Here is a 112,191-nt window from a genome sequence, read left to right on the forward strand (position 1 = left end):
CCACTAGGTCATTTTGCAAAATCCATTTATAGGCCAAGGCCTATACATGGGGAAAATACAGTATTCAAATCTAAGCTAAAAGCCCACTTTTTAAAAGTTGCTTTCAATTCTTAACTCCCATTCACTGTCAGATACCTTTACCCATTGTACTATTCCTTCTACCAGAATCTCCCCAACTCCGAGATGTCCTGTTTATTCAAATTAGATTGTAAGCTCTTCAGAGCAGGGACCATCTATTGAATGTTAAATGTATGGTGCTGTGCATGCCTTTCAGCACTATAGAAATGATAAATAGTAGTAGTAGTACTGTTTAAATTTTAGTGTGTATGGTTTTTATGTTTCCTTTCTAGAATTTTAGATATTACTGGTTAATAAATTTTAAAATTTAATTTTACCACTATCCTCTATACTAGAAATAGGTACAAACATAATTAGTTATTAAAATCTAGCTGGCTAGTGCTTCCAGCTGCATCAGCATCCTGTACCCTGAATAGAGTTCATGACAAGAGCACATGCCTAGAGCTCTGGGTATTTGTCTGCTTGCACTGCACTACTTCCATGGCACTCTGCTGCCACCTTGTGTTCATGCTGATTAGAACAGGATGAACTACTGTGTTTTCTCGAAAATAAGACACTGTCTTATTTTTGGACCCCAAAAATGCACTAGGTCTTATTTTCAGGGTAGGTTTTATTTTTTTCATGTACAATTATCATCTCTCCCTTCCTCTCCTCCACCCCAATTCTTTCACTTTCCTTTCTCTTCCCCACATGTGCAGCATCTTTCCTCTCCTCTTACTTATCCTCTTGTGCCTTCCCTCCCTCCCATCCCTTGTGTAGCAGAACTCATGCACAGTTTCAATCCCTCCCTTCCTCCCATCCCCCCCCCCCCGTGCAGTATCTTTCTATCCCCTCCTTGTGCAGCCAAACCCCCGCTGACACTTTCATCTCTCCCTCCCATTAGAATGCTACCGACCGCGAGACTGATATACCTTGCAAATGGCAGTGTTGGCAAAAATCTAATCAGACTGCTTCTTGGTCTTCTCTCGCCTGGGCTTTTTTTCTGCTGCATCACTGATGATGTCATCAGTAACGCAGCACACGCAATGCCCCAAAGGGAGAAGGCCAAGAAGCAGCCTGATTAGATTTTTGCCGACGCTGCCATTTGCAAGATATATCGGTCTTACGGTCAGCGGCGTTCTAATGGGAGGGAGAGATGTAAGTGTCAGCGGGGATTCGGCTGCGCCGTGGGGAAGCGCTGCTGCCTACAACAAGGGCTTATTTTTGAGGTAGGGCTTATATTAAGACCTACCCTGAAAATCATGCTAGGACTTATTTTCGGGGTAGGTCTTATTTTTGGGGAAACACAGTATTAGAGAAGTTTAAATGGAAGTCTTTTCTTGATTTCTCAACAGCATACCTCCTGAAATGTGTGAGATAAAGGCAGTTAGGGAGGAAGAAGGGAATTCTGACATTCTGAAACCAATAGCTAGCTGGGAGATTAACTTCTGGAAGGTCTGCGATGTGGTGATGAGAGGCAGAGCTATAATTAACTGGGACAAAACTCCTTGCAGTTTTGTGATTTACAAGCAGACTGGGAAACAGATGCTTTACACCAGTGTTCTTCAACCACCAGTCCATGGACCAGTGCCAGTCCACAGGGCCAGCATGTACATCAGGCCCAAAACAGTGTTCTTCAACTGCTGGTTCGCGGTGCGACTTATGTGGTGTTATCTTTGGGCCGGCTCCCTCTTCCTCGCTGACTCAATGCACAAAGCCATGGGCAGCGGCTCCTACGCACATCCTGCGCCTGAACTAGAGGTCTGCACGGGAACGGGGATTGCGGGAATCCCGCAAGTCCTGCGGGTTCCCCCCTGGCCCACAGGACTCCCACGGGGACGCCCCCTGACCCACGGGATTCCCATGGGGATGCCCCCTGACCCACGGGACTCCCACGGGGATGAAAACAGGCCTACCTAAATTCTGGCGATGCAGGCATTCAGCTTACAAGTCCGGCGTCGCAGCGGAAACAGCCATGCTGAGCAGTGAGCTCAGCACGTACACAGCTGAAAGCCTTGCCTTGCCTTTCCTGCTGCGACGCCGAACTTGTATTTTGCGATACAACTGTAAGAAAGCAGAGAGGATAACTAGGAGACCTATCACCAGCGCTGTATACGAACCAGAGGAGAGATCTTGATGCCTGGAGGTTTGCTGGCAGTTGGCTCCTGAATCACAGAGAAAGATCGAGGGAATGTGCAACAAATGAGTTATGAGGTAGAGACCTATGATCAATGGTGAAGTTACAATGTGAGGACATTCAGTGAAGTGTTTTTCCACATGTCAAAGGGGTTTGGGCAATAACAAAGAAGAGATTATCAGACTGGGTTTAGGGAACCCACTGAAAAGGTAAGAAAGAGAGGTGTTTGCAAGTGAACTTGTATTTAAGCTGCATGCCTGCATCACCAGAATTTAGGTAGGCCTGTTTTCATCCCCGTGGGAGTCCCGTGCTCTATGGCTGCAGGTCTCCTTACTCTGGGGCACCAGACCTCCCTCATACAAAGGCCGGTAAAATATATTAGCTTTGGGAAATGTATATGGCAGATGTTTTTGTTTTGTGTTCAAAAGAAAAGGAAATGCATTTCTGGTTTTATTTCTACAGTGTTGAAGTACTTGCTGACCCTTGCTGTGACTGGTGGGGATCCCCAAGCACCGCCAGCAGAGAACCTCCTCTAGAGATGGCCAGAACTCCCCTCCACCAAGCGCAGCAGTCGCTGGCAGCATCCATGAGCCACTGAGGTGCCAGCATCTGTGACTCAGGGACGCTACTGCTGCCTGCCAAGCTTGGCAAAAGGGACCCCCAGCCAACTGCAAAGGAAGTCCTCAGCTGACAGCTTGTGGGTTCTCATCAGCTGAGTATTTATATTTTATATTTACATTAGAGGTTCTGGTAGAAACCCATTTACAAAGTATGTATTCTTCCCAATTAATATTTCCAAATTAATATTAATATTTAAAATTTAATATTAATATTTAAAATTAATATTTCTAAATTTCCAAATCACCTCCCGTTCTCTAGTACCCTGTCCCTCTCTATCTTCTCAGTCCCTCTCCTATATCCCTTCATTGTAGTTCCTTTCCTCTTAACCTCTGTAAACTGTGCCGAGCTCTGCGCTTGCGGAGATGGCGCGGTATACAAACCTAAGGTTTAGTTTAGTTTAGTTTAATAAAGTCTCTTTGCTTATTTGTAAATGGGTCTCTACCAGAGCCTTTCATTCAGTAGCATAATTAAATAAAATAACTATTTCTGAAGTTTATAGGGAAGGGTGGGGACGGAGGGGATTCCTCGCGGGGACGGGTGGGATTTCTGTCCCCGTGCAACTCTCTAGCCTGAACTGTAAGCCTTCTTTCTGATGTTGCAACATCAGAGGGAAGGCTTCCAGATGGCCCACGACTTAGCTCAGTGTTCTTCAACTGCCGGGCTGCAGACCGATGCCGGTCCACAAAATAATTATTTTATTTCTTCCAGTCCATAGGTGTAAAAAGGTTGAAGAACACTGCTTTACATGCACCAAAGAACAATAGGAGTGGAGGAGTGACCTAGCGAGGTTGAAGGCTCAAGCCCAGTGCTGCTCCATGGGACCCTGGGCAAGTCACTAAACACTCCAAAGCCCCAGATGCATTAGCCAGATTGTGAGCCCACTGGGACAGATAGGGAAAAATACTTGAGTGTTAACCGCTTTGGCTATAAGCGGTGTATAAATACTAAAATAAAAAATAAATACATAGACGAATCAGTTCTAAGAGCTATGACAATATTTACAGCCCCAGCTTCACGTTAATGATCATCAGAATCCTCTAACACACTGGCCTCCCACAATTGATCCCAAATAATAATGACCTTATTGGTTCAGCAAGACAGTGGCATTGTGAGATGCTTGCATATACTGTATTTAAATATCTCAGAGATCCCCAATCCATAACATATTTTAGCACATCAAAGGATAAGACCCCACTGACTCCTTTGTCAAACAAATGTCATAAGAATGACACTTGTTCCTGAGGTGGTATACCAAAGGGACAACTTGCTAGAGGTCCAGAAAGGCGGTTTTATTGGTACTTGGATGTCCTGGTGATTAGGATGTCTAAGTGTCGATTTAGGATGTTTATATTTTTTTATGAGCCCCATAGTCTTGTACTAAGTGAAGAGTTTCAAGGAGTGCATTCCAGAGGTGGCTTGCTTGCAAATATTAGATCACGTAATGTCCTTTGGAGAAGGTGTAGTTAGGGATACTTCTTGGGAAGATCTTAGTGACCTTGGAGGTGAGTAGAGATAGATCATGTTCTTCAAATACTCTGGGCCATTTCTTTTAAAGGGCCTCTAGATCAGACAGAGTTTTTAAATTTAGTCTTGTATTGTACTGGTAGCCAGTGAATATTTTGGAAAAATGTGGCATGGTCATATCACTTACAACCTTCTGTTAGTCTTGCTGCAGCATTCTTAATCAACAGGAACTGGTGCAAACCCTTTATAATCAGGGACCTCCTGTAGAAGTCTCGAGAGCCTGCTGTAGGAAGACAGAGTAGCCATGTCAATGCAGCAGGAAAAAGAGGGATTTGTTCCTGCCCCTGAAGACACCACTAGACCATTAGACCTTTCTAAGGATAGCTCAGGGACAGACTATGGGCGTTGGAGCATTTGCAGTGCAGCACTCCTCTTGCTTAGTAAAAGGGGGCCTAAGTTAGGGATTAAAGCACTCAACCTATTAACTCTGACCTAGGGTTACCAGATGTCTGGGAAAACCCAGACAAATTCTCCAAATTCCAGCAGTTTTCCAGGTTTTGGAAAGCTCTGGCCATATGTGGAGGGCCTCTGAGCATGTGTGGATGACATCACATGTGTCCACGCATGCTCAGAGGCCCCCAGATATGGTCCAGAGTCAGGAATGAGATGAGGCTTTTGGGGGCACGGCTTGAAGTAAAATGGGGCTGGGCTGAAGTTAGGGCTTGGGGTAGAATGGGGCAGGCTGAAGGTAGAATAGGGCGGGGCCAGGCATCTGTGATTTCACCAAGAAAAATATGGTATCCCTACTCTGACCTTCACAAAAATCTTTGCATCCGTATTGATTGAAATAGGTCTATACGACTCCAGAGCAGGATCCCTCCCTGGCTTGGGCATTATGTAAGAAAGGCTTCATTAGAAGAATTAGGGAAGGACCTGCAAGCAGCAAAGTCCTCAAAGACCACAGCTGCATTGGGACAACATGGGATGTTTCTGTGGAATAACTTAACTGATCAATTAAGATTGTGTTGAACATTCTACCTTTAAAAAAGCTATTCATTATGAAACGTCTCTGTTTGACTCACTCTATGGTTCTGCAGGAACAGCACTTCAAAGTCCTGTTACGCCTTTATATCTCACCTTATAGGGCATATGTGGCAGGATTTGCCTCTCATGCCAGCTGTCCAAATTGTCATTCATTGCCAGCTGGACTCTTTCATATGTTCTGGTCTTGTAACAGATTGCAAACCTTTTGATTGTTTGTTGGTCTTCACCTGCAGACGATTGTGCGGAGGCAAGTCCCGTTACAGGCAAATGTACTGCTTTTCTCTCAAATCTCTTCATTGGGATTTTCTAAGGGTAATTCTTTGTTATTGCAAAGAGCTTCTTTGTTGGCTAGGAAATGTATACTTTTATTGTGGAAAAATGAACTATTTACTCTGTTAAGGTATGAATATTTGGATGTTAAGAATTGTGGGCCTGGTTGTTGGAGAAAGTTCCAGGCAGTTTGGGCTCCTGTTTGGGATAACTTCTCCCATAGAGCCCAAAGTGCTCTGTTAAATTTTTTGGTTCTTTTGAGTTTTGACACTGGAGTGCTGGGGGGGGGGGGGGGGGTTGTTTTGACCTGTTTTGTTGGGTTCTTTTAGTCTCCGTGAAGAAACCACACAGATGACTTCTTATCTTCAGTTCTATTTAGGTTGTGTCTATTTTCAGAGTGTTGTTACTTTGTATACGAATTTGTATAAATTTAAAAAAAAAAATGCTATTCATCGATGCCTACTTATGATATTCTAAGTGAATTATTTGAAATTGTGCTGTTCTCCCTGGTTGTAGTCAATGAGCAATTACTGAAAGCACCTTTAAGTGCATTACTATTATAGATATATGTATGATGATCTTATTGGGTTTGTCCATATTTTTGTGTGTTCTACCTTGGAAACTGAGCTTCCGCAACCGAGGGCGTTATTTGGTTTTTATAATATAGCCTTGCCCAAACCCAGGGGAATGTCAGCATTTATCTCCAGAGCCCTTTTGATGGGAAAAAAAGCCATCCTCACCAACTGGCTCTCCCGTGATCCCCCGTCATATGCACAATGGAGATCCCTAATGATAGTGCACGCAACACTGGAGAGACGCATGGTGGGAGACTTGACTCTTGGCCCGGGTCGCAAATTTTGTCAGGTGTAGGAGCACTTCTGGCAGGACCTCACACCGCGTGCTCGCAGTAGACTTTTGAATCTTTAAGATTTTATTCCCACTCTCAGCTGTTGGACTGGCCATGGATTCTTGGGGAGGGGGGGATGGGAGGGGAACTGATTATATTGTTGAAAATGTTATTTCCTGAATGGTACTACTGTTTGTATTTGCTTCTTACTGCTGGAATAATAAAAATCATTTAAACATACCTTGGAAACTGCTGAGATTTTTGGTGGTAAAAAATTGTTTTAAATAAATAAAATTCTATCAGACCATCCAGTTGCAGAGTTTAATGCATCTTGATCTGCCCTATAGCTTGCTCACTTTCAAACACCCTTCACAGGGCTGTTTAACTAGATTGATGCTAGTCATGGTAAATGCAATTGGTAAAAAAAAAAAAAAAAAAAAGGAGGGCCTTGCATATTTCTTAGTGTCAAAATATTTTATTAATACAGTTGTGCAAACCTATTATTTCAGTGCAGTCCAAATAAGTGAAATAAAATGTGTTCCCCCCTGCCAATACCAAATGAGCCAGACAGGTTCCCGACTTTTTAGCTTACATAACTAAGGGCCTTGATTCTTATGACCCTTAAAGTCTGTGTATTAGAAACACATATCCCCTCTCCTATCCCATACCCCAGCCCACTTAACTCCTCACCCAAAATTAAATCAAAAGCAATTTAACAGTAAACATTGCTCATCCCTCCCCCCAACTTAATAGGGCTCATAATCAAAATAAACACATCTAAAAACCTGCCCAATTTGGCACTTGGACGACCTAAAAGACAGGTCATCCAGGTGCCAATAAACCTAATTTTTGGAAGTATCCAGGGAGTTTTTAGGCCTCTGAATGCCACTATGCACCCAGAGCTGAAAGGGGCATATTTGGAAGGAGTGGTTGGGGCGGGATGTGGGCCGACCAAGACTTAGGGGCCCTTTTATCAAGCTGCGGTAGGGGTTTAATGTGCGTAATACCGCGCGTTATACCGCCTGCCACGCTAGCCGCTAACGCCTGCATTGAGCAGGCGTTAGTTTTTTAGCCAGCCGCGGGGGTTAGTGCATGATGAAATGTCTGGCGCGCTAACCCTGCTAGCACGGCTTGATAAAAGGAGCCCTTAGTGGTCCTGCAGGAATAATTGAATGTTTTTCTAGGCTTCCTGGATGGAACTTATACGTTGTGCGTTAGACAATGTAAAAATAGATATAAGTGCCCAAAAGTTATCAAAAGGTGACCACATAACCACTGCAGAGACAAAGTAAAGACCCCCACACACATTCTTAGTGTTCACCGACCCTTCACACCCCCACAAAGATTGGAATAAAAAGGTACATACCTCTCTTCAGAATATCAGCACCTAGTATAGGAAAGTCTAGTAGAGCTGCACACAGGTCTCTTAAATAGCTTGGGAGGGGGGCAGCTAGTGAGCCATAGAGAGGAGGACCCAGGCCCATAAGCCACTCTAATTACTACATGTGGGCTCTGACCCACCCCCGCCTCCCTCCTGCATCCCCGGAACTTTACCTGGTGGTCTAGCAGTGAAGGAGCGATCTTCCTATGCTCCTGCCCCGTGCAGAGCTGTCACCAAAATGGCTTCCGTGAGTTCCCGTTGTAGTCTCGAGACTACAACAGGAACTCACGGCAGCCATTTTGGCGATGGCTCTGCATGGGGCAGGAGCATAGGAAGATCGCTACTGCCCCGTTTCACCACTAGATCACCAGGTAAGGTTCCGGGGAGGCCCAGACGGCTAAAAAATAGCCTAAAAAAGGAAATTCTTAAAAAAAAAAAAAAAATTGCGAATAACTGAATCTGCACATACTGAAACCGCGGATTTGGAGGGAGAAGTGTAGTGTGTTTTGGAGGGGCTCACCATAACCTATAAGGGAGTTCTGGTGAGATGTTTATGTGGCACCCTGGTTGCTAACCTGAACCTGATGAATGTGCATTATGTCACTCTTGCAGTCAATCTGCTGCTTGGTGGAGATTAAAGCTGCAGAAATCTACCATTCTCTTAGACTGAACCTTCTGCTTCTCAAATCCCTTTCTCTCAGCTTAAATGAAAAATAAAATATCCACTTTGTTTTTTAAAGCTTTTATTTAAATGTTTGAAGTTGCTAAAGTTAAAATATCCAGTTACCAGTATAAGAAAATTCACAACATAAAACAGGAAAATGAAGCTCCCAGTATTGGTTGGACCCTATGGATTAAAAAGGAGCCGGTGAACCGTACAGACAGCCAGAACGATTAAGGTTTGTAAATTAAAAAAAAAAAAAGAAGAATGCACACCAATTGCCCTACATACCTATACAGTTTGCTTGAATATAGAAGCTAAAATAAAGTGCCCCCCCAAAGTGACTTTTTATGGCGATGAAAGGAATGTGAGGCTGCACGATGGACCTCAGGTCTGACCCAGCAGAGGCATTGCTTATGTTCTTACAACCAGGGTGTAGCAAGGGGGGCAGACTGCACTGGGCGCCGGCGCCTCTTCACCCGTATACCTCTTTAAAATGTTTTTCCAGCACAAGCAGCATCTTTCACCTGCTGCTTGCGCTGGCTTAGTCTCCATTCGATTGCCACTTCCTGGTTGTGGGACTAGGAGAGACATGGCAAACTCTGGCCTGTGGTGTAGCAAAATTTGGCCCGCCAGACGATTACCAATTTGCACTGAAGCTGGCCCGCCGGCAGAAGGAGCACACGTTGCCTCATTGATGTTTGCGCAAAAATTTTTATGGCCTGCCGAATCTGCCGACTTTTTCTTCAATAGTGGCTTCAGTGGCAAATTGCTTCTCTCCCCTTGCGTTACCGAGACAGGTCCCCTGAGGGGGGAAGAGGAAGCGGCAAATTTTCTTGTCTGGCGGTTTTCTTCAAGGTTCCGGCGTGAAGAGGAGCTGAGGAGGAAGCACCGTTCATCCCAGTAACTGAGGAAAAAAGACGGAGTCTTCGCAGTCCTAAAGCCCTTGGTTAAACTGCCGCCAGAAAAGAGAAAAAAAGCTACTTAACTGTTCTTCGTTGGTACTTAGTCGTCTTTTTTATTTCGAGTGAAGAATTAAACAAAGGCTCTATCTAACTAGGATAAAAGCTGTTTTTGTCTATTCTCAAGTTTGTTTGGTTTTTTTCTAAGTGAGGAGAAGGGAGAGCTGCGACCTTTTAAGCCAACCAGGTACTGGTCTGAATACTGGCCAGTGCCTAGTTAACTTGGTGACCACACTTACCCAGACATTCAGTGCTGGAGCCTGGACATGCCCTGGCACTGAACGTCCATTTTTAATTCAGCCTATAGCTGTTAACAGCTTAAAAATTGCTGACCACAGCAAGCTGAATATCGGACCCTGAGCAATTGAAGTGAAGAAAATGGGGTGCTTTTATTAAGGTGCACATTTAGTGCGCGCTAAATTGGTTCGCATACCTTAATAAAAGGACCCCTAAATATCTTAATAAAAAATTTGGCCTTAGCCTAAGTTTTAGATTTTGGCCCCTTATGTGATTGAGTTTGACACCCCTGGACTAGGACATGACATCAGAAGGGAACCAAGACCAGTCTGAGAAAGAGGCATGTAGGAGGGGGGGCAGATGGCATGGCAGGGAATGGGGGGGGGGGGAGGGAGAGCACAGCGTGGCAATGCCGGGCACCAACCTCCCTCGTTACGCCACCGTGCACAACTTTATTTAGCATAAGTTAGACAGAAAAGTCTGGTTGCAACACTTGAGCACTTAACGCAGGCTAGTGGCAGCAGTTAGCAGCGGTATATTCTCCAAGACTACTGCTTTTTGCTTTTGGTGCTCTCGACTGGCTCTTCAGCCGCATCTCTTAGCTCATTCGGTGGAGGAATCTTCAAGTCGGAGGGCTCCACAGTCCAGATATCCTTTGCGTACTCCTTAATGGTTCGGTCGCTTGAGAACTTCCCAGAAGCTGCTATGTTTTTAATGACCGTTTTGGTCCATTCTTTGGGTTTCTGCAAACCAAGTAGAGGAAAAGCCAGTTGGTGCTGATTTCTCAGACCATTACATCTCAGAGCATCGATAAACAGCAACAGGACAATTTCTTTCATGAAATACAATAAAGACTCCTAAATTATTCCAATGTTACCATTAAACAGTGCATGCGGCAAACCCTCCTGAATGCACTGGAACAATACTTGTAAGCCATACCTCCCTCCCCGCTGCCCTGAGAACTATTCAGATTTTCCTAGTGTGCATTTAACCGCCAATCTGGTTTTCAAGATATCTAGAATGAATATGCAAGAGAGAAATTAGTAGGCACTGCTTCCACTGTGTGCAAATCCCATCTTGTGCATATTCACTGTGGGTATTCTGAAAACCTGACTGGTTCGATGTGTCCTGAAGAGTTGAGTGAAGGACACCTGTTCTATTTTGAATGCTGGGCTGTTTTTTTTGTTTTTTTTAAATCTTTATTGATTTTCAAAACTTATACAAAGTGCAACAAATATACGATCAACAATATCAAGTAACAGCACTTATATTCTTGCAAACAACTGAAACACATTAACCCAACCCATCCCCCCTTTCCCTCCCTCCCTGGATGTGTGTAGAAATCTAAGAAAATGCAGAAATTAAGGATTCAATCAATTGGTTGCCTGACAAATGCTTCCAATGGACTCCAAATCTTTTTAAACCTCTTACTATTTCCAGATTGTTCTGCAATCATCCTTTCATATCCATAGTACAGACAAAGTGTTTCCCACCAAGAAGAATAGTTCAACCTATCCCAATTCTTCCAATTTCTAGTTATTAATCGAAAGCCACCCCGGTCATAATAAGAAGTCTATTTTTATGGGTATCAATTGGACTCTTAAGTTTCAACAATGTCCCAAATAAAACCATGTCATAAGACAATGGCATAGAGACACCTAATACCATATTAATTTTGCCCCAAATTGATTTCCAAAAATTGAGTATCAACGTGCAATAGAATAAAAGATGATCCAGTGTCCCTACTTCAAGAAGACAGTGCCAGCATCTTTAAATTATCCAGATTTTGTAAACGAACAGGGGTCCGAAATATTCTATAGAACAAAAAGAACCAAGTTGAATGTTTTGCGGTTTAAAGAGAGGCATCTCAAGAAAATGGGAGTGGAAGAATAGTCTAATGGTCAGAGCAGCAGGCTGTGAAGCAGAGACTAGTGTTCAAATCTCACTGACATTTGTGGCCTTCGGTAAAAACTCCACTGCCTCAGGTACAAACTCAGATTGTAAACCTTCTAGAGATAAGAAAATACTTATTGTGCTGAATTAGTACCAGAAAGCATGAACTAAATACTGAATTAATACTTTATTTCTTTATTTTCTGCTTAAAACCTAGGTAGTTCACAATAGTAAATACATAGAGGGGCATTTTCAATAGGACATCTAAGTCTGAGGTTGGATGTTTTGGGCAAGGCGTTCACAAACTCAGCAGAAAAAAAGGTACATTTAAAAAAACTGCCAGACATTTATCTTGTATTTTTGAAAATGACCTATGTATAAGTTTTGGTCCTTAGGACGTCTATCTTTTCTGGCCATTTTCAAAAAGAAAAACGTCCACATGAAAATACCCAAAAGCAAGTTTTGTAGACGTACTCAACTACCTTGTCTGATCGTGGCAGAGGAATCTCCATCAGCTGAGCCAGTTTCGGGAATTCCTGCTGGCTCAGCTGATGGGGATTTCCCCTGCTAGGATCAGCTGAGCTGCAAAGCCCTTCACCCTTTCCCCCGATATCCTGCATCCCCCCTCCATATCTCCCAACATTGCTGGACCCCCCCATCGGCACTGTTGAACCCTCTCCCACATCTCTGGACCCCCCCCCCCCGTACCTGCCAAAGACAGATTGGCAGGAGGGAAGCCCACTCACTCCTGCTTACAGAGCCATGTGATGCAAATGATGGGCCTTCTCTCTCCCAATGCATCTTGGGATGCAGTGGAAGGCGCCTAAGGCGCCTAAGGCCCTGATTGGAAACAAGGAGGTAATTAAACACTAAGGGCCAGATTCTGTAATGGGTGCCTTAAAAAGGTGCCTATTGCATGTCAATCACACTTAGGCGCCCATTACAGAATCGCGATTAGCAGCTCTTGACTTAAAACATAAGCATAATAATAATAACAACAGTTTATATACCGCAATACCGTCAAGTTCTATGCGGTTTACAGAAGATTGTACGTCAACTCAACTTGTACTCCACTAATCTTCTGTAAACCGCATAGAACTTAACGGTATTGCAGTATATAAACTGTTATTATTATTATTATAAGGGTGGCAAACATTTCTGAATAATTGCATGGGAATAATGCTCATCAATAAATGGCCAAAGCTCTTCTTGCAGAAGGCCTTCTACTTAGAAAGTGTATTTTGGAGGTACTGAAGAGCAAGTCTCACCATCTGACTCAATGGTACATGGACACAATCTGAGCCAAAGCTTGGAGACAACACCTTTGGGAAAGGATTTGGGGCTCATATCTAGACTCTCTTCCTCGAAAGGGTCCAGAGAAGAGCAACTAAAATGGTTAAAGGGCTGGAGGAGTTGTCGTACAGTGAGAGATTAGAGAAACTGGGCCTCTTCTCCCTTGAAAAGAGGAGACAGAGAGGACATGATCAAAACATTCAAGATACTGAAGGGAATAAACTTAATAGATAAAGACAGGTTGTTCACCCTCTCCAAGGTAGAGAAAATGAGAAGGCAATCTCTAAAGGAGATAGATTCCGTACAAATGTAAGGAAGTTCTTGCTCACCCAGAGAGTGGTGGAAAACTGGAATGCTCTGCTGGAGGCTGTTATAGGGGAAAACACCCTCCAGGAATTCAAGACTAAATTAGACAAGTTTCTGCTGAACCAGAATGTACGCAGGTAAGGCTAGACTCAGTTAGGGCACTGGTCTTTGACCAGAGGGCTGCCACGGGAACGGACTGCTGGGCACGATGGACCTCTGTTCTGACCCGTCAGCGGCAATTCTTATGTTCAAGTTTGGTTTAAGGGAAATAACTGGTTTCGTTTCTCTCTTCCATTTACTGAAAAGTAGGAGAGGTGGGGGTGGGGAAGTGGAACAGATAGGTAAGTGGAGGGCTTAATTCCAATACATTTTCAGACTCCAGAGAAGCAAGGGCATTCTGCTATAGTCCCTTCGAAGCAGCCTGAAGGGAAGAGGAGGGTAGATTGTGAACCTGGAGCAAAGCAGATATCAGTTACTGTGTAATCCCTAATCCATTCCTTCTTCTGTTGCTCTTGCTCCTTGCCCTTCCAAGCTTTTCCTGTCTCCACAGTTCCACTGTCTTTCTATCTGCAAAGCCCTAGGTAAATGCCAGTCAAAAGGATGACAGACCATTACGTGTAGTATGTTATGTGTTACAAACACTATGTATCACACAGCTTTCTGTAAGGAATGTTGACTAAAAATGGGAGAAAACAGACATTTCTATTTCTATAATCAAAATAATCTGCCCGCAAACCCAAGATAATATGACATCTCAAAATGTGGCAAGCCTATTTGGATACTCTTGCCCAGACAAGCCCAATGCTAATACCATTGAAATAGATACTTACATCACTGAAAGGGTGAGCTCTTTTCTTATTTTATGCAGACTAACTAGTGCAGGCAATTTTATCTACAAGGTGCATGTGATGGCTAAAGTGATTTAATATTTGGCTAAACTTAAAGCCACTTCTGTAATGATGTGCATCTGTTTTGAAGTTATTTTCTACCTCAGTAAATCTTGAAACCTTAAGATCAACTCAAGTCTGTCAGATCAGTTGAGTTATAGAGAATGTAAAAACAACAAGGAAAGACAAAAAGGGGATATCTTAAACAATCAAAATGAATCTTTTATATGCTTTTGACAATAATAATTGAGAATGTTAAGTGATTTGTACGAATTATTGATTGAATATTGTACACTTGTTGAAAATGAATAAAGATTAAAAAAAAAACCACAAACCCAGTAAGTTCCTTATTCAAAACAATAAGTCTCAACAAGGATCCTAGTTTCGGCATTTAGAAGATGCCTTCTTCAGGGAACATAACTATAAGCTCCTCTAAGTTTGCCAAAAGGTGCTTAAAAAGATACAAAAAGGAGGCAAAAAATGTCAATAAGGACTCTATGAGTGTGTCTATCAGCTAATCACTCCTAACAAACCAAACCACACAGGTACCAAATATCAATTGAAGGATAGGGGCGCTCTCAGTGTGAGGTTGTTAGCGACGGGAGAACAAACTCCAGCGCTTCCACTTACAAAGACGGAGGTGAATCACCCCGCCTGCACACCATCATCGGGCGTCCCTAGTGTGCAAAATCAACTGTGCAGAATTAATAACAATAAATAAGTCACAAACAGTGAACTAGTGAGAGAGTGAATCAAACTGAAAACCCACTCATAGAGTCCTCCCCAGCCTAATCCCCAAGATACAAAATGAAACCACAGCCAACTTAGCTTTTAAAGCGAGCCAAATGAAGTCAATGAGCATTGCGGGAGACCAGAATAGTCATAGGATCAACCGGTTTCGGGTGAAACCCTTCATCAGGATCTTAAGGCTGGAGCAGAACCGGCTGGGAGGGAAGCAGGAGTTTGATTCACTCTCTCACTAGTTCACTGTTTGTGACTTATTTATTGTTATTAATTCTGCACAGTTGATTTTGCACACTAGGGACGCCCGATGATGGTGTGCTGGCGGGGTGATTCACCTCCGTCTTTGTAAGTGGAAGCGCTGGAGTTTGTTCTCCCGTCGCTAACAACCTCACACTGAGAGCGCCCCTATCCTTCAATTGATATTTGGTACCTGTGTGGTTTGGTTTGTTAGGAGTGATTAGCTGATAGACACACTCATAGAGTCCTTATTGACATTTTTTGCCTCCTTTTTGTATCTTCTTCAGGGAACAAGCATTCGTGCTCCTTCCAAAAGCTACACTGCTTTTCTGTTGGAAGGGGCAGGAGCGCTTGTCCCCTGAAGAATTTACTGTTTTGAATAAAGATCCATTTTGGTTGTTTAAGACATCTCCTTTGTCTTTCCTTATAAATTGCCTATATCCCGATGAGGGGTTTTTCTGTTTTGCCTGCTTTATATAGAATGTAGCCTTATGCTTTTAGGGGAGGAGGAAGATGATCCTAAATACCAATAAATGTAATCACTGACCAAGCAAATATGATAGAAAGATATAAAAAAATTGTCCCAAATTATACTGGGCACCACTGGCTTGATGTAACAAAGAATTTCAAGTGGATCTTCTTGCTAAGCTGTCTGTGTATATTACCTAGAGGCTGACCAAATTTTGGTTTTAGTTTTGGGATTTGGCATCAAAGTTGACCCGAAATCTAGTTCCAGATTTGTGGCATTTTCACCAGAAACAAACTCTACCACCCCCTCCCTGTGATCACTGTATGATACCACAGTGCCCCTGCCCCCTTCCCTCCCCGGGGCCCCAAGGTGCCTGACCAACCTGGGCCTACCTTAATGAAACTTGGTCTAGTGGTCTCTTTAAGGGCAGGAATAGAGACCACTTATTCCTGCCCGCTAGCACTGCTGACTCTGAATGGTTCCAATCTCAAAATGGCTGCCAGGACCTCCCACAACAGTCTCGGCTGCTATTTGGATTCAGCAGTGGCAGCGGGCAGGGAATAAGTGGGCCCTATTCCTGCCTTTGAAGAGACCACTAGACCACCAAGTTTCATTACGGTAAGCCTGGGGAAAGCCTAGGGGACCAGGTCTTTGTACTTGATGAAGGTCTGTTCTGTATGTTAGTAAGGCCAGATATTCTATTACAATGAATTTTCTAAGTTATGATCTATAATAATCTGGCTTGTTTGATATTCTCCAAAACATGCTATTGATGTTCTAGGCCCACCCTAAATTTAAGGTGCTGCCTTTTTGGAGGTAGCATCCTTGAGAGATTTGGAAGTTAGTGCTGTCATGCTAGATTTGTTCTAGGTTCTGAGGGACTTTAATGTGATTTTCTTTACAATGTCTGCTAATGAGAATATTTATGTAGTTGCTATTGAAATAAACACTAGCATGCAAACACATTTCTGATTCTAAGTTCCATGGGGAAATACCTATTGTTACAGAAGAGACCAGGCAGGACTGTATGTATATTAGGGGCAGGAGGAGATTGAACGCTTCAACTCCCATTGAGCTACAATTATCTGGTCGTCCCTTTTCTTGATGTGGTCTACAGATGCTAAGTGTGCACTGCTGCCATCACTGAGGGGTGGGATGAGGCAGGAGACAAATTCTTCTCCTTCATAAAGTAGGAAACCCTTTGACAGCCCAGCCTTACAGCGTTAGCTGCCAGAATATCTGTTGAACCTCAGGGAATGCTGGCAATGTAAGGCTGGGTTGATACCCTTGTCCCTTAGCAAGTGGGAGACTGAAACGCAAACAGAACTTCAACATGTGAAGGAGAAGCAGCTACCACAGGCAGAGGAGCAAAAAGGTGGCAAAATGACAATATTGATTTCCTCAAGTTTATTAAAATTTGTTAACTTGCTTATCATATTTCTAAGCAGCGTACCTAGGTAAATAATATAAAATCTGGGTTTTACATTTAAATATCAAGGACAAACATACATTGACAATAGGTTAGAGGGGAGAAATGCAATATTGGACAGGAGAGCGAGACGATGAGGGTAAGCACATTTGGAGAGGGAATTCTGTTGTGTGATGATCAATGTTGCAGAGGTAGAGAGATTATAGGTCAAACACATCTCTAAATAAGAAAGTTTTAAAGTTAGATTTGAAGCAGTCTAATAATGATGATTCTTCCCATAAATAAATTGGAATGAAATTCCATAATTGCAGAGCATTTACTGAGAAAAATCGATGAATGGGTGGTATTGTATATAATTTGACGCAATGAAGGTATTAATAGATGTTGAGCGTTTTTATCGGAGAGATTTTGAAGGACCATTCGGAATGAGTAGTCTGAATATAAATTCAGAGGTATGAAAAGAACACGTTTTGAATGCTAGAAGTTATATTTTATATGTTATTCTGTGAGAGATTGAAAGGCAATGTGCATTGATAAAAAAAGGTGTCATGTGATCAAACTTTTTCTATTTTATCATCAGTTTAATTACTGTGTTTTGTATTATCTGTAAGCGTCTGAGTTCTTTTTGTGCTATTCCTTTGTATAGAGCATTACAGTAATCGAACTTTGAGATAACTAATGAATGTATTAAGGTGTTTTGTGATGATGGTTCTAGGAGATTTCCTCTATTAGGAGATCAGCTTAGGGAGGTTGAAACTGATTTATAAGTTGTAGGGGACACCAGAAGCTCTAGCATTGACCCTGCTCCACCTTCTACCCCCAAAGCTGTTCTACTGCCCTCCTATCTAGATTGTAAGTTCGGACTTCTTTGTTAAAAATGTAATGATCTGTGCCACGGGCAATCTGTAGATATCTTCCTGGCACATGCTGAAAACCCTCTGCAATGTTGAACATAATGGAAGCAGAAAGCACTGCCTGCTAAAGACAACCCAATGCAGCCTGTGCTTTGAAATATTTTGTGCATCTTCAAACACTGAAGAAATGGCTATCAAGGTATTGAGTTAAACTGCAACTCGTCTACACGTGTAATCAACTTGGGAAAAAGTTTTAAAAACCTGTCTGATTCATGGGCGTCCCTTCTGGTTTTATTAATCTGAAGAGCCAGTGAAGCCACTTTCTCAGCTCCCAGGAGTCTTACATACCACATATCTCCGCAAGATCAAATGCGAAAATTAACAAGCCTAAAAGCAACAAGATGCAGCGATTTTAGTTGCGCACTCGGAAAACATCCAAGGTAATGGAGCTTACCAAGTACAGCTGGCTGACACGCTCTTGACACTTAACGTACGCTTCGTAATCTGCAAAGACTTTAAACCTTTGAGCAAAAGAAAGAATCGGTCAAAAGACAAGATTCAGAAATTCTACAGACCAAATGTGTTTAATTGCTATAAGTTGCTTAGATTTGATGTGACAAGTTATAAATGTAATAGAACCATGAACTTTTCTGCATAGTTAGAGAGGAAAAACAGATACTTCTGCAAGAGATGGCTTGGGGACATCCACTGCTTAATCCTAGGATAAATAGCATAAAATCTGTTTTGCTTCTTGGAATCTTGCCAGGTATCTGTGACCTGGATCGGCCACTGTTGAAAACAGGATACTGGGCTTGATAGTCCTTTTGTCCAGTGGCATGGTAAAAGGGGGAGGGGGGAGTCTAAATTGGGTGGTGACTTGGTGGGGGCACCGGCATCCATCCTCCTCTCCGCCCTCCTCCTCCTTCCCATTCCTCCCTCTGCCGCGTACGTGCCTTCACTTCCTCTCCCCCCACCATACCAGTAGCTCTTCACCGGCGCGAGCAGCAACTCCAACCTGCTGCTCACGCCAGCGTTGGCTCTCCCTCCAACGTCACATCCGAGTCCCGCGCCTAGAAGTGACGTTAAGAGGGAGAGCCGACGTGGACAGCAAGTTGGGTGATGCTGCTCACACCAGAAAGTTAAAGAGGTTTGGAGGAAGGAAAGGAGCGTATGCGTGCGGCAGGGGAGGGGCCCCTCCGCCCTGGGCAACTCTCGCCCTGGCCTCGTCACTGTTTTGGTCTGTCCCAGTAAAGCAATTCTCATGTGCTTAAGACGGCGAGGTGGTTGACCGTTGCCTCAGAAACTGACCTGTCATGCTGAAAGAGCATGTTGACGACATCTTTGAAGAGATCAGGCTGCTTGGGTGAAAAGAAACCACTCTTTATCTGATCAATGGTCTGCTTCAGGTCTGGCAGTTTATCGTAATACTCCTGAGCATTGTATCTGTAACATAGAAGAGGCAACTTTGTTCTAGTAGGTAAGCAATGGAGGTTCTGAAATATGACAAACCTCATAAACAATTGAGCGTAGGACAAAGGTGTGCTGCCGCTTTAAAGCCTTACTGGTAGCGCTGTGAGGGGGTATGGGGGGAAACCCCCCTACTATATGTATAAGTTCTTGCACTCCCGTTTGGGGGGGAGAACCCCCAAGTACACTAAAAACTCCTGAGTTTCAGTGTACTTGGGGGAATCCTCCCCAAATGGAAGCTCGAGGACATATATGTAGTGGCAGGTTTCCCCACCCTCACAGCGCTAACGGTACGGCTTGAAAGTGGTGGGAGCAGCGGCGCACATACATCCTGTGCGCAATTGTCAGCACGCCAAAGACTGGCGCGCTTTTGACGGGTCACCCATAAACCACATTATTGTATACTGATCTGTACTCTTATATTACTGTAAATATCATAAAAACAGCATAAATCACTACATATATCTATCTGCCTTCTACAACTAAACAGAATCAACTCTGTGATCTTAAGTGTGGTATCTCGGGGCTAAGAAGGCATTAAAAAAAATGTAAATGTAATTCTTTATATTCCACAGGACCTCTGTTCAATCACCGAATACAGCTCTGAAAGTTTCTTAGAATTACACTGCTGAGGTCATGGGTTTTGTGCACTGACTTTTTACACACTTGGAAGCAATTTGAGTTGTGTTTTCTGCCATTTCAGATCAGCCTTGCAACACGTTCACCTTTTCCGGACCTCTGAGTTCCAGCAAAAGCAAATAAAGCCAGCAGTTGAGCAGCTCTCATGCCAAGACATACCCTCTTTTGTCCAGCTCTTTAACATCCTCCACTCTCATGCCAAATATGAACAAGTTCTCTTCACCAGCCTCCTCAGCCATCTCCACGTTCGCACCGTCCATGGTGCCTATGGTTAGAGCTCCATTCAGCATGAACTTCATGTTGCCTGTACCAGAGGCCTCAGTGCCTGCTGTGGAAATCTGCTCCGACAAGTCTGTTGCTGGAATTACTGCCAATTAAATACCATGCTGTTAGAAAATCAGGAAATGTGAAAGGCAGCCAAGACTAGGCTACACTCAAGCTCGTCAAACCGCGCATCTAGAATTAACGCATTTTGGCAGCAAAACCTACAGTTGGGCACAGCAAGTCAAGAGTTAGCTTGCTTTAATTCCAGAAATTTTTCCAGCCCAACCACCACCACCTTGTTATACATATATATCTCCATGCCTCCAGTATAGAGAATGACATGGGGACAAAGTTTTCCCCACTCCCGCGGGAACTCATTTTCCCATCCTGGAAAGTTCTTTTCCTATCCCTGCCCCATTCCTGCAAGCTCTGTCCTCACCTGTACAAGCCTCAAACACTTTAAAATCATAAGTACCAACATTCTAGAGCTCGGATTGTGATGTCATAACGCCTCATTCCACCAATGCCTAAGCTCCGTCGTCATTTGCACAAGCCTCAAACACTTTAAAATCATAAGTGTTCGAGGATTGTGCGGGTAAGGCAGAGCTTACAGGAATGGGATGGAGACAGGGACAGTGACAAAACTCACGGGGATGGGACGGGGAACGTGAATTCCTGCGGAGATGGGGAAAAATTTGTCCCTGTGTCATTCTCTACTCCAGTACAGTTGTCTTGTAGGGTTTAAAAAAAAAAAAAAAAAAAAAAGAGAGAGAGGGCCCTAATTGGTCCCAAGTTATGGCATGACCTTCTGCTTGTATTGTGTTTGACTTTTTAGAAAGCAAGTGAAAGCTTTCAATGCGGTTGGGTGCATTACTGCTTTAGCTAAGCTATTAGTCAACACTATTTTTTACATGCGTTTCTATTGCTTTGTGTTTTGCTGTTATATTTGTTTTGTTGGTTGGTTTTATTTTGCCATGCACTTACTGTACACCACTAAGGCACTACAGGCAATAGGTGGCTTATATTTATGTATTTATAACAAATTTCTCTCTTGAATGCCTAAATACACTTCTCCCTCTGTATTCGCTGTGATACGGGATTAACAGAACCGCAAATAACTTTTTCTTATGCTATTCGCTGTTTTCTATTCAAAACCATAGTGACTATGGTGAAACCGCAAATAACATGGTGGGAGACCTGGCCTGTTCCTGAAGGAGAGGCAAAACACGGTGAAGAAAATGCCAGGAATCAGCAATTTTCTCTGTAAACACTTGGAATCAGCGATTTCTCTATGCAAGCTGATGTAATTGGGGGGGAGGAGCCAGCAAGCTAAAAACCTTAAATAATCAAAACCACGATTGCTGAAACCGCGAATACGGAGGGAGAAGTGTAGGTTCTTTCAGCTTGGCATGCTCTTTTGTATGAATTTGGAAAAGGAGGGCTGACATTCAAATGGAGTTATGCTCGCTGGGGACACCCACTACAGGCACTGGTTATGGTACTTGCTTTTAATCCTATGCTAGATAAAGAAGTTGGGTTACTTTTTTTCTGGGTTTTTTTAATAGCATATTAGCACAAGTGGCCCAAAACTACATATACATTCAGGCATGATCACTTATACCAGCCGTATAGCAGGTACTGTGGCACAGTATGGAGCTGGACCACTCCAGGTGCCGTCTTAGTTGGGGCATCAGCACCTCTTCTCCTCTCTGCCCCACAGTACCATTAACTCTTTGCTAGTGCGAGCAGCCTCTCCAACCTGCTGCTCGTGCCGGCCTCGGCTCTTCCTCTGAAGTTACATCTAGGTTGCAGGACAAGAAGTGACCTCAGAGGGCCGGTATGGGCAGCAGGTTGGAGATGCTGTTTGCACAAAGAGTTAAAAAGGTATGGAGGGGAAGGGAAGTTGCGCACACATGCGGTGGAGGGTGCCACTACCCTGGGGCCACCTACTCTTGCTATGTCACTGAGCTAGTGTAAACATACTTGCCTAGAAATTAGCATGCAGAGATATGCATAGACTAAAGTGTGGTATTCTAAGACTAGAGCAGATGTTTTTTGTGTGGCAGGTGTTAAAATGTGGAACGCATTGATGGGGTAGTTATGCCTATGCGCTGACAGATTGAAATTTTAAAAAAACAACAACCAAAAAACCTATTGACAAACACAGCTATTTGTATCTGCTTTCACGTAAGCAAAGATTTCTATTTGTATAGGTAATAGATGGAAGTGGGCAAGAAATGTTATGAAGACTCAGCTTTTTGTAATGTTGATTGTATGTTTTATACAGATAATAAATATAACTTACTTGCACACTTACTTGCACACTCTGTCAAACTCCACCCACAACTACACCTCTTGGCAAAGTACACACATCAAACCCTAGTGTGTATTTTTCCCATTAGTTGGTATTCTGAGAAACTATTTATATGCATTAATGACTAGAATACTGCTCTTTATGCACCTTCTTGCTTCCTGAAAATAGGCTCCTTAGAGCATTATCCCCTACTGTGTAACTGGCCTGCACCAATATTTAAATGGGGCTGATGGTCACCACCGTTGAACATCAGCCCCTAAGTTTCTATTGGCTTCAATGTGTCAAATAGCTTTCAGTTGAGACTACTTGTTACTTCGGAAGGGGGGTCAAGGGGCGTGCCTGCCCCAATGCACTAGTTGTTCCCATGCAGGAGAGGGTTCTCTAAGTACATTAATACTAGATGGTTTAAAACCATCATTTGATATCTTGCTCCAGTCATAAAATGCAAGCTGCAATCCTTATATTAGTTGTACAAAAGCAAATCCTACCCTCAATTTCACCGCATGGCGGATTTCACTTTATATCCTCCCATAACATCTTATTGAATGGAAGAAATTTACTGGACGATGCCTTGGTATGTTAAGAATTTGCTGAAATTTTGCTTTCTGCCTCTTACTTTAAATTTTGGCTCACTGTACAGTTAAGATAGAGGTGAGAATAATGCACCATAGCCAATAAATAAAGAGGGCTAACAAGATTAGAAACATGACATATGCAATCAATGGGTAGCCTACAATTATGCAATCAATAAGCATTTTCTAGCTTATCCCACGCAGAATAAAAAAAACAAAACGGTGAAGAGGTAGTCTGGATAAATACAAAAGTTAAAATATTTTTAAATTTTCAGAATGAGTAGTGTGGGAACCAGAGGTAAACTGCCATGTTTATCTGTTGAGAATTACTGTACAGTGTTTGGCAGATACCCTTTTCAGCAAGCGATACTCTGTAGTTCTCTAAAAAGATGACCTTCAGTTTGCTTCCAACCACAGGGTCATTGTTGACCACGTCTCCCACAGCCGTGATGAGTTTGATGATCATCTTGGCCATGTGATATCCTGGTGCAGCCTGGAAAAAAAAAATTAAAAAAAAGAGGACACACTATAGCAAGCTAATGTCACAAAGTGTTTCTAATGGTCTTGTACTCATTCCTTATGTGTGTATGCCCTTAGCATAATTTTAAAAAAAACTCAGCCTAGCTGATACTATTCTGATTTCTGAAATGTAAGTGCCAATGAACCACTTATAGTGTAACAGAGATTTAAAAAAATGAACAATGAAAATGAATAAATGATCTCGTGTGAAATTAACTTCTGTAAGTAGTCACACATTCGAACCTTCTTTCGGTGCTACAACATATGCTCAGAGACATGAAGCCCTTCCAGGGACAGAGGTCCCTATAGAAGGACCCACCACTCAATCATCACATATGTGAAACTGTGGTAAATAATTCTCAATTGTGTATTGTTTAAACTTAAAAAAATAGAAAAATCTTAAGCTAAACATCTCAAAGTGTCTTGGGAGTCCCAACGTGAACCAGATTTCACTGTCTTCCTCAAGGAACCCAATGAAAAATCGATGTTTAAACGTGTTTAACTAAGGAAGTAGGATGGTGAGCTAATTCTTTGATTTTAATTTCAAACAAAAATTATCTGTCATTATACAGAGTACAAGTTCTTCTTCTCTCCGCTTCATAATTTTCCACCCTAAACTCTTATATGTCCTAGCTATCTTGAATAGATTGTAAGCTCTTATCGAGTGTGTGTGCAGTGCTGTGTAATTCTAGCAGCATTCTAGAAATAGATTTGAACCGATTTAATCTTGCCATCAAAAATCCACCAGTCTAAAACAATGGGATCACAGAACTAAATACGCAAAATGTTTTCATCATCATACCTCCTCAAATATAGCAGCATCTACTATGGTAACATTTTCCTCACTGGGGAAATGCCCCCTTTATCTTTTAGTGTATGCTTATGAAAAGGTTATTTTCCTCTAGGTACAGAAGGGGAAAATCAGTAATTTAGTTCCCTCTCTGGCATTTTTTGTCACTCCTGCTAGTCTACTGAGGAAGTTCTCATATTCAGCCCACTCTCCCATATGCCACCAACAGCACAGAGAAACACATAGGGTTCACATACTGCTAAGGGTGTACAGTTGCCACAATTATAGCAGTGTTTTAGCACTGGAGCAGCTGTTTGAACGAGGGAGTAATATACAGTAGCTCTGAAATGTAGATGCTCTTGTAGACCATGGAAATGAAATTACATTATACTAATATGGTCTAAAAGAGTAAACCCCTCAACCTCGTGTTCTCTCCCATAACAGCCTGCTGTGTTTCAAGGAACCTGTCCAACACTGGGCTTTTACAACCCGGGCCAATCCCATCAGCAGCTGGGGTGTTTGTGTAGCAACGCGACAGCAGTGATCCTTTATAAAATGAGAATTTGTAGGGCAGTTAGTGCTTTTCATGCCATGGCTTGCCTTTAAAACTGTAATACTGTTTTAAAATCACTTCTCAGGGACTAGATTAATTTTCTTGAGTGACCCGAACTGCCTGAACACCATGCAACAGCTAACAAATTGTTGTCGCATGTACAATCAGTATCGCACATGTGCATATCGTGCCCAGATATGCTCTGAAGGTACTGCATTAAAGAAACAGAACAAAAAGGACAAAAGCTTTGAAATTACCTACAGAAACAGCGCACACAAACAGGCGCACTCAGAGAACTCCCCTGATTACTAAGGAGCTGAAAAATTGGGTTCCAGGGATCTTTCATTTTCAACCTGGACTACATGGTATTCAAACTGTGTTAGCCAAAGGAGAGGAACGAGGTTAGTCCTGCATCGGTACACTGTTTAAAAAGTAAGAGGTAAACCAACTCTTAAAAAAAAAGAACTCACCTTGCCTCCAATTATAACTGTTCTTGGTACAAATGTCTTTGTAGGATCTCTCTTAATACCTGAAACAGACAATTGACATTTAAGAGCAAACATGCACCAGTTGTCTTTGATTAGTTATGCCATTTGAATTTCATTGGTTTACTTTTTTAAAATTATTTTGGCATATTTTATTTTGCTTTTCCCCAGTATATTTTTTATTTGTACCTCGCTTAGAAATTGGATAAGCGATATTATCAAATTTTAATATAAACTTGAACATAGGAGTTGTCCTACTGGACCAGACCAAAGGCTCTTGAAGCCCAGTATACTGTTTCCAAAAGTGGCCAGTCCAGGTCACAAATACTTGGCAGAGTCCTAAAAGTGATAAGATATCATGCTATTTAACCCCACAGATAAGCAGTGGCTTTCCCTAAGACTAATCTTAACAACTATGGATTTTTTCTCCAGGAATCTGTCCAAACCCTTTTTTTCCAGCCCAACTATGCTATTTTCATCACATCCTTTGGCAAGGAGTTCCAGAACTTAAATTAAGCAAGAGTGAAAAAATAATTCTCTCAGATGTTTTCAGTACACTAGTCAGTCATTTAATAACTGCAGACTTCAAGGGCCTCTGTTCTCTATGGGCACCTTCCCAACAGCTCAAGGTCCCACTAGCCCCAAGTCTCCTGCTCGGGTGTGAGAATATACCGCTGTCGACTTAATCCTTATCTCAAATATTGGGGAGTCAGTACTCTAATCAAATACCTACAATTTACTAGAATAGCATCTCTATATGCCTAGATTGAGCACATGTTGAGTACAGCACATTGTGCCAACAATATATTTGAATAAGCTGCTATTTCCCTTACCTTTATCTCTAGTAAAATGTGTCTGTACCCTTATTCATATGCCTCAGTCTGTGACCCGTCAAATGCGCGCACGACAATTGTGCCCCGACAAAAGTGCTCCATACAGCGGATACTATTTTGTGTTTTTTTTGAGGAGGGGTGTTGGGGACCCCCCCACTACACTTAAAATATTCACTTGGTATCTAGTGTTAGGGTAAGGTTTAGATGAGGATTATGGGAACACCATCTAAACCTTACCCTAACACTAGCATGATTCACGGGGCACCATTGTCCTGTGTGCATTTGTCGGTGTACCATCTCAGTCCTATGGCAATATAAATGTGATTGTACCACTATCTGTATGCCTCGAAAACTTTGTGCATGTATCGCTGTGACCAGTGCTCCCTCTAAGCGGGCGGGTGTTGTGAGCAAACTTTTTTCGCTGTGAGCTAAAAATATCGGGCGCCAGCAAGTTATGAGCCAACTCGCCCGATTCTCCTCTCGCCGCCCTGCCATCTGCCGTACGCCGTGCGCTGTGACGAGAAACTTGTGCGCTGCGATGTAATATTTTGTGCGCCAGCGCACGCCAGCGCAGCTTAGCGGGAACACTGGCTGTGACCCGTTCTTGGCTCCTGGGGAAGACGGGCTAGAAAATTAATTAAATAAATAAATAAAATAAGCTAAGTTGTGGGCACTGCCAGAGTGTGGCACTCACGATTGTACATGGTGATTACGTGAAGGCAGTTCAGGAGCTGCCGTTTGTACTCATGGATTCTCTTCACATGCACATCGAAAATGGAGGAAAGGTTGATCTTCACTTTATACTCGTTCTCTAGGTACTGAGCAAACTTGAGCTTGTTTTCCTGTGAATCCAAGCACACACGGTAAGTGCACAGAATTTTACTGTTCCAATGATAATTCTGACAAAAATAACGTCAAACGCTTACCTCTTTCACCTTTGCAACGTCACGAATGAAAGCATCGTCATTAACAAATTTCTTCAATTTTACCAACTGGCCGAGGTCCTTCACATATTCTTCCCCTATTTTCTTTGGATTAAAAACAACATTATTTGCAGTAGGCATGCTTCTTATTCCACACAAATTAAAGGAGGAAGATATAAATTCAAAATTTTTAGGTCAGGAAATCATAAAATAAAGGCCTGTCTTACAAAGCCACGCTAGCAGCTGCCGTGCGGCAACAGCCCTGAAGCTCTTTAAATCTCTATGGTCTTCGGGGCCGTTACCACGCAGCAGCCGTAAGTGCGGCTTTGTAAAACAGGCCCTAAATGACCAAGATGATTATCCACCCACCAAGCAAGAAATGTAAATGAGCCACTGCAACCTTGAGAGTTGGCAAGACAGTGAATGAATCTACTCAGCTACCAGATAAAATCCTGTGCATTCACCACAAATGCTTTACCTCTCCCAACTTTAGCTAATCAGGCTTGTTAGGCAAAGGTGTCACCAATTTCACACACTACTGACAAATTCCCTTATCTGTTCTAACAGCTAGATTTGGACTGGTCCTGCTGCCACCCCCCCCCCCATTTACCCCTTCATAATACTCATTTGACATAAGAATTAATTATTGACTAGACAGACACGTTCTCGGTGGGTGTAAAACCAGGCCGCAGCTTTGTTTATTAAGCAGAAACACCACTACATAGTTTACCAACAGTTAACCCCACCCCAAACTACAACAAGAAACTGCACATTGCATTTTGATCTGACCCCACCCTACTAGGCCCCTCCCTGATAGCTAGGGCCCGAGGTTGGCATAGACCTCCAGGCCGTTTTGGGTCAACTGACTCTTAAGATACTGCTCAGCGAGCTTTAAGACCTGATATTTCTCATCGCCTGATGAGCGCATAACCTTGTAGCTTGGGGATACTGTGAGCTGAACCCTTTTATTTCTGCCTTTGAACTAGCTTGTTATAAAAGATTCCTGGACAGAACTCTTGCTTTCCAGGCAGGTAAATTGAAAGACTGGTTGGGTAATACTATCATGCGCGCTCCATCTTATTTTAGTTTTAGAAAATCAGTAAAAACGCAATTGTTTGACCAATTTGTAACCTAAGAATTCATTGTTTTACTTTATTTTTATCCTGCATGTATGTATTTCTGGTGATTTGTATTGTTTTTTTTTCACTGATTGTCCAGCAATTCTTATTGTTAACCGCCTCGAACTGTTATGGCTTTGGCAGTATATAAGAATAAAATTATTATTAACTAGGGTGAGTGGGCGGATGACGATCTGCCTCTGATGGAAAGGGGGAAAAAGACCTGTGTCCCCAGGAGCTGTTCTTTTAAAATACTCTTCCAGCCAGCCCACCTCCCAAACTACCTTGTCCAAACCTGCTAGTCACCTTCGGCAGGAAAATCAGATTTAAAGCCCTTTCATCTACTACACCCTACCCCCCTTACCCCGCACCTTATCTCCTGGAGCCTGCACCCCTCCCCCATTCTCCTTCCTCGACTTCCTGACTCCTTCCCAAAGGATGATCAAACACGGGCCATCCAGCCCAAAGTTACTTGCACCCACCGAGACAAGCTCTTGGGCTTCCTCTTAGTGCACATCCACAGGAGTTAAACACTCTGCCCCTCATTAAACCTCCTCCTTCGGTTTCAAAAATGTAGGCGCACACTTTGCTCTTTCAACACAGGGGAAACTCCCCCAAAGTTTTTCTTCTTCTTGTTTCCCTGCCTTTATGGCCTATAAAGGACACAAAATGGGAAATGTACATTTGTTGGCAACATGTGAAACATTGTCATTCCTGTTCTCTCAGGGTTTCCGCAGCTGGCATTGTGCTTGTTGCAGGTTTCCGGGTCTCGCTGCATCTTTGTCAGGTAGAAACCGACATTTCAGCCACCATGCTGTGGCTTTCTTCAGGGTATGCTCTGAAGTCTGCAGTGTGATTTTTTGAATAGTGGGTTCACTGACCTGACAAAGACGCAGCGAGACCCGGAAACCTGCAACAAGCACATTGCCAGCCGCGGAAACCCTCAGAGAACATCTAATCCAGCTCCATCAGGAGAACATCTTTAAACCTACCAGAGACCTTTTCCATTCTATGGACTTTCACAACAAAACTCAAATTTCTGACCAACTGACTTTCCCGCCAAAATTCAAATTGGTGGACTTCCCTGTTCCCAATCATGCCAGTGAACCCACTATTTACAAAGTCACACTGCAGACTGAAACATTGGTTTCTACCTGACAAAGACATCGAGACTCAGAATCCTATAACAAGCATTGTCATTCCTCATTTCAGTAACCTGTAATGTTATGAAGTACAATGGTAAAAAATACCTACATACAGTTTGTCTATTTTAAATGTGCGCAGTGGAATTGGAAGGATGAGGACAAGGAACATAACATGTATGGCTATAATCAGGATGCCTATGTGAGACGTTCAAAAAGGTGTCTATTTTATAAAAAAGAAAAGTCACTAAATCAGCCCCAGAAGTACACAAATGCTGATGCAAATGCAGGTGTGTGCTCAACATATATTTGTGGATTTTATAATATAGGCACTCCACCTGAAATATGTCCCTGGGAAAACCTATGAGTGAAACTAGGCATATATCTCACACCTACTTTCCTTGAGTGTACTTTTTATGTACCTAACTGATTGAAACATGTTTAGATAATTGTGCACATACAGAGAAAGCTTTATTAAATCAACCTTAAAACAACAGGTACCAAATTATTTCCATGCCCTAAAATGTCTTCTTTCCGAATTTCTTGACCTGGCTACACTGCATGCATGCTAAAGTTCAGATGTAGTTTTGGCAGCTCTGTGGGACAATTTCCAACCAGGCCAGCGGGGTAACTACTTCACACATAGGATCTCTAATTAGAAAATGAATGGTATAAAATAAACTAAGGCCAGTACTGGGCAATCCTGCACGTTCTGGGTTCCATATATGATTATTTTGTTTAGGATGAGCTGGGGAGGGCTTTGATAGAAGCTCCAGTGACAGGATGGATAGGCTAGAGCAGGCTTCAATGGCAGTTCCAGCAGTGGGAACCTAAAGATAGTACAGAGTGGACTTCTATGGTCTATTGCCCAGAAATATTGAAGAAAAGACAATTTAACCACAAATATACTGTATAATGAGTGAGACTATTGGGCAGACTCGATGGACTGTTCAGGTCTTTATCTGCTGTAATTTACTGTCACAAAACCGCACTAGCGTTTTTATGGCTGGTCGTGGCGGTAACAGCTCTGACACTCAGAATTCTTACGAGCATTGAAGCTGTTACCGCCACGGCCGGCGCTAAAAACTGCACCACGGTTTTGTAACAGAGGAAATATGTTACTTAGATATATGTCCTCTCTGCTTAGGCTATGAAAGCACATTGCCCTTTTTTTTTTTTATAATTAAAAGCAACACATGTGATACACACATTCACCTTTATAAAATTATCCCAGGGAAGAGGTGCACACATTCCTACCAGATCCAGGATAGACAATTGTGTACATGTATGTCTCAATAAAAGTCACATACATGTGCATACAATTTAAAAAAAAAATGAGCACAATGCAGCCACTGTTCCATCTAGGCTATGCCTATAATAACATAAAAAGGAGAGACTAGAACTTCTCTGCATTTTTTTTTTTTTAATATGCATACATCACATTCACTTAAAAGAGCCTATCTGGACATATTAAAATCTGTTCTACACACTCGGGCTCATTTCTATGAAAGAAAATTAGTCCCTATTAGTCCTAACACGACACTTATGTAAAAAAGTCCAAAAATGTGCCTATTTTATAAAAACAAAAAGGTGCCTCCGACTTTATAAAACGTGCTCCTACAATGACCCAGTCGTGCAGAAATTTATATCTACTCTGAAGTTGTAACTGTGCACACATGTGTACAGTTGCCTTCGCTTAAGTGCAAGCCCTCCAGACCAGACCGCGACGTGTGCTTAAACGGAGTGTGCACTTAATTGGAGTACCACTTTTTAGTCATGAAAAATCACAGTACACTAGTCAAATTGTTGTGTTTTTGTTTCCCTTCCTGGACAGTATGTATCCTGGACAGATTGTGATAGAAACATAGAAACATAGAAAAAAGCAGCAGAAAAGGGCTATAGCCCACCAAGTCTGCCCATTCCAAGTATCCCCTCCCCTGAATTTACTCCCTTAAAGATCCCACGTGAGTATCCCATTTTCTCTTAAAATCCGTCACGCTGCTGGCCTTTATCACCTGGAGTGGGAGTCTGTTCCAATGATCCACTACTCTTTCGGTGAAGAAGTACTTCCTGGAGTATCTTGAGTGATGTATCTTGCCTCTTGTTCACCGTTTTACATTGGCTGCTTTACCAATAAAAATTATTCCCAAAACCCCCCCCCCCAAAAAAAAAACTTTTATTCAGCAAAAAAATACACAATTTAACACGGTTCAGTTTTAGAAACAGCACTGTTCCATCTAATGCAATACACTGTAAACCTTTTTTAAACCAACATTCTACTGAAATAATCAGTCATTGTTTTCTGCACGTAGATTGCACGATTCAGGCTGTGTATCTGACTACTGATGTTGTAAAACTGTCCATAGTCATGACATCCATTTATCTCCAGATAACAACGCAGCATGTGTAGGAGACAATCTCTGCAGGTGTTTCAGCTCATCAGACTCTTGGTTGTCTGCAGTGTCCTTCATGACTATGCAGATATCGAAATTAGTGCTGTCAGATGATGTGGGCACATTGTTGTCAACGGCGACATACAGCTCAAACTCTTGCGAAGAGAGTCCAACTGGGAGTTCAATGGATGAAGTGTCAGCTTCATTTGTCTCAACAGATGCGTGAACGAAGCTCGTCTGTCGATAGCAATTTGAAATCGTTGATGATGAGACTCAACTCCACCCCTCCCGTACCATGTAAAGAGTCGAGCACTGTCATTTTTCTCGCAAGCTCAGCAGCTCGTGGGCTGGATTCTGTGCTTGCATCAATCACTGCCATCATATATCTTAAGATGAGTGACCTGTAATGACGTTTGAAGTTGGCAATTATCCCCTGGTCCATCAGTTGGATCAAAGATGTCGTGTTTGGTGGCAGAAACACAAGTTTGATGTTGGTAAGTCTTACGTCATTACTGTGTGCTGAAAAGTTATCACACAGCATTACAATGCGACTCCTACGCCTTTTCATCAGATTATCAAGCTTTTGCAACCATTCAATCCACAGTGTCGCCGTCAACCATGCATTTTTATTGCTTTCATATTCAACAGGCAGGCGTTTAATGTTTTTGAAGCACCGAGGATTTCGATTCTTCCCAATCACCAGTGGCTCAAGCTTTTCGGCCTTCCATGCCAAATTCTGCTTTACTTATATTCAACACTGATATGATCCCTCTCTTTTCCCTCTTGTTTTTAACCTTAATTGTTCTCTTTTAAAATTGTATTTCTCCCTACCATCCTGTTTCCATGTAAGTACTGTTGTGTCACTAATAAGTTTGTTAATTGTTCCCCATTCTAATTTTTTAATTGTTACCCATTCTAATTTTTTAATTGTTAAACGCTTAGAATGTATGATTAGCGTTTTATCAAATTTTAATAAAACTTGAAACTTGATATTGCAACTGAGCAGCAATGTCAATCGCTCCTTTGGCACCTTGAAGCCAACAGTTTCGCTATGTTTGAAAGTCAATGTTCCATCAGGGATGGCACGCCAGTACAGGCCCATCTCATCGGTGTTGAAAACGTCACATAGTTCATATCCACCAATGACTGATGACAACACTTCCATGACCTATTTTCTGCACCAAATTCAACCGCGTCTTGTTTTTCGCCATGCTGCTTCTTAAATTTTATACCATTACGAACTTTTCACCTCTCTAGCCATCCGTTTGTTGCTCTGAAGTCTTCTACACCCAGTTCTTCGGATAGTTGTGCTGCTTTCTCCATCAGCAGAGGCCCACTGATTGGCAGTTGATGACTTCTAGCTTCACTAAACCATCGCAGCAACACCTATTCAACGTCTCCAGCCTTCCCAATTCTTTTCTGTTTCCTGGTAGGATTGCTGTTGTTTTGCCAGTCTTTCAATATGGCTTGCTTTTTTTTTTTTTTTGTGAATCTGAGAAATCTGGCTAGGATGAACGCTGCAATGTTTTGCAATAGAGACCTGACTCTCCCGTTGGTCAAGTCTCTTTAAGACATCGACACGTTCAGCCAAAGACAGTGACTTTTGACCAGCATGTTGGACACGTTTAGCCAAAGACAAAGATTTTTCTCCACGCGACTTCATGGTGCAGTTCAAAAAGTTTGAACACTTGGCCAGGCCTAGACTCCTGATCCGAAACACGTGGCTCATCCACATGAGAATGTGATTGCTTTTAACCCGAGTGAACATAACGTGAACGAATAGAGATGGGACCTATAACATCAGTGCGCATAAGCGGATTGTGTGCTTATCAGAATTGCAATTATCTGGAGTTTATGTCCATTGACTTTAATAAAAAAAAAAATAAATAAATAAAAAATAAAAAATGGGACTATGGTGGTAGGCTGCGGATAACTGAAGCATGCGCTTAACCGACGTGCACTTAGTGGAGTCGACTGTATTCTGCAAATATTCTCTGCCTCACTCAATGAATACACACATACACAAATTGGTATAAAATTGTTCTTTAACATAGCAACTATCAAAGATTAGTGTTAATACAGTATTACCTACATATATTGCATGCACCTTCCATCTGATAAACAACTCATCCCTCCTTTTCAGTACCTCATTAATCAAGTCTATGGAAAAACAAACTTTGTACGGTAATCAATTGAAAAAATATAGTCAATCTCCACTGCTCAATTAAATAGTAACGGTATGCCAAAAGGGATCCCAAATGTTTTGGAAAGCTCTCTAGCTTCCAGGCTTTATTTCAGACATCTTACCCATAATCATTATTTTAAAATTATTTACATACCAGTAGTCGTTTACCACCAGTTCACAAAACACATCTATATGCATGGAAGAAAGCCCTATAAAAGAACTTCTCCATTTCATTCCTCAGTTGAAATAAATCTAAACCCTCAAAGTGTAGCCCTCATGCAACTATTCCACCCCAGGTGGTGTGAATTGCAGGACAAAGCCAGAATACATTCCACATGATCCACACGCATGCACTTCAACTTCATTTCAATTCACACATTCAAATAAATTTACATTTTGTAGGTAAGCAGATATAGAGGCTCTCCGTAAGAATTCATACAGTGGGTGATCATCTGGCATCCAGTGATCACTCCATGCTCCATGGTATGGTTTATTATTAAGACGGGAATAGAGAGGGCTCATTCAAAAGTACATGCTATACTTTAAAAAAACAACTAACTTTGTTCAGATGGGGGATTAAGTCAAGGAATTGTTGTCTGGATGGGAACATCTGGAAGGAGTAGAAATGCAGTGGTAAAAACTGAAAGGAGTAATTGTAAGGGAGACAAACCTTTTTGTGAGGCAAGTAAGTAAGAGGAAGAGGAAAAGAAGGCCCCTTTGGTTCTCAAAAGTAGTAGCTGAGAAGGTAAGGAATAAGAGGTTAGCTTTCATAAACTACAAAAGATAGCTAAAAGAGGAAGACAGGCAAAAATATCTGGAAAAGTTAACATAGAAACATAGAAGATGACGGCAGAAAAGGGCCATAGCCCATCAAGTCTGCCCACTCCATTAACCCTCCCCTAACAACTCCTAAGGGGTCGCTCACAGGTGGTATCACCTCTATACTGCCCTCGTAAAGATCCGACGTGGGCATCCCATTTATTCTTAAAATCTTGTATGCTGCTGGCTGCGATCACCTGCTCTGGGAGTTTGTTCCAATGGTCTACCACTCTTTCTGTGAAGAAGTACTTCCTGGTATCCCCATGAAATTTCCCGCCCCTGATTCTCAGCGGATGTCCTTTTGTGACTGACGGACCCTTGAAAGAGAAAATGTTGTCTTCCACCTCTATGCGGCCAGTGATGTACTTAAATGTCTCAATCATGTCTCCCCTCTCCCTACGCTCTTCGAGAGAGTATAGCCGCAATCTGTGCAGCCTGTCCTCGTATGAGAAATCCTTAAGTTAAGAGAGGCTGATTGAGTAGTCAGGAAAGCAAAGATATAAATAGAAAAAAAATAGCTGAAATGGTAAAATGGGGAGACAAGACTTTTTTTTTTTTTTAGATATATCAGTGATAGGAAGAAGTGCAAAAGTGGCATCGTGACACTCAAAGGTGAAGGGGAGAAATATGTAGAAACCAATAAAGAAAAGGTTTAATTGCTTAACAAATATTTCTGTTCTGTGTTCATGGCTGAAGCGCCAGGAGCAGGACTGCAGAAGACAAATGTGAATAGGGATAGAGGAGTGGGAGACCCTGATCGATTTTCAGAGAGCTGTGTTCATGAGGACCTAGCCAAATTAAAGGTAGACAAAGCGATGGGGCCGGATAGTGTACATACAAGTGTGCTGAAGGAACTTAGGAAGTTCTGGTGGTTCCGCTAACTATTTAATGCTTCTCTTGAGTTGGGAGTAGTACCGGAGGACTGGAGAAGGGCAGATGTGGTCCCTCTACACAAAAGTGGAAGTAAAGAAAAAATAGGGAATTACAGGCCGGTAAGTCTGACTTCTGTGGCAAGCAAATTAATCGAAATGCTTTTAAAACAGAGAATGATAAAGTTTCTGGAATCTTGTGGATTACAGGACCAGAGGCAACATGGATTCACTAGTGGTAGGTCTTGTCAGACAAATCTAATCAATTTCTTTGACTGGGTGACCAGAGAATTGGGTAGAGGGAGTGTGCTAGATGTGGTGTATTTAGATTTTAGCAAAGCCTTTGACAGTGTTGCACACAGACGTCTAATAATTAAACTGAGTGCTTTCGGGATGGGCTCCAAAGTGACAGACTGGGTCAAGACTTGGACGACAGAGGGTAGTGGTCAATGGAGATTGCTCTGAGGAAAGGGATGTTACCAGTGGTGCGCCTCAAGATTCTGTTCTTGGGCCTGTTAATTTTAACATTTTTATAAGCAATATTGCTGAAGTGCTGTCGGGTAAGATTTGCCTCTTTGTGGATGATACCAAAAGCTGAAATAGAGTAGACACCCAGGATGGTGTGAATAACATGAAGAAAGACCTAGCAAAGCTTGAAGAATGGTCTGAAATGTTGCAGCTAAAATTTAATGCTAAGAAATGCAAGGTCATGCATTTGGGCTGAAAAAACTCAAAGGAATACAGTTTAGGGGATGAAGAACTTATGTGCATGACAGAAGAGCAGAACTTGAGTGTAATTGTATGTGATGATCTTAAGGTGGCCAAACAGGTTGAAAAGGTGACAGTGAAAGCTAGAAAGATGCTAGGGTGCATAGGGAGAGGTATGGCCAGTAGGGAAAAAAGGAGGTATTGATGCCCCTATATAAGAATCTGAGCTTTTGGCTTTTTGCTGGTTTCTTTTCCTGCTCATTGTTCTTTCTGGGGTATCATGCTGTGTTTTGGGATACTGTACTTCTGTACATTGCCTTTGTGTCGTGTGGCAGATGCCCATTATTTCTATATCAATTGCATTTTTGTAGTAGCGGGGACAATGGGACAGTGGATTTTGGTGTCGGGTGGGGAAGGGGGGCTATAGAAGGGGGGGATTGGAGGTTGTCGTTGTATATCTCTTGAACAGTTCTTATATCTCTGATGGTTTTGTACTTTTCTTCTACCTGTTCAATAAAATTGTTTTACATAAGAATCTGGTGAGACCTCATTTAGAATATTGTGTATAATTCTGGAGACCCCACCTTTAAAAAGATATAAAAAGGATGGAGTCGGTCAAGAGGAAGGCTACTACAATAGTGTGTGGTCTTCATCATAAGGTGTACGGGGACAGACTCAACTTTAGAGGAAAGGCGGCAGAGGGGAAGATATGATAGAAACATTTATATACATAAGTTGCATAAATGCAATGAAGTGGCATCTCTTTCATGTGAAAGGAAGTTCTGGAATGAGAGGGCATAGGATGAAGTTAAGAGGTGATAGGCTCAGGAGTAATCTAAGGAAATACTTTTTTTTTTTTTTTTACAGAAAGGGTGGTAGATGCGTGGAACAGTCTCCTGGAAAAAATGGTGGAGACAGAGACTGTCTGAATTCAACAAGGCGTGGGAGATAATGGTTATTGTGGATGGGCAGACTAGATGGACCATTTGGCCTTTATCTGCCATCATGTTTCTATCTTTCTATGTAATGCCGATTGCCTCCCCACTGGCTTTTTCAACCTGTTAGCAACATATGCATTAGAACCACTTACAGAACCCAGCAGTCCATCTTGATGTAGGACTTTTCTTTAAGATGCTCAAGGGCTTGTAGCTTTCTGACAGAAGAGAAAGGCAAGAATTTTACCTCTGCGATAAGCTCGGCTAGTCCAGGATTGCACAGCAGCAGCCATCGCCTGGGAGTGATTCCATTCGTCTTATTCTGGAACTTCTCCGGCTCTATTTCGCTGAAGTCCTTGAACCTACAAAACCAACACATAACCTTTCATTTGCTCTTGAGTTCAATATCAGAGCACAATCCCAGTTGTCAGGTTTCAAGCAGCATCTTTACTGTACATTAAAAAAAAAAAAAAAGGTCACCAGGATCAAAATAACTAGTTTTATTTATAGAACCAGCACTCTCTTACTTTTAACACAACCAGGCATCGATGGAACATTCTAGAATCTAGCTACTAATCACCATGTTGCAGTGTGAAGTGGAGTTTTGGTGACAATAGGGTCACTGAACAATTACAGTATGGCCTTTGAGTCTGTAGCCCTTCAAGTTTCAAGTTTATTGATTTTTGATATCCCGATCATAAAACAAATATCTGACCGGTTTACAATTTAAAAAAGAAACAAACAAGAAATTAATAAGAAGGAAAGTTAGAACTAGTTAATAGTGTATTGGAAATATTAATAAAAACACATTAAACATATACTGACAAACGTGACTGTGAGGAAAGTTGGGAAGGAGGGAAAAAGTTACATAATATTTGAGGAAATGAGATAGAGGGAAGGGATAGAACATGGAGGAGAAGGGTGCATGGTATAAATGATGTGCGCTGAAATGAAAAAGAAATTTTTGAAAAGGATGAGTAGATAAGTGGATATAAAAGATTAGGATTTATTGAAGGCATCCTTGAATAGGAAAGTTTTAAGATTAGTTTTAAATTTAGGTAAATCAGTTTCGTCTCAAAGAGATTGAGGGAGAGAATTCCATAGTGTAGGGGCTGTTATAGCAAAATTTGTTTTCCTAGTATAGTAAGATTCTTTTATGGAGGGAATGAAGAGGAGTTTTTGGTCAGCAGATCGTAAGGTACGGGGAGAACTTTGGGGTATTAGTAATTTGTCCAGGAATAAAGGTAGATGTGAAAGTTTGATTTTAAAAGAAAGCAGTAAGATTTTATAAGTTATGCGGTATGTAACCGGGAGCCAATGTGCTTCCTTTAGGAGCGGTGTAACATGTTCGAATTTTCCCGTCTGGTAGATGAGTTTAATTGCGGTATTTTGTACTATCTGTAAACGGCGGATTTCTTTTTGGGGTAGTCCGTTTAGTAATGAATTGCAATAGTCTAGATGAGAAATGACTAGAGAATGAATAAGGATAGTGATCGAATCAGTATTTAAAGTGGAAATAAGTGAACGAATGATACGAAGTTTAAAGAAGCATGTTTTTACAACTGTACTTATATGATCATGGAAAGTGAGATCTCTATCTAGAGTAACACCCAGTAGTTTTATTTTAGTGTCCATAAGTAGGGGCGTGGATTTGATGTAGATTGTTCCTGGTAATGTTTCGGATTTTTTAATGGGAAGGAGTAAGCCACAAGATTTGGAAACATTGAGTGAAAGTTTATTAGAAAACAACCAGTCGCTTAGGATATTTAGTTTAGTGTTAAGATCATTAATATCCGCAGAATTTGAAGTATTGATAGGATAAAGCAGCTGAATATCATCGGCGTAAGCGAAAATTGTAAATCCTAGCGATTGTGCCAGAGACAGAAGAGGGGATAGAAAAATGTTGAATAAGAGTGGGGATAGGATAGAGCCTTGAGGGACTCCAAAAGTTTGGGTTACAGGGGTAGAAGTTTGGTTATTTATATGAACTTTGAAGTTGCGTTGATGGAAGTAAGATATAAACCAGTTAAGAGCGGGACCTGTGATGTTGCAGTCAGCTAATCTAGATAGAAGTAAAGAGTGGTCAATGGTGTCAAATGCTGCAGATAAATCAAGAGAGATTAATATAACCGATTTTAGATGATCATGAGAGTATTGTATAGTAGAAATGAGACCTAGTAATGATAATTCAGTAGAATGAGAAGCTTATTCCTGCTCTTGTTTCAGTGCTGCAAAACACACCACAGTACACGTATGATCATGTAGGACATAGTGTTATTAAATGATCCCAAAATCACAGAAGCGAAGGCTCGAGTCTTACACTTGATTCTTGACAATATCTGAATGAATCTTTGCCACGCCATTAACAGCATGTGAACCGACAATGCAAAGGTGTGCCATGTTAACTCTCTTCACCCCTTCCTCTTCAATCAGAGACATCCTTCGGAGTCTGTCAAAATCTCCAGGAAACAAGGTTGAAATTCTCTACAGAGGGATAAAGGAAAGGGAAAGTTAGCTACCGGCCAGGTCCCAGAGAACCCACAAGCAGCAGAGGGATGCAAGAATGGAGAAAAGACTGTGCCAACATTTAAAATTCAGGTCTAATTTAAAGAGCAAACAAACCAAGTCTTATAGTCTAGTCCACATTATTAGGGCTATTGAGTTCCTAGAAAATTTTACTAAGTCAAGAAAAATAAATTCAAATTCAGACAGGCAATATCTATCAATATTATCACTTATTATCAACCTCTGTATTAGTTTATCAACTTCTGTATTAGCTTCTAAATCAGTATCAGGTATACATGTTATTTCTATAAGATAATAGTAATAACTTTATTCTTTTATACCGTCATAACCAAAAGTTCTAAGCGGTTTACACTAAAAAGAGCTGGACAATCAGCGAAATATAATAAATACAGTAAAAAATACAAATATTTGTAAAATAGAATTTCAATAATAAAACTCACTAAGTAATAAACTTATCGAGCAAAGTGGTCTTAATTAAATTCCGAAAACTGCAATAGGATAACATAGCTTGCTGAATACATTTATCTAACCAAGATTGTTGCCTACCAGCTTGAAATGCTAGGGTCCTATCTAAGAAGGTCTTATATCTACACCCATTAATTTTTGGATAAGCAAATAAGTAGAAGTTTCTAGTTTCTCTTGGTGGTCTATGCAACACAAAATGAGGAAAAAGGTAAGCTGCAGACAATCCCGATATCAACTTAAAGCAGATACAGGAAAATTTGAATAATACTCTTGCCTCCAAAGGCATGGGAATTTATTTATTTAACAATTTATATACCACATAAAACTATGCGGTTAACACACTGCTTACATACATATTATCCTATTCGCCCTTTAGTCGCACACATATGACACAAAAAATAGACAGACGCAAATTTAAGAAAGAACGTAGCTCCCACAGCCAAGACACGAGTCTTAAGCTGTAGAAACAGCCTCCTCCTAAATTGCATCTGAATTTATTTTCCTTGACTTTGTAAAACCTTCTAGGAACTCAATAGCCCCAATAATATGGACTGGAATATAAGACTTGGTTTGTTGATTTGTCTTTTTCCTTATGATCTTTTACTCTTCTTGCTTCTAATTGTTATGATTTGGAACAAACGAATAAATGTAATAAAAAAAAAAAAAAAAAAAAAAAGAGAGAGTCATTGCCAAATACTATACAGAAGATAAGCAACAGATAAGAGGAAATGTTAGCTCATACTCCACTGTTTGGAAAATGCAGGGCCTGAGCTAAAGGGGTGGCAGCAAAAAAGAAAAGTGAAGCTGCCTGGGTCCTCCAAGCCTGCTGGTGGACTTTGGGGCCCCAGCATGTTTTACACCAACCCTGGGAAAGTTCAACTTTTTTTAACATACTTTCTATACCTGCATCATTTTCTAATTTGACATCTGCATTTATTTATTTAATTTTCCAAACCGTTCTCTCAAGGGAGCTCAAGCATTTTTTTCTGTCTGTCCCAGTGGGTTCACAATCTATCTAATGTACCTGGGGCAATGGGGGGATTAAGTGACTTAACCAGGGTCACAAGGTGCAGCATGAATGTGAACCCACAACCTCAGGGTGCTGAGGCTGTAACTTTAACCATTGTACCAACACTCTCCCCTGACTCCTGCAGCAGCTGAAAGTTACGGTCTTGACTGGCTGACACTCAAGAGGGAGAGAAAGCTGCACTTTAGCATGCATTTTTCAAATGAAAAGCTACAAATATTTTAGAATAAGATTTGTATTCTTTTGATATCTGCAAAGTTTTTATATTTGGAACTCTTGTTAATAAAAAAACATTTCACAAAACACTCGTGCTAAAGACTGATTTTAAAAATGTAACTGAATAGAGGGACAGAGAAGATATCAATCTGTGTGATGCAGCCTAAGCTTAGCCTTCTGCTCAGGAAATGGTTTGTAGAAGCTGCTGAAACTTCTGATTCTCTTTCAAACGAAGCATGATGGGCCACCCAGTTTGACTTCTGTGGCTTTATTCTTTTCCTCACCTTGAGTTACTGAAGTAAAAATTGAAAGAAAAAAAAAAATCCCCAAACAACCCACACAAGCAGTGAGACTCAAGGTCTGAGACTCGGGGGCCTAAAGTAGAGAAGGACATGGTGGTTGTTACCTGCGGCTAGCCATGGGTAACCCGCCAAAACGGTGACCAAAAAAAAAAAGGTCACTGCAAGATCGGGGACAAGGCCATTCACCGCCCCTTGGAGCGGTGAATGGTTAGCACGCGTGGTGAACGAGCGTTTGATTCGGCAGCCCCCTCTCTCCCGCCGGCCGGCCATGCATCTCCCTCCCTCCCTCCCTTACCTTTTCTTGTTGAAACTGGCAATTTCTATAAGGCTATGAGCTGTATTACAGCCGGTGCCTTTAAGATGCGTCGCGTTGCCTGCTGGAAAAGTCTTCTTTGACGCAACTTCCTGTTTCTGGTTGCATCGGAGGAGACTTTTCTAGAAGGCAACCCGACGCAACTTCAAGGCTCCGGCTGTAATATAGCGCATAGCCTTATACAAATTGCCAGTTTTGCCACAAGAGAAGGTAAGGGAAAGGGAGGGAGGGAGGGAAATGAACGGCTGGCGGGCGGGAGGGAGCTGCTGGACCGCGTGAAGGGTGCTGGGGGTGGGGGGATGGAGAGGAGAAGACGCTGAAGACGGGGCGGTGAAGGGGACAGCAGAGATGGAGATGGGGCTGTGAAGGGGACGGCGGGGATGGGGCGGTGAAGAGGATGGTGGTCCGGGGACCGGGCAGAGACAGGGACAGAATTTTTCCCCGTGTCATTCTCTAGTCTAAAGTGTTTTCATTGCAATGTTCCTGAGCACAATGGACACCACTTTCTTCCTCCTCCCTCACCACCTTCCTGCTTCCCAGCCATAGGAGCTTCAGGATGCACAAGAGCAAATCACCTTTCTCCTATCTTTTTTTTAGTGTTTATATACTGTTCTCAAACAGGACATTAACCTCCTCTTCTACAAAACCACGCTAGCAGTTTCTAGCGCAGAGAGCTGTGCTGAATGGCCCATGCTGCTCCCGACGTTCATAGGAACTCTATGTATGTCGGGAACAGCGCAGCTCTCCACGCTAGAGAAGAGGCCCTAAGTCACTGAAGCACAGATCTAAACATCCCTCATATTTTATTTATTTCTGCTTGATATACTGTCATATGACCTAAGCTAAGCTTAAAAGTAGTTTACAACATTAAGATAAGACGGGAGTAACATGAGATGGGAAACAGACAAGAGAAGCAGGGAAATTAGTTAACAGCCGTACTGAAAGAGAGAAGATGAGATTTGAGTAGTTTCTTAAAGACAGAAAAAGGGGGTTGGTTCCCGATTCAGAGTGGGAGCTCGTTCCGTAATTTGGTAGCAAAGTAATAGAAAGCAGGGGGACATGACGGGAGCTCTGATGGCGATGGCAGCAAAAGACTGATCAGCAGAGCAAAGGAAATGGACAGGTGTGTAGGAGGATGAGGAGTCTGAGATAAGCAGGAGCAGAAGGGAGCCGTGATTTGTAAGCCAAGGTGAGAAGTTTGAAAGTTATGTAAACAGAGACCAGAAGCCAGTGTTCAAGCCCAAGAAGGGAGTAAATGATCAAGATAGCCTTACTGGGTCAGACCAAAAGGTCCATCAAGTTAAGTAGCCCGTTCTCATGGTAGCCAATCTAGGTCACTAGTACCTCCCCTGCCCACTTCTCCTCCCCCTCCAATCTGTTCCTTCCCCGCCCCCTTCTGCTGCACGCCCCTTCCCCCGTACCTGTTTAACATTCCTGGAGCTAGAGAAGTTCCCCATCTCCACAGGAACTCAATTTCCCCCTCCCGTCTCTGTGAATTTTGTCACTGTCTCTGCCCCAATCATGTAAGCTCTGCCTTAACCGCACAAGCCTCAAACACTTATGATTTTTGAAGTGTTTTGAGGCTTGTACAGATGAGGACAGAGCAGGCAGGAATGGGGCAAGGGCAGGAAAATAACTTGTCGGGACGGGAAAATTAGTTCATGCGGGGACAGGGAAACATTGGTCCCCGTGTCATTCTCTAGCGCCAGCAGCCACCTTCAACCTGCTGCTCGCATCAGCATGGGCTCTTCCTCCAACATCACTTCCTAGGTACGGGTCCTGGCAGTGACATCTGAGAACGAGCCGACGCTGGCACGGGCAGCCGGGGTTGTTACTTGCACTGGGAACGTTAAAGAGGTATGGGGGAAGGGAAAGGGGTGCACCCGGTAGTGGGGGGGGGGCAGAAAGGAGGATGGGTGCCGCTGCCCCCCCCAAGACACCCCCCCTTTATTATACTACTACGTGACAAGACTAAGTGCCAAAGAGCAGGGACCGCCTAATTTGTTTCCGATTAGGGCTATCAGGTATACGCAGAGCTGTAGAAAGCACAAACAGTGGGAAATATGCAACAGTAAGCTCATTTTAAAATAAAAAGGCAATACGCAAGAAATACGCACATTCAGATGTCGCTGATTTATTTCGTATATGATCTGTAAATGTCTGGGAAGCAGTTTCTCCAACAGGTCCACAGGCCAGCGCTCTAGGGCCTCAGGCAGCACCGTGTGGTTGGTGTAGGCAAAGGTCTCCTTGGTAATCTCCCAGGCCTACAAAGAGGGACCACAGACCACATTAGAAGACAGAAAAGGAGATCCAGCAGATAATATCACCACAACAGGCCGAAGCAGGCGATGATGCGGGTGACTGGAATTTAGCCATCGTATATTGTATTAACATGGAAAAATGTCATCAGGAAAGAACCCTCAAATCTGCTAATGATAATCACAAGAATTTTGATGGACTGGAGGACCAGTGTTATGCCATTTTCTGAGGAAGATTATTAAAAAAAAAAATAAAAAAAAAGATAGGGTATCTTGCTGCATCTAAGGGTATGACTTGCACTAAGATAATTCTTTTTAAAGGCTGAACTATTTAAGGGGGTCTTTTACTAGGGTGCACTAGCCGATTTAGCACGCGCTAAATGCTAACGTGTCCATAGAATATAATGGGCGCGTTAGCATTTAGCGTGCGCTAAATCGGCTAGCGCACCTTAGTAAAAGACCTCCTTAGTTTGGTTAACCTCAATGGACTGACTTCCAACAATTAAAAGTGATGGATCACGCTGATTCTCTATATGGAGATAATATACTCACTAAATGGCTGAGAACCTTGCCTTATCAGCTCATTTTGATATATGTACTTTAGGGAGGCCCTGTGATGATTGAAACTAAGCAAATAATGATTAGCCATCATTAGAGTGGCACTTTTGTTTTATCACATGCTATTAAGACCCAGAGTGATATATGATGGCTCTGTTTCTGAGTGTCTCCTTTAAATTACTTACACAGTGGCTCTTTTGGTATCTACAGAAATGTATTATTTAATGTCCCTCCCCCCAGCACAATATTAGACAGACATCAGGAGAACTATTTGGTTGGGATTAATATGCCATTTGTCTGGATTCAGAAATTAAGACTAGAACTGGTTTAAGTTAACAATTTTTTCATACCACACTTTACATTTACATCAGTTAGAGGCAGTTATCTAGGCCTACATCAAGGCCTGGAGCATGAGGTGATGCTCATCTACAAACCTTTTCCCAGGGAAGCTTCTCAATATCCACAAAAATTCTCATCAGCTCAGGAATACCAAGGGCAGGGTGTGTATCGTTAAGCTGGATTGCTACCTGTGAAGTGATGCACAGAAGAGCTTGGTTATTTCATCCCACATTCACAGCACTGGACTAGCCTGAAGCACATAGAACCATCAGGTACCTATTAAGAGAAGGGTGACGAAAATGATAAAAGGGATGGGACGACTTCTATGAGGAAAGGCTAAAGCGCCTAGAAGTCTTTAGCTTGGAAAAGAGATGGCTCAGGTCAGATATGATAGAGGTGATAGATATAAAACACCGAGTGGGGTGGAATGGGTAGATGTGAATTGCTTGTTTACTCTTTCCAAAAATACTAGGACAAGGGGGCATGCAATGAAGCAACTGAATAGTAGGTTTAAAACAAATTGGAGAAAATATTTCTGCACTCAACTTGTAATTAAACTCTGGAATTCACTGCCAGAGAATGTGGTGAAAGCAGTTAGCTTAGCAGGGTTGTAAAAAGGTTTGGATAATTTCCTAAAAGAAGAGTCCATAAGTCATTATTAAAATGTATTTGAGAAAATCCACCAATTGTTTCTAGGATAGGCAGCTTAATTGTTGTTGTTCTTTTGGGATCTTGCCAGGTGCTTGTGACCTGGATTGGCCACAGTTGGAAAACAGGATACTGGGCTTAATGGTCTCATCTATCCCAGCATGGCAACTGTTAAGTTCTTATGAGCCCAAAAGCAAAATCCTAAATATGTTGGGTAAACATATTTTCAGTTTCAAGGTGACTCCTCAAATTCTTGGAAGTGAAAGCAGGATTGTAGAATTTACAAAGTAACAGTTACTGAATAAACCTCAGCAATTTGAGGAAAAAGTGTACAATTCAGTGCACAAGGTTACTGAAATCAGATGCCAAAAGGTTTTTAAAAATCCTCCGGGATTCACTTACCACTTAATTCTGATGCACAACCCCATTCCTTTCCATCATCACTTTGTGGAGGGGCAGAGTGGAAGGTAGATACTTAGCAGAAGTATATTTTTTTTCCTGGAGAATGAACTCTTGGTTCCCATATGCCCTTCTCTCTCCTCTTGAAAGGTTTTGGCATAAACCAACTTTTACACTGAGTAACATTGAAATGAAATTTTTTGCTTTTTGAGCACATAGAATATTTTACAGCGGCAGTTAGTGGTCGACCGAAGCTAGGATTCTTGGTTTTGACTGAAACCGAAAAACTAAAAATTTGCAGCTCAGTTTGGGCTGAAACCAAAACTGAGCTCCTCCCCCTGCAATCATTTAGCAGCCCACATCTCCCTTCGCAATCATTCTCGCTGTTGCCGTTAGCCCACCTCCCTGACCCCCATCCTCCCCTCCCACCACCTGAAGGTCCTCCTTGGGCCTACCCTTAAACTTCCTGATGGTCTAGTGCAGCGATGGCGAACCTATGGCACGCGTGCCAGCTGTGGCACGCGAAGGCCTTGCAGCTGGCACGCGGGAAGGTCCGCAATAGAGAGCTGCATGGGACGCCCCCTAGGGTCGCGGGGATCCCGTGGGGACGCCTCCGAGGATCGCGGGGTTCCTGCGGAGCTGGATGTACTAAGTCGCGCGGCTTTTCTCCTTACCTGCTCTGCTTGCAGCACAGAGCCGAACGGAAGTCTTCCCGACGTCAGCGCTGAAGTCGGGAAGACTTCCGTTCGGCTCTGTGCTGCAGGCAGGGTAGGTAAGGAGGAGTAGCCTCGCGGCTCGAATGGCTACCAAGGGAGGGGGGGCGGTCCGCCCCGCCCCTTGTGCAGCACAGCCGGCCAGGTCCCCTTACTTTTGTGGCGCTAACCCAACCGACCGACAACAGCCCTGGTCCGACAAACCTCCCTGCCCTTAACTGCGAATCTAAATTACCTTCTTACAGCAGCTGTAAGAAGGAAATTTAGATTCGCGGTTAAGGGCAGGGAGGTTTGTCAGACCGGGGCTGTTGTAGGTCTGTCGGTCGGGGAAGCCCCACAAAAGTAAGGGGACCTGGCCGGCTGTGCTGCACCCGGGGCGGGAGAGGAGGGGGGAGAAGGACGCTGAAAGCACTGGGGAAGACAAAGGGGTGGAGAAGGACGCTGAAAGGCCATGGGGAAGACGGGGTGGGGGGGGGGGAAGGACACTGAAAGCATTTGTGGAAGACAGAAGGGGGAGAAGGACGCTGACAGGACATGGGGAAGACGGGGGGGGGAGAAGGACGCTGACAGGACATGGGGAAGACGGGGGGGGGAGAAGGACACTGAAAGCACATGGGGAAGACAAAGGGGTGGAGAAGGACGCTGAAAGGCCATGGGGAAGACAGAGGGGGGAGAAGGACGCTGAAAGGAAATGGGGAAGAGAGAGTGGGGAGAAGACGCTGGCAGGGGAGAAGACAGAGATGCCAGACTATGGGGGGAGCGGAGGGAAGAAGATGGGTGCCAGACCAATTTGGAAGGGGGGGAGAAAGGGAAAGGCACAGTAACAGAGCAAATGGAAGACGCAGAAGGAAGAGAGACAGTGGATGGAAGGAACTGAATGAGAACATGAGGAAAGCAGAAACCAGGCAACAAAGGTAGGAAAAGAATTCTATTTCTTTTTTTCTTTTTTTTTGCTTCAGGATAAAGTAGTATATTAGTTGTGTTGATAAAAATTTATAAACAAAAGAGGCTCTGGTAGAAACCCATTTACAAAGTGTGTATTCTTCCCAATTAATATTTCCAAATTAATAGTCTTTTTGCTTATTTGAAAATGGGTTTCTACCAGAGCCTTTAATTCAGTAGCATAATTAAATGAAATAACTATTTCTGAAGTTTATAGGAACAGGCGGGGACGGAGGGGATTCCTCACGTGGACGGGTGGGGACGGAGGACATTCCTCGCGGGGGACGGGTGGGGACGGAGGACATTCCTTGCGGGGACGGGGGGGATGGAGGGATTCCTCACGGGGACGGGTGGGATTCCTCATGGGGACGGGTGGGACTTTGGCGGGGATGGGTGGGATTTCTGTCCCCGCGCAACTCTCTAGTCCGCAATTAAGATATGCGGCACGGCAGGAGGCGAGTGTGCCGGTGTCTGCTTTGCAGCTCACCTGGCAACAGGGCCGGACTGGCCATTGGGAGGACCGGACATTGTCCCGGTGGGCCGCGGCCCATCCTCCTGTGCTGGCTGCAGTCCTGTGAGTGGATGTTTAGCCTGCCTGTCTTCCCCTTAGTATCCTATGAGCCAGGCAGTGTGTGAGGGGGAAGTGGGGGGAGGAAGAGAAGCTTCACACTGAGTCTGTCACAGGAACTCAGTGAGGCTGTAGTATGACTCCACATGTGACATCTGTAATCAGGAACAGTTCCTAGTGCTCCCATGCTAGAGAGGTGAGGATATGGGGGGATGTTAATGTGTCTAATAATGTGCTCCTCTGTAAAAACCTCTGTATCTTCCATGGGGGACATGCTAAATTCGAGGAAATAAAAAAGCTGCTTATGATGATTGCACAGAGAAGTTCAGTAAGCTGAGAGGAGGGCTGGGCTCTCTGTGAACAACCAACACACTAATCCTCTGCGCTGTACCTTATGGAAAACTCAATATAGCAAAAAACAGTAAAGTGTATATGTGGCCCTTCACAGTGCTTTTGTAAACATCATAATAAAATAACAAAGGCTCCAATAATGAAAAATAAAAGTCCTTTTCCCATACACTCAGGTTGCACAAGTCCGGTTTTCACCCGCACAGTATATTTTTTGACCAAAACGGATGTCTACAATTAGTAAAATTCCCCAATCACATATTTTTTTATGGGGAAGGATTTGTATACAGCACTTCATTAGATTTTTTTTATTATACAAATTTTATCTTTTTGTAGACTTGAAGTCTTGAATAAAGAAAATGAGTACAGCAAAAAAAGCAAAAACAGATAGTGGAAGACCATTCCAAGAGGCCTGAACAGAGACATATGGAGTGATTGAACGCAGTGGGAAAGCATTGTGTATTATGTGTAATGAAAGTGTTGTGTCTCGCACATCAAGTGTCAAACGTCACTTTGAGACCAACCATAACAGTGTTGCTGAACTTGGTTTAGCTCAAAGAAAAGTGTTCCTTGTAGGAAAATTAAAGAAATATCACTCCCAGTCTCTTAGTTTTAGCAACTATCTTTCAAAAAACTAATCATCTTAGTTGCCAGCTTTCAAATTTCACTGTGCATGGCAAAACATGGTAAGCCCCTCTCTGATGGAGATTTTATCAAAAAGGCAATTTTGGCTGGGAGTAATTCACTCTTCCATGATTTCCAAAACAAGGATAAAATTGTGCAGCGCATCTCTGAGATGCCGCTAAGCAGAAATACTGCAAAAGATAGGGTTCTGCGAATGGCTGCTGATGTTAGTCAACAGCTTACTTGCGACTTACAAAAAGCACCCTTCTACTCCATGTGCTTGGATGAAAGTACAGATATTACTAACCATGCAAGACTAGCACTCATTTTGCGTTATGCTACTGGTGACATCATAAGAGAAGAGCTGGTAAAACTGCTATCTTTGCCTGGAAGAACACAAGGGATATATATCCACAATGCTGTGATGGAGGCTTTTTCATCACTAGACATAAGTCCAGAAAAAGTGGTTTCAGTTACTAGCGATGGAGCACCTAGCATGGTGGGGACAACATCAGGATTCATTCATTTCTTTGCTAAGGAAGCAAAACATCCACTGATTCAATTTCACTGCATAATACATCAAGAGGCTCTCTGCGCCAAAGAAAGCAGCAAAAAACTTGACGATGTCCTCAAAGATGTAACAAAAATGGTGAACTTCATCATGGCGCGTGCTCTTAATTTTCGACAATTCCAAGCCCTTCTTGATGAGGTTCAGGCACAATATAACACTTTACTGATGTACAATAATGTCCGGTGGCTGAGCAGAGGACGAGTGTTAGAGAGATTTGTGGCCTGCTTGGAAGAAGTTAGGCTATTTATGAACGAAAAGGGGGAAGACTATCCTCAACTCACCAACATGGCCTGGCTTACCAACCTCATGTTCTTTACAGATTTTACTAACCACTTTAATGTACTAAACAAAAAATTACAAGGCATGGGAAAAACAGCAGAAAGCATTAAAGCTTTTGAGAGAAAATTGCATGTTTTTGAAAAAGACCTTGAGAGTGGACAGCTAAAATATTTTCCCAACCTAAAAATACATTTGGATAATTCTACAACATTTGTGGACAGTCATAAAAAACACCAGGAAATCCACAAAGCATATTCCACCATTGTAGCCGAAGCAAAGGAGAATTTTAGTAAAAGATTTTCTCAGTTCCATAAGATGGAGACAACCCTTTCATTTATAACTTCCCCAGAAAAGTCCACATTTGAAGATCTTGATCTTTCCTGCTTACAGTGGTTGGATATTCAAAATTTGGAAATGGAGCTACTGGAATTTCAAGAAAGCTCTATCTGGAAAAGTAAATTCAATGACCTGCGTGCGGCTCTTGAACGTATTGAGTGTGAAAGGGTGACAAATGAAATCACTGCTAGCAGTTCTGAAAATGAAATCCTAAAAGTGTGGAATTCTCTGCCAGACAATTTTAAGTCCATGAAAGCACTTGGGATTGCTCTTCTTACTTTGTTTGGGTCATCCTATGCTTGTGAGCAGCTGTTTTCGGCTTTGAATCATATAAAATCTGATGCTAGAAACAGATTAACGGATGACATGAGTGCTGCATGTGTTGCTCTGAAATTAACGCACTATGAGCCAAGGATTGACAAGTTATCAGCATGCATGCAACAACAAAAATCACATTAATTTTTTTCAAAGCATGCCCAATGCATATGTTTACATGAATCAGTGTTTTCAGTTTGCAGTTAAGACACTTTCTAAGTTATTTAAATATTATTTAAAGATGTTATTTAAAAAAGGGACTTTACATGGCCCTGTTGTATTCCAATCTGGAATTTCCAATAAAAACGGTTGGTTTAATTGAAAGCTCTTTTGTTTTCTTTACATCATATTATTAGAAATGTAATGATTTAACTATTTTCTAATTTGATTGTAAATTTTACAAAAAAACATGTATAGACTCTTTGGGAATACACACCGAATCTTGACACAGTTAACAGTTTTAAGAAGTTTATCTTTTTTTTACTCAGGATACATTTGACATGTTATGTGAATAATACATTTAAAATATATTGTGTAACTGAATCAAATTCTTCCTAAATTCATTAAATTGAATGAAATCATTAAAACATTATAAATTGCCAATAAATTGAAATGAAAACCAAAGGATTGTGAATCAAATTGATTCTCTGACAATACAAAGATTCCAACCTTTAAAAATGATGTTACATAGTTCAGGCAACTTTATAAAGAGTTTTTAGATACTAAAATCTTGTTATTAAGGTTTAATTGACGTGCTGGCACTTTGAGGAAATTCTTTGGTTTTGTGCGGCAGTTTGGGCACTCGGGCTCAAAAAGGTTAGCCATCACTGGTCTAGTGAGTCTTCAGGGATAGAACAATCCCCAGTTACTCTTATCACTGCCAGTTCTGCAGACAAAATGGCTTCCAATATTTTCTGCAGCAGCTTCATGAGACTGCTGCATCTTGGGATTGGAAGCAGCATAAAGCAGGAGCAACAGTCCTGGCAGTCATTGTGGGAGTGGCGGGGGAAAAAGTGGCTGAGGACTGCTCTTGCCCTGAAGACACACTAGACCACCAGGAGATTTAAAGGTAGGCCTAGGGAAGGCCTTTGAGCAGTGGGTGGGGAGAGTGATTGCAAGGAAGCGAGGGTTCTGTTTTAGCCAAAAATGCACTTGCAGTTTTGGCCAAAACTTGAACCTGGATTTTGGGTTGATTTTGGTACCGAAACAGTCGTTTGGGCTCTCTCTCTATTCACCTTATACAAGACAGAACAGTGGTGTTACATTTCTCAGCTAGCAGAACTGCATTGTCTCATGCACGTAAATCATTTATACTGTAGGGCAGGAGGACATCCTACAGTGTCAGGGTGATCAGTAATCACTACTAAGCAAACCAGATCCTGTCAACCGTAGTTACCTTTTCTGGGAAAGAATCGAACGCTGTGCGGATGGTGTCTCGACAACCAAATCGCGAGGCTTTGAACCGCCGGATGATGTCTTGCAGAGAGGCGGCCACGACAAAGTATTCCTGCTTCAAGCGCAGCTCCTTCCCTTCAAAGAACTACAAGAGAAAAACCAAGAAGCACAAGAACGCTTACATTCAAATTCAAACATGCAACATGTGTACAAAAACTAAAGCTATGTTGTTTCCAGAGTGAATTTAAAAACCTTACTGAGCAGCCACAGTTGGAAAATGGGATACTGGGCTTGATGGACCTTCGGTCTGTCCCAGTATGGCAACTCTTATGGTTTTATGAGCCCAAAAACAAAATCCTGAACATATTGGGTGGAAAGAGGCAGCTCAAACTAAATCTGCTCTGAGGCCTTTCCGAAAATGGTGGACTAGGCAGATGCGCTTTCAGAACCTCTTGTATGTCCTTAAGTGACAAAAAAATATTAGAATGAAAAAATGAGACAAGTTTTAAAGGGCTTACAAAAGTTAACTTTATAAAATATTTTACTGTAACTTATTCCTCTTCAGTGAGTCTGTAATTGAACTCTGATTTAACAGAGTTTTGTTTTTTTAAAAATATTCTTTATTCATTTTTAAAACTTACAATAAGTGCAACAGCATATAATATCAATTTATATTTAAATATATCACTTAATATCCTATTAAAATTTAATTCAGATCCCATAGCCCTCTCTCCCCCATATACAATGACTTTCATCAAACATAAGACAATATATAAAACCCTCCCCTCTCCACATTATTTGCACTCATAGGAAAACCAAAATACCCTCCCACCCTTCTCCCCCCACCTTGGATGTGCATATTTAAGGGGAAAAAATGATATTCATTCATTACAATATTTTGTTATTCCCAAATATCCTGAAATTTCCTAAAATTCCCCTGCTGCATGGCAATTACTCTTTCCATTTTAAATATATGACATAGGGAGTTCCACCAAAAGCTATAATTCAATCGATCCCAATTTCTCTTGATCTGTTGTATGGCAACCCCTGTCAAGAAATTCCTGAAACAGCCCTAACTTCACTCACTCTTAACAACTCTAGAAATGACAAATGATCTACTCTTTAATACCCTAGTAATGACAATTGTTCCCTCCATTGTAACCCCCGTTTATAAATCTTTTGTAAGCTGCCTTACTCTTACAACTCTCGAAATGTCAAATGATCTACTCTTTCCTACTCTAGTAATGACAATTGTTCCCTCCATTGTAACCCCCGTTTATAAATCTTTTGTAAGCTGCCTTACTCTTACAACTCTCGAAATGTCAAATGATCTACTCTTTCCTACTCTAGTAATGACAATTGTTCCCTCCATTGTAACCCCCATTTATAAATCTTTTGTAAGCCGCCTTGAACCGCAAGGTAATGGCGGAATAGAAATCTCTAATGTAATGTAATGTAATAGCTTGTTATTGTTTGAAGATAACTGGCTCTTGGCCCTCACTGATGTGTCAAATAACAAAATTATTTATTTGCCCCCCAATTAACTTCCAATAATGCTGAGAAGCTCATGGCAGACCAATTATCCCTTTAATTGGCAGACAGTGTAACGGCTGCTTTTGTAACTTGATGTTGAACGAGAGCAACAGTGCCAAGTGACAGGCTTTTGGAGATGCAGATCTCCCATAAGTGCCATAGAAGTCACATGTCTGAATTCAAAAGGGCCTGGGATAGGCTCGTGGGATCTCTCGGAGAGAGAAAGAAATAATGGTTACTGCGGATGGGCAGACTATATGGGCCATTTGGCCTTTATCTACCATCATGTTTCTATGTTGCTTCTGAGCAACGATGCCAAATAAAGGGTTAACTGTATTTAAAGAATTGGATTTTTAAGAAACCAAATATGCAGCAGCAGCACCACAGGGGCACACATGCTTGCTGAGACTGCTCTAGCTGCTAGCGCTGCTTCCTCCAATAGGGAAGTAGAGTACCAGAAGACGGAGCATGCTATACTTCTTTTTAAACCAGGGGTCCTCAGCCCAGCCCTTTGACACACCCAGCCAATCAGGTTTTCAGGATACCCATACTGAGTATGAAAGCGATACTAATGCATGCATACTAATTGTCGATTTCCTGAAAACCTGACTGGCTAGGTGTGTCCCAAGGACTGGGCTGAAAACCCCTGGTTTAAACTGATTATATGTTCATTCACTTTAGAAATCTTTACATATCAAGTTCTTACTACAATTACAACAGGGATTACACACATGACCCATATTTCAAACTGGAAGGGACAGTGACCAGCCACCAGGCAACACTAAACATTTACTTTACTTCAGGGCTTAATTTGCAGATAAAAAGGAAGTAGGACTATGGCATTGGGAAAAGGCTTGTGTGGGCCAGGAGCAGGAACAAGAGGACAACAGGGAAGGGATCCGCTTTTCTCCAGACTTATCACCTACCTTCTTCTTCCTTTCAGGCTACTTGGAAGGAAGGGACTAGAGCAGAATGCTCTCGCTTCTCTGGAGTCTTAAAATAAGTGGTTGAACTGCGTTCCAGACAGTTTCCCCACAAATTAAGCCCTGTTTTACTTTATAACCCCACATTGTAAGACAGTAAGGACAGAGGAACTTACTAAAGGAAAGTATTCCCAGAAAGAAATGACTGACCATTTGAGGTTCAGCTTATTAAGAAATCCTTTCCTCACAGGCGCAAAATCCCCTGCTTAATGAGGCCACCCTGTACATCTTAATTCCTGCCCACTCTGTTCATTACTGACTCAAAACTGGCCTTCATGCTGTTTTTTCTGGTACCCGACTTGAGCACTGCGGTTTATTCTAAGACTCATCAACAGCTGGCAGTTTTCTAGACAGTTTAAGCGTTGTAACCCAAGTCTTACAACATACATTGTCGTTCGGATACAGGACACGGGAAATGTTCTCAGCCAGGTTTCTGTCCAGCACAGCCTCAATATAGTCACCAACATTAACTGGAAAAAAAGAGAGAAAAAAAAAAAGCACCCCTCTCATTACTATGTCTGAGTTTCTAGATTACATAATAGAATAGAAATAGCCAAGCAGATCAATGGTCAGCTCAATCTCAGGCATTAAAAGCATTAACATAATCTTTATATCCAATTAAAAGCAGATTTCACCTAATGAAAATACTTTACGAGCCTCCATTACACTGTGCTTTAACTTTCAGAAGCTACTGAGTTTTAGGAGGGGCAGCAATCAGGAGTTATCTCTGCAAAGGCACCTGCCATCTTGTTGGTACCTTACCATATTTACCTTAGAAGGACCAAACAAGCCTTCTGAACTGTCTTTAGGTGTCCCTACTTATGATCCCTCTTTCCTGCAAGTAACCCAAGTGGCACAGAGATGCCCTAAATAAGGCTTTCCTCTCCTCACACGCCATGTGGTACAGAACATATGCAAGTGTTTTCAGCAGGGTCTGGCTGAAATATATTACAGGAAAGCGAGTTCAAACAGTCCCTCCTGAGCATCACAGCACAAACAGCAACATGTGGAATATTCTAGAACAAGGGGTGAACACATCCTCCCCCTACCTTCCACAAGCACCAGAATGCAGAGGACGGTCATCCATATCCATGGGTGAGGGTAGGCCTAAACAATCAATTCAAGAAAGTATGGGATGAGCACAGAACATCTGAGAGAGAGAGGAAGGGATTGTACAGCAAAATGGTTGTATGAAGGGCCAAAGTGGGGTAACCATTTGGTATTTAGCTGCCACCATTTTTTATATTTCTTGGTAGAAATTCTTCATCTTCTATACACCCAGATTTAAATGTTCAGAAGAATGAAGAATCCTTATTCCCTCAGGGCCCAATACTCAGATGATAATGGTCAGCATCTCTTTAAAATTAGACCTGGATGTTCAGTGATTGATCCTACCCATTCGAGTAAGGACACTGGCCTTATGAATTACTAGACAAGGTCAAGGGTGATAGCACCAGCAACAATAGCTAATATCCAGGTGTTTGGCAAAGTCTGGAAGTTACCAGGGTACAATCATTATTCAGAGCAGTACCCAGAGAGCTGAGCACAGTTAGGATTGATTTTGTATAGTTTAGCATGCTGGCTAGTTACCCATGCACCAGCATTGAATATTTGCAGAGTTGGAAACCTTCAGGGATGTCTGAATTCTGCAAAAGGAGCAGGAAAGAAGGATGCATGGAAGATCAGGATTCTCACACAATCTTTATTCACAGTAGAACATAAAAAATGTTCAAGAAAGGCTCTTACAAGCTCCGGAAGCATCCGGGGGCAATCAATTTTTAAAGGTTGATCAAATTTTTCTGGATCTTCCCGCGACCTTCAACTCTTTATCTTTCAGGTTTGGGACAATGAGGGAGGAACGAGAGGATTCTCAGTTGCCTCTTTTGGCATCTAAATGGTCCCTGGAGCTGGGGAATGTAATGTAATGTAATTTATTTCTTATATACCGCTAAACTCCGTTAGGATTCTAAGCGGTTTACAGAAAACAGACAATAGAGTGCATTAAAATTATAAGTAATATAGGTTTACAGAGAAATATACATTAAAGGATACAATAAAAATAAGATAAATAAATAAAGAATAGGTAAGTTGAAATTCCCTTACTGTCCCGAAGGCTTACAATCTAACTAAAGTACCTAAGAACACACAAATTAGCAAAATAATAGAGAGGAAAATAAAGATAGAGGGAAAAAATGAGATATGAAGCATCCTAACAAGAATACATTGAACTCTCAATACCATACTGTTAAAAACAAAACGTACATTCCAAAATAATAATGTAATGGAAAGAAAATAATTAAATAGAAAATAATTTTAAGAATTAGATCAAATATAGAAACGTAAAAAGAAAAATAAACATTAGAAGTGAGGAAAAAAGAAAAGGTAGAGGAAGGCATATGAATAGAATGGAAAGAGAAACAGTTAAACAATAGAATTCTAAGAAATTTTAAATGAAAACTAAACAAATAGACATGTAAATCTGTCTTGGGGGGGGTTTCAGTGCGCTTCGCCCACCCCCCTTTTTTAGCAGATGCTACAGCTGTTGGTTTTATTCAGGGGGGTTTGGAGAGGCCCTTTTCCTTGGGGAAGGAGGTTGAACCCGAAATGTTGAAAAAGCACAGTTACTCACCGTAACAAGTGTTATCCAGGGACAGCAGGCAGATATTCTTAACGTATGGGTGACGTCACCGACGGTACGGACTTTTAACTAGAAAGTTCTAGTTGGCTGCACCGCGCATGCGCGAGTGCCTTCCCGCCCGACGGAGGAGTGCGTGGTCCCCAGTTAAGATAAGCCAGCTAAGAAGCCAACCCGGGGAGGAGAGTGGGACGTAAGAATATCTGCCTGCTGTCCCTGGATAACACCTGTTACGGTAAGTAACTGTGCTTTATCCCAGGACAAGCAGGCAGCATATTCTTAACGTATGGGTGACCTCCAAGCTAACAGAGAGGGAGGGGGGATGGTTGGCCATTAGGAAAATAAATTGTGTAACACAGATTGGCCGAAGTGTCCATCCCGTCTGGAGAAGGCATCCAGACAGTAGTGAGTAGTGAACGTGTGAACTGAGGACCAAGTGGCAGCCTTGCAGATTTCCTCGATGGGCGTGGAACGGAGGAAAGCCACAGAAGCAGCCATAGCTCTGACCCTGTGGCCGTGACAGCACCTTCCAGCGAGAGACCGGAACGCAATGCAGGCGGCAAGCCAGTTGGAAAGCATCCGTTTAGAGACAGGACGACCTAGGCAGTTAGGGTCGAAGGACAAAAAGAGCTGAGGGAACGAGCGGTGGGCCCTGGTACGGTCAAGGTAGTATGCAAGGGCACGCTTACAGTCCAGCGTGTGCAACGCCTGTTCCCCAGGATGAGAATGGGGCTTAGGGAAAAAGACAGGCAACACAATGGACTGGTTGTGGTGAAATTCCGAGACCACCTTGGGAAGGAATTTAGGATGGGTACGCAGAACCACCTTGTCATGGTGAAAAACATTGAAAGGTGGGTCGGCGACCAGTGCATGCAGCTCACTAACCCTCCTGGCAGAGGTGATGGCAATGAGGAAAAGCACCTTCCAGGTAAGAAATTTGAGCGAAGTTGTGGCAAGAGGCTCAAAAGGAGGTTTCATGAGGGCAGATAAAACCACATTCAGGTCCCAGACGACTGGAGGAGGCTTCAGAGGTGGTTTGACATTGAAGAGGCCTCTCATGAACCGGGAAACCAGTGGGTGAGCCGTGAGAGGTTTTCCGAGGATAGGCTCATGAAACGCAGTGATGGCACTGAGGTGGACTCTGATTGAGGTAGACTTGAGGCCAGCGTCGGACAGAGAGAGCAAATAGTCCAGTACAGTTTCCACCGCCAAAGAGGTGGGATCGTGGTGATGTAGGAGACACCAAGAGGAGAACCTGGTCCACTTCTGGTGGTAACATTGGAGGGTGGCCGGTTTCCTGGAGGCATCCAAAATACGACGGACAGGCTGAGACAGATTGTGTGGAGAGGTCAGCCCGAGAGAAACCAAGCTGTCAGGTGGAGCGAGGACAGATTGGGATGAAGTAGAGACTGATGCTGCTGTGTAAGTAGCGTAGGAAACACAGGGAGAGGAATGGGCTCCCTGGAGCTGAGCTGGATCAGGAGGGAGAACCAGTGTTGGCGAGGCCACCGAGGGGCAATGAGAATCATGATGGCTTTGTCCCTGCGGAGTTTGAATAATGTCTGCAACATCAGCGGCAGTGGAGGAAAGGCATAGAGGAACCGATCCGTCCAGTTGAGAAGGAATGCATCCGGGGCCAGATGATGAGGAGAGAAGAGTCTGGAGCAGAACTGGGGTAGCTGATGGTTGTGAGGAGCTGCAAAGAGGTCCACCTGAGGAGTGCCCCACTGAGCAAAGATGGAGCGGAGTGTGGGAGGATCCAGAGTCCACTCGTGAGGTTGAAGGATGCGGCCGAGATTGTCGGTCAGGGAATTCTGTTCGCCCTGGATATAGACAGCCTTGAGGAAGAGACTGTGGGCCGTGGCCCAGGTCCAGATGCGGATGGCCTCCTGACAGAGGAGGGGAGATCCGGTGCCGCCTTGCTTGTTTATGTAGTACATGGCAACTTGGTTGTCTGTGCACAGGAGAAGAACCTGAGGGTAGAGAAGGTGCTGGAAGGCCTTGAGAGCATAAAACATGGCCCTGAGTTCCAGGAAATTGATGTGATGTTGACGCTCCTGGGGGGTCCAGAGTCCCTGGGTGCAAAGATCTCCCAGGTGAGCTCCCCATGCATAGGGGGAGGCATCTGTGGTTATGATCATGGAGTGAGGGGGTAGATGAAAGAGTAGACCCCTGGAAAGATTGGAGGAGTTCAACCACCATTGAAGAGATTGCTGAAGAGACGATATCACAGAGATGGGATGAGAAAGAGGATCCGTGGTCTGTGACCATTGGTTGGCTAGAGTCCATTGAGGTGTCCTGAGGTGGAGTCGCGCCAGAGGAAGCACATGGACCGTCGAGGCCATGTGGCCCAGGAGGACCATCATCTGCCGAGCTAGGATGGAATGATGAAGGAGCACCTGACGACAGAGGTGGAGCAGGGTCCGTTGTCGGTCGGAGGGGAGAAACGCCCTCATCAGAGTGGTGTCGAGAACTGCACCAATGAACTGAAGTCGCTGTGTGGGAAGTAGGTGCAACCTGGGGTAGTTGATCTCGAACCCCAGGAGATGGAGGAAAGAGATGGTGTGTTGAGTGGCTTGTAGCACAAGCAGAGACGTAGGTGCTTTCACCAACCAATCGTCCAAGTAGGGGAACACCTGGAGGTCGTGAGACCTGAGGAAGGCCGCCACCACAATAAGGCACTTGGTGAACACCCTGGGTGATGATGCGAGGCCAAAGGGTAGCACTTTGTACTGATAGTGATGGTGCTGTATCTGAAACCGCAGGTAGCAACGTGAAGTCGGATTGATTGGGATGCGAGTGTAGGCCTCCTTGAGGTCTAGGGAACATAGCCAGTCGTGTTGAGAGAAAAGAGGGTAAAGCGTGACAAGGGAGAGCATTCTGAATTTTTCCTTGACCAGACACTTGTTGAGGTCCCGGAGATCGAGGATGGGACGGAGGTCTCCTGTCTTCTTGGGAACCAGGAAGTAGCGGGAGTAGAATCCCTGACCCCTTTGGTCTGAGGGTACCTCTTCGATGGCATTGAGAAGAAGGAGGGATTGGGAGGAGTGAGAAGCAGACTCTATGGGAGGATTGTCTGGTGGAAGAGTCTGGAAGTTGAGAGAGTAGCCGTGGCGAATGATGTTGAGGACCCATTGGTCTGATGTGATGACCTCCCAACGGCTGAGGAAGAGTTGGAGGCATCCTCCAATAGGCTGAGGAAGAGGCAATGATGGTGGGAGACTGGCTATGCCCTGGAGAAAGGAGTCAAAAGGGTTGAGATGGTTTTGACGGAGGGAGAGGCTTGGCAGGCTGATGAGTCTGGGAACGAGCCTGAGGTTGGTGCTGGTGACGGCGAGGCTGCTGCTGAGGCGGGTTGAGAGGTCTGGCTGAGAACCTTCGTTGGCAAGAGGACTGCTGTCTGTAGGGGCGAGCAGGCGGAGTCTTCTTTTTGGGTTTGACCAGAGTGTCCCACCTAGTCTCGTGTGCTGAGAGTTTCTGGGTGGTCGAGTCCAGGGATTCCCCGAAGAGTTCGTCACCAAGACAAGGTGCGTTAGCCAGGCGGTCTTGGTGGTTAATGTCGAGGTCAGAAACTCTCAGCCAGGCCAGACGCCGCATGGCAACAGCCATGGCAGATGCTCTAGAGGTCAGCTCAAATGAGTCATAAATGGAGCGTACCATGAATTTCCGAAGTTGGAGCACTGGAAATTTGTTGTTGGAATAAAGGGACCTTACGTTCAGGAATGTATTTTTGTAAGGAGGAGAGTTGTTGCACCAGATGCTTCATATAGAATGAGAAGTGAAAGGTGTAATTATTTGCCCTGTTGGCCAGCATGGCATTCTGGAAAAGGCGCTTGCCAAATTTATCCATCGTTTTGCCTTCTCTGCCAGGAGGGGTGGAGGCATAGACACTGGAGCCCTGAGTTTTCTTTAAGGTGGACTCCACCAGGAGAGATTCATGGGGCAATTGAGGCTTGTCAAACCCTGGATTGGAATGACCCGGTACAAGCTATCCAGTTTGCGAGGGGCCCCGGGGACAGTGAGGGGGTTCTCCCAGTTTTTATAAAAAGTTTTCCGTAGGATGTCGTGGACGGGTAACTTAAGGAATTCCTTGGGAGGTTGCTCAAAGTCCAGGGCATCGAGGAAAGCCTGGGACTTTTTAGAGTCGGACTCTAAAGGAATGGAAAGAGCAGCCGACATCTCCCTGAGGAACTTGGTAAAAGAGGACTGCTCAGGCTTTGAACCGGTGTCAATCGTTGAGGGTTCCTTGTCCGTCGAGGAAGCGTCTTCCTCGGTACCGTGTGGGGATTCTTCCCATAAGTCAGGGTCCCTGATGTCGGGGTGTGCACGGCGGGTCATTGGTGTGGAAGGCTCGGCATGGTGGGTCTTAGAGAGAGACTTGCCCGAGCATACCGAGGCGGTACCGGGAGAGGAAGATCGGTGCCGTTCCTGGTACCGGGAAGGGTCGGCATCAGAACGGGCCTGTACCGCAGGTTGGGAACGGTGTGGTTCAGCCGAGAGCACCGGCATGGATGTGTTAAGCGGTACCGAGGGGGTCGACACCGATGGAATTGTGCGAGGCTCGGACCGGTCCTGCACCGGAAGGTGTGAGGACAGCAGTGTCGGCAACAGTTGTTGGAGTTGTTGCTGCAGCTGCTCCTGTAATTGGGTCTGGAGTATGGCCGCAATGCGGTCATCCAGGGGAGGCACCGGTACCGCTTTTTTCTTTTTCGGTACCATAGGTGCTGCTCTACGCTCCGGCGATGAGGAGGCCGATGACGAGGCACTCACCGATATCGGAGCGGAGCGTTTGCGGGGTCGGTGCGGTGCCGGAAGAACTGGCGTCGCAACCATGGCAGGAGGGCGCTCAAGGGAAGTGGAAGGCTTCTTAGCCGGCTTACCTGGGGCCAGCGACCCCGAAGAAGGATCTGGCGTCGTCGAAGTAGTCGGTGCCGACTTTTGAGATGCCATCGACGTCGCGGCAGGTTCCATGGCAGATCCGGTGCCGAAGAGAATATTTTGCTGGATCTGCCTATTTTTCAATGTGCGCTTTTTAAGAGTCGCACAGCGGGTGCAGGTGTCAGCCCGATGCTCCGGACCCAAGCACTGCAGGCACCAATTGTGCGGGTCGGTGAGAGAGATCGGGCGTGCACACCGCTGGCACTTCTTAAAGCCTGGTTGAGGGGGCATGAAGGGAAACACGGCCTCCGCAAAATCGAAGCCGGAGGCCTGTATGGTGCCAACAGGCCCCGCCGGGGCCGGGTCTGAAACCTGGACGAGTTTTTTTTTTTTTTTTTAAATAAAAGCAAAGGAATCCGAAAGGAAAAAAATTAAAGAACAAGAAAAAATACGCGAGCGGGAAGGCAGAAAATAGTTTTTCAACGGCCGTTGAAAACACATGAGTCTTCTTCGCTCCGCGGAAACGAAGAAACTGGGGACCACGCACTCCTCCGTCGGGCGGGAAGGCACTCGCGCTTGCGCGGTGCGGCCAACTAGAACTTTCTAGTTAAAAAGTCCGTACCGGGGCTCCGTCGGTGACGTCACCCATACGTTAAGAATATGCTGCCTGCTTGTCCTGGGATAACATGCTTTCCTAATATATTGCAGGGAGCCTGTAATGTTCAATTGCCAGAAATCCAATTCAAATTACTGCACTGCACCTACTTCACTAGGACTCAGGGGGTCCGGGCTGGTCTTTGGGAGTCTGACACATGTGTGAAGTGTATATGTATGACTGGATCCCTCTTGCACATGATTGAGTGCCCGATCCTGGGTGAATATTGGAACGGTGTCTTGGATTTTCTGTCTCAGCTTTTGGGGTCTCCGTCCAGTGGTCCTACTTTATCTTAATGTTAGGACATTATGAGGAGATTCTGGGCCAGGGGCTAACTGCTGACCACTGGTGTTTTTTTATACGTCGCTCTCCTTGTGGCCAAACTGGGAGTACTTTGTCTGTGGATGGATGAGGCACCCTCGGAGTAGCTGGGATCGAAGCGGTCACTCCGGGAGTGCATTGGGAGCTGCGTAGCATTGGGGGGGGGGGGGGGCGGGGGTGCACAGGAAAGGTCCGCATGGGTTGTTTATGTTTCTATGGGAGTCGGTTATTGCAGGGATTGACCCTTAGCAATAGCATTGTTTCTTTTCATCCTTTTCTCCAGTTGCTGAGGGGGGAGGGTTTCTTCTGTAGCAGGTGGGGTTTCTAAAAATAAGGGAGTACGCTGACAGATGGATACTTCCTTTTGCCTTTTCCTTGTAGAGTTCTTATTGTTGGGAATGTGGCAATGCTCACCTCTTGATGTCTCTTTGTAGGGGATGGGTTTTTGCTTGTATGTTTTCTATGCCGTTTTGCCTGTCCCTGTGTTGTTGCTGTAGTTGCCCTGGTTTCTGGACCGATTTTGTATTTTCTTATTAGCACTGTTGATTTTGTTTATGCTGTGTATGCATTTGTTTGTTTGCTTCCTCAATAAATATATTTAAAAATAAAAAGAAAGGCTCTTGATATGATCGTGTTTCGGCTAATCAGCCTTCATCAGAAGTCAAGATAACCATACAAAACATAGAACGTAAATATAAAACCAAATTGATACTATATATAAAGAGAGTCTGAATAAAGATTTTGTGAGAATCCTGATTTTTCCACACATCCTCCTTTCCTGCTCATTTTGTTCCTATACCCCTCTCCTTTTTCCTTTGGATCTGTCCCAACTCTGCCCCAGAAACAAAAATCAGCACTGGTGAATTAGTATTGCGGCAACCTGCCCCCACCATTCCTTCTCCCCCCCCACTTCCGCGCACGTGTGCCACTTCCCTCCCCCCTACCTCTGTAACGTTCGTGGAGCGAGCAACAACCCACAAGCTGCTGTTGCACCAGCGTCGGCTTCCTCTGACTTCACTTCCTGGACCCATCCCTAGGAAGTGACATCAGAGGAAGAGCCAACACTGACACAACAGCAGCTTGGGTGTTGCTGCTCGCGCCGCAAACGTTACAGAGGTACGGGGAAGGGAAGCAGTACAGTGCGCATGCAGCAGGATGAGACGGGGAAGGAGCATGTGGAGGCAGAGAAGAGTGGGGGAGGGGTACCACTACCCCGGGTGCCTCTCACCCTCGCTACGCCACTGCTGCAACCGGCTCATCTCTATACAGGGAATGTGAATAGGCCCCAATCTTTTCAGAGTTTAAAGACTGATTAGTTACTCACAATCTCGCAAGTTGAAGTCATTAGGAGCTCGAGCAGACCACAGCCTCATGGTGTTCACAGTATTATTCATATATCCGGGAACAGGGGTATCAAAGGGCATTGCAAGCACCACCTAGGAGAAGAGAATAGAGCTTATAGAAATTTGGGGTGTTTAGTCTATCATTTTCTAAGAACTCACACACATTAAAAAAAAAAGTAAACAGGAAGTATAGACAAGTTCATAACACACACGCACACAAGCAAAACGCTGCTTACGGTAAGGACCTCATTTTAGAAGCTCATGTAAATACAGGCATCTATGTGTATCTCACTGCTAGCTGGCAGTTGGTTTTTTTCCAAGGCTAGGTCAGCAGCTGGCAGACTCTTTAAAAACAGCTTTAAAATCGCTATTTTTTTCTCTCCAAAGTCACTGTCCTTTTTCCTCCCAGCTCTGGGATCCAGCCAGTGTCTCTCTCTCCCTCAACCCCCTCCCTTAGCAAGTTTAGTGTCTGTCCTTCCAACTTGCCTCCTTTCAGCAATTAAGACAGTCTGCCCCCTGCTAGTGTTAAGGCTGTCCCTCCCACCTGGAAACAAGAAGTTGCAAAGGAGGTAGCACACCCTAGAACAGTGGTCTTCACTAATTTTGAACCCAAATGAGCTGTAGGACAGCTGCCAAATATCTTCCCATGCAAGGGTTAGACACTGCTGACCATTGTGGGTCAATCATATTTGCCCCACCAGCCTGTCTTCAAACTTTTTATTGAGGGTATCTTCAAGGAGGAAGGCATTTTAAAAAGCACTGTCTTCATCTACTGAGAAATGTCTTGTCCTTCGAGCAGGCAGATTTTTCTCCGAGCTTAAGTAAAGAGTAGCAGAAAACATGGCAGAATGACGATGAGGGCCGCCACTGGCCTCCTCAGGCCTTGCATTGAAGAACACTGCCCTAAAAGGACAGAGGCAGACTATCTTAATTGCTGACACTGCCTGCAATTAATGGGAGGGATGGGAGAAGGAAATGTGCTGGACTTGGGAGGGGGGATTGCGACAAGAGAGAGAACCCAGTTTAGAAGAGGGAAAATGCACAAACCCAAAGAAACCAGATTTTTGGGGGGGAGGGGAGGAACAGAAGAGGAGACACACTGGACCGTGCGTGAGTGCATGTGTGCGACAGGGCATAGAGAAGAAATACCAGGCACTGAGTAAGTATTGGGAGAGGGCCACAGAGGAAATTCCATATATAAGGGAATAGGAACACTAAAAGGGCATAGAAGAGAGACGCAAAATAGGATTACCAGAAATTCGGATTTACCTGGACATGTTCTCTTTTTAAGAGGACTTGTTCAGGTGTCCAGACAGCTTTTCAAAACTTGGCACTCTGTCCGGGTTTTGAAAAGCTTCAAGCTTGGGGCTGCGCCTGGACAGAATCTGCGCATGTGTGGATGCAACGTGGCGACAGCATGCGTGCAACGTCATCGTGTTACATCTGGTAAGGCCCTCCAAACGTTGCTCCGAGGTGGAGGAGAAGAGGTTCGGGGTGGGATGGGGCGTGGCTTGGGCGGAACTGGGGGTGGGGCCACATACCCAGATTTTACAAACATAAAATCTAGTAACCCTATGCAAAGAGAAGCTGGATGGTGGACATAAAGAGAGAAGACGTGAAATGTACAGGAGACCTTACAAAGGCAGGAAAAAAAAAAAAAAAGAGAGCGAGAATGACACTTGGATCTAATCAAAATGAAAAATAAATGCTCAGACTACAAAGGTAGAAAAATGTATTTTATTTTGAATGTGTTCATTGGAGTGTCAGTTTTGGCAAAAGTGCATCTGATATCTTGCATTTCAGTCTGTTTCTCTAGTATTGCTGTTTATGAAAGTCTGACTTCTTGAGATTTTACAGCTTTTTTGCCTTATACAGTAGTACCTTGGATTACGAGTATAATCCGTTCCAGGAGCATGCTCATAATCCAAAATGCTCGTTTATCAAAGCGAGTTTCCCCATAGGAAATAATGGAAACTCGCTTTGATGCGTTCCCCCCCTTCCCGAGAATCGAAGGCCCCCCCCTGCGATCCGGCACCCCCCTGCCTTGAACCAGCACCCCCTCGCCACGATCCGACCCCCCCCCTCACCACGATTGGGCACCCCCCCGCCACGATCCGACATCCCCCCAGACACAATTGGGCATCCCCCCGCCACTTCTTACCCTCATCTGGGCACTCTAGAAGGTCGGACTCCTCGTCTGCTGGGCCTTGAGCATCTGAGCATGCTCAAGGCCTGCGAGTTCACGTTCACGTTCAGAACGTGAACTCGCAGGCCTTGAGCATGCTCAGATGCTCAAGGCCCAGCAGACGAGGAGTCCGACCTTCTAGAGTGCCCAGATGAGGGTAAGAAGCGGCGGGGGGGTGCCCAATTGTGTCGAGGGGGGGTCGGATCGTGGCGGGGGGGTGCTGGATCGCAGGAGGGGTGCGGTGCTCGTAAATCAAACCATGCTCGGTTTTTGAGGCACCGATTTTGCAAATGTTTTGCTCGTCTTGCAAAACACTCGCAAACCGGTGCACTCGTAAACCGACGTACCACTGTATCTCTATTTCTGATCTCTCATCTCATCCATTTAAACTCGTCAAAGTTTCCACATGTTTTTGTAAGGTTCCCTATACGTTTTCTTGGAAATTTGTTCACAAAAATATAGAACACCTCATATCGACAATCAAGGCAAAACGAGCAGCAATACTAAAAAACCAAAACAAAAACTGATGAGCTTTGTAACCAGCTACCATTAAGAAGCAGGAAAGACCTGCTAGTAATTGGGGAGAGGGCTAACTTCGGACCTCACCTGTTGCTATCAAGTGCCAGTTTTCTCCAGGTAAGTCCAAAAATACTTTAAACAATTCACATTCTTTCAAAATAGTTTGACTCGGGGTTGTTGGGGGGGGGGGGAGTGGAAATTTGTGCAATTGTGGAAATGCAGAATTCTACACTGGTCTGCTCGTGTGAAGTGTGGCAACCAGGTGCCAGCCCCAGTCAGCCTGCCCGGGAAGAGAAGTCCACAGCTGCAAGTGCTGGCTCACACAAGCAAGTTGAAAAGCACGCAGTAGCCAGCACGTATAGGTCCAGGAAAGGCTTCAGCACCAAGTACTGCTACACATGGGACAAACTGAAGAGAGGAGAGTATGAAATAGTGGTCAGAGTTTCTTATGACCCTAGGCAAGTCACTTAATCCTCCACTTTCCCAGGTACATTAGTAGACTGTGAGCCCATAGGAAAATGCTTGAAGTACCTGTAAACCACTTTGAGTGTGGTTGTAAAACTACAAAAAGGCTGTATACAAGACCCAATCCTTTCCCTGATGTCATAATGCCTGGCAGAAACCCAAAGAGTAGCAACATTCCAGAGCTGGTATTGTGATATCATAACGCCTCATTCCACCAATGCCTAAGAGCCAGCCTCACCAGTGATGTCACAGTGGCTTCATTGTTCTATACTTGGCTCACTTCTAATATTGCATTGGAGGAGAGTGTGGCGTAGTGTTTCAATCCCTGTGCTGCTCCTTGTGACCCTGGGCAAGTCACTTAATCCTCCACTGCCCCAGGTCCATTAGATAGACTGTGAGCCCACCGGGTCAGATAGGGAAAATGTTTGAAGTACCTGTATGTAAACCGATTTGAGTATGGTTGAAAAACTACAAAAAGGCAGTATACAAGTCCCTTTCCCCTTCCCTTTGTGGACCCAGGGGCAGAAGCGGGAACTGAATCATGAGGACCCAGGGTAGATTATGCAGTCATGAGTGGTGGCATACAAGAAATGAGCAGTAAGAGTAGGTTTTTTGGCGAAGCAGGATGTAGAGAGAAAGGGGGAGGAAGACAGAAAAAGTAGGATTTTTTTGGGGAAAGCAAGAGAACAGAAGGAACAGAGCTAGGGAAGGAGGACAGGAAGTTGGGTGAAGAGGCTGAAATTCAAGGAAGGTTATATCATGGGAAAAGCACTTGATTCAAAATACAGCTGTGAGGCTAATTTTTGGCCTAAAGAGGTATGATGGTGTTTCCAAAGTGTAAAATAGGCTTCACTGGTTTTCTTTTAAGAAGCATATAGAGTTTAAATCTGCCTGTTTGATTCATCTTCCACTATATTGCTAGCAGAATCCCTCTGATCATCTTGTTTTGTCTTTTTCTCAGTTGCATTATTCGTCTACTAGGTTAAGTGGTACACTTTTACTGCACTACCACAAACTAAAAGGTACATAATTTAAACCTCAGTATATCGCCTCATTTGATAATGCTGCTGTTTCTATTTGGAACAATTTACCACTGCAAATAAAAAAGACTGAACTTAGCTATTTGGGTTTTTGAAAAAGGTTGAAGACTTTTTTTTTATATGATACTGCCTATGATATTTTGTTTTAATTTGATTTTATATGAAGCTTGACTGATCCATGTACTTTCCCATAGTATGGTTTCTTACCATTGTAAATTGCCTTGAACCTAGTGCGATTAATAAATTGTGTTTTAATTAGATTCGAGCAGCAGGGAGAGAGCAAGAAGGTGATCCGACCCCCAAGGAGGAGGAGGGCGAGATCAAATCTAAGGAGCTAGTCTTGAGACAGAGGAACTGCATTGCATTAGACATTTTGCTGTGTCACTTGAACAGATAACGGCTGCAGGATTTTGCAGAACTTTCACATGTGTGAAGAATTCCCCAGGAACACAAGAAGAGTTCACTCTGTAATTTGTCAAGTTTGTGTGTATCTGGCCAGTTTGCTTTTAGATCACCAGCGGAATTGTGGCTTGCTGAGGAAAGCTTAGGGATGTGTTTCTGCAGGAGACTATACTGGTGTACGATTGTGCTTCACGGACTGTTGCCAGCTCCCACTAGCATTATTTATTTATTTATTAAAAAATTTATATACCGCATACAACTATACGGTTTCCATATCACATACATAAAATCTTATTTCCCTGCGATTTCCACATACAATGTATACATGTCCGGATAACATCATAAACATCCCCCCCAATATAAGATATCAGTAAATCAACGCAAAACAACATTCACCAATTAAAAAAACAAAAGACGTCAGATCAAATGATTGATTCTAAAGAATATAGCCAAACCAATTCACATTAGTCCTTAAAGAAAAAGAAAAAAAAAAAGGTATGGTAATTTCCAAACTGCAACTACGAGTTGCCTTTCTACTTTCTTAGAAAGGAGCCCCACAGTAAAAGCTGAGATTTTACACAATTGCGCGTTGCTACGGTGATCCTTTTAAATCTGTCATTTCTTTGAAGTTAAATATTTATAGTTATGAGCAAGGATTGAAGTTGGGGGTCAAAAGTGGAAATACCACCCTTCTTTTCCATCTCTCCAATCTCATCTCTTCCTCAATAATAATAAAGAAAATTTTTCACTCTTTCTGCCATTTCCCTCACTGTTGTGCTCTCACAATCTTTCCCATCAGGTTTCTCACCATTCTACAAATCCTTCAGTTCTCATCTTTTCTTGGCGATTCTTCTTCAGCCCTCAACTTTACACCTTTCATATACTTCTCTCCCTTAGACTGCAGAAAGAGCAGAAGACTGGCATTGCAGAAACAAGCTGCCATACCTCTCAGTTGCCTCCTTCCATCTCTTGAACTTCCTTCTTGAAAAGGGTGAAGCAACCATAGGGACAAATATTCACTCACTGTGCCCCTATACTTACCATCAACATCCCCTGCTGATTGCCATCAAGGCTTCTGGTCCAAAAGCAGCAGGTAAAAGGCAGAAAAACACATCTTAGCATAATGGTAAAACCCAGCTGTCCGTTCAAATGATCCTACCCCACTGACCACTGAATATGTGCTAGCCAAGGAAAAAAAAACTCCACATTGTTTTTTGCACTCATTCATCTCCTTACAGAACAGTGTCTTGCACACTTTGTCGAGCCGCGGCTCGAGGTATCCGGAAGTGCACGGACGTTGACGCAGTGATGTCATGCGCATGATTGATGGCATCACGTCGACGTCCGAGCATGCATGAAGGCCCTCCAGATGGGGGCCCCGAGCCCGCCAGTGGGGGGTTGCTGGAAGGGAAGACGCGCGGAGAGAAGGAGAGGCACTAGCGCCGACTGATTGCCTATAGGCTGTGCCTCTCGCCGCGAGTCAGCCGGCGCCTGTCCTCTTCCCCAGCATCTTGTGGTACTCCCAAAATCTTAGGAGGAACACAGTTTGTGATACACAGCTATAGAAGAACTAGTTCTGTGGCTTCCAAAAGCAGCATCTAAATGGCGTCTACATCCCAACCAGTTTGGTCACTGGAGCCTGAACACTTCTAGATCATCATATGGAGCATTTTTCCTCTTATGATTACATACAACAACAAGTTAACACCCAGCCCCTACAAGTCTAAAACTACTTCATAATCGAGTTCTTGTATCTTGGACCTTAAGTCATTCCTGTAGTACCCGAGCCAATCTAGTTTTTAGGATAACCACAGGTAAGCTGCATGTAGAAGAGGTGATTTGCATAATCTCTAAGCATAAATATTCACTGTGGGCAGTGACATAGTAAAGGGGGTGGAGCCGCCCCAGGCACTGTCTTACTAGGGGTGTCGGCACCCCTCCTTTTCTCTGCCTCCCCTTGCATTCCCCCTGTATCTTTTTTTTACTTCTCCAGCGCAAGCAGCATTGCTGCCCATGTCGGCATCAGCACTCTCTCCGATGTCACTTCTGGGTCCTGCGCCTAGGAAGTGACGTCAAAGGGTGAGCCGACACAGGTATGCTGCTCGCGTCAAGAGAACTTATAAAGGTACGGGGAACGAGAAGGGGGCGCACGGGGAGGGGGGGGACCACTCACCCTTGCTATGCCACCGACTGTGGTTATCCAGAAATCCAGGCTGATTTGAGAGAGGGTGGGGAGTACTCCAGAACGGTGACAGGTCAAAGGTGCGCGACAACAAAGGCCCGCTGACAACCCAGCGCAGACAACTTGAGCGCAAGGCGGAAGCATGTCGAAGAAAAACAGTATTTTAAAGGGCTCCGACGGGGGTGTGTGGAGGGGGAACCCTCCCCCTTTACTTAACAGAGATCACACCGGCGTTGGGGGGGGTTTGGGAAACATTTACTGGAAACTTCCCTTTTTCCCTAAAAAAAGAGGGAAAAAGTTAAGTTTCCAGTAAATGAGGGGGGTTACAACCCCCCAAACCTCCCACAATGCCGGCGCGATCTCTATTAAGTAAAGTGGGATGGTTCCACACCAACACCCCCCGTCGGAGCCCCTTAAAATACTGTTTTTCTTCGGCGTGCTTCCGCCTTGCGCTCAGTTGTCTGCACTGGGTTGTTGGCGCGCCTTTGTCGTCACGCGCTTTTGACTATGAACCCTCCAGAACAGCTTGAAAACACCACTTTAAAGTTATTCTTACGCCACTAGCATATGCCATGTGCTAAAAATCAATAAATATAGCACCCAAAACACTTAAAAATTGCACTCAAACTATCCATTTGTTATCTAGAATTAACTCAGCTTCAAGTAAGTACAAGGTGAAGAAAGCAAACCCAACTTAGACATCCATCTCGGAGGCTTAAGCACAAAGAGGATATTGCCTGGCTTCCGACTGACATTTTATCATAAACATTATATAATCATTAGATACCAAAAGGAATTTACTAGTCTCTATGTAGTGCATTTGATTTAGTAGACCATGATATATTACTTAATTGTCTTGATGCCATTGGTATTTCAGGTCACTTGCTAAATTGGTTCAATGGATTCTTGAAAAATCGTACTTACCAAGTTTAGTCTCAAACATGGAGAAACAACTGTGGTGATTATCCCCCACTCTTTTTAATCTTTACATGGCATCATTAGGTTATGAGCTCTCTAAATTGAAGTTGCAAACGTGTATCTATGCAGATGATATTACTGTCACTTGAAACTAAACATTTCATATCATCCGTATTTGATCTTGTGAACAATGGACAAAAAATTTTAAGGTAAAATTGAATCCAGAAAAAATAAAGGTTTTTCTGGCTAATCCAACTAGCAGAATTAAGGAAACCTCTGTAAATTTGAATGGGAGAAACTTTCCTATAAATTCTACTATAAAAATGTTAGGAGTTACTCTAGATCAATCGTTGACATTTGATGCCCAAACTGACATTTTGGTTAAAAAATGTTTCATATATTATGGAAACTACGTTCTCTAAAATCATATTTTGACTTTGCGTCATTTAGACCACAGTTCTTCAACCGCCGGTCCGCAGGAAATTTTTGCCGGTCTGCGCAGGGCCGGCAAGATTGACTCCCTTCAATTTCCTGCCGGTCTGCGCAGGGCCAGCAAGATCAACAGCTGAAGTCTGCGCTGGGCCGGAGAGATCTTGGGGAGCCTCCGACAGTGGCTTTCTCCCCTCTCTGCAGCTCTCCTTTACTTCCCAGCACAGCGATTCACGAAGGCAGCCTCGAGGCTTTTGTTGAGTCGCAGCTGCCTCTGATGATGCAACTTCCTCTTTCCTCAGAGGCAGCGCGACCCAACAAAGGACCCGAGACTGCCTTCCTGAATCGCTGTGCTGGGAAGTAAGGAGAGCTTCTGGGAGGGGAGAAAGTCACTATTGGAGTCTGGGAAGCTGCTGGGCAAGGGAAAAAAGGGACAGCTGCTACTGGACCTGGAGGGAAGGAGAAAGAGAGATGCTGCTGGGAGGGGAGGAGGGAAAGGAGTCTGGGAAGCTGCTGGGCAAGGGAAAAAAAGGGACAGCTGCTACTGGACCTGGAGGGAAGCTTATGGGCAAGGGAAAAAAAAGGGACAGCTGCTACTGGAAAGAGAGAAGGAAAGATGCTGCTGGGAGGGGAGGAAGGGAAGAGAGTTACTGCTGGACAGGAGGAGGGAAGGGAGAATGAAAAAAGGAAGGAAACAGCTGGCAGAGAGATTAGAGGAGGGGAAGGGGAGACACAGGCATGAGAAAGTAGAGAGATTGATGATAGGAAGGGGTCAGCAGAAAAATAAGCAGAGAGGGACAACGATGATAGATCTGGTGTAGGAGAGATAAAAATGAAGAGAGCAGTGAAGCTGGAATGAATCATGTAAAAAGGAGAGAGGGGGCACAAGCTGGATGGAAAGGGGAGAGGGGCATAGAAAGAAGACAGATACCATATGGAAGGGGGAGAGGACAGACAGTGGATGGAAGGGGCAGATGCTGGATTGAAGAGACAGAGAGGGCAGGCACTGGAAGGAAGAGAGTGAAAAGAAGATTGAAAGCAGAAACCAGAGACGACAAAAGGTAGAAAAAAATAATTTTATTTCTATTTTGTGATTAGAATATATCAGATTTGAAATATATATCCTGCTAGAGCTGGTGTTAGACATAACTGGGGACTGCAAAACCCAGGCAGTGCTTCTTTAGCTTCCAGCTGGCTTAGGGCGCTCTCTGACCAGGGGGCAGTTGTCCTAGTTGCACTCCCCTAAAAATATTCCTGTCATGTGTAACTGCAGTATTCTGTTAGCATGATATTTCTGTGTAGCATTCTGTAATAATTTGGCTTGTTCAGTTTTCTTGATAGTAGAGGGGATATATGTGAAGGGGAGGGGAGACAGGGGTTTTGTTGATCCTTGCTATGAATTATTTGCATTTATAAAATGACTATTGTACAAAATATTGTTTTTTTTTTATACTTTAATAAAATACATTCAATATAAAATCATAACTGAGGCTTGTGTGGATGGGATCAGATGATTTGTGGGGACCGAGCTCGCAGAGATGAGGCGGAAACGGGGTTTTTAAATTTTAGTCCTAGTAATTTGCCGGTCCACAAAATAATTCTTTTTTTTCTGCCGGTCCACGGGTGTAAAAAGGTTGAAGAACACTGATTTAGACTGTTAGTACAATCTCTCATTTTAAGCACCTTGGATTACTACAACATCATTTATTTGGGATCCTACAAAAAAAAAAAAAAAAAAAAAAAAACAACCATCAAAAGATTGAGAATTATTCAAAACACAGCCATATGTTTAATTTTTGGTCTGAAGAAATTTGAACATATTAAACCATTTGACCTTTATCTGCCATCATGTTTCTATGAGGGCCTGGGATAGGCACGTGGGATCTCTCAGAGAGAGAAAGAGATAATAGTTACTGCGGATGGGCAGACTAGATGGGCCATTTGGCCTTTATCTGCCATCATGTTTCTATGTATTATAAGGAATTAGATTGGTTACCGGTTGAAGCCAGAATAATATTCAAATTTGGTTGCTGTGTTATAAAACACTTTTTGGTATTGCACCTGTTTACCTTATTAAACATTTTGTTCTTTTAGACAAAACTCGCTTTACACGTAGAACGTCTGTTTTCATTTCCCACTTTTAAAGGATGCCAGTTTGACGATATCTTGATAAAACATTATCTTTTCAGGCAGGTGTCTGGAACAAAACCTTAAGTGACTTACTTCTGAATTCATTTTAATAACAAACATTTAGAAGATCATTGAAGATTCATTTGTTCGACAAATTTGTTTAAATTTTTTCTGGTTCGACTTATTTCTGTGTCTGCTGACATATTTTTACGCTATGTATTTTGATGCATTCTCGCTGCATATTATGTAGTTTATCTTGATGTAAACTGCTCTGAACTGTAAGGTATGATGGATATAAATAAAGCTATTACCGTATTTTCACGCATATAACGCGCGCGTTATACGCGTTTTTACCTACCGCGCATACCCCTCGCGCGTTATATGCGTGAGCGCGGTATACGAAAGTTTTAAAACATAGTTCCCACCCCGCCCGACGCCCGATTCACCCCCCCCAGCAGGACCACTCGCACCCCCACCCCGAACGACCACTCGCACGCGCTCCCACCCGCACCCGCATCCACGATCGGAGCAAGAGGGAGCCCAAGCCCTCTTGCCCGGCCGACTCCCCGACGTCCGATACATCCCCCCCCCCGGCAGGACCACTCGCACCCCCACCCCGAACGACCGCTCGCACGCGCTCCCACCCGCACCCGCATCCACGATCGGAGCAAGAGGGAGCCCAAGCCCTCTTGCCCGGCCGACTCCCCGACGTCCGATACATCCCCCCCCCCCCGGCAGGACCACTCGCACCCCCACCCCGAAGGACCGCCGACTTCCCGACAATATCGGGCCAGAAGGGAGCCCAAACCCTCCTGGCCACGGCGACCCCCTAACCCCACCCCGCACTACATTACGGGCAGGAGGGATCCCAGGCCCTCCTGCCCTCGACGCAAACCCCCCTCCCCCCCCAACGACCGTCCCCCCCAAGAACCTCCGACCGCCCCCCAGCCGACCCGCGATCCCCCTGGCGACCCCCACGACCCCCCCACCCCCCCTTCCCCGTACCTTTGGTAGTTGGCCGGACAGACGGGAGCCAAACCCGCCTGTCCGGCAGGCAGCCAACGAAGGAATGAGGCCGGATTGGCCCATCCATCCTAAAGCTCCGCCTACTGGTGGGGCCTAAGGCGCGTGGGCCAATCAGAATAGGCCCTGGAGCCTTAGGTCCCACCTGGGGGCGCGGCCTGAGGCACATGGGCCCAACCCGACCATGTGCCTCAGGCCGTGCCCCCAGGTGGGACCTAAGGCTCCAGGGCCTATTCTGATTGGCCCACGCGCCTTAGGCCCCACCAGTAGGCGGAGCTTTAGGATGGATGGGCCAATCCGGCCTCATTCCTTCGTTGGCTGCCTGCCGGACAGGCGGGTTTGGCTCCCGTCTGTCCGGCCAACTACCAAAGGTACGGGGAAGGGGGGTGGGGGGGTCGTGGGGGTCGCCAGGGGGGTCGCGGGTCGGCTGCGGGGGCGGTCGGAGGTTCTTGGGGGGGGGCGGTCGTTGGGGGGGAGGGGGGTTTGCGTCGAGGGCAGGAGGGCCTGGGATCCCTCCTGCCCGTAATGTAGTGCGGAGTGGGGTTAGGGGGTCGCCGTGGCCAGGAGGGTTTGGGCTCCCTTCTGGCCCAACTACCAAAGGTAGGGGGGTGGGGGGGTCGTGGGGGTCGCCAGGGGGGTCGCGGGTCGGCTGGGGGGGCGGTCGGAGGTTCTTGGGGGGGGGCGGTCGTTGGGGGGAGGGGGGTTTGCGTCGAGGGCAGAAGGGCCTGGGATCCCTCCTGCCCGTAATGTAGTGCGGGGTGGGGTTAGGGGGTCGCCGTGGCCAGGAGGATTTGGGCTCCCTCCTGGCCCGATATTGTTGGGGAATCGGCGGTCCTTCGGGGGGAGGGATGTATCGGACGTCGGGGGGGGGGGGGGCATCAGGCTTTCAGGATGGGGACAGACCTTCAAGGGGGGACAGTGCACGGAAGTCAGGGGGGGGTGAACGGAGAGTCGGGACAGCGCACGGAAAGTCAGGGCGGGCGAAAGGAGCGTCGGGCAGCATGCGCGGTATACCCGTGAGCGCGGTATACCAAAGTTTTTGTACATATCATCGTGATTTCTGCGCGCTATACCCGTGTGCGCGTTTTATACGGGTGCGCGTTATTTGCGTGAAAAGACGGTACTATTATTATTATTTAAACATGCAAAGTACCTGTGTATCAACCCATTTAGCTCCAGTGTTACTGCATTCGACTTTTCCATAGAAGTGAACAGGTAACATATATTCAGGACGCGCCTTCTCCCAGGGGTTCCCGTGTCTTAGCCAATCATCTGCTTCTTCCACCTAGAAAGATTTGAGTATAAAAAAACGGAAGTTTTGAAAACACACACAGGAAGCAAAATAATGCTCCAATAATTTAATAGAATGGGATGAAACTGGGAATGTGGGTAAAATCACTACAACCCCCCCAACACGCAAACTGACATGTTTGGAAATGGACCAAAATTAGCAAAAAAGGCTCCCTACAAAGGGGGAGAGTGTGGTACAGTGGTTAAAGCTACAGCCTCAGTACTCTGTGGTTGTGGGTTCAAGTCCACTCTGCTCCTTCTGACCCTGGGCAAGTCACTTAATTCCCCCATTGCCCCATTAGATAGATTGTGAGCCCACCAGAACAGACAGAGAAAAATGCTTGAGTACCTGAATAAATTCAGGGTAAACTGTTCGGAGACCCCCTGGGACAACAGTATAGAAAATTTAATAAATAAATAAATAAATAAAAAATGATCTGGTGCATTTCTAAAGGACTTCCTGTTCCTGCTGCTGTAACATACAAACTTACATGTAGTGAAACAACAATTAATTAATTCCTCCTTTCAAACTGTCTCTTCCTGCCTCACACTTAAAACCTGATTGCCCTACTCTAAATAACTACCACCAACAATGGCCCCATCACTCTCCAAATTGCTTCCATTTCCCCCCTAAATACACCCTGCAAACTGCTCACATGCAAAACCTGACAGCCCCACCCAAACTAAGCTCAAAGAATAAGTTGCACAGTAAAGTCCTCATAAAAGACCAACCATAAAAGGCAGCTCTAAAATACAAAAACATAACCTATACACACAGTGGGGCATAGCGAGGGGGAGAGGCACCTGGGGTGGTGGTGCCCCTCCCCCCACCCACCCTGTCGCACACCCTTCTCATTCCTCGTACCTTTTCAACTTTTCTGACACGAGCAGCATGCCTGCATCAGTGTAGGCTCGCCCGGTGTCAGGTCAAAAGCGCGCCGGGACAAAGGCGCGCCCAGACAATTGAGCGCAGCGCGGGGGTGCGCGCCGCACAAAATTACTGTTTTTAGGGCTCCAACAGGGGGGGGCGTGGGCCCCCCCCACACACTTTACTTAATAGAGATCGCGCCACGTTGTGGGGGTTGTAACCCCCCACATTTTACTGAAAACTTTACTTTTTCCCTGTTTTTAGGGAAAAAGTTAAGTTTACAGTAAAATGTGAACGGTTACAACCCCCCAAACCCACCATAACGCCGGCGCGATCTCTATTAAGTAAACTGGGGGGGGGCTCCCCAACAAAACCCCCTGTCGGATCCCCTAAAAACTGTAATTTCTTTGGCACGCGCCTCCGTCTTGCGCTCAGTTGTCGGCGCGCGCCTTCGTCTTTCGCGGGGTTGTCTATGAACCGGCTCGCCCTTTGACGTCACTTCCTAAGCGCAGGACTTGGAAGTGATATTCGAGAGAACGCTGATGCAGACGTGGGCAGCAATGTTGCTTGCGCCAGAGAAGTGAAAAAGGTACAGGGGGAGACAAGGGGAATGTGTGTGCAGGGGGGGAGGTGGGTTGCAAGCGCCCCTAGCAAGACGGCAACCAGGGCGGACTGCCCCCCCATTACTACGTCACTGTATACACATACACTGCCTCTCTTAAAAATTCACAGGCAACACATTTAACCACATACAAAAATAGTGACATTGGGAAAAATTACATACTGTAAGTTGTGCTTCTCAAGCTTTTCCTATTTGCTTCTACTACAGAAGATGCATTTAAAGGCCATTTCCATGGGCAGAGCAGTACATTACTAGTGTATAGGGTAGCCAATTTTATAAAAGCCAGGGAAAAATGCTTGAGTACCTGGATAAATTAATGTAAATCATTCTAAGCTCTCCTGGGAGACCGGTATGGAAAAATTAATAAATAAAAATAATATTTATTTGGGTAAACTTATGCATAGTACTCTTAACAAATTCTTAGACTGTATCAAACCAATAGCTCGAAAATGTTGCTACTATTTGGGGTTTTGCCAGGTACTTGTGACCTGGATTGGCTATTGTGAAGATGGGATAAAGGACTAGATGGACCCATTAGTCTGACCCAAGTTTCAAGTTTATTCATGTATTTGATTAAACGCTTATCCTAAGATACTAAGCGTTGTACAATAATAATTAAAACATTTACAGGGGTACAAAAGACAAACAATTTTTTAACGTACGTAACTATTAAAACCATGGAGATACAATAGGAAGAGGGGGAGAACTACAATATTTATCGAGAAAAGGTACATAAAAGGGCTATTCTTATGTTCTTATGTATAATGGTTAAAAGTGTAGAAGTAAATATGAAAAAATTACATAAAAACTTATAGTAAATTAACCAAGAGGCAAAATATATTTTTAAGCAGCTAACATGAGCATAAGGCTCACTTGCATTTAGAAAAAGTTCTCCTGGGGTGGAGTTAGCACATGCATTTGTATTTTCAAAAGTGTGCATTCATTTCAAATCAAATGGCCAAATTTCAGATAGTCCATAGGGCCTATCTTACTCAAGTACAGATATTTCATATGGGAGGGATGGACACCCCATTGTGTCAGAAATGCTCCCCTTACTAGGCCAGTGTGGTGAGGAGGTATAAGAGCTTAGAACCTCTTCGCCGTTTAGCATGTAGCCTTGATATTTTTTTTATTTTTTTTTTACATATTTCAATTCTGGGGAAAAGAGTCATTTGTAGTTATCTACAGCTATTACAATATATGAATTTTAATTACAGTACAGGGATGGTGATGGGAAAGTGGATGGGTTTGTTGTTAAAAGATGAGGCCGCATTGTATTGCATAGGTTTACATAGTTTATTGCTGTATTGCTTGGAAGTTATCACTAATAAGGGCTATGGGCTCCTTTTACGAAGCTGCGTTAGCGGTTTAACGCGCATAATAGCACGCACTAATTTGCCGGCCGTGCTAGCCACTACCACCTCCTCTTGAGCAGGCGGTAGTTTTTCAGCTAGCGCGGGGATTAGCACGCGCTGAAAAGGTGCGTGCGATAAAGCCGCTAACGTGGCTTCGTAAAAGGAGCCCTATATTTAGAAAATTATTTAAGACGCAGCTATTTGTAGATGCCTTTTTCTAGTAATAATTTTCTTCTCTGGTAGAGCTGATGAACTTTTTATGATCGTTATTATACAAAGTTATGGTATTATTTTGTAGTCACGGTTTTTAATGTTTGCCTGTATGTTTATTTTATCATGTTTTTGTTTTAAAATTCTGTATGTAAATTATGTAAACCGTTTAATTGTAAACGGTATAGAAATTTTTTAAATAAATAAAAATCAAATGGCCAGACAAGTTCACAGATGTAAACTTGAGGAGGAATTTTCCTGGGATAACTTCACTTACCTAGATTTTTCAAAATGAACGTAAGTGTGAAATGAAAAGTACACATGTATATCACTTGCGCAGTTATAACGCTAGCCTCCTCCCCCTCCCCCGGATGTGTAAGTGTCACAGTGGCCAAAACTCAATGCCAGCATCAGAGAGGAAGAACTAGAATAAGTGAGGGAGAAAGAAGTGCTTCAATGTGGTCTTAGAATGCTTGAAGTTTAAAGAACAGGTATCAGTCAATGCACCATTTGGGTACAGAATTTGTTGGCAGAGGTTGACAAGTTTTTGAAGAAATGGATATAAACACCTATTTGACAAGACTTGGGGGACTGCCATCTGCTACTTCTGAGCAAGTAAAAAGAAGTGATCTCACCATTAGGATTTGAAATGCTAATTGTGATTAAGTTGTCTATAAGGAGGGTGGGTTTTATGCAGTTCCATATATAAAGTGAGGTAAAAGCAGATGGGGCGGGATAAGATGATAGGTGGGGGAAAGGTGCTTGTTATAATCTACTCTATGACTGGTTTGAAATGTTATTGTAATTACTTGTGGATTGTTCAATAAAGATTCGCAAAAAAATAATTATTGCATCTTCATGATAGTTGCTACATATATTGTACTAGAAAAACCATTAAAAAACAAACAAACCAAGAACAGCCCAGGGATACAGTAAGCTTTAAGTATAAAGCTTATGCAGCTCACCCGCTTTACTCCAGAGCTGCATGAGCTCTTCTGGGATTATTTATACACATCTCTTATCCCTTTAGCTAAGGAATAAAGCCAATGTACCTTTTCATTTTTCTTTATACAAGACTCAATAAACATACTAAAACTAAAAAATAATAATAAAAACACCTTTGCTACTGTGTTTGCATGCTGAGAGCCATCACTTCAAACCCTTGCAGGGTATAGGCAAAAAAAATTTTTCGTTTATAAATCTTTATTCATTTTCATATCTTATAACAAGTGTACAATAATTAATCAGAGAATTTTTACAAATCACTTGATATTCTTATATATTATTATCAGTAAGCATAAAAAAGAAACCCTCCCTCCACATCCCTTCTATTAGGAATAAGCCAATTAAACATATATCATACATCCCAATACCACACTAATCATATTCCTATATAATAAAAAGGTGTTTAAAGTGTCTAGTCATTACAATATGTAATCAATGGCCCCCAAATCTTTTTAAAATTATTGTAATTTCCTTGCTGTATAGCAAGCACTCTCTCCATTTTATAAATATGACAGACTGAATTCCACCAAAAGGTATAATTAAGTTTAGTATAATCCTTCCAATTTCCAGTAATATGTTGAATGGCAATCCCCGTCAGTATTAGCAAAAGTTTATTGTTATTTGCTGAAATTTGACTCTTAAATCTCATTAATGTACCAAATAAAATAGTATCATAAGATAGGGCAACATGATTTTCTAACAATGAATTAATTTGGGACCAAATTAACCTCCAAAATGCATTTATATAGGGACAGAAAAAAAGTAAATAATCTAAAGTCCCAGCATCTAAATTACAATGCCAGCATCTATTAGACCTAGAGTTATCCAATTTCTGCAAATCATTCGTACCATAGCTACCTTAGGAGACACTTCTGCATTAAATAGATTCACACTTCTGCCAGTATGCCAATTTACAAGAAACCCAATTATAGTGCAACCCAGAAACACTAACTTACCCCCCCCCCCCCCACCTTTTACTAAGCCGCCCGGTGTGCTAAATGCTCCATTGATGCTCCGACACTTATAGAATTTCTATGAGCAATGCCAGAGCATTTATCATTCTGGGCTGCGTTCGAAACTTCTACCATGGCTTAGTAAAGGAGAGGGTTACAGAGCAAAATGACCATAAAAAAAATGGACAGCCAAACAACAACAAAAAAATAACTGCTTAAAGACTTTTTCAGAAAAGAAGTTCTTGTTAATACCTGCCAGCCATCTCTGATCTTCTGATTAAAAATGCCATATTCATACCGAATGCCATATCCATAGGCAGCAAGCCCAAGGGTTGCCATGGAATCCAGGAAACATGCTGTCAATAAAAGGAGAGTAAAATACGTACTTAAGAGAATATTCCAGCAAAAACATCCTTATGAAATCAGTCCTGCTAAAGCATATCAATATGAATTGATTGCACACATGCAAAACAGGCATCCATTCAGAGTTCATCTTGGGCACACTCTGGATACCCAGTGCCATCTAGGTGCTGCTATAAAAGTATCCAGTTAATAGAGTCAGACACTGTTAATCCAGTGACTGGATACTTAAGGACCATCATTTTCAGTTTGAAGTTAAATCAATTCCCAGGCAATACTGTTTTTCAAAAACAAAAACAGAGAGAAGAAAAAGCACAGTTACTTACCGTAACAGGTGTTATCCAGGGACAGCAGGCAGATATTCTCACATGTGGGTGACGTCATCCACGGAGCCCCAGCGCGGACAGCTTCTCAAGCAAACTTGATTGAAGTTTCAAGTTTGCACACTGCACCACGCATGTGTGTGACTTCCTGATCCACTAGAGGGCGCATACCCTCCTCATGGTCCTCAGTTCAGATAGCTAGCAAAGAAGCCAACCTCGGGGAGGCGGGCGGGTTGTGAGAATATCTGCCTGCTGTCCCTGGATAACACCTGTTACGGTAAGTAACTGTGCTTTATCCCAGGACAAGCAGGCAGCATATTCTCACATGTGGGTGACCTCCAAGCTAACCAAAAAAGGGATGGAGGGAAGTTGGCAATTCAAGAAAACAGATTACTCAAAACCGACTGGCCAAACTGGCCATCGCTCCTGGACAGAGTATCCAGGCAGTAGTGGGAGGTGAAAGTATGAACCGAAGACCAAGGGGCAGCCTTGCAAATCTCGATAGGCGTCGACCTGAGGAAAGCTACAGAAGCCGCCATCGCTCGGACATATGTCCCGCAACTTGACCATGCAGCTCGAGACCAGCCTGAGCGTAGCAAAAGGAAATACAAGCAGCCAACCAGTTGGACAAGTTGCGCTTGGAACTGGGCGTCCCAACCGATTAGGGTCGAGGGACAAAAACAATTGAGGAACCGTCTGAGGAGACTGAGCGCGTTGAAGATAAAAAGTCAACGCCCTCTTACAGTCAAGTGTGTAAAGCGCCACCTCGTGGGGCTACAGGAAAGAGACCAGAAGAACAATGAAATGAGGGAGCGGAAAGTCCGAAACCACCTTGGGCAAGAACTGGGGTTGAGTACACAGAACCACCGTGCATGAAAAAATACAGGAAAAGACGGCTCCGCAAGCAAAGCTTGTAGCTCACTGACTCGCGAGCAGACGTGAGAGCAACCAGGAATACCACCTGCCTGGTGAAATAATTCAAAGAGCTCTAGCAATGGAATCAATAGAGGTAGCACCAATTGAGTCAGGACACACAAAGATCCCAAACCACCGGAGGGGCTTTGAGCGGAGGATGTACATTGAAGAGATCCTTCATAAAGCGGGGAACCGTCGGATGGACGGAGAGAAGCGTCCCATCAAGCGGCCGATGACCGGCAGCAAAAGCACAGAGGTGGGCTCGAATAGATGTCAATTCGAGACCAGACCGAGACAAGAGAAACAGATAAACCAGCACTGAAGGCAAGGAGACAGAGAGCGGATCCATGCGGTGCTCAGCACACCACGCAGCAAATCAGGACCATTTCTGGGAATAGCATTGCCGAGTGGAGATCTTTCGAGAGGCCTCGAAAACACCCCCACCGACTTGAAACAGAAGGAGGGAGGCACGTTGCGAGGAACGAAGCTGATAAGAGTAGAGACTGCAGAATGGAATGCAATAGAAACCTCAACTCTGAGACAGCAGAGAAGTGAGCAGAGGTAGGAACAGAGGCTCCCTGACATGCTGGAGGAGCCGGGAGAACCGCAGCTGCCAGGGCCACCGAGGAGCCATCAAGAACATGGTGGCGCAGACCGACAGGAGGAGTAACAAAGTAAGGGAAGGGAACCCATAGAGGAACCTGCCCATCCAATCGAGAAGGAAAGCATCCACCTCGATGCGAACCCTGGGAGAACATCCTCGAGCAAGATCGAGGCAACCAGTGAGTGAGGGGCAAAGCGAACAGAACTACCTGTGGGGTTCCCCACCAGGCAACCACATGCCGCAGAGTCTGAGAATGGAGCGACCATTCATGCGGCTAAAAAGGGGTGACGCAACGTGTCCACCAGACAATGCTGCACGCCCCGAAAACACCCCGCCCAAAGAAAGAAGTAGCGGGGTGACGCCCCCTGCCAAAGACGAAGGGCTCGCCTGCAAAGTAACAGGGAACCTTGTCCACCCTGGCTTGGTCACAGGATACATCGCCCCCGGGATGACGGGACTCACCAGGACCCCGCAATCCATCGACCAATAACGAAAATCCGTCCCGGCATTGAAAATGGCCCGGAGCTGCAGCAGATTGATGCGGCTGCGACAGTCCGCACCCGACCAAAGAATCCGATCCAAGCGCTGGGAAGCGGGATCCCTATCCTGCCATCACTGAAATGCTCGGGTGCAGTGGGGAACACGAAGAGGAAACCAGGCGAACATCGGGACATGAACCGTGGAGACCCAAGATCCCAAAGCATCAGCTCGGCCGAGGTCGAAAACCGCTGAGTCACCAGCTGACTCAGGCGCAGACAGGCGGCCTGCCGAGGCAGTGGCCGAAAAGACCGGAGGCGGACCGAGGACAGAGGGACCATCGTCCGGTATAAACAGACAAGGCCCTCTCCATGAGGTCGAGACAAGAAGGAGCGCAGACAAACTGGGTCCAGGTCCGCCCAGACGGACTCCCGAGACCGGGGCGGACAGAGACTGAAACGCTCCCAGATCAGAAACTAGTGCAGGTCCCGAAGGGCCCGGACCAGACGTAGCCCGGAGAATGGGAAAGCCCAACCGACAGAGGCGAGGCTAAACTCCCAGTGCGGAGACACGGTGACACCCCTCCCGAAGGGAGGGGAGAAATCCCCAGAAGAGAGCAGCCCGGAGGCTATGCGAGAATAGTCCAAAAGACGGCCAGGAGTCGCCGAAGCCGGCTGGACCTCAACCCGAAGCCGCTGCAGCTATAGCGACTGCCGCGCAGGAGGCCGAGATAACCCAAGAAGGGTATCCGGAGGGCCCCTCCGGAGAAAGAGTCAAAACCACCAAGGAAGAAGGGATTCAGCTGAAGGCGTCCCGATAGGCGAAGGACCGGTCGCGGTCTGAAAGGTGGTTAGTGGCATCGGCAAGAGAGGCCTCAAGGAACGGAGTACTCACGCAAGGGAAGGTGGTGAGACGAACCTGGAGGGTCCACAGCCCCACTCTGCCCCAAGCGAAATGACGCATGGCGGGAGCAATAGAGCGGGAGCAGGGAGAGAGTCTCCACCAGGAAACCAAACTCCGCACCACAACCAAATAGGAGCCGGAGACGCCGAGGCACAGAGCCACAGACGAAGTCGAGGCACGAAGCCCCTGTCGAAACCGGGGCGCACACCCGCAGTCGACGCCGAGGCCCAAAACCCCAGTCGACTCCGAGGCACAAGGCCACAGTCAACCCAAGGGCACAAAGCCCCAAGCGACGCCCAGTCACAAAGCTTCAGTTAACGGCGAGGCACGAAGCCTCGGTCGCCAGCCGACGATGAGGCCCCTCAGCCTCAGTCGACGCCGAAGCACAAGCATCAGGCGACGCGGAGCAATCGGCTCAGCCGACGTCGAAGGTACAAAGCATCCATCGATGCCGAGACACCAAGCCCCGGGTGACCTCGAGGCAGCAAACCTCAGCCGCAGTCGACGTCAAGGCACAAAGCCTCAGACGATGTTGAGGCACAAGTCTCAGGAGACGTCGCGCCGGCGCCCAAGCCTCCGACGCCGCCGAGATACAAAACCTCAGACGACTTCGAGGCACCAAGCCTCAGTCGACGCCGAGGCACCCAGCCTCAGTCGACGCCGAGGCACCCAGCCTCAGTCGACGCCGAGGCACCCAGCCTCAGTCGACGCCGAGGCACCCAGCCTCAGTCGACGTCGAGGCACCAAGCCTCAGACGACTTCGAGGCACAAAGCCTCCGTCGACACCAAGGCACCAAGCCTCCGACGACGCCGAGGCACCCAGCCTCAGTCGACGTCGAGGCACACAGCCTCAGGCGACGTCGAGGCAGAAAGCCTCAGTCGACGGCGAGGCACAAAGCCTCAGTCGACCTCGAGGCCGAAAGCCTCAGGCGACGTCAAGGCCGAAAGCCTCAGTCGACGGCGAGGCACAAAACCTCAGTCGACCTCGAGGCACAAAGCCTCAGTCGACGTCGAGGCACAAAGCCTCCGTCGAGGCACAAAGCCTCCGTCGACGTCGAGGCACAAAGCCTCCGTCGACGTCGAGGCACAAAGCCTCCGTCGAGGCACAAAGCCTCCGTCGACGTCGAGGCACAAAGCCTCCGTCGACGTCGAGGCACAAAGCCTCCGTCGACGTCGAGGCACAAAGCCGCCGTCGACGTCGAGGCACAAAGCCTCCGTCGACGTCGAGGCACAAAGCCTCCGTCGACGTCGAGGCACAAAGCCTCCGTCGACGTCGAGGCACAAAGCCTCCGTCGACGTCGAGGCACCAAACCTCAGTCGACGTCGAGGCACAAAGCCTCCGTCGACGAACGCGGCCTCAGTCGACGTCGAGGCACGAAGCCCCAGTCAACGTCGAGGCACACCGAAGTCGAGGTTCAGAAGTCGGCACCGTACCAATGAAACTGGTAAGAAAGGTGCAGCAGTACGCTCCATAAGGGCAACCTCGTGAAGAGTATTCCCATGAAAGGAGGCACGCATCGGAGGTCTCGTCGAGGCGGGCACGATCGCACTCGATGCCTGGAATGCCTGAGACTCAGCCGGTGGCGTTACCAAGGTAACGCACCTAGAAGAAGGAAAGAAAGAAAAACTTACCGGTGATCGAAGCTGCACAGTCCGATTCCAACGAAGGAAGAGGGTCCCGGCCATTCTGCTCACCCAAGGTGAGCCCAGAGAGAGGCCAGGGAAGAAGAAAATACAGCTGCAGGCAAATGAGGCCTAGCCGCATGGCTGAGGCCCCAGAAAGGCCTGCCGGAGGAAAAACACAATAACAAGTCCTTTTTTTTTTTTTTTTTGAAACAAAGAAATACACGATCAATTAACAAACGCACAGCGACTCCTTAACAAAATAAAGAAGCCGCGGTGCCAGAAAGGCACTTAGAAGAACGCAGAGAAGAGAGACAGGGTCTTTCTGGCTCAGCGGAAAACTAAGAACTGAGGACCATGAGGAGGGTATGCGCCCTCTAGTGGATCAGGAAGGCACACACATGCGTGGTGCAGTGTGCAAACTTGAAACTTCAATCAAGTTTGCTTGAGAAGCTGTCCGCGCTGGGGCTCCGTGGATGACGTCACCCACATGTGAGAATATGCTGCCTGCTTGTCCTGGGATAAAAAAAATAATAATAACAGTTTATATACCACAGGACTGTGAAGGTCTATGCTGTTTACAATGGTTAAAAGATGTTACAAATTGAGTAGAATTAACAAAGTTAGAAGCTAGTTATTAACAGCACTAGAGATCAGTTATTGTAGAGTAGTATTGTACAGGTTAGTTGCCTAAATACTTCAGGAACAGATATGTTTTTAGGTGTTTCCTAAATTCCCCATAAGTAGTAGGCATGAGCAATTGTTCCAGTGGAAACCACGACACCATTTTTCCGAGTAAATATGAACACTAATTTTTGTGGACAGTATTTTCTTTAAAATCAACTATTTACTTTGGCTTTCAGTATATTGAAAGCATAAACACATTTGCACTATATGGGAAGACCTTTTTAATAGACTATGGACCCTATTTACTAAGCATTTAAGAACATAAGAATTGCCGCTGCTGGGTCAGACCAGTGGTCCATCGCGCCCAGCAGTCCGGTCACGCGGCGGCCCTCAGGTCAAAGACCAGTGCTCTAAAATGAGTCCAGCCTCACCTGTGTACGTCCCAGTTTAGGAGGAACTTGTCCAGCTTAGTCTTGAAACCCTGGAGGGTGTTTTCCCCTACAACAGACTCCGGAAGAGCATTCCAGTTCTCCACCACTCTCTGGGTGAAGAAGAACTTCCATACGTTTGTACGGAATCTATCACCTTTCAATTTTAGAGAGTGCCCTCTCGTTCTCCCTACCTTGGAGAGTGTGAACAGTCTGTCTTTATCTACTAAGTCTATTCCCTTCAGTATTTTGCATGTTTCGATCATGTCTCCTCTTTTCAAAATTTAGCAGCTGGAGGACGTGGTTCCTAAAGCACAGTTACTTACCGTAACAGGTGTTATCCAGGGACAGCAGGCAGATATTCTTAACACATGGGTGACGTCACCGACGGAGCCCTCGGTACGGACCTTTTTAACTAGAAGTTTCTAGTTGGCCGCACCGCGCGTGCGTGAGTGCCTTCCCGCCCGACGGAGGAGTGCGTGGTCCCCAGTTAGTATAAGCCAGCTAAGAAGCCAACCCGGGGAGGTGGGTGGGACGTAAGAATATCTGCCTGCTGTCCCTGGATAACACCTGTTACGGTAAGTAACTGTGCTTTATCCCAGGACAAGCAGGCAGCATATTCTTAACACATGGGTGACCTCCAAGCTAACAAAGAGGGAGGTGGGATGGTTGGCCATTAGGAAAATAAATTTTGTAACACAGATTGACCGAAGTGTCCATCCCGTCTGGAGAACGCATCCAGACAGTAGTGAGTAGTGAACGTGTGAACTGAGGACCAAGTGGCCGCCTTGCAGATTTCCTCGATGGGCGTGGAGCGGAGGAAAGCTACAGAAGCAGCCATAGCTCGGACTCTGTGGGCCGTGACAGTTCCTTCCAGTGAGAGACCGGCCCGAGCGTAGCAGAAAGCAATACAGGCAGCAAGCCAATTTGAAAGTGTCCGTTTGGAGACAGGACGACCCAAACGGTTGGGGTCGAAAGACAAAAAGAGCTGAGGGGCTGTTCGGTGAGCTCTGGTACGATCAAGATAGTAAGCAAGGGCACGCTTACAATCCAGCGTGTGCAACGCCTGTTCCCCAGGATGCGAGTGAGGCTTAGGGAAGAAGACGGGCAGCACAATGGACTGGTTGAGGTGAAAAGCTGAGACCACCTTGGGAAGGAATTTAGGGTGGGTACGTAGAACAACCTTGTCATGGTGAAAAACAGTGAAAGGTGGGTCGGCAACCAGTGCATGCAGTTCGCTAACCCTCCTGGCAGAGGTGATGGCAATTAGGAAAAGCACCTTCCAGGTAAGAAGTCTGAGTGAAGTTGTGGCAAGAGGCTCAAACGGAGGTTTCATGAGAGCTGAGAGAACCACATTCAGGTCCCAGACGACAGGAGGAGGCTTGAGAGGCGGTTTGATATTGAAGAGTCCTCTCATGAATCTGGAAACCAGAGGATGAGCCGTGAGGGGTTTACCGAGAATAGGCTCATGAAACGCAGTAATGGCACTGAGGTGGACTCTGATGGAGGTAGTTTTGAGGCCAGCATTGGACAGTGAGAGCAAATATTCCAAGACAGTTTCCACCGCTAAGGAGGTGGGTTCCTGATGATGCCGGAGACACCAGGAGGAAAATCTGGTCCACTTCTGATGGTAACATTGGAGAGTGGCCGGTTTCCTGGAAGCGTCCAAAATGAGGCGGACCGGTTGAGATAGATTCTCCGGAGAGGTCAGCCCGAGAGAAACCAAGCTGTCAGGTGGAGCGAAGACAGATTGGGATGTAGTAGAGACTGATGCTGTTGCGTAAGTAGAGTAGGAAACACAGGAAGTAGAATGGGTTCCCTGGAACTGAGCTGGAGCAGGAGTGAGAACCAGTGTTGGCGAGGCCACCGAGGTGCGATAAGAATCATGGTGGCGTGGTCTTTGCGGAGTTTGGACAAGGTCCGCAACATCAGAGGAAGTGGAGGGAAGGCATACAGGAACCGATCCCTCCAATCGAGCAGGAATGCATCCGGGGCCAGACGGTGAGGAGAGAAGAGTCTGGAGCAGAATTGGGGCAGCTGATGATTGTGAGGTGCTGCAAAGAGGTCCACCTGCGGAGTGCCCCATCGAGCAAAGATGGAGAGCAGAGTCGGAGGGTCCAACGTCCACTCGTGAGGTTGAAGGATGCGACTGAGATTGTCGGCCAGAGAGTTCTGTTCGCCCTGGATATAGACCGCCCTGAGAAAGAGATTGCGGTCCGTGGCCCAGGTCCAGATGCGCAGAGCCTCCAAACAAAGGGGGCGAGATCCGGTGCCGCCTTGCTTGTTTATGTAGTACATGGCGACTTGATTGTCTGTGCACAGGAGGAGGACTTGAGGGCAGAGGAGATGTTGGAAAGCCTTGAGGGCATAGAACATGGCCCTGAGTTCCAGGAAATTGATGTGATGACGACGCTCCTGTGGGGTCCAAAGTCCCTGGGTGCGTAGATCTCCTAGGTGAGCTCCCCACGCGTAGGGGGACGCATCTGTGGTGATGATCATAGAGTGGGGGGGCAGATGAAAAAGTAGACCCCTGGAAAGATTTGAGGAGTTCAACCACCATTGGAGAGATTGCTGAAGAGATGATGTCACAGAGATGGGACGAGAAAGAAGGTCCGTAGTCTGTGACCATTGGTTGGCGAGAGTCCACTGAGGCGTACGAAGGTGGAGACGTGCCAGAGGAAGGACATGCACCGTCGAGGCCATGTGACCCAGTAGGACCATCATCTGTCGGGCAGGAATGGAGGGGTGCATGAGTACCTGACGGCAGAGATGGAGCAGGGTCCGCTGGCGATCGGAGGGGAGAAAGGCCCTCATTAGCGTGGTGTCCAGAACTGCTCCAATGAATTGAAGTCGCTGGGTGGGAAGCAGGTGTGACTTGGGGTAGTTGATCTCGAACCCCAGGAGGTGGAGGAGAGAGATGGTGTGATGAGTGGCTTGTAGCACGAGTTGAGACGAAGGTGCTTTCACCAACCAATCGTCCAAGTAGGGGAACACCTGGAGGTTGTGAGACCTGAGGAAGGCCGCTACCACTATAAGGCACTTGGTGAAGACCCTGGGTGAGGAAGCTAGGCCGAACGGTAGCACCTTGTATTGATAGTGGTGGTGCAGTACCTGGAACCGTAGGTAGCGGCGAGAATTCTGATTGATGGAGATGTGAGTGTAGGCCTCTTTGAGGTCCAGGGAACATAGCCAGTCGTGTTGAGAAAGAAGAGGGTAAAGCGTGGCAAGGGAGAGCATTCTGAACTTCTCCTTGACCAGACACTTGTTGAGGTCCCTTAGATCGAGAATGGGACGGAGGTCTCCCGTCTTTTTGGGAACCAGGAAGTAGCGGGAGTAGAATCCCTGACCCCTTTGATCTGGAGGTACTTCTTCGATGGCATTGAGAAGGAGGAGGGATTGAACCTCCCTCAGGAGGAGGGGGGTTTGAGATGAGTGTGAAGCAGACTCTACGGGAAGGTTGTCCGGAGGCAGAGTCTGGAAGTTGAGAGAATAGCCGTGGCGGATGATGTTGAGGACCCACTGGTCCGACGTGACGACTTCCCAACGGCTGGAGAAAATGGTGAGACGACCTCCGATGGGCTGTGGAAGAGGTAGCAAGGGTGGATGACTGGCTATGCCCTGGAGAGAAGAGTCAAAAGGGCTGAGATTGTTTAGCAGGCTGAGGAGGCTTAGAAGGTTGAGTGGCCTGAGATCGAGCCTGAGCATGATGTTGCTGTTGACGGGGTCGCCGAGATTGCTGGGGAGGCGGGTTGAGTGGTCTGGCTGAGAACCTCCGTTGATAAGATGTTTGAGGCCGATAGGGTCGGGCAGGCGGAGCCTTCTTTTTCGGCTTGATCAGGGTGTCCCACCTGGTCTCATGGGCAGAGAGTTTCTGGGTGGTGGAATCCAGGGACTCTCCAAAAAGTTCATCCCCGAGACAGGGGGCGTTGGCCAGACGATCCTGGTGGTTGATGTCCAGGTCGGAGACTCTGAGCCAGGCCAAGCGACGCATGGCTACGGCCATGGCAGAGGCCCGAGAGGTGAGCTCGAAGGAGTCGTATATCGAGCGGACCATATACTTGCGCATTTGGAGAAGGCCAGAGATGTGCTGTTGGAATAGCGGGACCTTGCGCTCAGGGAGGTACTTCTGGAGGGCAGACAGTTGTTGGACCAAATGTTTCAGATAGAAGGAAAAATGGAAGGAATAGTTGTTTGCCCTGTTAGCAAGCATGGCATTTTGGTAAAGCCTCTTGCCAAACTTGTCCATGGTCTTACCTTCTCTGCCAGGAGGGGTAGAGGCATAGACACTGGAGCCCTGAGTCTTCTTTAAGGTGGATTCGACCAGAAGGGACTCATGGGGCAATTGAGATTTGTCGAATCCCGGAATGGGAATGACACGGTACAGGTTGTCCAGTTTACGGGGGGCTCCCGGTACCGTGAGGGGATTTTCCAAGTTTTTGTAGAACGTTTCCCGTAGGATGTCATGGACGGGAAGCTTGAGGAACTCCTTAGGAGGTTGCTCAAAGTCTAGAGCCTCTAGAAAGGCTTGAGACTTTTTTGAGTCAGATTCCAGAGGAAGGGACAGGGCAGCAGACATTTCTCTCAAAAATTTAGAAAATGAGGACTGCTCTGGTTTAGAGGTGGCATCGGGTGCCGATGGTTCCTCATCAGATGAGGAGGGATCCTCCTCGGTACCGAGAGGAGTTTCCTCCCATAAGTCAGGGTCCCTGACTTCTGGTGCATGTCAAGACACCGGGGTGGAGGGCGCGGTATGGCGAGTTTTGGACAAAGACTTTCCAGAGCGCACCGAAACGGTACCAGGGGAGGACGACCGGCGTCTATCTCGGTCCCGAGAAGAATGCCGTACCGCCTGGTGCCGAGGAGGATCCAATGTGGCCTGAGAATGAACCACCGGATCGCCCTGAAGTTGTTGGGCCGAAAGGATCGGCATGGATGTGTTCACCGGTACCGAAGGGGTGGACACCGGGGGCTCGGTGCGGGGCTCGGGCCGGTCTGGTACCGGAAGGAGCGGTGCCAGGATAGTGGGCAACAGTTGCTCAAGCTGTTTCTTCAACTGTTCTTGGAGTTGAGCCTTTAAGATGGCCGAGATACGGTCATCTAGGGGTGGCATCGGAACCGCTTTCTTTTTCTTCGGTTCCTTAGATGCCGCTCCACGCCCCGGCGATGAGGAGGCCGATGACGAGGCACTCACCGAGATCGGGGCGGAGCGTTTGCGGGACCGGTGCGATGCCGGTAGGGACGGTGTCGTCACCGTAGCTGGAGGGCGCTCGAGGGAAGAGGAAGGCTTCTTAGCCGGCTTACCTGGCGCCAGCGACGCCGATGCGGGGTCGGTCGGTGTCGAGGTCGACGGTGCCGATTTTTGAGGTACCGCCGTTGAAGGTGAGGAGTCCATCGCCGACTCGGTGCCGAAGAGGAGAGTTTGTTGAATTCTTCGGTTTTTAAGGGTTCTTTTTTGAAGAGTAGCACAGCGGGTGCAGGAGTCCGCCTGATGCTCCGGACCCAGACACTGCAAACACCAATTGTGTGGGTCAGTTATGGAGATCGGGCGTGCACACCGCTGGCACTTCTTAAAACCGACCTGCGGGGGCATGAAGGGGAAGATAGCCTCCGCAAAATCGAAGCCCGAGGCCTGTATACTGGCAACAGGCCCCGCCGGGGCAAAACGAAAGAAAAAAGGGAAAAAGCAAAGTTTTTTTTTTTTTTTTTTTTTTGCAAATCAAAGAAAAATAAACCCGAAGGTAAAGAAAGAAAAAATAAGGAAAAAAGCGCGAGCGGGAAGGCAAAAAAGTGGTTTCAACGGCCGTTGAAAAAACACACGCGTCTTCTTCGCTCCGCGGAAACGAAGAAACTGGGGACCACGCACTCCTCCGTCGGGCGGGAAGGCACTCGCGCACGCGCGGTGCGGCCAACTAGAAACTTCTAGTTAAAAAGGTCCGTACCGAGGGCTCCGTCGGTGACGTCACCCATGTGTTAAGAATATGCTGCCTGCTTGTCCTGGGATAACAGCCATAGGCTGCTCACACAGGGTACCACACTGGCATTCCCACTACCCTTTGGACAGTCTGCAATGCTGCCTACACAGGTCTCTCCTACTGTCCTCCTTCAATATTTACTGTCAGTACAGAATACTGCAATTTACCTCAACAGATCTGCTTTACACCACTTCATCTCATTTTATTTGTGACTTATTATACCACTTTATCCGATTAGTGAAGCAAAAGTAGTATACAGACAAAATATACAGTTAAAGGAACTACAAAACTGAATAGGAAAGAATTAACATTTCACTAAGCTATCAGTTGGAAAAAAAACCCGACCAATTTGAAAGAAGTGGTGAACAGCACAAGTCAGCTTTAATCTCAAAATCTAGGTACTGTTGAAAGTCAAAGTTTATTATCAATTTAAGAAGATTAGAACAAAATAGCCATACTGGGTCAGACCAATGGTCCAATAGTGGTCAATCTAGGTCACAAATACCTGGTAGAAACCCAAACAGTAGCAACATTCCATGCTACTGATCCCAGGGCAAGCAGTGGCTTCCCCTGTATCTGTCTCAATAGCAGACTATGGATCTTTCCTCCAGGAACTTGTCCAAACCTTTTTTTTTTTTTTTTAAACCCAACTACACTAACCTCTGTTACCACATCTTCCAGCAACGAGTTCCAGAACTTAACTATTTGTTGAGTGAAAATATTTTCTCTTATTTGTTTTAAAGCTATTTATTTTAGTATTTATACACCACTTATAGCCTAAATGGTTTACATTCAGGTACTCAGCATTTTTCTCTATCTGTCCTGGGAAGCTCACACTCTACCTAATGTACCTGCAGGAATGGGGGATTAAGGGCTCCCTTTACAAAGATGCTCTAGGGCCTTAACGTGCGCAATAGCGCATGTTAAATTCCCGAGCGCGCTAGCCACTACCACCTCCTTTTTAGGCGGTAGATTTTCGACTACCACACGCTATAGCGCTAAGTAATTTTGTGCGTGCGCTAAAAACCCTAGCGTACCTTCATAAAAGGAGCCCTAAGTGACTTGTATCACCAAAAATCATATACAGGAATCAGAAAGAAACAATCAAAAAACAATCAAATTCTAAAACAAATACCTTTTTCAAATCATGTTTAAATTCTCAAAAAAGACACAAATTCATTGGCAACATCTTCCTGCTCTTGTTTAAGCACTTTAAATTGTATTAAGGGGAGAGCCTGAGATCCCCGTGCGTTGCTAGATTTTACAACAGCACTAGAAAGGGAATAAATCCTCACCGGCTCTGAATCCCCCTCCTGTCATAGAAACATAGAAAAAAGCAGCAGAAAAGGGCTATAGCCCACCAAGTCTGCCCATTCCAAGTATCCCCTCCCCTGAATTTACTCCCTTAAAGATCCCACATGAGTATCCCATTTTCTCTTAAAATCCGTCACGCTGCTGGCCTTTATCACCTGGAGTGGGAGTCTGTTCCAATGATCCACTACTCTTTCGGTGAAGAAGTACTTCCTGGAGTCGCCATGAAACTTCCCTCCCCTGATTTTCAGCGGATGCCCTCTGGTGGTCGAGGGTCCCATGAGCCAGAAGATATCATCTTCTGACTCGATGCATCCCGTGATGTACTTATATGTTTCAATCATATCTCCCCGTTCTCTTCTTTCCTCAAGTGAATACAGCCGCAATTTTTTAAATCTTTCTTCATACATGAGATCCTTGAGCCCCAAGACCATCCTGGCTGTCCTGCTAGGTGTTTCTTTACTTCTTCAACAACCAGCTCAAAACATCATGATTTTTAAACATTTCAAAAAAATCAAGCTACTTGGCTGCAGGGCAGGGGTCATTGGTGATTTAGGACTGTTACTCTATCCCCACCAGTCCTCACCTAAACCACCAGCCCTGCAGCTAAGTAGCTTGATTTTTTTTGAAATGTTAAAAAATCATGATGTTTTGAGCTGGTTGTTGAAGAAGTAAAGAAACATCTAGCAGGACAGGAGGGGGATTCAGAGCCGGTGAGGATTTATTCCCTTTCTAGTGCTGTTGTAAAATCTAGCAACGCACGGGGATCTGAGGCTCTCCCCTTAATACAATTTAAAGTGCTTAAACAAGAGCAGGAAGATGTTGCCAATTAATTTGTGTCTTTTTTTGAGAATTTAAACATGATTTGGGATTAAGTGACTTGCCCAGAGTGTCGCCTGTTCTTTGCACTTTTTGAAAGAATAAAAAAATAAAATCGATTTACTTGTACCTGTTCTACACCACTTAGGATTTTGTAGACTTTAAATCATATCCTCCCTCAGTTGTCTGTTTTCCTAGCTGAAGAGCCCTAACTAGAGAATGACACAGGGACACATTTGTCCGCGTCCCCGCAGGAACTCAATTTCCCCGTCTCCGAGAGTTTTGTTACTGATCCTATCCCTGCCTCATTCCTGTAAGCTCTGCCTTAACCACACAAGTCTCAAGCACTTATGATATTAAAGTGTTGAGGCTTGTGCAAATGAGGACAGAGTTTGCAGGAACGGGGCAGAGATAGGAAAAGAACTTGCGGGAACAGGACAGGAAAATGAGTCTGCGTAAGGACGGGAAAAAATTTGTCCCCGTGTCATTCTCCAGCCCTAACCTCTTTAGCCTTTCCTCATACGAGAGGAGTTCCAACCTCTATTATTTTGGTTGCTCTTCTTTGAATCTTTTCTAATTCCACTATCTTTTTCTTCCGAGATACGACAATCAGAACCGAATGCAATAATCAAGGTGAGATTGCACCACGGAGCAATACAAATATTACAATATTCTTGTTTTTATTTGCCATCCCTTTCCTAATATTCATATATGCTTGTTTTGTAGCATTTTATTTTTGCTTAACAAAGATTCAAACACACACAAAAAAAGCAGCAATGTCTTTAAGCTCTCAGAAAGGGATTATAAGTAAACTGCTCTCTTAAAAGCAAGTGTTCCACTACAGTACTGACCCTTTAGCTGTGGCAGGTCTCTTGCAGTGTCTGGACTTATATTTTAAAGAATGCACACTTCAGAGTGATGACAGGGAAAGGGCATGCATGCACATGATGGTCTCGTGCAACCAAGCTCTTACCTGCAAGTCTGCCAAGACCACCATTACCAAGGCCAGCATCCTCTTCAACCTCTTCTAGCTCCTCTATGTCCAGTCCAAGCTTAAAAGAAATGTTTAAAAACACCCTTAAATACTTTTCAAGTATTGCTTAAATTCCATAAGCATTAAGAAAAAGTAGTTTAAAAAAAAAAAAGTACCAGTGCCAAGCAGGAAATATTGTCTGGCAACAGATGAGCACACAGCTTTCGGAAAAATCTCATCACCCTGGTAGGGCACTGCCGAAGAGTCAGAGCAAAGCACATTTCTATAATTACAGCCCATACAGCATTTCCCCAAAGCAAGAGTTGAGTTGGTTCTTTTACAAGCCTTCCAGTATTAATTTAAGTGTGTTAGATTGGAAACTAAAACGGGAAAGAGGACTTTGCCTCGGAGCAGTGTTTATCTTGTAAGGTTGGGAGGATCTATTTTTCTGAGGGTAAAATCTAATTTTATCGTTTGACAATAAGTAAAAGCAGAACATGAACTCTTTCAGACAAGCCATTCCCACAATTCAAATCTCAGTCATACAGAATTGCTCGGTGTGGACTCGGAGGAGGGCTCCTAAGCTTTCAGCAGATATTGCCAACATTTTTTAACTGTATGTTTTAATTAGGGTTCATTGAAATTTCATTGTTTTATTATTAGAATTTTTATTGTTGAGATGCTTGATATGATATTTTAGCTGTATGTATTAATTAGGGTTCATTGAAATTTCATTGTTTTATTATTAGAATTTTTATTGTTGAGATGCTTGATATGATATTTTAGCTGTATGTATTAATTAGGGTTCATTGAAATTTCATTGTTTTATTATTAGAATTTTTATTGTTGAGATGCTTGATATGATATTTTAGCTGTATGTATTAATTAGGGTTCATTGAAATTTCATTGTTTTATTATTAGAATTTTTATTGTTGAGATGCTTGATATATTTTAGCTGTATGTATTAATTAGGGTTCATTGAGATTTCATTGTTTTATTATTAGAATTGTTATTGTTGAGATGTTTGATATGATATTTTATGGAAAATATATATATATATTTTTTAAACTTTTGAGAGAATGAGAGCCAGAAAGTCTTGAGCATGTGCAGATGCTCAAGGCCCAGCCCAGGCAAGAGGCAGGATCTTTCCTTAACTGGCACCGGCACACAGCAGATGCGGTAAGAAGCTTGTTTGGGTCGGTGGGCGGGCGGGTGGATGCCGCTTCTAGCACGGGGGTGCGATGCCAGTTAGCGCGGGGGGGGGGGGGGGACACAGTGTTCGTTTTGCGAGTTAAGGTTTGCGGGAGTGTTTTGCTCGTCTTGCAAAACACTTGCAAACTGCGTTACTTGCAAACCGAGGTTTGACTGTACATGGTTTATTAAGTCATTAAATCAAATCAGTGAATAGGCAACACAGTCTTGTATACAATGCTTGACGTAGATCATGCACACTCACTGCAGTATACCTGAAGACCTGACTGGCTAGGTGTGCCTTCAGAAAAGGATTGAGAAGCATCACTTTACAGATCAATTGCGTAACCCAGCATTGACTAACTTTCAGAGATCAAAACTCCCTTCCTAAGGTCAGGACAGGATATTGTAACAGCAGTATACTTTACTGACCTGAGGAAAGAAGTTTTGATCTCGGAAAGCTAATTGAAAAAATGCTTTAGTACAATAAAATGGTATTATCTTATTTTCTGTTTTTATTTGTAAAGTGATGATTGTTATTTCTCAGTTCTTGTCAAATTTGCATGTGCTATCTTTATATTTTGCACAATATTAAGGGACATGCCTCACTGTTTCTGTGGTGTTGCTTTGTATGCAGAGTATGGCTTCTTGGTGGTTCAGTTTAACTTTATCTACATGTTTCTATTTTTAGCTTGCGATTACTTAAATTCCATACTGGGTAAGGATTGATCTGTACTAATCTGGCTTATTTAGTTTCACAATGGGTGTATTGATGTTCTAGTGCTCACTACAATGTTTAAGATGCTGCCTTTTCCTAGGTACACACTTGTGCGACTTGTAGGTTATTACCAAGAACCATGACTTTTATATAGAGGAGGGGGTGTTAAGAACTGATTGTCAATGGGTGCCACATATGGTAGTTGCAAATAGAGCATTCACACTTATCACAAAAATACTAGTGCCTAAAATTTCAGTGACCATTTCAGATTACCCACATAGCCTGTGTGTGTGTGTGTTGGGGGGGGGGGGGGTAGAACACATGAAGGTCTCCCACAACACATTTTTAAAAGTGGACTATAAGTACTTGCAATAAATGAGCTGAATTTTTGGGGTCATGTACATTCTTGGCTTCCAGGCTATCCTCTCACTGACTATTTTGGAAGAGTCCTATTTCTTACCAAAATGTCCCCTTCTGAAAGAACTTTCTATTCCTGTGCGAGTTCAGTTGGGATGAAGTGCACATTCCCCTCAATCCCCCAATCTCTAGATCTCGCAGGGACTTTTAGAAAGTTTACATACCATACATCCTGGGACATTCAGCTGAGAGCAAATATTTACAGACCCCATGAAATCAGACAGGACAGGAAAAAAAAAAAACCATGGCCTTGACTATGTACATTTGACCTCTGCCAGTTTTAGATATTTCTGTTCCCCTTTCTCAGAAAGTAAAGAGGACATTTTCTTTCCCCATCCTTTAAAAAGGCTTGTTCGTATGCTTATATTTCACAACTGCAACAGTTTCCTGCACAAAGGCCATTTTTCAAGCTGTTTTCCACTTCACACAGCTCGAGCATCCTCCTTCATAGCGGATTCCCTGCACATCACTAGAAATACTGGTTAAAAGCAACTGTTATTCTGCCCCTATCTGACAATATTTCAGAATGGATAACAGGGCCTTGTGCCAATGGGAACACTTAGGAGACAGCGCACTTGCTCTGTACTTCCAGCCAACTCCCTCTCTGTTTCAGAGAACAAGTCATTTTCTGTTGCAATGAACAGGCTGTTAGGAAACTGTCCAACTTTCAGCTCCTTTTCCTAATCAACACTGCCTTACCTGATAAATTGCCTCATCACACGCATTCTGTAAACCCAGGTTTATCATGGTATTCTGTAAGGTGCGGCCCATGTAGAACTCCAAGGACAGGTAATAAGTCCTCTGAAATGCAGAAGCAGACTGCCATCAGTACAGAAAGCAACAGGCAAAATTTGGGCCATCACCAGAAATAATTTTAAACTACTGTAACATTATAAGCAGTACTATTACAGTTTTATACTGGCTGCCAATACAAGCCAGAATTCATTTTAAGATCTGTGTAACTTTTTTTTTTTTTTTTACAAACACTCAAGTACCAAATTATCTGTACAATTTGATCCAACTGTGCTCTAATGCATATCAATTTAGGGACAAAATTGTTTTTCAAGTCCAGAGGACTGAGATATACAAAACATGAAACAAAACTATATTTATATCAAGCGCCCCTGGTCTGGAATTCTCTTCCCCCTAATATAAGCCTGCTACAAAGATTATCTTTATTCAGATAGCTCTTAAGTAAAACTTTCTTAACAGATGTGTTTTTATGTAATTTTATTGTTATTTAATTGAGTTGTGCTTTCTGAATTTTATAATTAGCTGGGGATTGTCCAGTATTTTACTCTTGGTATAATTTGCAAAGAACTGTAAAGGTACCTGTGGAATATAAGCTTAAATGTAATGTTTCCAAGAAAAAAAACAAAACCCCACAAAACTAAGCAGAGGCAATTTTATGATGTTAAATACTTTCTACTTACTATCATCTACTCCAGGTAGTGGTGTAGCGAGGGTGAGAGACGCCCCTCCCCTGCTTTCTCTGCCCACTCCCACACTCCTTCCCCTTTCCTCTTTAATGTTCCCGGCACGAGCAGTAAACCCAAGCTGCTGCTCGCACTAGCGTTGGCTTTTCCTCTGATGTCACTTCCTAGGTGCGGGTTTAGGAAGAGCCAATGCTGAAATGAGCAAAAGTTTGGGGTTGCTGCTTGCACTGGGAACATTTAAGAGGTACGGGGAAAGGGAAAGGGTACGCACGTGCAGTTGAGGGGAGGGTCAGGGAAGGATGGGTCTCAGCGCCCCCACCAAGATGGCACTCGGGGTGGACCGCCCCCCCCTCCAAGATGGAACCCGGGGCGGACCCCCCTTTACTACACCCCTGACTCCAGGGGTGGGCAACCAGAGTACCTCAGGACTACAAAGATTTCCACACCGAATATGCATTTACTGCTTCCATTGTATACAAATCCATCATCTACACATTCATTGTGGAAATCCTGAAAACCCAACTGGGTTGCGGCTCTTGAAGACTATGGTTGCCCGCTCTTGCCTTACTTAATTGTTACCAGTTAACATTTGGGTACTTTAATGATTATATGGTATTCTTAAAATAAAATTCTAGTCTAGGAAGAGCAGGAATACTCCAGACACAGGTCAGTGCATCAAGCTCAGTCCCAGGAACTGTTCAAATCTAGAGTAAAAGCCCACCTCTTTGAGAATGCATTAAACTTCTAACCTCCTCACCCTAAGCACCCCGAGAAACTCCCTAAGTCCCTACTTGTCCTGTTGTTTGTTAGACTGTAAGCTCTACTGAGCAGGGACCATCTCTTTCTTACTAAGACATTAGCACCTCAGATACCTGTACGTGTTAAAACTGGTTAACAGTTACAGAACTGTAACTGTTATCACTTTATTCATTCAGTATTCCTTACAAATGTATGCCAGGGTACACAAACCAATAAGATCCAAGTTTTTGGGACTGCTAATATCTAAAAAAGGGCCCAAACTATTCTTTAAAATCAGTGCTTCTCAACAGTCTTTGGGATACACCGGGCCAGTCATGCTTTCATGATATCTTCAACGTCCTATGCATGAGATAGATTAGAATAGCAAAAAGATTTGATTGCTCTGCCTCCCTCATGCATATGCACTGTGGATATCCTGAAAATCTGACTGGCTGGATGTGCCCCAAGGACTGGGGTTTGAGACATATTGCCTTAAATGACTTCCAGCTTTGAATTCCCACTAACTTACACTTCTCCCTCCATATTCGCAGTTTCAATTATTCACAGTTTTTAGCTTGCTTGCTGGCTTCCTCCCCCCCCCCCCCAATTACATCAGCTTGCATAGAGAAATCGCTGATTCCCAGCACTTTCTTCAGGAAAAGGCTAGGTCTCCCACCATGTTATTCACGGTTTCACCATATTCACAATGGTTTTTAATAGAAAACATCGAATAACATGAAAAAGTTATTTGCGGTTTTTCTGTATTTGCAGTTCTGTTAATCCCCTATCACAGCAAATACGGGGGGAGAAGTGTATAAGAGACTTCTTCTACCCTAAGTGTTGGGGGAAAAATATGATCCCAGTAAACACATCTGTAGGTGAATCAGAAGAAAGCAGATTTTCTATTTAACTAGAGCAAAAACAATACAGACATAAGGAAGATGTAGAGATAGCGTGTGTGTACTTCCAGATTAAGCAAGTTGCAAACTAAGGGCTCCTTTTACTAAGCCGCAGTAAGTGCTAGCACTTGCTTACCGTAAAATGGTCTTATCATGGAACGCGCTCACGCATCCTGCAGTACGTTTGAAATCTGCATGCACAAGCCACACAAGAGGGCATATCAAGGCAGGCAGTGGGTGGTCCTGCACTGATCAGTTAGTGCAGGATTAGCATACGAGTCCTTAATGTATATAAAAAGGGTGCGAGTCCTCATGCGTAATCTATGTTAATAGCTGCATGCTAATGGCGAAAATTAGCACGGGCCATTTTCCAGCTGCAGTAAAAAACATACGAGACCAGTGAAAGGGTGCATTAAGGCCACTTTTTACTGCATCTAAGAGTGAAGAGTGGAAAGGATAGATTGCTCGTTTACTCTTTCTAAAAATACTAGGACTTAGGGGGCACGCGATGAAGCTACTAAGTAGTAGATTTAAAATAAACCAGCAAAAATACTTCTTCACACAACGTGCAATTAAACTCTGGAATTTGTTGCTGCAGAATGTGGTGAAATCAGTTAGCTTAGCAGGGTTTAAAAAAGGTTTGGCTAATTTCCTAAAAGTGAAGTCCATAGGCCATTATTGAGAAGGTACTATACCTTTAGTACATTAACTTATTTTTTTTTGTTTTGTTTTATTTCAATTTATTACCTTTGAAAGATTTTTAAAAATTCATCCTTGCAAGATTTCATTCAGTAAGATCTGCCTATGCAGTGGTGCCATATTTAACCAGGTAAAAAGTTTTGGAGATGTTTTGCAATCAGTCAAGGGGGAGAGGGGTTCTACAACTTGCAAGAAGTGTGAACCAGTTAGAAAGCAGCACTTCAAACTTGCCCTAATAGCCAGTTAAAATTACCTTTTCTTTTCTTTTCTTGATGTACTGACAAAAGTTAAATTATGGTAAACTGAAACACTGTTCCTAGCATTGTTAAGTGATTAAATCCCTTCTGCATAGCCACCTATTCCATCAGATAATGTACACAACACACTCCCTCTCTTCCAAACAGGCAGAGCTGCAGCACCACAACAAGGCCCTTACCTAGGCTTCACTGTAGTGATTCCCAAACCTGCTCCAGAAGAACCACAGCCAGTCAGGTTTTCAGGATATCCACAATGACTATTCAGGAGATAAATCTGCATACTAAAGAGGCAATGTATGCAAAACAATCTCATGCACATCCACTGTCCATACCTTTAAATCTCCCCCCCTCCCGGATGAACCTCTGCTTTACCTAACATGTTTGCTTGGTGTGCATCCCAAAAGAACTGTTAATCGAGGTGCTAAACTCCAAATTACTTGTAAACTGAAAGAGAATAGGAAATTTTCAGTATTACAACTACAAGGGGAGGCTGGAAAAAGGACTTTTTTTTTTACCCCATTTAAACTAAAGGTTATTCAGATAACTATTTCAGTTAATCTTCCATTCTTAGATGTGCCCTGGCTTGATCTGAAAATCACACCCATCGGCACCATAACCATTTCAAAGGCCATGGGGAATTAGTTTACTAACACACCCCAAAATGCCTGGCAGAGGTACTATAAGTTATCAACATTTAGTTTGCACTTCTTTGCTTATCTAGTTAATACTTAATTAGTACTAGCCCAAAACAGATTTTTGAGGCCTGAAGTCAATTTTTGTGGGTACAAGGTAGAGCAGAGGATCACCTTCAGTTCTCCTTTCATTGGCCTGTGGACAGGATGAACTCGAAAACAAAAGGATCATGGCCCATCCAGACCCCCTTATGGCTACACCCCTGTTGGGTAGGGCAGGGTTTTTGGGGGAAGGGAACAATGTGGTGGAAACAATTATAAAAAATAAAATTGTGGAGCATGTAGACAAACAGAGTCAGCATGGGTTCAGCCGAGGGAAATCTTGCCTCACTAATTTGCTTGACTTCTTTAAAGGTATGAATAAACATGTGATAAAGGTAAGCCGGTTGATGTAGTGCAGGGGTGTCAAAGTCCCTCCTCGAGGGCCACAATCCAGTTGGGTTTTCAGGATTTCCCCAATGAACATGCATGAGATCTATTAGCATACACTGAAAGCAGTGCATGCAAATAGATCTCATGCATATTCATTGGGGAAATCCTGAAAACCCGACTGGATTGAAGCCCTCGAGGAGGGACTTTGACACCCCTGATGTAGTGTATCAAGATTTTCAGAAAGTTTTTGATAAAGTGCCTAACGAGAAGCTCCTGAGAAAATTAAACAGTCATGGGATAGGTGGCAAAGTGCAGTTGTGGATTAGGAATTGGTCATCGTATAGAAAACAGAGGGTAGGGTTAAATGGTCATTTTTCTCAATAGAGGAGAGTAAACAGTGGAGTGCCTCAGGGGTCTGTACTGAAACCGGTGCAATTTAACTTATTTATAAACGGTCTGGAAAATGGAACGACGAGTGAGGTGATTAAATTTGCAGAGGACACTAAACTGTTCAAAGTTGTTAAAACGCATGCATTTTGTGAAACACTGCAAGCAGACCTTAGGAAATTGGAAGACTGGGCGTCCAAATGGCAGATAAATTTAATGTGGACAAATGCAAAGTGATTCATATTGGGAAGAATACCCAAATCACAGTTACCGGATGCTAGGGTCCACCTTGGGGGTTAGCACCCAAGAAAGGGATCTGGGTGTCATTGTAGACAATATGATGAAACCTTCCATCCAATGTGTGGCGATGGCCAAAAAAGCAAACAAGATGCTAAGAATTATTAAAAAAGGGATGGTTAACAAGACTAAAGATATTATAATGCCTCTGTATCGCTCCATGGTGCAACCTCACCTGGAGTATTGCATTCAATTCTGGTCTTCTTATCTCAAGAAAGATATAGCAGCATTAGGAAAGGTTCAAATAAGAGCAACCAAGATGATAAAGGGGATGGAACTCCTCTCGTATGAGGAACGACTAAAAAGGTTAGGGATCTTCAGCTTGGAAAAGAGAAGGCTGAGGGGAGATATCACTGAAGTCTACAAAATCCTGAGTGGAGTAGAACGGGTACAAGTGGATCGATTTTTCATTCTGTCAAAAATTACAAAGACTAGGGGACACTCGATGAAACTGCAGGGAAATACTTTTAAAACCAATAGGAGGAAATACTTTTTTCACTCAGAGAATAGTTAAGCTCTGGATTGCATTGCCAGAGGTTGTGATAAAAGCGGATAGCGTAGCTGGTTTTAAGAAAAGTTTGGACAAATTCCTGGAGGAAAAGTCCATAGTCTGATATTAAGACATGGGGGAAACCTCTGCTTGCCCTGGATCGGTAGCATGGAATGTTGCTACTCTTTGGGTTTTGGCCAGGTACTAGTGGTCTGGTTTGGCCACCGTGAGAATAGGCTACTGGGCTTGATGGACCATTGGTCTGACCCAGTAAGTCTATTCTTATGTTTTTATAAAGAAGGAGGAAGATAAGCGGCTAGAAAAGGGGGTTTAAGAAAAGGGGAACTAGAGAGAGGAAAGAGGGAGGAAAAATAGGGGTTCATGGAGAGAGAAAGAGGGGAGTGGAAGAGTTGCCTCCAGGGACCGGTTGTTCACACACTTCCTGCTTTGCAGTAGCCATATTCTGATCCAGTTAAGACTAATTTTTGTCAAACGATTAGCTTATATAAAGGGAGATCCGTTTCCTACAGCTATGATCAGATAAAGCAGAGAAAACTGACAAGTACAGTATTGCTAAAATACCCACTGTGTCAGCATACTACGATACAGCCCAATTCTCTCCAAGAAACCTTTAGACGCTGCCTTCAAAAAGTGTTTGCCTTTTATCTTATGAAACAGGAACCCCAAGGCCCTGTACCTGTGAGCACTGTCCACATCGTTACAGAACTGCCATGTATTAAATAGAACCAGAGGGCGGCAAGGACCAACCATTTGCGGCACTAGCCAGATTAGGCCACTGCCAAGAACCTACTTCAGATTACCAGCACCGCATCGATCCAGTACTGCTCACTCCTGTCAAGATCCGAGCAATATTTCCCCGAACAAGCAAAACCCAAAAGCCTCCCGCGATTTCATCAGCACAAAAACGGTTAAAAGAAACCGATTGCGTAGGACAGAACTTGCTTTGCTTAACTAAATACCAAGCTAAAGCGTGGATTTTATGCAACTTACAATTCTGTGTATCGTTATCCTTAGCAAAAAGTTATTATGCAAGCACAATTTCCGTTTCAAGAGTTACTGCAAGACTAGGCATCAGCCCTCGAGCAAGGCAGAAAGTTTCATAACGCAGGTTTTCTTAATTTTGAAAAGCAAGAACACATATAGTTGGCAATCTAAAGTGTTTGTGTGTAAATAAAAGTGCAGAACCAAACCCGACCCGCGCCACCCTGTCTGTGTCTGTAACTGTAACACCCTCCCACCCCCCAAAAGTTGGCATTTCCAGTTTTCTGAAAAGAATGCCCCTCCCCCCACGCCCTCTACCTTGGGGTCTTTCTCGTAGTAGTACTGCTGAGTGCGGATCCACCGGCCCACCAGGTGATCGCGGACCGTGTGGGCCAGGGCGAAGTAGTAGTCCCGGGTGGTGGCCACATTTCGATCCTTCACCAGGGTGAAGTGCAGATGGCGATTGAAGCCCTTCTTCAGCTCGGCCACATTCTCCACGCCGACTATGCCCCTGATGCTGATCTGCTTCCGCTTCTCCTGGTCCGTCAGTGGTCTGGCCATGGCCGCACTCACAGCCTGCGCGGCGAACAAGCCCTACTAAGGTGAAAAGAGGGCCCGAAAGCCCGCCCCCTCCCCACGCCCCTATCCTCCTTCCTCGCCAGCCTCCTACCGAGCCAACCCCGTCCCCAATCTCCTCCCACGTTTCTACGCCCTGCCCTAATCTCCAGACTCCTCCCAAAGTCCGTCTTCCCCTCCCCCACGCCCCCATCCTCCTTCCTCGCCAGCCTCCTACCGAGCCAACCCGTCCCCAATCTCCTCCCACCTTTCCACGCCCTGCCCTAATCTTCAGACTCCTCCTAAAGTCCGTCTTCCCCTCCCCCACGCCTCTAGCCTCCTTCCGAGCCAGCCTCCTTCCGAGCCAACCCGTCCCCAATCTCCTCCCACGTTTCCACGCTCTGCCCTAATCTTCAGACTCCTCCCAAAGTCCGTCCGCCCCCACGCTCCTATCAAGCCAACCCGTCCCCAATCTCCTCCCACGTTTCCACGCCCTGCCCTAATCTTCAGACTCCTCCCAAAGTCCGTCTTCCCCTCCCCCACGCCCCTATCCTTCTCCAGCCTCCTACCGAGCCAACCCGTCCCCAATCCCCTCCCGCGTTTCCACGCCCTGCCCTAACCTTCAGACTCCGCCCAAAGTCCGTCCGCCCCCACGCTCCTATCAAGCCAACCCGTCCCCAATCTCCTCCCACGTTTCCACGCCCTGCCCTAATCTTCAGACTCCTCCCAAAGTCCGTCTTCCCCTCCCCCACGCCCCTATCCTTCTCCAGCCTCCTACCGAGCCAACCCGTCCCCAATCCCCTCCCGCGTTTCCACGCCCTGCCCTAACCTTCAGACTCCGCCCAAAGTCCGTCCGCCCCCACGCTCCTATCAAGCCAACCCGTCCCCAATCTCCTCCCACGTTTCCACGCCCTGCCCTAATCTTCAGACTCCTCCCAAAGTCCGTCTTCCCCTCCCCCACGCCCCTATCCTTCTCCAGCCTCCTACCGAGCCAACCCGTCCCCAATCCCCTCCCGCGTTTCCACGCCCTGCCCTAACCTTCAGACTCCGCCCAAAGTCCGTCCGCCCCCACGCTCCTATCAAGCCAACCCGTCCCCAATCTCCTCCCACGTTTCCACGCCCTGCCCTAATCTTCAGACTCCACCCACGTTCCCACCTCCTCTGTGTTCTTACAGAACTATAGAAAATGACAGGGGAACAAAGTTTGTCCCCCGTCCCTACGGACTCTGGGCTGGATTCAGTAGCATAGTAAGGGGGTGGGGGGAGGCAGTCCGCCCCGGGCGCCGTCGTGGTGGGGGTGTCGGCACCCATCCTCCTCTCCACCTGTCTCGCTCTTTCCCGACTCCTCCTGTTCGGCCCATGCGCTCCTTCCCTTCCGTCATGCTTCTTTAATTTTCCCCGCACCAAGCAGTTTCACGAACTTGCTGTCAGCACTCTGATGTCACTTCCGGGTCCAGCGCTTAGGAAGTGATGTCAGAGGGAGAGCTGACACTGGGCATTTGATGCTGCTCATACTGGGAAAATTAAAGAGGTATGGGGAGGGGAGGGGAGGGGAAGGGAAGGGGGGGGGTGCGGAAAAGAGGGGCACCACTCATCCTCTATGCCACTGGCCGGATTCTCAAAACTTACCCTGCCTTTTTAAGAGAAACAATTTTTATTGAACAAACCAGAAAACAAGAACAAGTACCGCTGGAGATACAATAGTTCAAAAAAAATTATACAATAATGAACCCCAGATCCCCAACACCCCACCCAACCCCGCACAACAAATGTAAACCAGGCAAATATAGAAAAAGCAGCCAATAGAGGCCAGTAAGAAAGAAAGCATAAAAGCGTGTGCATATACGCTAAAAGAGAAAACAGCAGCTCAAGAACCAATAAAAAGAGCAATTAGCCCAACCCCCACGAATGGAGGAGGTCTGACCTATTCCAAAGTAAAATCATATCATTCAGGGCCCTTGGTTCTGAGGAGCCCCAAAGGTCAATGTGCAGGACCTCCCCCCCATGACCCCACTCCCCAAATCAAACACACCAATGAAACGTAAACCAAAGTAACAAACAGTCCAGCAGCAAAGAAAATCAGAGAAAAGAGAAAAAAGAAAGAAAGAAAGAAAAAAAAAAAAAGGCCAAGCAGAGGAAAGGCCACCCCGGGGCTAAACCGGCAAGGTATTAAGAATCATACTACAGGTTTTGTGCGACAAAGAATATATATAAGATCCCCAGACCTGTAAAAAAAACTTAGATTGGCGCAAGGAATGATGCACCCAACCCTTCTCAAGCAACATCAAAGCATGTAAGCGGTTGCGCCAAGCCCAATAAGAAAGGGCGCGGTCTGAGACCCACTCCCCCCAAATAATTTTCTTAGCCACCAACCCAGCCTTGCGCAAAAATAGCCGACCAACACTCGAAGGGAAGCAAAAGGCCTCATATTTATCCAAAAGAAACCCCGCCGGAGTAAGAGGGCTAGAACGGCCTAGCAATAGCAGACCACTTGTCTTCAGAAAGCCCGGATGACAGGACAACTCCAAAAAGCATGGAAAAAGGACTTAGTAGCACCCGTACATTTCTCTGCGAGACCTGCACGAAATAATTGAACCCTCGTAAAATAGGTGCGATGAAGCACCCAAAACTGACATTCTCGGAGTTCAGCTGAAACAGAAAGGGTGGGGATGCGTCGTATTAGACGGCCGATATTCAAATCTGTGGGCCCTAAGCCCAACTCTGGAGCCCAACGAGCGCATAAAGACTCCCATGCCCGAGGCGGAGCAAGAGAGCACAGCGCCCGATGCAACGCAGAAACAGACAAGCCGACCTCTTCAAATTGGCTGAAAAAATCATGAAGCTGAGTCCCCAGCCCATCTATAGACCCTCCACCGCCAAAGAGCGCACATAATGACCTAATTGTAAATGAGCAAAAAAATCAGCCACCTGAATCCCAGCATGGAGGTGAAAGGTACGCCACGGAGGAAGAGAACCATCCGGATGGAGGACATGCTCCAACACAGTCAACCCCAACTGGGCCCAACAACGAAAGGATGCAGAAGTATAGCCAGGGAGAAACTGAAGGTTCCTCTGTATAGGTAGTAAATCGGATTCCGCACCCTCCGCTCAAAATCAGAGATACGCCTATGCACCCCCCCCGGAAGGTCCCTCCTCACAGAAACTGCCCGCAAACGGTCCTACAGCCACTTCATTCCACACCTCTGGAACCAACTCCCCCCTCAACTCAGACAACAGAACTCATTATTAACATTCCGCAAATTGATAAAGACCCTCCTCTTCAACTAAAGATCACCCTCTATCTTCTCCCCCCCCCTTAAACCCCCTCTCTCCTCTCTCCCCTGCCTATCCTCTCCCTAAATCTCAATATAGTCCTCTCCTAGTCCTTACACTGACAAACTGTATCTAAACTCATAGAACTGTTCTTAACCTAAACTACTTATATGTAAAGTCTACTCTTAATTTGCTTATTCTCCCTTTATTTAAATTCATCACATTCTTATAGTCCAAACATTTAAACCTGTTGTACTTCTAATATGTCAAATTACTCTCCATTGTGTATGTTCACTTGTAGACCGTTCTGAGCTACTGGGAGGACGGGATAGAAATCTAAATAAATAAATAAAATAAATAAATAAATTCCCCCTCAGCCCAAGTACCAAAAGTCTCCAACTTACCCTGCCTTTAATGTTGGTTGCTAAACTGGTGCCAACCCAGAAAGGCTCACTGTAGTGTTTTCCAAGCTTCAGACTCTGCCATGCAAATGTATTACAATGAGGACATAAATATTAAATGGTAGTAAAATTGACTCATTAACATTTAAACAAGCACTCAGGGCAATTCTCGATCATTACCGGGTGATTCTCCAAGTGTGGCACTGGCTTTCAATGACTAAAAATTACCGGCTGGTCCGGAGGTGTCGGCACTGCAAAAAGCGTGTCTCAGGTATGTGTTTCCGGCTGTGGTTCATGATAAAATATAATTTTAAAAAATATACCATTCACATAAATTATAGTAGTATAGTTGTATAATAGTTTTGGGGAAAAAAAAATCTCAAAAGTATGTGTCTTGGGCACATGTACTAAAGGTGTGTCTTATGTGTGCTTGTTGAAAGCTGACGTTTGCACCTCCTTTCCTTTCCCCTCCATCAATAGTGCTGACAAGTCTATGAGTGACACAACAGTTGCATGTGATGCATGCCTATGACATGTGCATATATTGTCCTCCAATAAGGCACATCCACGATATGAGTGTCTATGGCGTAGCTTTTTCCCGGCACATGCACACGTTTACACCTTT

General features: G+C 44.8%; 1 protein-coding gene across 1 annotated transcript; it reads right to left on the minus strand.

The window, feature by feature from the left end:
- Positions 1 to 8,547: 8,547 nt before the first annotated feature.
- PYGL (glycogen phosphorylase L) lies at positions 8,548 to 107,952 on the minus strand. The gene is made up of 20 exons (XM_033951915.1): positions 107,656 to 107,952; positions 100,768 to 100,869; positions 97,743 to 97,821; positions 82,660 to 82,763; positions 77,258 to 77,389; positions 64,793 to 64,904; positions 55,367 to 55,449; positions 52,465 to 52,608; positions 45,421 to 45,513; positions 44,288 to 44,434; positions 39,642 to 39,805; positions 37,569 to 37,683; positions 27,156 to 27,257; positions 26,924 to 27,071; positions 25,382 to 25,440; positions 23,401 to 23,542; positions 20,059 to 20,266; positions 19,102 to 19,236; positions 18,248 to 18,314; positions 8,548 to 10,424 (listed from the first exon to the last, which is right to left on the minus strand). Exons 1-20 carry the CDS (start codon positions 107,896 to 107,898, stop codon positions 10,230 to 10,232), a joined length of 2,574 nt encoding a protein of 857 aa, XP_033807806.1. The 5' UTR covers positions 107,899 to 107,952; the 3' UTR covers positions 8,548 to 10,229.
- Between the last annotated feature and the right edge of the window lie 4,239 nt (positions 107,953 to 112,191).

Source organism: Geotrypetes seraphini, chromosome 7, assembly GCF_902459505.1.
Source record: "Geotrypetes seraphini chromosome 7, aGeoSer1.1, whole genome shotgun sequence".
NCBI lineage: Eukaryota > Metazoa > Chordata > Amphibia > Gymnophiona > Dermophiidae > Geotrypetes > Geotrypetes seraphini.

Coding starts and splice junctions, on each gene's coding strand:
- PYGL (XM_033951915.1), bottom strand. CDS start 107,898: ATGGCCAGACCACTGACGGACCAGGAGAAGCGGAAGCAGATCAGCATC. Junction 37,684..39,641: donor GATATTGTCAAGAATCAAGT/GTAAGACTCGAG, acceptor TTGGTTTTGTAG/GTTCAAGGACTTCAGCGAAA. Junction 20,267..23,400: donor AGTATCGCTTGCTGAAAAGG/GTATCTGCCAAA, acceptor TTTAATTGGCAG/TAATTCCAGCAACAGACTTG.